Raw genomic sequence first — 144,179 nt, 5'->3', positions numbered from 1 at the left:
TTTCCAAGCCTTTTTACTTTCTTTTCTTCACTCATCACACATTCAAGCCCCCAGTGTTCATGTATCATTTCAATCTAAATTCTTCACTTTCTTCTTACACATTACATTTCAGCATAGCAGTTTAGCGTCAGCTTTTCAGCATAAAGCATTCCCACTAGCAATTTCTTCAGGAATTGCATTCTCTAGTTGACAATGTTGTTCCAAAGGCAATGACACTTGAAGAAGTTCAAACAGAAACAAAGAATGATCCTATATTATGTAAAGTGATGCATTTTTTGAGTGCAGGACACTGGAGACATGCACCACAGGACTCAGACTACACTGATTATCCAATGCTGCAAGCACTCTACCGCCTACGAAACGAACTGACAGTCAACGCTGGAGAGAATGTCATTCTCAGAGGAACACGACTTGTGCTACCTACCTCTCTCCAACATAAGGCAATAAGCCTAGCCCATGACGGTCATCTTGGCATTGTTAAGACCAAACAACTGGTAAGAGAAAAGGTATGGTTTCCAGGCATAAATGAAATGGTGGAAAAGATGATAAAACACTGCATACCATGTCAAGCAGCAACCTCCCAGAATCACATGGAACCACTTAATATGTCTGAACTTCCCAAAGGTCCATGGCAAAATGTTTCTATTGACTTTACAGGACCTTTCCCATACTAAAGTCCACAGCAGCCACTACAGTGATTCCCAAACTGGACAGAATCTTCTCATCCTATGGCATCCCACATGTGGTGAAAACAGATAATGGACCTCCATTCAAAGATTTCAGCCACTATCTCGGATTCAAACACAGAAAAATAACACCGTATTGGCCGAGAGCTAATGCAGAAGCTGAACGCTTCATGAAAACATTGAAGAAAACAATAACAGCCACACACACTGAAGGAAAACCATGGAAACAGAACCTCTACAGTTTTCTTAGAAATTACCGTGCATCCCCACACGGTACTACACAGCTGACTCCAGCCGAGTTAATGTTTGGGAGAAAACTCAACACCACTCTCCCCACTCTTCATGTGACTCAACATCACACACCTGACACCAAACTCCAAGATATTGATCAGCGTGCCAAGCAACGCATGAAAGAGCATGCCGACCGCAAAAACAGAGCTCGACCTTCTATCCTCAAACCAGGTGACATTGTGCTATGCCGTCAGAATATCAAAGGCAAGCTCATGACTCCTTATGGAAGCAAACCTTACACCATCGTGAAGATCAGAGGATCAATGGTGACAGCAGCTCGCCCAGGACATGAGATAACACGAAACTCCTCACACTTCAAACTGCTCCCACCTTCAGTTCCTATTGGATCTGACTCAGGAATGACTGACGAAGAGGATGATCTGGATCTACAACTTCCTGACCCACCAGATGAGGAAACTCATCAGCTTCAAAACGAGAATATCAACCCCGACGGTCCTGTTCCAACCAGATATTCAATCAGAACAAACTTACTTGACTTAAAGAAGTCAAGAGACTGTAGATAGTTGAACAATTACAAAAAGGAAATTTTTGCTAGTGACAAAGAAGACTCAGTCATTGAAGTTAAAACATTGAAAAATTCATTTCTTTATTTGATTACTAAGAATAAGAGACCTTTCTTACTGAAATTCGTATTCACATTTCATTAATATCAAAAGTCAATGTTCATCTGAAATAAGGGAGGGATGTAATGTTGTGACATACTCTTTGGTCCGGAGTTGTGAATGTGAATACCCGGAATGTTATATGAGTGACACCAGTTATGATGTAGTACAGAGCGTGAATAAAGCACAGTTAACGATACTCGCTGTCTCCTGAGTTGTCTACAATAAAGCAAGATACACATACAAGAGGACAACACTATATTGCCAAAAGTGCTTTGTTTTGAACGTTCATCAGTATTATAATCAAAAAGAGAAATATGAACGTTAGTTTTTACTGGAATTATCAAATAAAGTCAACATTTCACAGTCTTTACTGAGCTGTGTGGGGTTTGTTCAACTTGTAAAAGATGTTTGAATGGTGATATACACAGTGATAGATGTTAAGGACTAACGTTTATAATAAATACAGTATTTATTTTTAAGATCTTTTCATACAATCATACGTATTGGGATCATTTGTATTAATGTGGACCGGAGGAAGAGGGTGACGAGCATAAGTTTCACTTTCCTTTTTATTTCAATTCCAACTTTGGTCATGAAGAATATGTTTCTCTGTTGTCCACGTTCATAAAGCATAAAGCAACAGCATCAGAGCACGGTGCAGAGTCTCTCGATGAATTTACAGTCGTCCGTCGTTCGTATTATACATCCATGTTGTAGTCCGTTGTATAGAAAACTGGAGTTTCCATAGTTTCCCCACAGCAGCAGACGCGGACTATCTGCCGTCATGATTTCCGAACCTTTTCTGTGCTTTTGCCGGTCGTTTTCCCTGTTTTGGGTGTGTTTCGCAGGTTTATCGCTCGCTGTGCGAGCGATTGCAATAGGGTCTTCGCCGACCTCTGGTCTCAGACCCTAATATTAACATTAGTAATAAGCTTTATATTTGTATAGCACCTTTTATCCAATAATTGTAGCCAAACTCGCTTCACAGCAGTTCAATAGACAAATTAGTATAACATGACAGGATAAAAGCAATGTAGAGGAGCTACAGCTACATTTCAACAAATATATCCACTAAGATTAATACATGAAGACTTGTGACTCGGATTTGACTTGGACTCTTCTTGGGTGACTCGGACTTGGACTCGGACTCGAAAAGTGGGGACTCGAGAGTGACTTGGATTCGTGAATTGGTGACTTGACTACAACACTGGTTTGTTGTTGTTATTATTATCATTATTATTATTTATATTATTATTATTATCATTATTATTAGGGTTAGGGTTAGATGACGTAGCAACAGACATATGTAACATACCGGCGGTAAATTCACCTAGACTACAACATAAAGTACAAACCAACAGTGGCTACAACATTTTGCAAACCTGCAGCAAGATTGGGCATTTTAATGGTATCTTGTTTTAACCTGGTGCGACCTGCAGGGGGCAGTAACGGCCGCTAACGAGAGTACGCTGCCAGAAATAAAAGTGTAGAAGAAGGGCGCAGACTCCTGCCTACAGGAAGTGTTGAGTTGGTGCTGGTAGTAGCTTTATTTCTCTGTGCTTGTTTATTTCATTGACTCTGACAGAACATATCCCTGGTAAGTCTCTGAATTTACATTAAATGTAGTTAGCATGTTAGCGGTTGATTTATCTTATCCAGATAAACCACCCGAATGAAAATGGCTTGTTAGCATTAGCTAGGCTGCAGTGTTGGTGTTAACTGGGTTCTGTGCTAAGTGGGATGTACTTTTCATTATTTTACTTTAGAACACACCATGTTAACTATCCATGGTGTTTTAAATATATTTCACTCACCGTAAACGTAGCAGTCTGAACTGTTTACGTGTTGCTACTGCCCCCGTGTTAGCATCAGTCTGATAGGGGCTAAACTTTGATGCTACCTATTTGAACGGAAGTTAATGCTACACAATTTGACTTGGACAAGTGTTTTGTGTTAGTTGTTCATGTGTACTTCCTTGTCTTATTAACGCAGCTGACCGGACGCAATAACGCAATGTGTTATGTGTATGGCTGTGAATTCTGGTCAGGGTAATATTAGGGGCAATATTCAGATAAGCAGGTCACTTCTGCGATTGTTGAATGGGGTTTGGTCCTTTTTTTTCCCTTCATATAATTGTATCTTCAGTGTGTACTCGCGGCAGACAGTGTTTGTACAGTAGACCGCGTGCTTTGTGTGTATCACTACTTTTCTCCACGTAGACACATGTAGCGACCTTTGACTTTTTCCTGTTTACATTTGGGGCAGGTCGCTGAGCTCATTGAAACCATTGCGGCCCCAGGGACTTTAATGGCATTTTATATGGGAGATATTCAATAGATAACTTATTCAGTTAAACAGGTTGCCAAAATACGCCTACTCGGAGACTTTTGTCTTGCAATTTACAGAAAGCAAAATACCATGTGTTACAGGTTGACTAGCCATAAAGCTAGAGTCCAGTACTCACTCTGCACAGAAGTTATTGTTCTGCTGCATAGCACTGTGGTGGTATTCAGTCAATCAGAAATGAATGTTAGAACTTGGTTTAACTAACCACCAGCCAGTCAGGAGATGGGGGGGCCCTAACGTTGCCTAATATACCAACCACCCCCATTAAGACCAAATAAACATGTCCGTATGGTTATAAAAGTAACAGAAAGCTAAAAGAACATTATCAACAATAACCATACTTTTAGTGCAAAATAAATACATGTTGTAGTTCTTTGTTCTTTAATCTGCATTTACAAAAACACATGAACTCCGATTTCTATGAATAAATGTTTTGCATTACAAGTTTGTCTCAGTGAAGAGCAGTGCAGTACAGACAGTGACACCTTTTTCACAAGTGATTTCATGTCCCGATCAAATGGGAGAAATCCTGGACAAATATATATCTGTATTTTCTAAAGTTATCATGTTGCTCCTGCTGACTGAGTATATGGTTAGTACATTTACTTAAGTACTATACCTAACAACACTTCTGAAATGCCACAAAGGCCTCATCTTGTTGTAGGAGAACATCACTCTGCCGTTACAATATGTTGACTCTGCATTTTGGTGATGAAATCATGCTTAGTAGTTCTCAGATCAATGGAGCCATACACTGCATCAGGCAGAGCAATGCATGAGAAATTAAGGATTTATGTTTAGTCCGATAGACCCACCATATACTCGCTGACGCGTCATAAACATTTCAGAAAATGCAGATACTATTTGACTGGTATTTCTCCCATTTGTCCTGGACATTGAAATCTTCCCTGACACATTAAAGGGCACCGCCATATGGAATCTGTTTATGTAAAATTGTTAACTTGTGGCAAAGATGTCAGTCTTTTTGTACGGCCCTGACAGAAACTTGCATTGTTCTGACACTAGATGGCAGGCGTCCCTCACGTTTGGCTTGTAGCGCTGCTCTCTGTACTGATTTCAATTGGTCTCATTGCAGCTTTTACAATGCAGTTTGGATTATTTTTTGCATCTCTTAATAAACTTATTTCAACCCTACAAGTGTGTGTTACTTAGACTGGTAATACAGAGGAGTTTTGCAAAAGCTTTGTAGCCTCTGGTACAATATGTTTTTAACTAAATACACAAGTGATGGGGAAAAAGCACAGAAACAAATGGTTAAGGCCCTGCCTGCTGAAAAAACAACTACAAATGTTTTTTGGGGAAAAAACACAAAGGCAGCCAATGTTTTTGCTGAATCTATTGCCAATTGTTCTGGACGTAACTTGTTGCTATAACCCAGACACATTAAGAAAGGAAAAGTTGCATGGCACATGATGGAGGCTCACATTTATCACAGTTCATCCTGCCTTTACGATACGTAATTCCGCAAATTCAGATATCACAATAAAGTTTGATTTTGGATATATTGTGCAGCCCTCACACACGCATCAAAAGTTGAGTTGTCAGGCGGTTGTTGGGATACACTACAAACAATGTCGTTTATTTTTTACTCTATCCTAAGTAGGCCACACAGTGCATGTTTTAGTATAGTAGTAAGGTTTGATACAACTAAAGTGTCCAGACAGAGCAATAAAGTCAGAAATGATTGAGAGATTTTGATAATAACACCAGACAAACAGACTATTTGTTTACTTTTAAGTGAATGGTCAAATACATTTGACACAACAATTAAGGCTACTTGATGTTTGTATGATGACTTGTATCCCATAATCTAAAGCAAGTGTTCATAGTCCACTGACATGTACTGACACCGATAGCTGTGTGGAAGGCTAATATCTGAATGATATCTCTAATGGCTGCTGTTGTCTTGTGTAGGTCCGGCTGGATGCTGCCTTCACCTCCTCCATCCTCCCATTCCAGCTCAGCCTGTTGAGTGTGTGCATGTGTGTGTATGTGTGTGTAAATTGAGTCTTGATCCATGTGAGCATGTTTCTGTAGGATAGTGTATGCGAGTGTGTGTGTGTGCCCACCATGTCCCCGTCTCCCTCGCTGTGTCTCCACCTTCCCCTCCTGCTGCTTCTCCTCACCTCGTCTGACTCTTCCCTGGTTCCTGAAAAGGAGCCGGAGACCCAGCCCAGCGCCACACCAGCTAACTGCACCACTGGATGTGAGTATTTGTTTTCATTTATTTAAGAATGGACAATGCACATTAATTAATATGAGCACTTGAGTCCATCATGTAAATATGCCAGATTTAGCCATAAAGGATTTTTTATCTGCAGTAGCTGGCAGGTTGATGGCATTAAAGAAAACATAAGCTCAGAAAAAACACTAAAGCACAATTGAGGCAAATATAAAAGCACATATGCAAAATTAAAATCAGATTCATACAAACCCATAAACCCACAACAGACACACAAGCACACACATGAGCACTTCTAAAAGCTTCTAGGTTCAAACCATTAGAGAAATAATGAATAACCCCTGTTCCAGTTGATGACATGTTTGATTGTCATATAACACTGTTTTACAGATTTTGAGAAAGAGTTGAGTAGGAGTCAGGTTTCATACATAAAGGAGCTGTGACCACGTGATACAGCAGAAAATGCCTTTGCAAATGTGTACATGTCATTTGGTATATATGTCCGCTATGCAACGATGCAGCTGTTCATTCATCCAAAATCAAAGCTGGTAAATGTTTGAATGTTTTCACTATATAAACTGCATTTAAATGTGACCAAAGCAATACAAGTTCCACCATCTACACGGTGTAGATACGTGAGGGATAATGTGCAGCGCGCCAGTTATTAATAAGAAAAGAACCCAGACTGGGCGAGCAAGGTTCCAACAAGAAGCCGAGAGATCTTGATTCACCCTGAAGGTGTTTTCCAAACTTTTATGTTTTATAACTAATTATTACACTGCTAAGTTTAATACTCTATGCTGTTGGTCAATTTTAAATATTCTGAGGTTTGCCCTTCTTTGCTAGCATACTAGTGTCTAGACAAGAACAAGAAAACAGTGCAAGAGAAAGTAAAAAGAAAACAGAGAGAGCTGGACAAAATATAGAAATCATCAGAAGAAAAGAGACGGGAAGCAAATACTGACAGCAACACGGTATGAGCTCTGGCAGTGTTTAAAGACTGCTTAATGACAAAGGAAATGTGAACAGACTTGGACAGTTAAAGAAAACTCAGTGCTGCCTACATCTTAAAGGGGACCTATCATGCAAAATGCACTTTTGTACGTCTTTTATACATGAATATGTGTCCCCGGTGTTCCAGAGAACTCACCAAGTGTCAGAAAACACAACCCTCTCTATTTTCCTCCATACCCAAATCTCTAAAAAAGGGGCTGCAACGGATCTGATCAAAACTGATCCAGATTTGAACACTGTCCTGACGTCAGGACAGTGGCGCTACGGCTATTGGGCCAACTCCACCAATCAGGAGGAGACAGCCACGGCCATTGCCGTTAGAAAGCGCTGGAGACGCTGTAGTACATATGCCAGGCCAGTAGATGGTGCTGTTCTCACTGAATCTGCCCTTGCAAATGCAGAGCTAAAAAATGTCAAATTGAGCAAAATGAGGCATGGCTAAAATGCATGATCTGTTTGGTATTTTGAAAAAAAAAAAAAGTATAAATATGCCTTATATAGGTATGGCCCTACACTATATTATTCAAATATAGCATGATAGGTCCACTTTAAGTTATGTTGCCATTGGATCGCAGTGGAACCGACTATCTCTTTCAAGCGGAAGCAACACTGTCATTTTAAAACAAATATTATGAGTCAAGTCTTTTTTTAGTACGTTGCCGCTCGCCTTCTGGATTCTACTCCTCCTGCCGTTGTTCGTTTTCTCATGTATGCCCGGCCTGCTGCACACTTGATGTTTTTTTCCTTTTTATTGAGCTTAATCACTCATGGACTTTTTTGTTCCCCAGGTGTTAATGGTGGTGGCAGTCAAAATGAAACAGATCGACAGATGAATGAGTCAATAGACGGACTGGAGAAGGTGTCCCTCAACCAATCTGCATCCATCAACCACATCTTAAACATCTCTGTAGTATCTTCAACTCCACTCAACCAATCTTCAGAGGCACAGGCTGCTCATACTGCGCCCATCACCAGCACTGCTGCTACTACACCCACAATTGCAAGGAATCACACCTCAACTACACCCACACCACCTCCAATAACTCCAAAAACAACTACACAAACAACACCCTTCATGACAACATCAACGACTCCACCAACAACAACAACAACTCCACCAACAACAACAACAGCTCCACCAACAACACCAACACCAACCACCAGACCACCACCCTTCTCCACAGCAGCAGCGTCAAACCCTGCAACAACTATAAAAACTACAACCCCACTACCAAAAGCTAACACGACCCTTATGGTGACTACAACCAAAGGTACGCAACAGACGAAAGCCCCAAGCTCTGCAGCGCCACCACCAGTTCAGACGTCTTTACCCAAAGAGACCACCACCGTAACCGTCAGGAGCACCACTACTGAAAATAACAAAGAGCCTGTTGCCTTTGGAACGGTGGTGGAGGTTGCTGGGTTGCCGTTGACACTGCAGCTGGTGGACACGGCGTCTTTACTCTCCGTCTTGCTCTTTGGCCTACTCTTCTTCTTGGTCTCGGTGGCCGTGTTCGTCACTCAGGCCTACGAGAGCTACCGGAGGAAGGACTACACCCAGGTGGACTACCTGATCAACGGCATGTACACAGACTCTGGGGTTTGAGGGGGGAGGCACAGCGCGTCTTATTGCCTGGAGACTGTAACATGGAGGATGGACAGCATGGTGCCGCTGTTGATTCACAAAGTGAGTCAGTGTTCCTGTTAGACAGTTCACAGGAGAAGAGGGAACGGACTACACCAACAGCCCTGATCTGCTCCACTTAACTCTTGTTCTTCCCTGCTTCTCTTTCTTTAATGGCTTCAATGCTAGGGGTTTGGTCCCAGTTTGCCAAATGTTGAGCACGTTGCTTAGGTTACCTGTACGTAACCCCGGTTCTATGCGTATGTGCGAAGCCCTCTATTGGTCCACGGCAGATCTCCTCCACTGCTGGTCAGTCAGTCCAGCTGTGGTTGGTCAGCGTGGCTCGACCAATCAGGATGCTTCCAAGGTAAAACAAAAAGAAACTGCTGAACATCATTTTTTCTTTACTGAAATATATGTGTAGGCCTTATTGGCAAATTGTTTCAGGTTTTGTATCTTTTCCAGATGAATGTATTTCAACTCTTAATTTATAGCATTATGCATTTCTTTCCACATTCAAATCGATGTTTCTATTTGGAATATAAGGTCACAACGATATGAAGGACCGAAGCAGATTTGTGAATATAATATACGAAATGGGACTTTATTTCACATAAAAGGGACTCAAAATGTTAAGTAAAAACTCTTTACAAATGCTTTGTCAACCTTAAACAATGACTTACAAGACGTCTTAAGAATAATACACTAAGAGGGCTAAGCAATAATTCAGTATAATAATCAATATCCTTCGTATCAAATCTGATCATGTGTCTGGGCAAAATGTGAATATTTTAGAAAACTTAACTGAGGAGTTCACTTAAAATTGGTCACTTACATTTGAATAATTGTTTCTGATGTAATACATTCAGCCTGTCTGTCTGAATGCTGTTACTTGTAGTTATTTTTTTATATGTAACTGATAGAAAAGATGAACTACATGTGTGTCAGTTGAATTATCTTTTGAATGTAGCCAATAATTAACATCGAGTGCAATGGAAAAGATCTGTGACCGGGAAACCGTTGGTGCACATGAAATCTGTCTGACAGTGATGGTGTGTGTAGCATTTCTCTCTTGCGGTTTTCAGTTTGTTAAACCTACTTTTGACCTTGGTAATTAGACTGAGTAGGGCTGCACGGTTTGGAAAACACAAATAAATTGCGATTATTTTTGATTTGCGATTTTATAGGAAAAGAACATTTACGAAACATTTTTTATTTTATCATTGAATGACATTAAAATGATCAACAGGTACATTTTTTTTTTTTTAAACAATGATTATGAATTAATTGTGTGGAAAACAGGACCTCAATAATTCATTCAGATATTTTTTACATATCTTTCCTTTACAAAATATTGCTTCTACTGCGATTTAGATATTGCACTGGTCCATATTGCGATTTCTAAAAAGGTATTTCTAAAATGTTCAGCCCTCATCAGGACATAGCACTCAGTTCTTTTTCAATTCTACCTAAAAATATAAGACATAGATAGAGCAGACTTTGATTCCGATTAAATGTTCGATGAATTGTGCAGCCCTAGTTCTGAGAAATAATGATACGTCAACAACATCTTAAACTGTTCAACATCTGTTTAGACGAATGACAGATGTTGTTATAGCCTAGCTTAGCTCAACTCCTGCTAGCCTTTCACATTCTTTGTTACTGCAGCCAGCCATTACTGTCACCATTTTATAATGTGGACATCGCACTACTGCAAACGACGAGGGTTACTATGCCAACATGTTTTACTTTCTTTTTATATCAAATATTTCGCAAATGATTGCATTTGATTTCAGAGTCTTATGATTTCACCGTCGTTCCATTAGCTTTCATTGATGACATTTCAGCTGCTTAGTTTCTTGTTTTTGAACGTGTCCTGCAATGAATCATGGGAACGGCCCCATACTAGCTTATTTCAATACATTTCATATTTTGCTCACAATTAATGTCTTTTCAAAGGCTCTGCTATTTCTTATCTTAATTTTGAATTGTCTGTATTAATCCATCTTCTGTCTGTATTAATGACCAATGTATGGGTATTATTTTGTCCATTGTTCCTAAACAGAGAATTCATCTGGCTACAGATATAACTCTGTATATTTTCTCATGTTTTAGTTTTAATGTTTCATATTTCATTTATGCATTTCAAGCCATTTTTCCACTTTAAAATGCATCACTTTTTTCTCATAATTATTCCATGTGTTATCCTAATGAATGGGTTTAAGTTGCCATTATCTTTCCCATAATGAGTGAGAAACTGAATTATGGAAGTTATAAATGTGAAAGCAGGTGTCTTAAAGTTTGCATTACAGTTGAAAAGTGATGAACACACACTCGGCAGTAACTGTTACAGTTATGACCAATATGTAATATTAGGAATTATGGACGGATGTTCTAAGTTGCTCTCAATAGATCTCCAGAGAACAAACAAACGTATTTCTTGTTGCCTTTCTCTTCCCTCGACCACTTTGTATTAGCGTTCTCCTCCTGAGGGTTCATGGTTGATGGACAGTTGCCAAATATTCACTGAAGCACATTATTGTAAGATAAAGCCATGGAAACATAAAGCCATTACTAATGATATACGATCATCATGTGAAACAGAGTATTTGTGCAGTAATTACAGCAAAAAGCATTACCTTAATCTCTTTATTTTATTTGATTATTATTTTCCACATCTTTAAAGTTTATGTCACGCCATAATAGATTTTTTGCTTATTTTTTTTGTAAGAAAATAAAACAATCATTGTATTTGGAAAATGTCTGGTTTCAGAATTGCAGGGGAATATAAAATGAGTTTAAAAGAGCATCAGAGGCCATTGGTACTGAAGGAAAGAGCGGCTTTGTTTGAAATAATTTATGTCTAAATTATATTTATCTCGGGAACAAGATCTTTATTCAAATTTTTTGGGAAATTCAATCTTTTTGTATTATCCTGTTACAGCCATAAAACTAGATCTTTGATTGGAACACCAGTTCTTATGAACAAATATAATCCTGAGGTTATTCAAATCTGATCAAAATATGAGTTAATGAAATGAGCCGCTCTCATGCGTGGGTGCTGTGATCTTTTTTCATGATCTCTCACTAATTTTATTAAGATTAGCATGGGAAATGTTCTCTTGTCATTATTGATCAAATCTAAAACCAACCCACCTTCCACTCATTGGATAAAAACAGACATAACTGTTTGGTATTTAGAGATATTTAGCATAGTTCACTTCATTCTTTGTTCATTTATGAATACGAGTAACAATTGGGGTTATGATTTCACATTCTGTAAGTTGACTCAAGTTAAGTGAACTCCAAATGTCAGACGATTAGAATGCAAACTGATGATGTACTGTGTCCATGACGTGAGGGAAGCGTTTTCATCATTTGAGGATTTTCTAACTTTGATTTACACTTCTGATGCCAATAATTGTAACGTGAGCTGTTTGAGCTCCTGGCTGATGAGTTCAGGGTGGATCTGTGTTTGCAGGATGTCGAGAAATGACGTGTGTGCCAACTCAACATTGTACGAATGCACTTTAAAAATATATTTTTACTTGCAGAGTAAATAAATATTGAAAAAGAAATGTGACTTGTTTGTTTTTGAGTCGTCAATGGAGTCTAATCTTTACGTTTGATCGTGGCTGCGTGGTGTAGTGCAGTTATGCTGTAATACCACCAGTCTGCAGGCAGAGGGCGGTCTCTGATCGGGCCTCTGTACGGAGGCCCCCATCTGCCCATCACACTCTCCAGCTCCACCGAGGGCAGCTTGGCTTCTGCACAACGTATTTGTAAAAGGTGAAATATTTTTATTGGGCCAGTTTTCCGAGCCATTCTTGTTAATGAAATAGAAAAATGCACTCTAATAAAAATTCCCATTGCGTGTTAAACACTGGTTTCTGTTAATGTTTGGCAGGAGAGATGTTGTTTCCAAACGTATCTCAGTGATTGTTCCAATACCTGTTAAACATTAGACATGCTGCTAATTCTTAAAGGGACATACCTGAATTTCTATCTTCCTATCTTTGAAGGCTGTGACCCCCTCACTTCACAACAAATCAACAATTGTTCACAGCATGACGGGATGTTTTATGTTGTGTGTTTTAAATTGGTTATCCTATTTATTTTTTTGTCCATACGTGCTATGTTAAAAAACCTAACCTTTTATTTTTACATACAGTATAAATTAAACAAGACAAAGAAAAATGCCTAATTGTATATTTCAAATCACAAAGCCGTTTTCTATGTTAAGGACATTTTTTTAAATGATCTTAAAAAATATAACAACAAATAACAACTTTAAAATAATGAATAAACGAATACATTGAAAGTAAAATGACTTAAATAAATAAACAAATAAAGATAATAACACAAATTAAAACTAACATGTAAACATAGCAAAAGTTGTCGATGGTACCTTGTAGTCTATTTTCCTGGTACTACCTCAGTCAAGATTCAGAGCCACAAAAAATAAAAACTGGATATAAGTCATCACCAGGGCGACATCCTGCACGAACCAGGCCGGCACAGCTAGCTTCAACAGCTACTGCCATCTCTCTCAGTGGAGGAAGTGCACCATTCCTTCAGCTTTGCAAATGTTTATAAGGGGAATTTACATGGAAAAATGAACTGGACATTTTGTTAGACCTCAAGAATGCACACAATGTTTTTGACTGAAAAACTCTGAATGTAATCACAACTCAGGTCTGTTTACAGGAGAACTCTACAAGGCCCCTGACCAAAAGAATAATGTAACTTCGACAAAATCACATAAGTCACTTAAGGCATCCTCCTGTGGTTGAATTATTCACTGCTGCAGTGACGTACATGTGTAGTGACACACGTATTCCTGACCACATCATCTTAATCTGCAGAGTACAGCTGTCAAACACACATCAGGTCAAGTCCTTCCTGTTGCCCGAGGGCACTTTGATGACATCACCACCTGCTCCAAACATCCCGATCTTGTGCCACTCTCATGCACTCTACCACCGTTATCCCCCCCACCTCATGTCTGTCAGCCATCCTCCCCCTGGCCTTCCTGCACAACTTCTTCCTCTCAACTGCAGTGAGCATGATGGTATTTGCTGGCGACCCGACTGTTCTTGTGTCCGAACCACCGTTACTTTTGCCGTCCAGACCTTTAACCCTGCCACTGACCGGATCTCCTGTTTCACAGAGTGTTTAGTACTGTGCATTTCCCATGTCACCCCAGGGATCCTCCTGCATTTCAAAGGCAACTACTCTCTTTTTGATATTTGTGTTCTATGTCCAGGTTTTGCATTTGTTGTGTGCAATGGATGTGATCAATGAGTGCATCGGGTTTTATTTTTATGAAAGGGGAATTATTCTTGGTACTCCATCTTATCTAGTATCGCAAGCTCAGCTGTTACAATGGCCAATCTGCTCCTCAGTTCCAAGTCCGAGGTGCACTGCTTGTTCAACAAAGACCTGAGGTAAACAAATGGTCTACTGTTTCCAGCACTTTCCCATCAGAGTCAAACTATTAGCTTATTGGTTATGAACAAGACTTCACTTTAAAATAGGGAACATGTTCTTAGATATAAATACCTCATTTTGAGTTATTTAGACACAATTAACACTTATAGTTTCATGTCTTGTTATATAAGAATAGATCATATTTGTTAAGTGTTATTATAATTTTAAGAAACTGGCTCGAGATACACTTTTTGTTATATTCCATGGAATGCTCTTAACATCCCGATAGCAATGAATATCTTAAGTGCTTTGACAAAAAATCCATAAAAGAATGTCATCTGTGGAAGCCGTAGTACTGTAAAAAGCACGACCAATCATTTGAGCCGGCCTGGCTAAAATAACTGGATGGCCTACCTGCCTGTCAGCCTTCCATGTGTGCACAAACTTATCTCGTGCCCTCATTGGTCATGTGCGCGTTCGTGTGTGTTGGAGGAGGGGCTCTGTAAGGAAGTGGTAGATTTTTTCCGGTTGTGTATTTTCAAATTCCAGCGCACTCGAGCTGGTTTCTCCAAAATCACCTACCCCACCTTTAAATGTCTCATTCCTTCCTATGAACTTACTATATTATCCTAAAAATGGTGGCAGGGACAATTTAGGGCTTTTTGAACAGAAAATATAACAATTTGGATGTCTGGATTATGGACAGGGCATTTAGATAATACCATAAGTGTTCACTAAAAGTGATAATATTAATAATTATAATAGAAAGAAAACATAGGCCTACTCTTGAGTCAATTTACATTGTTGTGATCTGTTAGTATGCTCTCTGCTGGTTTTTACTGTTGTTCTAAGTAACAGTGGGATTTAAACGGGGAATATATGGAGATGTTCTTTTTGTAGTGGGTGGAGATATGGTGTTTGTAACATGTGAGTATTTCAATTTATCGGAAAAAATGGTTTACTGAAAGCTATTTTGAGTAAATAAAAAGGAGTTCTGTAATATCATAAGGAGACATTCATTTTGTTGTTAAGATGGCATTTAACAACCAAGACAGATAGTATGATTAGAAAAAGACAGAGTGGAAACGGTTGGATTTATTTAACCTCAGTGTGCTAGAATTTCTATAGGTAATGCGTCCCGAGACCTGGACTGTCCCTCTACCTCAGACGGCTAAAACCCCAATCCGCCTGAGCAAACAAAGACCTAACCCAAGCAGGAGACTCCTCCTTCTGCATCGAACAGACAGAGAACCAGAGCTGAACCAGCAACAACAAGACTGCATCCAGAACTGCATCCAGAACTATCTCCACCTGTGGCAGCCAGAACCAAAGCTCCATAAAACAGCAAAGAGACTGTGAAGGAGGAGATTAAATCAAAGCAGTACAAGAACAGTGGCATGATGGGGGCTGCAGATGTAACTGGGCAGATGGCTGCATGAAAGAGTTACAGCGGATGGATTCAAGAGCTGATGGACAAAGGGGGAGAAGTCAGAATCAGAGGAGTTGGTGGAGCAGAATGTGAGGAGGCCGGGGTCACGGCTCGAGGAGACGGGAAGGGAATCAATCGGAATGAGTGAGTTTGCACATAAACACACTTATTCACAAACGCACATAAAAAGAACCAAATTTAAAGAAATTGAATTGACTTGATGAATAAGTAAAGATAAAAAGTTGTATTAACTATGAATTAATCAATTGGTAAATTAAAAATAGCAGTAAAGAGGAAACTATTAAAGTAAAATGAGAAAATAAACCTAAACACACTGAGGGTACTGTGGGATAAAGGGGGAGACATGATGGAAATATTCACTACACTTTAAGCAGTGGGTGTTTTGGAGTTAGGAGTACAGAGTAGAACATATTCTTCAATCTTTCCATCATGTTTACAAATTATTCTTTAAGACATTCTTATTCATGTGTGAATTTGGTAGTGTTTTAATTTGTTACAGTATTCATCTACAGTTTAAAGGAATAGTTTTAGTAACCACCCTATAAGATCAGACAAATATTTATTTATATAGGTCATGTTGAAGGGAAAGCTAGTTCTAAACAAAATATAGTATTTCAATTTGAGGTATTGGTTTCACCATTGTAGCATATATTACTACAGGAGAACTTTTTATGGGGAAATAACTGTTGTTTGTCGTCCAAAATGTAGAGTTTAAAATTAAATTAAAATTAAAAACAGCTAATTTAATTTTGAAAAAGCAATATAATTGGGAGTAAACAAATGCGGGGCCTTGGATCACCCATTGTAAAGGTGCATATTATTGACAACCAATAAGGAGAATGGGTCACTCAACCCACCCTGCAGTGGTTTTTAAAATCTTACTTGCAGCTTCACAGGGAGCGCATGGCACCAGATTATGAGTTTAAAAGACAAGCGTCACCACCTCCTAATGGACATCCATTTAATTAGTAATGAACTGAAATTTAGAGATGTTAAAAAGTAAAAACATACCTACCATAAGTGATAATTCGTAAATTCAACTACAAACCATTGATGTAATTACTTCTGTTTTTAAATCCTTGATAAAGGAAGGAGTGATTGTTACATGTTCGTACACCCAAGGTTCCACGCACTATAGGGAGGTTAACATTGTTCTTTAAGTGGACCAGAATTTAAGATAAATGAATATAATGAATTATGAAATACATAGCAGAGCTTTTGACTCAAGAAAATAATGACATGCACAAGTTTCTGAAATAGATCTATTAGACATTCTAATATAGATTAGGTGTTAATAAACTGCAGCAGTAGTACTATAAGGAAGTTACATTTTTGGCTAACAAATTTCAGGAAATGTGGGAAACAGCTGTCCCAATGAAAAGTTAGAGATATATGGAAAATGATAGTTGTAATCGTGAATTAATAAATGATAGCGCTCCATATATGACAGATTTTTGTAGACAAAGGATACTGGCCTATGCTGAAATATCAAAGTCTCTGCAGAGCACGACACATGGCCAAAAAGACTGAGACCAAATTACCTTTGACCCTGATTGATCTTGTTTCACATGAGTGCATGTGTATAATGTATTATATCAACATGGCTGTCAAATTCACAATCTACATTTTTCATTTAGGGACTGAAAGAAACCTGCCGCCCCAACTCGGATGTTCAATCTGACCATTGATTGACAGTTTTAGAATGAACCTGCTCCATGTCTATAAGATACTGTTTGATGAATGTTGACATGTTTCTAAATATTGATTGAATTATAACAAGTAACACAGATGCAAAATCAATGGCCAAGGGGTTTCTGTGAGAGATGTAAGTCCAGAATGGAATACCAAAGAAGTTGACCTGTGATAATGAAACCATTTTGTAATGTGGATTTTTTAACAGATATTAGAGTAAGTGGGGTTTGAAATGTAGAACGAACATATTACAGTTAAGTTAAGTTAAGCTAAAACATAGTAATGTAATGAGACAGAATTTAATTTAGACAACATCCTGTCTCTAGCCTGGTAAATAATTAGAAGTAAAAGCCATAGACTTTATTTTCTAGGTCATTATGGGGATAGAAATGAACACAAGACTAGTTTCACAAGGGCAATTTAAATTCATAATAGAAAGACATTTGATAACAGTATGTTGGAATTCTGTATTCATTTTTTCAGCTTGATAATATCTAAGCACTGACAGCTAGAAGCAGTATCACCAGGAAATCATTCACTTTGACAGTATCATGATTCTAGTTGTTTTTGAATCCATAACATTAGTGTGTTTCTTTACCAGAAACATGAGCAGTTCATTATTATATTTAGATTTTAAATAGGGATTCAAGGATTTGATTTAAGAATAACACAGATGCTTGTCAGAAATTCAGAGCTATTGAAATATGTGATTTAGTTCACCTAAAGATGTTGAAGTTTTATTTTGTTGGCACAGTCCAAGTATTAAGATTCTGAAGCTGCACTGGCAATTAAGAGGTCTACAATTAATTTAGACATTAACATTAGAAATAATAAACACACCATTTATAATTTACAGAGATAAGAAAAGACATACATGTGGTTTAAACAGAAAATTAAGATGAAGAGAATGTGAGATTTAAAGCGAAAAGTGTAAATGGAAGAGCATGTGTTTGACATGTGAAAGTATGAAATGGTACGAGAATATCTAATGAACAATCAAAGGGCTGTAACTCAATCTTAAATTAACCATACTCGCAGAACACCTCACAGACAGCAGAACACCCCACAGACAGCAGAACACCCCACAGACAGCAGAACACCCCACAGACAGCAGAACACCCCACAGACAGCAGAACACCCCACAGACAGCAGAACGCCCCACAGACAGCAGAACACCCCACAGACAGCAGAACACCCCACAGACAGCAGAACGCCCCACAGACAGCAGAACGCCCCACAGACAGCAGAACACCCCACAGACAGCAGAACGCCCCACAGACAGCAGAACGCCCCACAGACAGCAGAACGCCCCACAGACAGCAGAACACCCCACAGACAGCAGAACACCCCACAGACAGCAGAACACCCCACAGACAGCAGAACACCCCACAGACAGCAGAACACCCCACAGACAGCAGAACACCCCACAGACAGCAGAACACCTCACAGACAGCAGAACACCTCACAGACAGCAGAACACCCCACAGACAGCAGAACACCTCACAGACAGCAGAACACCCCACAGACAGCAGAACACCCCCACAGACAGCAGAACGCCCCACAGACAGCAGAACACCCCACAGACAGCAGAACACCCCACAGACAGCAGGACACCCCACAGACAGCAGAACACCCCACAGACAGCAGAACACCTCACAGACAGCAGAACACCCCACAGACAGCAGAACACCTCACAGACAGCAGAACACCCCACAGACAGCAGAACACCCCACAGACAGCAGAACACCCCACAGACAGCAGAACACCCCACAGACAGCAGAACACCCCACAGACAGCAGGACACCCCACAGACAGCAGAACACCCCACAGACAGCAGAACACCTCACAGACAGCAGAACACCCCACAGACAGCAGAACACCTCACAGACAGCAGAACACCCCACAGACAGCAGAACACCCCACAGACAGCAGGACACCCCACAGACAGCAGAACACCCCACAGACAGCAGAACACCTCACAGACAGCAGAACACCCCACAGACAGCAGAACTAAATGGTCCCAGGAGGGAGTTTTTAAGCTAAAGACAGCATTAGGGTGCCTCCTGATGAGTTTAAAGATAGAAACCAGATATCAGCAGGTTTTGAAGTAATATTCCTTTGTCCCACAATCAACAAGGATGTGGATGGGGTGAACTATATATAACCAGCAGAGATTCATAAATTACACCAGAGACGCAGTAAAAAGAAAAATAGACGTAGATTAGATTCACACCTTAAACGGTGTGAAAGGAGGGATTTGTGGAGTCTATGTTTATATATTTACAAGACTGATTCTTATTATTACATTATTTGCTTATTGTGCTCATTGTATGTGCTGTGACTTAGGAATAAATAGACCCAATCACCCCCCCCCCCCCCCCCAGGTTTTGATGGGGTGGACAGGAACTGAGGGAAAAGTTACATGAGAAAGTGTTTAGCTTGCAATATTGAAAGTAGCAAGGTGGAGTGCAGAGACTGAGAGAACACAAAGAGGTAGTCAGAACAGCACATCGCACCGGCCTTGACTCTGTATGAGAGCCGCGCTCCCCCGCAAAGCTAGGAAGCAACATTATGGTTTCCCGCTATATCTGAAGAAACGTTAGAGAAAACAAATTAGTATGATGGTGCCAGAGTAGGGAGGGACTTCCACAGGCCGGCCGAATGCTGATTGGAGGATCGTGTTGCCAAGAGACTCTATCTGAGTCTGCGCACCAACCAAAGAGAACCAAGTCTAAATCGCGGTATCTCTTCAGCTAGTCTTGACCAATCAAAAATGTACGGGCAACGCCCTGTGTAATAAAATGTATTGTCGCACGAGGTTCGAGGCTCTTGACGGATTTGGTGGTTACAGATTACAGCTTTGCTGCCTGTGATTCCCAAAGACGTGATGAGTCCTTGGCCAAGTAATATATATCTTTTGCTCTCTTTACAATAAATAGTTCAACTTAGAAGTTGTCTGTCTTTTCTGGAATTCTGAACCCAACACTACATACAATATACATTTACAATTATAAATAGATGATATCATTATTACTACAATATATATATATATATATATTAATTTACGTTGTATGTCAAATTTGATAAGACAAATATAAAAGACATCTGACATAGAAAATACATTTGTTATTAAAAAACAAAAACATAATAACAACAAATTGTTGTTAATAATAATAATTTAATTTCTGTAAGAAAAACATATTTTCATGCATTTTTAGATCGTTAATAACAAGCATTACAATGTCTAAAGAGACTCGCTGTGTATGAGACTCAATACTCGCTGGTTGTACTTTTGCGGGCACAATTTCACACACAGATACTGTATAGGGATGCTCGAGCTATAAAATTGATTTATTTTGGTTTATAAATTAATGTCAAGACATTTATGTTATTGATTTCTGAAGCACTTTCTAAATAATAAAAAGAGAGTTCATATGTATTTACTGCATGTATTCATTGATGAAAAAGAAGCCATGTGCAGTAATATAGAAAATGTAGGATGCAACGCATTGGTATGAATCGTGATGCATCGGGATATCGAATCGAATCGGTGAAAGGATAATCGTAATCAAATCGAATCGTGAGACCAGTGAAGATGCACAGCCCTAATGCAGGATGCAGGACTCAGGATCCAGGACTCAGGATCCAGGACTCAGGATCCAGGACTCAGGATCCAGGACTCAGGATCCAGGGCTTGCGATCCAGGACTCAGGACCACAGCAACAGGATCAGCCACGACTCAGGATCCCGGCGTAGATAGACACCAAAAAGAGATTTCGGGGAAGCTGGGTTATTCAGAACATGAGAGTACACAGGTACAGACAGAGAGAAGGAAGAAGTAAGGTGTCCCCCGACAGTCTAAGCCTATAGCAGCAAAACTAGGGGCTGAATCTAATCAGCCCTAACTATAAGCTTTATCAAAAAGGAAGGTCTTAAACTGACTTTTAAAAACGGATAGGGTGTCTGCCACCCGAACACAAACTGGAAGCTGATTCCACAAAAGTGGAGCTTGATAAGAAAAGGCTCTGGCTCCCATTGTACTTTTAGAGACTCTAGGAACAACCAACAACCCTGCATTCATGGAACACAATGCCCTAGTAGGACAGTAGGGTATAACTAGAGAATGCAATTCCTGAAGAAATTGCTAGTGGGAATGCTTTATGCTGAAAAGCTGACGCTAAACTGCTATGCTGAATTGTAATGTGTAAGAAGAAAGTGAAGAATTTAGATGGCTTGAATGTGTGATGAGAGAAGAAAAGAAAGTAAAAAGGCTTGGAAAAGCAGCAGAATATTTGAACTGCAAACTTTTGAACTAACTTGATGGCGAATGATCTGTCGCCATGCCAACGGCATTTGATGACATCCCATAATACGCTTAGATGCGTTGATGGCTGCATCGTTACCAAACCTGTGAAGTTTTGGGCCTTTGGAGCATTTTCACTGAAGTTATGAGAAAATCGTGTTTCATGGTGAGCATTGTGTTGCCATGGCAACGGCAATTGAAGAAATGTCAAAACTGTCCCGTAGATCTCTTCACGGCTAGACTGTTAGCACACATGTGAAGTTTGAGCACTTTTTGAACATTTTCATAGGAGTTATAGCGACATCGTCTTTTATGGCGAGGGATGCGTTTCCATGGAAACGGCATATTATAACACCCCATAATTGACGTAGAGCTGTTGAGGGCTGGACCGTTAACCATTATCTGAAGTCTGGTGCTGTTTTGACCCTTTTCATAGGCGTTACGACAACATCGTGTTTTATGGCGAGGGATGCGTTTCCATGGAAACGGCATATGGTGAGATGTCAGATTTGACGTAGAGCTGTTGAGGCATGGAGAGGTGATATACAGGTGAAGATTGTGGGACGACCGGACCGTGTCCATTGGAGCTACAGCGACATCGTGTTTTATGGTGAGCAGTGGCGAGCCGTCAGGGCCCTCTAGGCCCTCTGTGAGGGCCTAAGATATTCCAAAAAATAATATTTAAAAACATTAAAAAAATATATATTTTTTTTAAATATATATTCTTTTAAATATATTTTTGTTATATTTTTCATTAGTTTTACCGAAAAAAAACTTGATTTAATAAAATAACATTTCCAAAGAAATAAATCCTTCGAATCTGCCTGTTCAGTCTCTGTTTGAATGTCAGTTACTATAGCGGGCCTCTCTGCGATTCACAGAGGGCCCGCTATAGTAACTGAACGAGAGAGTAATGTCAAATGACAGTACAATTGACCAATCATATCTTCCCTCTAAATGGGTGGGTTTTATTATCGCGGACTTTATGACGAGTTCCGCCCGCTGTGAAACTTGTCTTGTTTCCATAGCAACAACAACTTCCTGTCAACAGCGTGAACTCGCCTTCAAAATAAAAGCATGCCAAATTACACTTAAGACATACAACTGCAATGAAAGTAACAAACACAATGCAATATCATTTTCAATGTCAAAGAACACAAATTGGGTTCACAGGTGTTGTTTTGTGTGGTAGAGGGTCGCTGTCATTGATGCGTTTTGCACCCTGGGCCGTTGTTTTGATATTCCGCTGAAGTATACGCTGTGACGTAATAACGTCTTTTTTTCGAAGGAAGGGGTGGGGGTCAGAGGGCCTAGGTATAAAGCTCACGGCTCGCCACTGATGGTGAGGGATGCGTTTCTATGGCAACAGCCTATGGTGAGATCTCAGATTTGGTGTAAAGCTGTTGAGGCATGGACCGGTGATATACAAGAGAAGTTTGGGGGGCGATCGGACCGTGTCCATTGGAGTTACAGTGACATCGTGTTTTATGGCGAGGGATGCGTTTCCATGGAAACGGCATATGAAGACACCCCATAATTGACGTAGAGCTGTTGAGGGCAGGACCATTAACCATTATCTGAAGTCTGCTGCTGTTTTATGGCGAGGGATGCATTGCCATAGTAACACCACATTACGTAACATCAGATTTGATGTAGAGCTGTGTTAACCATTATCTGAAGTCTGCTGCTCTGAGCATGTCAGTTGGAGTTATGACATCATCGTGTTCCATGACACAGGTGTTTATATTTGAGCTAACGACGTGTCCAGAGATCAAAGGTTTCCATGGTGATGTGCAGTAATCAGTGAGAGGAGAGCATTTGCATTGTTCTGAATGAGAGATAAACCTCTTACATGTGAACGTTTTGTTGAAGAACCGTAACAGATATCGGTGAAATTTCAAAGCGTGAAGCATGTCAAGGAACTTGAGCATCTGAAGTGTACTTTTTGTGTACTTTCGGGTTAATAATGTGGCCTTTTTGGCAGATTAACTAAAGGTGTGTGGCTGCTGTGGTGAGGAAAGATGAGGCTGAACTTACAATGGGGTTTAATGGAGACATGTTGAAAGTTTTTGTCACTTCATGCCCTCAAGAGGCATTTTGTTTAATTGTTTTGCTTAATCTTTTTTTATTTTTCAAGCTACGAGATGTTTTTCTACGTTTCTCATGAAAAATTATGTCTCAGGAATGTAGGGTTTGGGAATTATGGCAGGTTTAAAAGAAAATATGAAGGCAAAATTAAATCTGTCCTCCACTCTAGCTGTGACATCACGCACTCTAAAATCTAAAGAAGGCCTCTTTACCAAGGTCTGAACAATGTTTAATATCTCTAAAACTATGAATCAGATTTAAAAGTTGTGTAATAATGTCAGAAAGATGTGTAACATTTTAAAGTTGGAATGAGGTTTCTGAGTGAAAGTATGAAGGAGCAGTTAGCAGTTGAAGTTGCATGAAGATTGTTCAAGTCTGAAGAGTTTCTCCATTGACTATGGTTTGATGTTAAAAATTTGATGAATTATGGGATGTATCTCTGGAATTATGAAAGTTATGAATAAGAAAAGTAATAGCCATCGATTCCCGACCGAGCTGAACGTTTTGATGTTTGAACGGAGTTTCTGCGATGTGGAATGTGGGAGAAGAAGAGGCGCAAAATAACCCGGCGGAATAATAAAGAATTTTGTGCGTAGAAGAACAGATAGTGGGAATGGTGTATCAGCATTCCCACTAAATTAGTTCTTTAACCTGTTAAACCACATCTTGCAAGGTACAGCGTCTGAGGGCTTCTTAACATTTAACAAACTATGAATGTGCGTCTGAGGGCTTCTTAACATTTAACAAACTATGAATGTGTCATACCCACTTAACGGGAAGAAACTCAGCTACTTGACGATATGAACAATTTTTACCGAAACAAAACACAAGACTAACGCCGAGCCTCTGAATTAGCACTAAGCGAAAAAGTGCTAACGCACTTAGCACATAACTCACGGTAGAAATATGTTATACTTCATTGGATCTGCACAAACAAGATGAGATGAAAGCTGAGATTCCACAGATTCCAATGGTATAAGTATCATCACTGTGCGACCAAAACTCGCGGCAGCGAAAGCCAGCAAAGACAACACACAACTTCACTTTACGTAGCCAAAACGGCAAATACGTCTTACCTTTGCTGTTTTCTGATCAAAAATTGTGTTCAAGGGGATTAAAACGCAGATAAACGCTGCTGAAGGTTAATCCAATGTCTCTGTGTCCCTTTGAAATGATTACTGATAATGCATCCTCATATTTATGGCAATAAGCTTATAGTTTTCAGTTTTCAGAGCGTAACATAGCTTTTGGTTTGGGCAAACTGCGTGCGCATCACTCTCACTCCTCAATGGTAACGTGTAGGTGGATTTAGGAACATCCCCTAGATTATATTGGCTCTAACGGTTCAAAAAAGGTGTGAATCACCAACATCGACTAATGGGTTCCAGAGATATGGCAAATACACCCAAATGACCTATGTGGGTTTTCTTATCTAAAACTCTCTAAAAAGGTTACATTTAACTTGTTTTGCATCAATCTTGATACAGGGTACTTGGTACAGCTTTTTGTCTACTGTCCCATCATTCAAGGGTGGTTTTCACTATAAGTAATTTTTGTTTTTTGGACGGAAACTATGTTCAATCTGAATTTACTTTCAAATAAAAACATCTATATTGATTCTGACTTTTCTACATCCAACTCACAGGTTTATCATTGTTTTTAGAAGGGAAGATATGGTCATTTGTTCTGGGAATGTCATTTTCGAGCCTGAGACCTGAAAAACAGGCTCAGGGCTTAACAGGTTAAGGTAAGATGGCGCCTGCCCATTGTAGGCGAGAAGAATAATTTTCCCTTGATTCTTTTACCCCTCATCCGTTAGTATTGGGAAATGTAGCCCAGTAACTAAATGTTCTTCTAACCTGTAGTTCAATTGTAACTGTAGTGGATTCTTTGGAATGTTAAAGAGGCCCAGTTATGCTTTTTGGAGTTTCCCCTTTCTTGTAATGTGGTATATTACATTACATTTCATTTAGCTGACGCTTTTATCCAAAGCGACTTACAATTACCAATTACAGGGACATTCTCCCTGGAGCAACTAAGGACTAAGTGCCTTACTCAAGGGCACACTAGTGGTGGTGTTCCTGGCGGGATTTGACCTCACTATCCATTAGACCACCACTATCCCTATATATAATGTAGGTTCGTGTTCGTGTTCCCTCCAGAGGTCGTCTAAATCTGCCCTCAGCATTTATGTCAAAGACAATTCAATGCTTTCTCTCTAACTGGATTCATGCTTAATTAAGATGCTAACTGGACATTAGCCTGAGACAAAATGTCATAGGCAAAACTGTGCTGTATAGCTGTTGTGCATATTATGAATACAGCCTTTGAACCCATTGAATTAAATGATTACATACAGAACTGAGGTTACATCCAGGTAACTTCTTCACTGCACTGTCTTAAAATGAGTTTAAGACCACTGTGTGCTCTGAGTTTGATGTTTTATCTGCAGAGTGGGTGGTCGTGAGGAGCAGTGGAGGGTTGTTTGTTAAAAAGGAGCCGATAACAGAGTCTTTCTTTATCGTTTCCATCTGCGTCAGACAACACAGGCAGCCAGGTTCTCCCGCCGTAGATGTGCTGTGAGACATAACTATAACTCAAGCTTTACTCTCAGCTGACAGGTAAACTGCTTCACCTGAAACTGAGTTCAGTGTTCTGATGATCATGTTTTGGTTGCAGGGTTGTTCAAAAACTAACTAAAGCTCTAGTCTAGATACTTCTTGGGTCTTTTGACCTGCATCTGGTTGTTTTACACATACACACTTTGTTCGATCTGAACATCACAGTCAGGTAAAGTGAAATGACTGAGTTGTATTCCTTTAAATCACTCGTGTTGATAAAGCAAGTAGGAGTGATTTGACTTATTTGGTAATGTACAATAAACAAAATCCTACATTAATTCAACTTCATTGTGTTAAGTAAATCAACAAAAAGAAAGTGTATGATGTCAATGTAAATTTCATTAAGATGCTTTACTTAAATGCAAGAAATATTTATTTGTTTTCTAGACTTTTCCTATTTATTCAATAGTTTTTGTGCAATGGGTTGACATAAAAAAATGAAGTCAATGTCCCAGACCTCACCAGTGCACAACCCTCTGCTGACTGCTGTTGGCGGTAACATTCTGATTTGCAGAATTGTTACATATGCATGTATTAGTATTTAGGTCTGAGGTTCCCAACATGGGGGTTAGGCCTCCCCAGGGGTCACAATGTGTGAGTAAGTAAGGGGAGTAAGCTTCAAACGCAATATTTGCGTTGTAAAGCAGACGTGGTGAAACACTTGTCTTATAAACAAGACCATAGTACCATAACACAATTCATTATGTAATGTTATGTGAGTATAAAATACTGTATATTGTAAACATTGAGCACTTTTTATTTTTTTTCTAAACTTCATTGGAGATTTAGTCTCCTTCCAGACTTGGTATTTAAGTGTATTATAAAATAATCAATGCCGAGATACAATTGCACTTACCTTAAAACCTAAAGTACAAGAATTAGGGTAAAAAATGTAATTAATTAGCATTTCTTTAAATTCCAAAAATTACATTTACACCGCTACAGAAAAAGATTAGGGCCACAGGTGATTCTATTTTTAGATCTGACCAAAAGAGATTTCTTTGGGAGTTCTGAGAGAATGTGACTTTTTCTGACAAGCAAAACATTTTGAAAAATGCTAATATATTAATTGATTATCCCAGATATTCCACAATGCTAATATTCACTTTAAAAGCAATAGCGTATTTCTCATGGCTTTTGTAGAGCAGCTCACAATAAACGTGCTGATGTGTGTCTGAGAAAACACCACCTCCCATTGGTTCTGAAATCCAAATGTCTAATCTCTAATGGTGGTAATGGAAATGGTTTGGAACCATATACCTGTCTGTATTCCTGAAAATGAGCCATTTGGTCAATAGTGCTGAAATGTACTGTACACATCTATTAGTCAAACAGACGCCCAGCATACCAGCAAACACACACCCTCACACACACACCCTCACACAGCGGGAGGGCTTCAGGTTCAGGGAAAACAAAAGTTTTAAGAGGGAAACGTGGGAGCCATTAGGAGGGAAACTGTGAGAACACTTCTCTCTTCAAAGGCGTCTTTCAGGGTGCCTCGTCTCCAGGCCAGGTTGAGAAACAGATGACAGTCAGTAATCTGATTACTTCACGTCACTGTGAGGCCACCACAGGGCAGGTTTTTTTCAGTGTTCGTGTGTTGGTCACAGTTCTCCAATCAATATTTTGGCACCTCATTCGGCTTCAAAGACCCATAACTCATTGTTGTTAATGTGTGGGACAAGCAGTGGGCAGAGGTGCAGATCAGATTACTACAGTTTCAAAATAATGTGTAACAAGTCAAAGTCCTGCATATAAACTATTGAAGTGAAATAACTAAATATACAGAATAGCCTCATTATTATTGTTGTTGTTTCCCTTCCATGTTGTGTGTTATATAGATTGTTGTGCATGTACTGTAAATGGTCTGCAAAGGGTCAAATCCCTGTGTTCTGGCTGCTATGTCAAAACTGTGATGGTACTGGATGTGTATTGTGTATTTTTTATTTTGTAAATTGTAAATTTATATTATATTTTTTTGCATGCATGCTTCTTAATTATATGAAGCTATCTTTGGCCCTTTACTTGCTGTAACAGCGTACATTTCCCCTCTGTGGGACGAATACATGTATTCTGATTCTGATTCATGCTCCATCACATTCAAAACAATTTAAAAACCGCTTGTACAAACATGAACAATCCAGCAAGTTTATACAAAATAAAAAAATAGGCATTGCTTCCATAGCATCTGTGTGACGCTGCTACAACTAGCTAAGTTGTGTGATGGCTGCTGGAACAAAGCTGTTTAAAGAAAGCTTAGTTCCCAAAAGAAGGAGCTTAAATTCTGTGTGCAAGACCTGGGAGTGATCAGTCAATATAGAGCGGGATAACCGCTGTATGGAGCTCATTAGGCTATTTATATATTCAATACTGTCAAATTCAGCTGGTCCCTGTCATTTCTTCTTTATTAAATTATTGTGAGCATCTCCAGTTTCTGGTGCATTAGTATCAAGGGGAAGTTCAAAGGTTTGGATCTTTCCCTCAACATCACTAACAACACAGTGCAGAGTAGCACACACAATAAAGTAAATTCATTTATTGTGTGCACAAAACTGTCAAATTGGGACATTGAGGAAACAAGAAACAGTGTGAACCTTAAAGCACACAGCCTGCCAGCCTCTGCACCGAGAACAGATCTGATCTGAGACCAGCTGACAGATGACACACTGACCCAGTGCTCAGAGAAATTCTGCTATAACTAAAAAACCACACGCTTCATCCAAGTTCTCATTAGGAGGTTTGTCCCACAGTCGACTAGCCCAGATGGTTCAGTCTGATTGATCATTTCTAAATTTAGATAAGAGAACAACATCTAACCCTGCCAGCGCCCTGTGAGGGAGGCCTGGTACCAGAAATGCTTTGTACCAGGCCTCCCTCTTTCCTCGTTCCTATCAGCCCAAATCCTACCAAGATGGTGACACAAAAACAAAAGAGGACAACTTAACTTCGCAGGAGTGAAGAGTTTCAAGAATCAATATCTATCTATCTATCTATCTATCTATCTATCTATCTATCTATCTATCTATCTATCTATCTATCTATCTATCTATCTATCTATCTATCTATCTATCTATCTATCTATCTATCTATCTATCTATCTATCTATCTATCTATCTATCTATCTATCTATCTATCTATCTATCTATCTATCTAACTATCTATCTATAGTGTTCATAAAGCGCTTTATTTTTCTCATACTGCCTGTTGCAAGCCATGGATGTCTAAAGAGAACTGGATACAGCGGTGGAGGCGGGACCCCTGCTTTTTCCTATAAAAGTTGCTCAGTGGCGCATGAAGCCAAAATGGCCTGACTTGAGTACAAAAGTATGTATCTACCCGTGTCTGCTCTGATTGGTTAGCTGGCCAGCTCTGTTGTGATTGGTCAGTGCCTAGAGATGTCCCTCTTACTAATTTATCAGGTATGATATGTTGAAGCGCGAGCCAATAGAAGCGCGAGTGTTACATGGTGATGTCACTATGAAATTGAAGTAAATAAAGGACTCCTATCGACAGTGGTGTTACATTCTGAGTATTGAAGTAGCTGCAAGTAATAGTATACATTATATAATGTTCTCATTTTTACTCTACATTTATTTGACAACATCAGTTACTTATAGGTTTATATCATTATTAGACAATATAACTCAAATTATAATATAAGGTGTACTAATGTGGATTAAGATACCTGGAAGTATAAAGTCATGAAAGTTAGCTCCACCAATTGCTACATTTAAAATTGGAATCAATTTATGTGTTCATCACTAATTATGATGCAGGAATATAATAAGTATATTGAGTAAAAGAGCTCAGTGCTTCATCCACTCTGCCAACATGTCATAATAATTAGCCGTTATTGATTCACTCCTGTTTTTTGTTTTACCAGTTTAGAAATACGGAAACAATCACACAACAAATATAGAGGGAGGTGATCTTTCATGTGTTGCACCTATTAGCAGGTAAGTATTGTGTTCATTGCCGCTCTGTAAATAATGCAGTTGAATTTAAAGCTACACCTATCAATATTCTTTGTATCAATAATAGATCAAATGTCTATGTGCGATGTGGGAGAGGTTGCTCGCAGTGATGAATTCACAGAGAATTATCACAACTCTGCAGGTTGCTTTAGACTTACAGAGCTTGTTATCGTTGGAAACCACATAACGGCAAAAGATGGATTAGATGTTGCTGAACATGTTTGTTATATTTACTTTAGCACATGGTAATATCTGATTGCTGTGTCTTCAGCTTTTTCCACTAACTTCAACGGTCCAGAAAGTACCTCTGCTCATGTGCAGTATACACTTTCGTATGGTTAATTATTAGTATAACTGGATTCCAAATCACCTACTTTATATACTCACATACTTTTGCTGCTCCTACTTTTTACTCTTGATTTTTGTATCGATCTTACCGTAGTATGTTAGCCTACCAATTGTATTTGCCGTTTTATCTGCACCGTCGCTTTGCTGCAATGTTAATTCCGTGCTGTGGGACGAATAAGGGAAGAAAAAGGCGCTCAGTTGTTCAGTATTAATATTTGTGAAATATATTTCTGCTGCTTCATTTTTGTTTTGTCAGCTTTAGCTTTCCACCCCTGAATTTTAGTGCAAAAACTGGAGATTGGGCAACAGTGGCGAAGGGGGTAAAATAGGCTTCTAACAAACAAAGGGTCTCTGGTTTGAAACCAGCCCCTGCAGGCTGCCCAAGTGTCCTTGGGCAAGTTACTTAACCTGATAATGTAGTCTACGGTATCTACGGTGTGTAATTTGCTTTGGATAAAAGCTTCAGAAAACATTGTGCAGCTTGTTGAATTTCTATATATAAACAAAAACATGAATACACATACAAAAACATACTAGAACAATGAAAAGCACTAACTGCTCTCTGCCTACATATACTGCAGTCTTAAGGCGCTTTTCCACTGCAGCACGTTTTTTGTTGCTTTTCCACTAGGGGTAGTTCCGGCCCAGGGCTACTTTTTCACCTTTTTTCTGGCCCTCCAAAATCGAGGTTCTTACCGGGCCAACAACCGGGCTGAATATGCTAAACTAGTGACGTAAACACTCTCGACTGCTGAATGGTCAGAGAGAATCGTTGGCAAGGGGGCTACAACTACAACAACATGAACATATTTTACCGTGATTTAATTGTAATACACGTTTAAAAATGATGCAGAAGTAACAACATACTGATACCGGTTAGTAAAAACCATGAATTAATGATTTGACAAGTCTGCAGACAGACGGCAGGCGAAAAACCTTTTAAAATGCGTGTTTTCTGAATGGAGATCGGATCGATCAGGCTAAGCTAACGTTGTATATGCTCCGTCCACACAACAACAACGGCCTACAGACATAAATAAACCAGCGACTGTATTCGCCATGACACAGACAGTCTATGGTTTGTACTTGTTTAACTTTTGTCTAGTTTCTGAACAGATATGAGGAGCTGTGAGCTCTGTGTGCTAACAGCTAACGGCTGATGTTTTGGTTTTGTGGTTCGCATTGAAGATGACGTCATGGCAGTTTTACGCAGTGTCGCTCCGCCCGCCGAACAGCCGATCGCCCCGCCTACACTGCGTTACTATAGTTACTACCCCTGTTACTAAACTGTAATGGAAACGCAGCATAAAGTGAGCCTGGCCTACCAAGGCCTAACCATACCGTACTAAGCCGTGCTAGGTCCTGCAGTGGAAAATTAAATTCACATGTTGAGGTATTTTACTCAAAGTAATATTGTCCTTCATGTAATGCAGGAGTTTCCTAAAGCAGTGGGATTATGTGCTGGATAGAGCTGTAGTTTCATACAGAGCTCTCCTCACGGCGGCCTCAGACCGATGGGAGCCTCACCTGTTCCTTATTACCTACGGAGAAAGAGAAAGGTATTTGTTACACTCAGCTATATTACTCATAAGCCTCCGTCTTTATAGAGCGAATAACGCAGACCAATGCAGAGATGGTTGTGATATTTGTAGAGAGCTGTGTGTGGATCAAAGAGAGGCCGGCGGCTGTGGGTTGCAGGTGACTGGGGAGAGAAAAAATGTTTCATTACAGCATTCCAACTCCAAGCTGGCAGCATAGAAACAGAATGAAAAGAAGGGGATGTGATGCGGCCTGGTTAACAGTCAAATAAGTAACATAACTGCAGGAACCTCATTGATGCTAGATGGGCACCATTGTTCTTCTGAGCCGTGCACATCCCAGCTCTGTTTGTTATGTTTCCAGGCTATCCATTGCTCCTCTGTGAAAGTTGACAAAAACTTGGCCGGGTAATATTGCGTTCTGGAGTTTCCTTGAAGCTAGTAAATGTGTGATGATCACCATGTCACTTGCTCTACCACAGCTCCACTCATGTAAACTGCTTTTTTCTGCTTTATTACTGTGATGTGATGGTTCTCTAAGTACTGTTCTTTAGGTTTTTATTTCTGTATGAAGTGTTATTGTTTTGTGTAATCCTGCCAATGACGATAGTGTCCTCCACAAATCTCACGACAGAAGTTGTTCTTGTCGGGGGTGAACAGGAAGATGCTAAGCACATAGCCCTGAGGGACTCCAGCAATCACCACTAGAGAAATCAACTCTACGGCAAATAAGAAACTTCACTTAAACTAAAGTGCATGTTTTGGATTGGAAAGCAGCACAGATGCAGGACTCACATACGAAAAAGAAGCCAGGGCCTCAGTGCAGACCACTTCCTAGACTGCTCCTACCAACGCTGCTGCTACATTTTTATGTTACGTGAATCTTTAAAAACGACTTTCACTCTCATTACTAAATTCTATATGTTACTGTTGCAAAAAAAAGAAGAAGGAAGATTCAAACCTCTCTATATCTTTCTACCCTCCTCTATACGTTCATATGATTTTAAGATTGTAAAAGTCAAAGAACATGCATGTTGAACAAGGACGGTGGATTACTGTATGTCTTCCTCACTTACTGTAAATTAGAAAGGCTTTAGAAAGTGGTCTTTATTTATACATGAAATCATGAATATACTGTGTGACCTTCTTTTACAAGACTGCTATAACGAGCAGCAAGTACTAAACTGCTGTAACGCCGTGGTATCTTTCAGGTTCTTCACCTTACTCAAAAGCCATCCTTACCATCACACGTCTTTAGGAGCAACGGCTGTGGGATGGTCCATTCTCAGCGGCTGTTGAAACATGAGAGAGGCCCGGTTCCCTAAGTATATATGAAGGGCTCATTTTAAGTTTAGGAAGACACATCGATTCTTAGTTTAAGGTGATTATACAGTAATCACAATAGATTTTTTTTCCAAATAATGTAATATTAATGTACAGTCAAGGTACAAGTAAACAGTTAGAAGAAGCAGGAGGGCATGCCTCGTGGTAAATATGTAATCAAGTCATGTACAAGGCATGGGCTGAAATAATAATATAGTACCAGGAAATGAAAAGAAAGAGAAGAAAACATGTCAAATACACACAGACCACAATACAATTGACTATAGCCATAATCATTTTTAAAGATCTACCAATACCCTTAAAAGTCCATTTTTATTTCTATGAATACACATTATTGTTTAACTGATGAAAGTCAATATTATATAGTGATGATTAATACATTCTGCTTATAAATCCCCCTTAATACTACACACTATCCGTTCAAATGCCAGTGTGAACAGGAGGAATAAACAGTAATTATGGAACCTGGCTTTTGACAGAGAATTGTGAACTTATCCTTTAATTGAGATATATTTGATAATACTCTGATAGAGGGAGTCATGTGTACTTTTACTTTTGAGAGCCACACAATTCACTAATGATACGTAAAATATAAATGGTAGGGTTTAAACCATTGGCATTTCTACTTTTTTACACAAAGATTGTGGTCAGCAATTTTAATTTAATTCCCACACTAAAAAGAAACATAAAGCACAATTATTGAAAGCTTAAGTCAAATATAAAGGTAGTGTTTTCCACATTCGTTCTGCTTCTTTTAAAGAATCATAATGAAGAGTGCCACTATAACTACAGCTTATACCTCACTTTCCTAAACAACACTACCTGCTCTGTTTTGGATATTCTATGATGTGGAATAAGTGTCTCACATGTACATGGAGAGGCAGAGGACGGGAACATGTGCTTTGAGTTTACACAGCCTTTGGAGTGGAGGCCAGTTGGAGCAGAGGAACAAGAGAAATGCCAGGCTTGGCTTAGCTCTAGGTGTGTGTAAAGACACAGATCTGGGACATTTCATCTCCCTTTCCATCAGTGTGCAGCAGTGGTGTGTGTCTTCTGTTTTGATGCCATAAAGTCTGTCCTATTGTCTTATTGTCCAGTGCTAAAAACCATTGGCCAAATCTCCCACCTAATTTCTAAGGATTTCCTGCTGTTGTGGAGTGTATTCTTGGGAGATGTTATGGAAAATCTATTTCACGTACTGCAGTGAAGAACAATGCAGTCCAGAGCAATCAATATGTTTTTTTCTGAGGTGACAAGTTGATAGATGGAAAGCTTAGTCCTCCCTCTCCAACAGTAAGTTAAGGAATTTTTTTTATTTGTAGCCCATTTAACTCCTCGACCTAACCCTGCTTCTAGACATGACATTTATTTAGTTTTGTCATATAACTCGCAGGAAAGATTGAAATGAAAGTAGCCTGAACCATTAAAAAGAAAACTACCAGAGATGTTTTATACATTCAAAGTTTCTATCCTTTATCAAAATATTGATACAGAATGTATTACCACTGACAATGTATTTCATTTGTTTATCTGAAAATAACAACTCTTACCAATAGCTCAACTAAAGCATGATATTATTATTTATGCTTCTGTTTTTGGCTCTGACAGGACTGAGGTAAGCTTTCTTAAAGGTACCCTATTATGCAAATGTTCAGGTTCATATGTGTATGTAGTGTCTCTACTGGGACATGTCTCCTTGCTTTAATGTTCAAAAAGCTCTTTATTTTTCTCATACTGCCTGTTCTGCAGCACCTCTTTTCACCCTCTGTCTGAAACCAGAGCCCAGTCTGCTCTGATTGGTTAGCTGGCAGGCTCTGTTGTGATTGGTCAACTGCTTACAGATGTCCCACCCCTTAGCTCATACAAGCACTAGCCAATAGAAGCGCAAGTGTTACATAGTGATGTCACTATGTAAACAAAGGAGTCCAATGGAGGTGTTTCAGGCGGGGGGAGAGAAACTCCCTCTGGAGGGAACACAGGGATTTTAGCCTTTGCAGACCATTTACATGCACACAAACCAATAGAACACACTACAGGAAAGGGAAAACCAAAAAGGATAATATGGCCTCTTAAAAGATAGCTCACCCTTTACCAGCTGCAAAATGTAAATGATGAAGACATGAATATACTGTAATTCAGTAATAAATCATTCCTAAAATGGCCCCTCTTTATAATGAGTACTCAATCATATTTTGATGCTAATACTTTCACTTAAAGGTGGGGTAGGTAATTTTGGAGAAGCCAGCTCGAGTGCGCTAGAATTTGAAAATACACAACCGGAAAAAATCTGCCACTTCCTTACACAGCCCCTCCTCCAACACACACGAACGTGCACATGACCAATGAGGGCACGAGATAAGTTTGTGCACAGATGATTGGTTGTGCTTTTTACAGCGCCACGGCTTCCACAGATGACATTTTTTTAATGTATTTATTGTCAAAGCATTTAATGTATTCATTGCTATCGGGATGTTAAGAGCATTCCATGGAATATAACAAAAAGTGTTTCTGAAATAAATTACATACCTCACCTTTAAGTACATTCTGAATGCAGGAATTGCACTTCTAACAAACTATTTCTACACAGTAGTATTAATAATTTTAATTTTTATTTTAAGTAAAACATCTAACGATGAGGAGAATCCTTGAAGCCGGCATTGCCAGATTTACATATCACATTGCAAATAGTTTGATCTTGTCACGAATAAGGAAGACAACAAATATTCAGCATCATAACTGGTTTTTCAGCAACCTTGCACAAAAGCAGTTTGTGCTGGCTGCTTTGTGATGCCAGTTTCAGCTCAAACAGGTGTTTCAAATAAACACAAGCTGGATAAGCAAAGCCTTCTTCTGTTCTCTGGCATTATCTAACTGATTGATATTACTCTGTTTGGCAGGGTGTGCTCTAACATCTGAATTGACGGGATTGAATGTGTCCAAAAGAATGAAATGCCACGCATCAGGTTTCTCTTTCCATTAAGTAACTAGAATTGAAGCAGCAACATGATGGTTTGCTATAGGAGGGTCTGGATTGATGTTATGTACTTTATATCTCTGACTGAACCTTTGTTTAGGCTGTATGAATAAGTAAACAGTGTGTTTCTGTAGTGTGTACAACACTGTTTGAGGTGCAATGATCAATGCAGCAGTGTGTGAAGGCAGCGGGGGATACTTCACAAAAGGACACACTAGGGGGTACACTCCCCTCGTGGTTCACACACTTAATTATGTTTCTATGGTCAGAACAATCCCGATAGTACTCCAATATGTGTCTGCATGTGCTGGGTTCACCTTTGAATCATCTGGATTCATTGTGTGGGAATAAGGAGAACATGCTGATACGTCTGCCTTCTGGTGTTATGTTTCTGAAGAAATGTATAAAATAGTTTTTACCTTTAATTAGGTAGCTCAGTCTGTAAGGCAAGGCAAGGCAAGTTTATTTATATAGCCCCTTTCAACATAAGGCAATTCAAAGTGCTTTACAAAGATGAAAGACATTAAGAGTATTAAGAAATAGTGCTGCGGAAACATATTATAAACATTAAAAAGCAAAGATAATAAAACATGAATAACAAAGGTACATGAATAAAAGTTACAGTGCAGTGTAAGATGTGAATAGTTCAATAAAAAGCAGCGGCAAAAAGAAAGTCTTCAGCCTGGATTTAGTTTGTTCCAGATATTTGGCAATACCCCTAACCAAACTCTCACATTCCTCTACCCCTAGTCTTCCTGTGAAATCATAGTTCTTTTGACAGTTTTCTAACCTTTTTATATTCCTTTCATCCTTCTCTGTCATCCATTTTGCATCCCCAGACAACACATTTTCCCTGTTTGACTGTTACCAGAACCCATCTTTGACCTTTAAACCACTTCTCTTTTCAATTCCCACAATTAGGATATTTTAACCTGTTTTAAGTTTTTACTTCCAGCATGAATCTTTGGACTTTATAGCATTTTTTATCATTCCTCCTCGAATCTCTGGACTTTCAACCAGTTTAAAGGAATCCAAACCTCTGTAGGACTTGGCTTGGGAACCGAAATGTCCCCAGTTCAAGTCTCGATCGGACCAAAAACACAGAGTGTGGACTATTAGCTGGAGAGGTGCCAGTTTGGCATTGTCAATGTTTTCTTGAGCAAGGCACTGAACCCCTGCTTCCTTGCGATAAAGATGGCAGTTCTGATACCTCTCTGTTAAAATGCATGTGTTTATGCATGTGTGTTTTCAAACCTAATGCACACTGGTGTGCATTTGTACTATGAAATGGATGGAATAACGGAGTAGATCACTGAATGTTCCCTATAGGGATTGATACAGTGGATTCTTCTTATACCACACCCTATGCATTTACAAAGACGTAGCTTTTTAGAATGTCATATTTATTTGATATTATTATCTGACATAAGATACCTATTTTAATAATTGTAGCTCCAACCAATGTCTGTATTCATTTAATTTAATTGTTGGAAATGTTTTGAAGATTAAAAGACTAGATCTAAATATGTAGGTTTGATAGTGAGAAGTTGATTCACCATTTTTTTGTGGTCATATCTGAGTTTTTGTTGGATATTGCTGCTCAGCTATATGTCTCCCTTCACACAGTTGGGGTTTGCCTTTCAAACAAAATATGTTGAAGTTATTAACTAGATTTTGAACTGCTCTACAAGACAGGGCGTTATGTATCACTTATACAATTGGGAACAATTACTGTAGGCAAGGAGGCAAGTTTATTTAAGGCAAGGCAATTCAAGTGCTTTACAAAAATGAGAAGCATTAAGAGCATTATAGTCAATTAGTTGAATTACCACAAAGTATTTGCCCTACAATGCTCCCTTGTTGTTAACCCTGTTGGACAGACCATCCTGTCATCAACATGGCTTTGTTCAGAGTTATGCCATCATTTGAGGCTTCTTCACTATGAGGAAACGACTTTAGAGATACATGCTGTGAGTGCACGTAACCCTTATTCTTCAGTAAGAGCATATCATGTTTTTGTAAAAGAAGCAGATTTTTTTATTTCGTAAGCTATACTGTTCTGTAGTGGAATATGATATACTGGTTAAATAATTTGCTTCACAGTTTTCACTTTCTTTGTTTAATTTGTTCTGTTATGTAGTTCTAATTCAGTGACTTTGACAACTAGGAGGGAAATCTTGATATCTGATTTGCTTTTCTGTACCTGTATTTCTAACATAAGTGGAGAGCTGGGCAGGTGTTAGGAAGGATAGATATCTATGTGGCAAGATGGTGAGTTAGCGATAAGATGCAACAATTTGGGGTTCGAACTTCTGCTTCTACCCTTTCTGTAGAAGCCTCTAATTGAACTTCTGTTTCCACCTGAAACTGTCTGATTTTGATTCCTCTTTTAAAGGTTCACTGGTCTATTTTTCCCAGACAGTCAGCCGTCCCCCCCCTCCTGTCTCACAGACCTTCATTAATACACATTGTACAAGAGGAATTTATCCTCTTTGTCTTCAGACTGTTTGACACTCTGTATGGTGATTGGGTCTTATCAGCAGAAAATCAAATCTACAAAGACAGCTTCTTGCATTCTCGGACATCTTTATTTCTGCGCAAAGTTTTCTCACTGGGTTATTAAAAAATGTCCCCCATAAAACTGAATTTGCTAACTCTGTTTCTTCTCTTCTAAGGTGACGTTGTTCTGACTTACACAATACACAAAAACATCTGATTGATATTTATTTGCATTGCATTTGGTATCAAGGTATTCCAAAAGTAAACGATAATAATCAGGTAATATGACTTTAATGATATGATACTTAGACGAGGTTACTGAATATATTTTTAAAGATACAATGTGTAATTGTAAAGAAATACATTTTAAAGTAACCCCCCCAAACCTGTACACAAAAATATATTGAAATGTATAGGCTATATAGAAATAATATTAACAATTGAATTGTTGTTTCATTATAGACATGAACAATCACCAATTGAGCTGTTTCTTACGAGGGCCCGGCAACGTTTTTTCTAAAGAACAGCCTATCTTTTACATCAAATACACAGATGTAACATTAACACAAAAGTCAATTTAGCAAAAATAATACAAATCTGGGTGCCTCGTGTTGGATGACGTCACACCACGTCCGCCTGCCCTTTTCTCTTCGTGCGCGAGCTCGACAGTCCAAAGTATAAAGTAGCGCGAGCGCATTAACAGGGGAAAAAAAAGTATAGTCGACAGAGAGGAGCTCACACACACTCACACACACAAACACACACACACACTCACACACACACTCTCACACACACACGCATGCAGACCAGACACGTATCTGCTTCCACAGAGGAACACCGGCCGATGTGTGAACACAAGCTTTACAACTTAATTAAGGAGTAAATATCCGAACATGGAGCGGGAGTTATGGATTTAACGCGAAGGGGACTTGAAATGGGCGGTCTGATGCTGCTGCTGTGGAGCTGCCTGCTGTCGGCGGTTGACGGTACGTTGAGTTTTTGTTCACAACATGGATCCTCAGGGAACAAGGACAATTGATAAGAACATAGTAGTAAACTCAACATGCATCCCTGAGTTGTCTGTGTGTGCTCCGCTCCCTGTAATGGTCCCCACAATGAGACGAACTCGCTGTGATTCCTTGTCTGGAAGTTGAGGTTTTTATGTCCCAAGGGTACAACAACACAATGAAAGTGTCTAAACTGTGCGTCGGTGCGTGCGGCACACTGGAGGATAACCCCGGTGTAACTAAAGTGTTCCTCATGCTTTGTACAACATTTGTAGATACACACTTGATGTGTCGGGGCATAAATGAAGTTTGGAGGCAGCCTGGGCTATTTTCTCGGGCCTCGGCAGCTCCAGCCATTCCTGCTCGGTGTCGGGTGTCACGCAGACGTTCTGCTTTGATAGTGAAAAAGAAGCCGGAATGTCTTATTGGCAAAGAAAAGGCTGCTGGACTCGCTACATATGTCCTCCTTTTGGGTCTAGGTCTTTATAATCCTTACTTTCTCCACTGTCGGGTTTGTGGTCCTAATATTTAATCTCAAAGTGTCCAGCCAGAGGCGGGGCTTAGCTTCCTCTCTTATGGATGCGAGGCTTTTCATCAAGTCTTAAGGCTAGAATCAGAATTTTGAGGGACTTGTACTTTACTTGACTATTTTAATCGTTTCCTACATTATACTTCTACCTCACTGCAATTCAGAGGTATATCGTGTACTTAAACTTAACTACAGTAATGTAATACCTTTAGTTACTTTAGAAGAAGTACTTGTATAAAAGTAGAGGTACCAGAGTGTAAGAATACTCTGTTATAAGTCCTGTATTCAAAAGGTTTCTCAAGTAAAAGTACAACAGTAATTTACCATCAAAATATACTTAAAGTAACAAAATTAAATGTACTCCTTATGCAGATTGGCCCTTTTCAGAATAATATATATGATATGTTTTATAATGATTGATCATTAAAGTGTTATCAAAGCTGGTAAAGGTGCAGCTAGTTTGAATGACTTTGTATACTGCAGGGTAGCTTGTGAATTTACTCCGGGTGGAACTTAAGTTTAAATTGTTATATTTCACATTGTTAAACAAAATCAGTAAATGAACTAAAGGTACTAAATAAATGTCATGGATTTACCTCCTAATTGTAGGGGGGAGTAGTTTCCAATGCTATTCCCTCAGTTAACTGTCAGCATTGTATCAGTGTGAAGTCAGTCTTCTTCATGGTGCACATCAGTAGTCTGATGAAACATCAGTTTGACGCCACTCATATCTGTAATTTGCAAAGCATTTTACAGAGTCTGCTTGCTGAGTATTCTATTCAATGTATTTTATTCACAAACAGTATACAAATATAAGTACAATCATAAGCCATAGGGAAGATATTTGAAGTGGGACACCCCAATAAGTGATATGAAGCTTTAGAAAAGAGACCCAGACACTAAACAGAAAGTATTCACAATACAAAGTACTAATGTATAATAGAGAAACATTACTAGCTAAAAAAATACCTAACAAAACTTATAACCCAAAAAATGTAAGTTCGACCTTGTTAATTATGGTGTGTGTAAATTATTTGAAAAAAACAAACAAAGGAAATGTATACAGTGTGTACAAGTGAGCTGCTGTAGCACCCACACACACATGAAGACATTTGTATAGAAACGCATAATCAATACACACATCACTTTCTGTCAGGGGTGTACCAACACCGTATACCTGGGTGATGGGTTCTCATTTTTAAAAGGAACAATTGGAAAAGTCCTTTCTCCTTTTCATGCCTTTAGATGAGGAATCTCAGTTTTCTGCAGACACATGTTGGAAAACTGCATCATACTGAAAGTTGTCACTGAATGCATGCTCAGCTTCTTAAAGTTGTTCATTTAGATGGCTGCTTTTATTTTGAGGATATTTGTGTTTATATCATATTGCATAATATCAGCCATATTTTCCCTCTATTGTTAAAAATGTTAAATGTTTTGAATAAGAACATCACGTCCAATGATGAAAGGCATGTATCACACGTCTGATGGTTTGAGATGTTACTCACTGAATAACAGTATTATAGCCAGTAGGGATGGGTATCGTTAAGGTTTTAACGGTACTACTACTTTTATCGATACCGCTTATTGATCCGGTCTTTTAACGGTTCTCTCATCGGTTCTTTTGAAAAAAAACAAGGTAAACTAACTAAACAAATTGTTAACAAAATTAACATTGCTTTTTATTTAAATTAAATAAATCATATTTAACATCAAAAGAATAGCTGAAACTTTAACTAAATAAATAACTCAGTTACCTCTAATCATTAACCCATGTTTGTATAATTGAGTTAACTCTGTGTGTTGCTGCTAGCATACACAACATACCTGACGTGGAAACGTTACTCGTGGATGGGGCTACAGAGCTACTAGAAAGACAGTCAAACCCGGTGCATTTCTCCGTCTGAATGTGGAGCACTTTTGCTAAATGTTTAGACAAACTGCTCGTGTTACCGCCCTTACATACTAAACTCTTATTGCACTTTTGGTAACAAGCATTGTCCACATCGAGACGGGTAACATTTAACTAGGGATGCTCCGATCGATCGGTCGCCGATCGATATCGGCCGATACTCACTCTCTGCCGATCGATCGGCGCTCTCTAAAAATGCCGATTGCGATAGCCGATCGCATGAAGTAAAATTATGACGTAAAATACATGACACTTTTCTCTGTGCACGGCAAAACAAGCTCGCCAAAATGGTTTCACCAGTCTGGCAGTATTTTAAGGTGTCCGAAAAGGACAGTAAAATAGTGGTATGCAACGTGTGTGAAGCAGAAATCCTGCAGCTCCACCCGCTGTGACGGACCGGTGAGCGGAGCAGAACCCACATTAAGAGTTAGACCTAACACACAAGCTATTTTATCTACCTCTGGAACAAGCTAAACTAGTTATAAATATATGTATTCTTCACTGTCGGGTCACTCATTACTGGATCAGTGAGCTGCATGAAATACTGACGGGCTGTCAGGAGAGAGAGAGAGGGAGAGAGGAAAAGAGAGCGCTTCCGCTCATTTCTCCCGTGTTATTATCCAAAGTTAATGTAAACTTGAATAATGTACTTCATTTGAATGTAATAATTATGTTGGTTGTTGTTTCTGGAAGCGCCAGTGAATGAGCCCCATTAACTGAGTTTTAAACATCACTTTAAATGGAAGATCCCCATAGGCCCCGCCCACTTGATCGGATCGGCAATCGGTATCGGCCGATACTGATTTCGGCGATCGGCCCCAAAATTGGCGATCGGAGCATCCCTACATTTAACCACACCTCGGAGCGCTTCTCTCCGCCATCTCCGCCGTGTGTGTGTGTGTTGCATGCATGTAGCAGAGCGTGTGTATGTGTGTGTTGCATGCATGTAGCAGAGCGTGTGTGTGTGTGTGTTGCATGCATGTAGCAGAGCGTGTGTGTAAACTGCCCCGCCCCCTCGCACACAGACAGGAGAGAGAGATCTCTCGTCTGGATTGGAAAGATCGAAAATTACTAAAAATAATCATAGACGCATTTTGCAGACCTTTTGCATATTACAAACGGAGTTGGCGACACTAAAACTGCAATATAATGTTTGTATTCAAACCTTGTCAGTTATCAATGATTTACAAAGCATCATAACCCATATTGGCTACTATTTACAATGGTACTAGTGAACTCAGTCCAACCTCCATTCCCTCTTCAAAACAGCATGACCCGGATGAACGTTAAATCAAGTCAAGTTAGTTTTATTTAAATAGATAAATATCACAAACCACAAATGTCTTTCTGCATTATGTCATGTGCACCAACAAGTAAATCACAGGACACACAAACAGGACGACAACATTATTTATACAATGTACACACAGGCATAAAAACTGGATCTGGGAGGACATCAAGCTACTTTCAGAAACTCCACACACACATTAAACAGGCACTACTATATAAGCACGGGGACTGAGGCCCCTAAAAAAAGAGGTGGCCCTAACTACAAAGCACCCCACAGTTTTTTCATTATTTAATATCCCTGTTTAATGTTTAATGTTGTATGCAATGCCCGACTGTTGACATCTTGTCCAAATTTGGTGACTTTCTAATAATTATTTCCAGAGAATACTGTACAAGGCAGACACTATATAAGCCTACATTTTCACTATATTTGGGTTTTGCAAGAAGAGATAAATAACTAATTTTGCATTTACATGTTTATACAACCATCCAATTCAGAAAGTAGGCATAATACAGTAATGAAAAGACATGTTTTTTGCTTTGTTCTACATCGGGTAGGGGTATATCAAAAACTAAAGCCTATTTTCTGGATTTGTTCCACTTCCTCTACTATATTGCCATGACAACAGGCAGCAAAGCTTGATAGCTCTGTTTGATCATAGGGATCATGACAATTAAAATGTTTGTCTGTCTAATCAGTTAATGCTTAAAGGTGGGGTAGGTAATTTTGGAGAAACCAGCTCGAGTGCGCTAGAATTTGAAAATACACAACCGGAAAAAATCTGCCACTTCCTTACAGAGCCCCTCCTCCAACACACACGAACGCGCACATGACCAATGAGGGCACGAGATAAGTTTGTGCACAGATGGAAGGCTGACAGGCAGGTAGGCCATCCAATTATTTTAGTCGGGCCGGCTCAAATGATTGGTCGTGCTTTTTACAGTGCTACGGCTTCCACAGAATTTTTTTAATGTATTTATTGTCAAAGCATCTAATTTATTCATTGCTATCGGGATGTTAAGAGCATTCCATGGAATATAACAAAAAGTGTTTCTGAAATAAATTACCTACCCCACCTTTAATGCTTAAGTTTGACTCAAACCGTGCGCAGGAAATGGGCCCTGCATATGAACCAGTGGAAGTGAAGTCCTGCGTTTGGCACTGAGGTGACCACATGGACACACACTTCACACCCACTGGCCAAACATACCAAAGAAGTGTCAGTACATGGCAAGACAAACTTCACAGGAGTGTGTGTGAGCGTATGTGTGTGCTTGTGTTTGTGTGTATCACTTTAGAAAATCAGGTAGAGTATTGGCACCAGTATTGAAACACTTTATATTACAATGCATTGGTAATGCAAACAATTTTAAATATGAATATTCTTTGCACATCATTTGACACTGATGAATACATTGGACATGGAAAGAAAACCCCTAAAGAATAAGAAAGTATTTATTAAGACTTTGTTTAGTTGTTGGGAAAATTCTGTTACCCAATGGATTAACGGTCACCTTGAGTAGAAATACTGTGTTCTTAAAATATTCCGGTAAAAGTAAAGAAGTATTATCAGCTAAATGTACTTGAAGTATTAAAAGTTAAAGTAAAATGACTCTTTTCACATCATTATACTATTATAGAATATTATATAACATCCTTTTTTGTATCACTAAGTAGAGCAGCCATTAACACATTTGAGTAAATGGTAGAAAAAGTGTATATTGCATACAATTGATTGTCTCTTTAACAATGGCGTAAGAGTCTGAGGCCGTGAAGTAGGAGCCAGTAATAACAACAATACATGATGGAATAAAGTACACTCTGCCCTTGTACAAACATGCCATTTACCCGATCTTACTCACTACTATCTCCTTTGACCAACATCCTGAACATGACATCACCTGGTGGAAATAAATCAGCTGACTGTGCCTCTGTCTGCTCATGCTTCAAAGAGACAGGTCACCTGAGTGTTTCTGTGTTGTCGGGCAGCGATACATTCAGACATATTTTCTTCATCACTAAAAAGTATTGAGGTTTGATTCCCAGCTCCACTAACTTCTTTTTGGGTGGGGGATCTTCTATTTGGGTGGGCCGCACAAAAACACTGTTAGCCCAGCCAACCTGAGTATTCTCTCTTTCCACTGCTGGGAAGTGGGAACAGCCAATAGGTGATGTCCACACTCTGCTCCTTTAGCCTGCACTATATGGACCAGTGCATTCAGTGCATTCAGGCTGCATGCACTGAGGCTGTTCTTTTGTCTGCGTGGAGGCACACTCCACACTCAACAAAACAGGGCGAGACCTGCCGGAGGTCGACTGAGAACAGAGCAGCTCTTAGCACTTTCTACCCATTTTGCTTTTTTATTCATTAGGAAATGTAGTAATACCTTTACACCCTTGTTTTTACACCTGTCGCTGTTTTACCTTTCATAGAAGTTTGCTTATAAATTCAAGTCTAAAATTGGGAGAAATCATGTTTTGTGTCGTCAACAGCAACGGTTGAGATTTGATACCTACAGATAAAAAAGATGCACACAAATGTTGTTGGTAAGCTCTTGGCAGGAAAATAAATTGGGCAAATTTGAGGGGCTGAAGGTGAGGAGGAGAGATTTGGTGACTGAGCTCAGGAGAAAAAAAGGAGTAAGAAAAATATGAATATTTGTTCCTGTTGGTGTTACTCTGGTGTGAACCTCCAGTAGCGTCTGTGCTCTTTAGATTTGATACAAACCTGAGAGGACGGAAGGAGAAGAAAAAGACAGGTTTGAAATCAAAACATACTGAGGGAAGGAAAAGAGAAGGAGAGAGGCAGGACAAAGGGAGAAGGAGAGGAGAGAGGGAGGAATGGGACTGGGGGAGCAGAGGTGGAAGAGAGAGGAAGTCTGTGGCAATCTACCTTGATTTCTCTAGGGCCCCCCCCCCTCACACATACACACGGGCTGCATAAATATGCTCCCTGCGCCCGTCCAACACATTTTTCTTGTCCCAACTGGGGAGGTGTGAAGAAAATCTCTTCCTTCCTTGCAACCTCCACACACACACACACACACACACACACACACACACACACACACACACACACACACACACACACACACACACACACACACACACACACACACACACACACACACACACACACACACACACACACACACACACACACACACACGCACACACACACACACACACACAGAGAGTTCTGTTAAGATGGACTCTGATAAGATGTAAAGCGAGGGAGCCTGTTGGCTTACTCCAAGCAGAACAAAGCAGGAGAATTGGTGTGTGTGTGTGTGTGTGTGCGCGTGTGCGTGCGTAGAAAGGGGTGCAGCAGTGCATTGCCTACGCTTTAGAAACTTCTTTTGGGACCCTTCTTTCTTTTCAAGCTGCCACCTCAGTAGGCTACGACCTCCTCCCCCCAAACACACGCACACACACACGCACACACACACACACACACACACACACACACACACACACACACACAGAGAGAGGGTGAAGGCGCGTCTCCCCCCCTCGTACTTCGATTGTTAATCCCATTGACATACTCAAATGTAGTTTTTTGGTCTCTTCCTTTGTGTTGTGTTGCACCGATGTGCTGGCCCACACACACACACACACACACACACACACACACACACACACACACACACACACACACACACACACACACACACAGTGCCAGGTGCAGTGATGTCATCTGTCTTCACTTGACAACATTTAATAGCTGTTGGTAGGTTTAGCTGAAATATTTTGCGTATTTTCTATTTATTATATCTATTCAACAACCAATGTTGGTTAGAATAACAATTAGTTTTTTTGATAAGTCACGAACAGGAAGTTAAAAGGCCAGTTGTTTAAATGAAAAACCTTTCTCAGACAAATTCCAACACTTGTATGATTGACCTGTCTGCTGAAGTAATGCCTTTTCATCCAGACAATGTTTTGTGTTTCTTTTTTCATAGTTGGGTTGAAGTACATTTATGAAGAAAGAAGACAAAGTTACATTTTTAAAACCACATATTTGACACATTTGCTTACATGTTGTAAAAGCTTGGTATGGTTTTCGTCAATGCTGGTGGCTTGGCATGTGGGTTTAATGTCTCTCTCTATGCTTTCATTTGTTATATATAAAGTGGCAGAACTGGTACCAGACTTGGGCCGTGTTTGAAGGGGTTTCTTATACAGAAAATCAACAAACATGTCAAATTGCCTGCACATTTATGTTGGGAGGTCATGTCCTAAAGTTCTGGTATGATCCTTTCTGCTTGTGGGAACAAACATGTGTATGCATTCCATGAGTGCAATGTTTGGATCCAGCAGTCGGGCTCTTCCTCTCTGTCACCAGGAAACCCAGCTGGCCCGAGGAGGTTAGCCAGCACTAATCCTCAGTGGAGTGTCTCTGTTAGGCCAGAGGTGATCTCAAGGGCCCCCCAATGTGTGCTCTGCCCCTCTCTCTGATATCCTGACATTTATTTTGATATGTGTCACAGAGTTCCCGTTAGAATATTTTTTTGCCGGTCAAAATGTCCGTTAAAGTTTAAATCTTCCGGACAAAAGAGAAAAGTGCCGGTCAAAGGTCTTCTTTGTTATTTATTGAGCTTTAAAACAAATTGATATGATTCGATATTAAACAAACTAATTATAGTAGATTAACTACATTATTCAAAAGTGTACAGTAACTTACAATAACACGGGAATAATAAACGGAGCGCTCTCTCCTTCTCCTGACAGCCCGTCAGTATCATGCAGCTCGCGGATCCAGTAATGAGTGACCCGACAGTCAAACTAAACATATCTATAACTAGTTTAGGTAGTTTGAGAGGTAATTAAAATAGCTACGTGTGATATTCTAACCTGAAGTGTGTGTTTTGTTCCGCTCACCGCTGCAGATGATCATGCAGAGCTGGGTGTCGACTCGTCAGCATCAGCTGATCTCTCTCTCCCGTCAGATTAGACTTTACTCGCGTTTATCTCCATATCGATCAGATCCAGCTAGTTCTAGCTAATGATATGACTACCTGCTTATTAAAATACACCTAAACAATAAGCGTCGCTATGCAACCGGGTGAGGCCACAAAGTATAGCGCAGCATTATGCATTTGTTTACATGCCCACCTGAACCCAGAGGCATTACCAACAGATCAACGCACAATCAACCCATACAGGACATCTCTTTCTCCACATTAAGTGTTAGACATTATAATTGACTATTCTTGTCTGTCACATACTCTTTTGTCTGTCACATACTATTCTTGTCTGTCACATAAGTGGCGCAACTGATGCGGTATTGCGCTAAGGGGAAATTATTTTTACCAGACATTTTGACCGGAGAGATTTAGATTTGCCGGTCTTCAGCATATTTTACCGGTCATAGTCCGGTAATTACCGGGTAACGGGAACTCTGATAGTGCCTGTGTTCATTAAATGTCTTCTTGTATGAACAAAACCAAAACATACAGCACAGTAAGACCTATAAAAACTGCATATTGAAATGTGTAAGACAACTATTTTAAACCAAGTAGTTTAAAATAGACATTTTCTTTCTGTCGACTAGTTGATAATATGTGTTCCAGTAGTGAGGAACTCTACTGGAGGGATGAACAGGATTCCTGAAACAATGTCAATAAATTCAAATAAAGAAATTACATTTTAATTTAAATTCAATGAGGTAGAGTGTGAGTACAACATAAACAAATAGTTTAGGGTAGGGCTGCAGGACATTGCGATTTTTTCCCCCCTGCGATATATATTGCGATATGAAAACATACAGGAATTGAAGAAAAGACCGTTTTATTTTTCCCCGCAAACCATCCTTTCTTGAACTTTAATGCTATACAATTGGTATTTTTTTAACTATATTTAACCGGATGAAGGATTTTAGTCACGGACGTCTGGATCTTAAGTTATCAGAGCAACAAGCTGAGCTAGCTCGGTTAGCAGCGCCAAACTGCCCTGGAGAAACACATGAAACTACTTTATTCAGTGTTTTTACCTTTAATCACGGGGTCCGTTTGCTTTGGAGATTTGATTGTGATTGGTGGTTTGCTGACAGAGCCTGCATGTCACTCACTCAAGTACCCCTGACATGAGAGCCGCGCAAGTTTTCCTTTTGTAGCAAGCAGCAAAATAATTGTAACATGACGTGTTTGAGTTCATTTGCCTACTTTAAATCGCACGTCCTGCGATGTGAATATCGCGCATGCGCATATCGCGATTATCGTCACGACACGATATATCGTGCAGCCCTAGTTTAGGGTCATATAAAGGGTATAGGAGAGTGGAATCTGGTTATAAAAAGAAACTGTGGAGGGTTATAGCTGTTGGCAGGACATCTTGTCTGCATCGGTCCCTGTAACAGCAGAGCTGAATCAGTGGTAGCAAAGTAGCTCTGCTGTTTGTCCCGTAGCTGGTGGTAGTCCGGATTATCCATCATATCTATCAGTTTATTCCATTTTTCTCCTCTTCACAACAACTCCAAAAGTGTCCGGTTTGCAGCCGATGACCAGCCTAGTCAACTCCACAAAATCCTCCACTCCTCCTCCTCCTCCCGTTCATCACATATACACAGCAGAATCACTTTTTTATTGTTCAATCAATGATTCATTAATTCAATTCAATGTTATGTTTTAATGACCTGGTGTTGTTTCAGGACAGCATCACACTGACAGAGGCCGTGTGTCTTAATGCTGGGATTACAGTAGACATGTTGTGCCAAACCACAGCGCAGCAGCTCTGCCACTCTGCCAGGCCAAAACCACAAGCCTCCCCAGAGGCTCTGCTCTGTGTGACAGCTACTCCACACACACACACACACACACACACACACACACACACACACACACACACACACACACACACACACACACACACACACACACACACACACACACACGCTCTGACATATACATACTCTGCAGGCGTTCTGTTAGAGTTCACATTCTTGCTTTCGTACCATGTTGATTAGTGAACGTTAACATTTCCTATACGTGTCGTCCAACTTTTTTGGGGAAAGTTTATGAAGCATTCTAGGACAGAAATATTATTGTAAAACTTGTTTGTGCATACAAAATGTATTTTTCTCTGTTCGCTGCTGATTGTTGCCAGATGGCAAACATGTTAGAGGTTTTATGTTTTTGAGCTTTGTTCTTGGGATGTACTGTCCAACTTTTTCTGTTCTTTTACTGTTGCTACAACACGAACAGCATAAGGGTCAGCAGAACATGTTGTGTTGTCTAAAGGGGCTTCAGTGAAAATGGAAATACTGGTTCCCTTCACTGTGGCTGGATGCATAAATAGTTTTCTTCTAATACTACAGTGCTGTTTTGTACACTGCCATGTTTGTTTGTGAGATGCAGCCTTAGTAATGTAACAGACATGATAGGCTTTTAAGCTGTCTCACCATATATTAAAAAACAAGCTCAGATAAAGATGATAACAACAGTAACACAGTCCAATATTCCAAACAAATCATTCATTTGCCCCTGAGGTAAATAAAGGAAACACATTAAACACAAGACAAATAATCCATTTCCTTAATATCTTTAATAAAGCCACCCTCATAAGATTAAAGTTAGGAATGTCATCGTCTTTCAGAAACTGTAAAGAGTGTGATAGAAACGTCTTTAAATAGCTTATCTTTTATCAAGCAGGGTAAAAGTGTCCTTCCTTTCAGCCACTGGGGAAATTCCAAAGTTTTCCATGAACGGGCCATACACAAAAATTCAAAAGCCCTCTAGATGAGAATTTGAAACGCATACTTTGGGGTTAAGAAAACATTTATATATATATGAGTGTAAACCAACGTCTTACTTGATCCTCTTTTTAATCTCTTTTTCAGGCTCACCTCTCCTCCTGTTTGCCAACCGGCGTGACGTGCGATTGGTCGATGCCGAGGGCGTGCGGGGTGAGTCGGCCATCGTTGTTAGTGACCTCGAGGATGCAGCAGCGGTGGACTTCCTGTATTCCGAGGGCCTGATATTTTGGACAGATGTCAGTGAAGAGGCCATCAAACAGACGCACTGGAATCAGTCATCAAACTGTAAGACTACATCCTACATCCTGCGTGTTGTGTTTATTCTGCTGCTTAATGAAGATTTACTCACAAAGGCCAGCCCTTCCTGTTACAGTCTCACTCTGTGTGTGTTTTGTGTTGCAGCCCTCAAAGAGGCTCTGGGAACTGGGCAGACTGTGGTGGTGTCGGGGCTGGACAGTCCTGATGGGCTGGCCTGCGACTGGTTGGGTAGAAAGCTCTATTGGACAGACTCGGAGACCAATCGTATCGAAGTGGCCAACCTGGACGGCACCTCAAGGAAGGTCCTGTTCTGGATGGACTTGGACCAGCCCAGGGCAATCGCTCTGAACCCCGCCCAACGGTAACACCTTTTACTAAAATATATTAAAGATTAGATTCTAGGTTTTACTTTTACTTTGGCCAAAAAAACAGAAGATACTGAGATCTACTTAGAACGGGCCGTTCAGGTGTTCAGAGCAGAGCTCCCTGTCGGAGCGGCAGAGCGTGATGTGCACTGAAAAGTGTTTCTGTCGCAATATTATTTAATGAATCGTTGAGCTAGCTAACTAGCATACATTGTCACTATCTGCTAACGTTAGCTTTAGCCTTCGTTTTCTAATAGTTTTTTTCATAGGCTATAAACGGAGGTGGTATAAGTATAGATCTTGTACTTGAGTAAAAGTAGAAGTACTCAGATCTTGTACTTGAGTAAAAGTAGAAGTACTCAGATCTTGTACTTGAGTAAAAGTAGAAGCACTCAGATATTGTACTTGAGTAAAAGTAGAAGTACTCAGATCTTGTACTTGAGTAAAAGTAGAAGCACTCAGATCTTGTACTTGAGTAAAAGTAGAAGTACTCAGATCTTGTACTTGAGTAAAAGTAGAAGCACTCAGATCTTGTACTTGAGTAAAAGTAGAAGTACTCAGATCTTGTACTTGAGTAAAAGTAGAAGCACTCAGATCTTGTACTTGAGTAAAAGTAGAAGCACTCAGATCTTGTACTTGAGTAAAAGTAGAAGTACTCAGGTCTTGTACTTGAGTAAAAGTAGAAGTACCAGAGTGTAGGAATACTCTGTTACAGTAAAAGTCCTGTATTCAAAATGTTCCTCAAGTAAAAGTAGAAAAGTATTATCATCAACATATACTTAAAGTAGCGACAGTAATAGTAGTGATTGTGCAGATTGGTCCATTTCAGAATAATATATATGATATGTTTTATAATGATTGATCATGAAAGTGTTCTCAAAGCTGGTAAAGGTGCAGCTAGTTTGAATGACTTTGTATACTGCAGGGTAGCTTGTGGATTTACTCCAGGTGGAACTTAAGTCTGATTTAACACTTGATTATATTTCACATCATTCATCCACATCTGTAAAGTAACTAAAGGTATTAAATACATGTAGTGGAGGAAAAGTACACCATTTACCTCTGAACTGTAGTGGAGTAGAAGAACAAAGTAGCAAAACATTGAAATACTTAAATAAAGTACAAGTATCTCAAAATTGTACCCAAGTATAGTACTTGTTGAGTTTATGAACTTAGTTACTTTACACCAGTGGCTATAAAGATAGAAAGACTAAGCCTTGCACAGAGGCATGAAAATACATTTTCAAAATGCTCAACAGTCCTGCCAAAATTATAAACTGACTGCTACACAATTCAAATAAATGCTTTTATATATTTCTATTGGATGTGACTCTTTGGCGTTTCTGTTATTATTAACTGCTTTAGTTGTTCCGACTGCTAAAATCCTCTGTTATTCCTCATTTTAAAGCCGATATTCCGTGGGGTCGGGGGGCTCGGATCCTTGTCACCTTTTTCATACCTGATGAGTTTGCATCCCTGATGAAAGTCTTAAAATATATTAGCAGCACAGTTTAAACAATGTCCCAGGCAGCGTAGCATACCTGAGCTGGAGTAGCATGGTGCAATAAGAGTAAGACATGAGTATGAACAAAGCCGATGGTTGAAGAGAAGGCCTGTTCTGCACCCTGTCCTGTCTCCATGGTTTCACCTCACACTGACCTCCCTCTTCTCTTACACACTACTTGTTGGGTCAGCAAAGCCTGCTCCTCAGACGGTAGCTCTACTGTTGTGGGTTTATTGAGTCCTGTTGGAATACAGTACAGCAGAGTGACTTATGATTGTGTTTTAACAAATGTGTGTGTTGGTTTGGGGTACAGTAGTCTCCAACCACGATTCTGAACTGAAACCAGAGGTTCAATGAGTCCACAGACCTAAGTTCAGGCTACATGTACTGCAAACTTTCCTTCGACTACAATTAAACACTGTCTTTTTCCTGTATTACTCAAGCTTTGTGTATCCATCATACTGTAAACAGACTGAATACCATGTCTGCTCCGGTAATATTTGGACTCCATAGCTTACATGTCTATAGATTACGATAACCACTGGGTGTGTCTGTGTTTGGAGTTGTTGACATATCTGTTGGTCATACTGTAACTGAACCTCAGTGGGTGCAGGGGGAAAGGAGAACAAATAAAGTTACTTTCAGAGCCCTGACAAATTTGGATATGACTTTTGGTAAGCTTGAGAATAGCATACAATTAGTTTAACAAGCTTGTATTTGATGTATAAAATAGGTCAGTGGTATATGAAATTGAATCATCTGCTTAAAGATGAACATGACAAGGAACAGTGGCAACGATGATATTATACAGTGAAGCCAGGTCAAAAACATGCATCTTCTGATATAAATCAAGATTATTGTTTTCTTTAGGTCTTTTTTTTTGTCTGCGATAAAAACACTGCTGAAGGTTAATCCAATGTGTCTGTGTCACTTTGAAATGATTACTGATAATCCATCATAAGATGTATGTCAAAAACTGAGATTTCATATCAAGCTGCTATTAGAGCTACAACCCAGCTTCCGGTTTTGGGCATTCTGGCTGCGCGTCACTCATTCACCAATGGGTAATGTTTAGATGGATTTTATGAATTTCCCCTCGATTCTATTGGTTCAAAACAGGTGTCAATCATCAAAATTGACACACACACACACGCCTCGTTGGAGATTTTTCTTTTTCCATTTTCTTCTTCCTGGTCATAGTGATGTAACGCTGCGGAGCTCCGCACACACACACACACACACTCAATCACTCAGCCTTATCTTTTCTCTGCCGTGGTGCTGCGTGGAGCTCCGTACACACACAGACTTGGAGCTCAGGCTGTGAGTGTGTGTGTGTGTGTGTGCTCAGGCTGAGTTCCGCGGTGTCTCGCTGTCTCGCAGACCCCACGCAGCAACCAGGAAACGACACCAGTAATCCACCTCACACTGTCCGCTCCTCGAGCCTCAAAGGGCGGAGCAGCGAGCCCCGCAACGTCCCGCCAACACGGCACCCAGACCCCACGCAGCATTCTCATCTGTTTGTCATTACTGGTGTCATTTTCTGGTTGCTAACAAACGCCATTGTAACACATAATCACTGATGTTCAGCTAGCTGGTTGACTAATCAGAGCACAGTGGGCTCATAGGGAGGGGGGGGGGCAGGAGCTCCAACAAGCTGTTTAGGACAGAGAGTGAATACACATACTATACAGAGATGCTGTATGAGAAACCAATGTGATTTTGGAACATTGAACAATGTAAATCTATTCTAGTAGACCTCAACAATGGAATTATGATCAGTAGAAATGGCCATGTCACGGGACCTTTAAACTATTTCCTCTCTGTTTCCCTACAGGTACATGTATTGGACAGACTGGGGAGAGGAGCCGAGGATAGAGCGAGCCGGAATGGACGGCAGCAACAGGTACTGAACCTTTTAAAACCCTGAACCAAGCCAACTGAACACAGTTATACGTTTAAAGTAGAGTATCCCCAGTGCAGCCAGATTTATAGAAGCAGTAACAATTCTACAAGAACATCACAAAATGAAAGCAGCAATGGAATGACCTTTTGATGTCCTCTGTCTCCAACAGGAAAGTGATTGTGGTGACGGAGATATACTGGCCCAACGGTCTGACCATAGATCTGGTGGAACAGAAGCTGTACTGGGCAGACGCCAAACTCAGCTTCATTCACAGAGCCAACTTGGACGGATCCGCACGGTAAGGCCGTGTGTGTGTGTGTGTGTGTGTGTGTGTGTGTGGCAGAGTCCTGCACGGGTCTGATTTTCAAGACCCGCTCCCGCGACGTGCAATACCGAACCCGCCACCCGCACATATTGCCAATTAGTTCCGCAAACCGACCCGATCTGTCGGCACAAGATCCGCAAAACGACCCGAACCCGCATATCATATGAGCAGTGAAAACATGCAGTTATTAACACACGCAGTTGCGTATTTGGCTCAAAAAGCGTGGGATGTTGGTTATTTTCTCCATCTAGGATGACACCAAAAGCCTCCCAGACGTTGGATTTCGCTCTTGAGGAAGAGATATTGACAATGCTGTATTCTCCGAGCTTCGCCTCAGCCATTTTGAATGTGGCGCGCTCAGCAGCAGATTGATGCGGTGCAGATTATGATTATGTGCGGTCCCGAGGGGGAGAGGTCTGAGGATTTAAACATTAAATTAAATTATTATTATTTTAATATATTTATTATGCAAGACCCGCGACCCGACCCGCATCTTCTTTGTTTTACCCAGAACCGAAAAATACCACCCGCGAATCACTTTTTTTGCGGGTCACCCGTCACCCGACCCGATGCAGGACTCTGGTGGGAGGGTGAATATAGTTGCAAAATGACTTCAGTTCAAGTACCACAATAGACTGCGTACAGAGAGTGGACTGGCACCTTGAGAGGAGACCATTTTTACCCAAGGGCCTGCCAAGGTGTTGGAATCCTAATGTAAATGATTTTTCCTTAGTATGATTATAATGAATTTCCTCCAATATTTTAAAGTTAAGGTTACTTAAACTTGTTTTAGGGGCCGGCCGGCTTTGGCTCAGGAGGTATATGGTTGCCTCAAATTGAAGGGTCGGTGGTTCGATCCCCAGCATCCTAGTGCAATATGCAGGAAAAAATGTATTTGTAGACGAACAATGTCTTGTATCTACATAGCGCCTAGAAACAAATAATGAAATAAAAAATGGGGGAAAATAGTCGGAAGCGGGTTTTTTCAATACGTCGCTGGGAGGAGGCTCTGTCCACTGCCCTGCCAAAGAGGAACTATGTTTTCCATAGACATGAATGATGTCATCCAATACTGTAAGAGCATGTTAAGGTGTCATTGTCACTGCTGTACTGTTTTCCCCGGGGACAGACCAGGGGGGTAAAATGAGGAAAATACAGACATTTCATAAGAGGAGCTGTGTCGATGACATTTAGAGCGCTTACTTTATTCTTTAACTTTGGATTGCTTTGTTTTCGGCCTCTCTGGGTCAGGTTTTGCTGCAACTAACTTGCTCTCTATTAACAGCTACTATTAATGGACAAACTTACATTGCCTTTTTGATTAAGATGGAAATAAAATGACCTTGAGTTGTTACCGTTTAATAATACTTTTTCAGGATCCACTATTGAAACTGTAGCGGAGATCAGCAAAAAGGTTTTCACCCTGTTTAACTTCTTTCCAACAGAGAAAGGGAGGGGAAGAGAAAAAAATCTGTACTGACAGAATGAAAGAAAAATAGAGAGGGAGTGAGAGAGTTGTCCAACACAAACAGAGCTGTGGTATGGAGGCCCCAGTCAAAACACACACTGCAACACACACTCCCTTAGCGTCCCTCGAACAGCACAATCTTTCCTTCTTTCCTTTATTGGACTTCTTTCTTCATATGTTATCATTCTCTGTGACTATGTTTCGACCTAGTAACATTGGAGTTGTGACTTCTAGCTGAAATGACTTTCAGTTGGTTGAGATATTTGACTGAGGTGTTATTTTACTAGAATAATATAAAGGGGCGCCATAAAGGGGCATAAGGCAGAGCAAATTCTTCTTTGCTGGTTATTATAACTGTAAGATCACACTTTTTTGTATATACTGCCACGAGCAGGACATTTGTTTGCTTGTCTCCTTCTGTCTTCTTTTAATTGTTCAATTGTCGGCTGTCAACTAAGTTCCCAAACATAGTATTAAAGGGGCCCTATTATGCTCATTTTCAGGTTCAAATGTGTGTTTAGTGCCTCTACTGAGACACGTTTCCATGCTTTAATGTTCAAAAAGGATAAACTCCCTCTGAAGGGAACTCTGGGAGTTTAGCCTTTGCAGACCATTAACATGCACAGAAAGAGGAAACACCAAATATCATAATAGGGCCTCTTTAAAACAGAATGTTTCTACACTTTATGTTTTATTCACCCTCTTATTATCGGCAACACACATTGTAAAAAAACGACAGCCTCTGCCTTCTTAGAAACTTGCTAGTCTAGCGTTATTTTCTACCTGAAGGTAATATGCTCAGTTGTAACAATGTGGTGTAGAGGTTGAAATCCAAACCAAACTTAAGGGAAAATACTTTACGCTGTTGAAATAATGCGGTATGCTCAGCCAGCGGCTTATTCCTATGACAGCAGCACATTCATTCTCCCTCTTATTACTTGATTCTGCGAAAAGCTTTATTTTGATGTAACCATGGCACTCATTGTTCCGCCAAGATATGTTCAAGTACATTAGGAAGATCTGATATTCTTGGACAGAAGCTGCTCATAGAGTCACGTAAGAGACCTGTGCACATGCAGCTCAGGCATTACATACATTTCTCACAGCTTTCAAATTAAACTAATTTGCCATTTTTTCAATTAATTTGCACGAACACGTTCACACACACCAAAAGCTGAACAGAGCTTTGAAATCTGGAGATGTTTAAATTTGCTCTTTCTTTTTTTCCTTTAACCACTGCTGGCAGCCTCCTCTGCTTTAACAACGCACGCACGCACACACACACACACACACACACACACACACACACACACACACACACACACACACACACACACACACACACACACACACACACACACACACACACACACACACACACACACACACACACACACAGGGCTAAAATGATGATTGATGAAAGCCAGTTTCTAGTGTGTTGATATTCTAAATACAAAACTCCTTTGATCCGGTGCCTAACTGCGTTTGTGTGAGTGCATTTTCCTGTAAGTGATTCTAACGTGTGTTTTAGGGAAATAAACACTCTCCTGAGCAAATCTGTGACTTGCTCCGACCGACACTTCTCTAGAAGTCATCTCTTTGTAGTAGTTTGGCCCCAAGAATCAAGAGGGGGCATACCTTTTCCAGTCAGCATGATATTATAAATGTGTTAATAATAAAAGTAATAAAAGAAGTCCACATTGCAGGAATGTGGTGTAGATAATCTGGGTCCCAGGGCGAGGATTCCTTAAGGTTCTCTGACCTTTCCTCCACTATAGTTTCACTTATACAGAATACATCTAATAATCTAATGAGCAGATGGTAATGAACACATTTGTGCTCCCCAGACAAAAAGAACATATCAATTCTTTCTCATGTCAAGATGATCTGCCAAGAGCTCTTTTCACTTAAATGACCGTATTGTCCTTCTCTAGTCGGACACATTTGACCTCTTCTTAGCTACACTGCTGATGAGGAAAAATCCTCTGTTTGTTGTTCAAATTCTTTAGTTGTTTAATGGGCTATCATGAAAATTGCAATGCTGGGGCTTCAAACCTTTATTTAATCCAGAACAAAGCCAACAATAGTGCTGAAAAAACTGTCATATAACGTCTTGCATGGTGTCTGGTTTCATACAATTTTGCCAATATTCGTCTGTCTTCATTTCACGCAAAGGTCTTGGGTGACGGCTGCTTGTGTTTTGATAACTTTTGGTTAAGTTCATTTATGGTATAATTAGGGTATTTTTGTCTCACAACTTGCAACTTTATAGTTTTTTTATACCCAGCCCGAGGTGGGTTGGGTGCTGAAGCTAATCTTGTGTTTAGGCTGCACCATTTGGGTATTGGTTTAATCATGATATTATTGCGTTGTCGTACAGCTAACCTTAGTGCCAAAGGCTGTTTGTGTTAAGCTTAAGCTGGTTACTGCATCTGGTCTTCCAAAACACATTGGTGGGCGAGCATGTGCATCTGTGGGTTTGAGGAATAGGGTTAGGCCCTTTGTCGACTGAAAACAATTCATGATCAATCAAGTAATAATACAATTACTGTCCAATTCAAATTGATGGCACGTGTTGATTGTGTAAAAGTAAAATGAATGGAACAAATTGCGTGTAAATACAAATAATGGGTAATAACATTGGTGAAGCAAGCAAGAGTGAATTAGGTTTTTTAAATGTTCTAACAAAAAACCCAGCCCAATGTGGCCATTTCTAGCTACAGTTGCATCATCAGTTGGCAACTGATGATGCAACTGAACGTAAAAGATGAACTTGGCTAATGGAACTGAATGAAGCAAGTAGACGCACTTACCATCCTGAATAAATAACACAGATATATGTGTTTTTTTGTCCAAGCATTTGATTTATTGAACACATAATATAAAAACGTATACCAGACTTCCTTTCTATGGCAGACAAGTAGCATTTCTAAACACAAAACACTAACCTTCCTCTGGTTCTTTTTGTTCCTGCAGTGAGACTGTGGTGGAGGGCACCCTGACCCACCCTTTTGCCCTGACACTGTCTGAGGAGACCTTATACTGGACCGACTGGCAGACCCGCTCCATCCACGCCTGCAACAAAAACAGTGGAGATAAAACCAGAGAGATCCTCAGTGGGATCTACTCTCCGATGGACATCCAGGTCCTGGAGGCCTACCGGCAGCCTAACAGTGAGTGAATTGTGAAATAAGATCAATATACCATCAAGCCTTTACATTCAAGTGGTATCATTGTTCTGTGGTGATTGATACATAATGAGACATTGACATGAGCTAATCCTATGTTCTCCTTCACTTGTCCCTCTCTGTCTCTGATGTGTCACTGCAGTCCTGACCCCCTGCAGTGACAGTAATGGAGGCTGTAGTCATCTCTGCCTGCTCTCTCCAGTGCAGCCTTTCTACAGCTGTGCCTGCCCCACTGGAGTCCAGCTTAAACCAGATGGGAAGACATGCAAACCAGGTAGGGGTCTTCTTTCATCAGCCACTGGTAGCCCCTGTGAGAGGGCACTGCTAACAGTTTCTTATTGTCATTATTCATTTGTTTGTACGGATATTAAGGCTATGATTATTTGTCAATGGAGTTATAACTTACAAATGTTGAAAACAAAGGCTCAAAAGGATTTGATAAGCATGTGAGATATACAAAATACAAATATACAAATGTGTGCAACACAACGTGTGTAACAATAAATAATACAAGTATTATTCAGTGTTATGGCTCTAAATCTTGTTATTGATTAGTCAGAATGGCTACAGTAACTAGGCTAACATCATCCATGTAATACGAGAGAAACTTCACATTATACAATCCTTTATTTACATGTTAACTTAAACTGAACATCTATGGGGAAACACGCATTAGGGGACATTACTGGAGTGACAATTATACAGAGGTTACCACTTAAAGGGTGCCATTAGGAAACGCTGATGGAGCAAGAGCAGCACTGCTATCCCTCAAGCAGTCAGAACAATGTGCTGAACTATAGTAGCATACTGTGAGCCGCCACTCTGGAGAACAGTATAAAGTTGTTCTTGCAATTCAATCTAGTTGTTGGTAAAGCAGACTGGTTCTTAACTGAAAACTAGCCCGGGACTAGAATGGAACTGATTTCAGTGGATAGAGGTATTACAAATGTTAAACAACTAAAGCTCCAAAGGATTGATAAGCGGGTGAGATGGTTAGAATTGATACATTCTATTTAAACCCAGCCCTATCTGTGGATGCATTCGTTTTTGTCTTTGGTGAGTCATGTTGTGATACAGCATGGAGTGTATCAGCTTGAGAACAAGTAAGAGTGACCTCTTTGCTAGCAGAGTGGGACACTAACTGACCAGCCGCCATGTTGATTCCCACGATTCTAAAACAATAGAGCCTTATTCTGCGAAAACACAACAGTGTGTTCGAGTGCGTCTGTCTGCTAGGCTGTGTTATGTGAATGTATTACATTTGAATGAAACATGCCAGCCAATCACTTAGCCACCGTTGACAATAAAAAACAACAATGCTCTATTGTGTCAGCAGCTTGTGTGTGTATGTGTGTGTGTGTGAGTCTTTGTGTCCGTGCTCCTAATTTGTTTTGCTTGGCTGGTTAAATTGAAGGCGTTTGTTATTACGCTGGCAGCAGAGCGTGTGTGTGCGTGCGTTTGTGTGTGCGTTATGTTCTTTGTGTGTGTGACTGTTTGTCAGGGGTCCCTAAGTGTCTCAGAATGAAGTGAAGCGAAGAGGAGAGGGGAATCACAGATGCTTTCCCTCCTTCCTTTTCATTCTTTCCCTTCATTTATCCCCCCTGGCCTCTGTCATTTAGGTAAGGATGGAACAACTTTCTGTGTCAAATGTGATTGGTGCCAAGGCTGAGAGATGCCAGAATTGGATTGGCTGGGAAAGAGCAGCTGGAAAAGAGAGGGAGAACATTTACAGGGTTTGGAGAACTATGTGTTGTTGATATCTGAGCTATCTGACATTAGTGTAGATATTTAGATGATGTACTATAGGGTTAGGTTAGGTTGGGTTAGGTTAGGTTGGGTTAGGGTTATCATGTTCTGTAGCATAGACTTTTAAAGTGTCCCAATTATGCTTTTTGGATTTCCCTTTTTGCTGAAACGCCTCCAGTGGACTCCTATGTTTACTTCTCTAACATTATGACATCACTATGTAGCACTTGAGCTTTGATTGGCTAGCGCTTCAACACATTGTACGTGATAGGTCTAATTGTGTGGTTTCAGACAGAGGGTGAAAAGAGGTGCTGCAGCACAGGCAGTATGAGAAAAATGTCCCAGTAGAGACACTACATACTAATATGAAGCTGAAAGTCAGCATAATAGGGCCCCTTTAACTACAGATATTTTACATTTTTAATAGATCTACTTGAACTGTCAGTATTATTACTTTACAGTCGAATGTTTGGCTTAAGATTCAGGTGTACTGATCAGAAACGTGACACGAAAACAGGAAAGAAGGCAGTTCAGGGAATAGAAAGTGAGAGACACTTTAAACTGCTTTCAATGCGAGCTCTGCAGAGTCAGAGGTGTGAGGGAAAAATAAAAACTTTAATTGTCTCCCGTGAGGTGAGTTTGGCTCTTGTTATATCTGGACCAACAGCCGGAACACAGGGCAGGCTCCCTCAGGACAGCAGAGCCCTTTGTTTCCAGGCTGGAAGGAGCAAAGAGGACAGAGAAGCGAAAATACTAAATCTATGTTTCTCACCACAGATAGAGACATCTTTTTTCAGATTTGTTTCTTTGACTTTATTTGTCTGCAGGAAATCATTATTGGGGTATATCGCTCTATTTTCTTTAGCTAGGATGTGGAGAAACTAAGTATATTCAGGTAAGTCTTGTGCTGTACTCTGCTTTAAGTTATTGTTTTCATACACCTATATACTTCTATTTCACTATATATTACCAGCAAGCACTTTAGACTCCAATACATTTATGTCACCGCTGCAGTTACTACTTAGCTTTAATATTAATCTCTTATTACAACACATATGATAAGCTCATAAAATACATATTCTTGTTAACGAATGTCAGAACATGTCAGATGTCTATGAGTTGTGGGCTGTTCCACCAAAGTGGTCGTATTATGCTAAATGTCACAAATAAAGCAGAGATTAGGGAATGAAACCAGATTTTGGTTGTTTGGAAACATGCTTATAATCTTTCTAATTACACGCCGATTGGCTCTTATCTAGATACTGCCTTGATATCTTAACTTTTATGACAACCACCCCCACTCCCATTGCTCCATGGGCGTTGTACAATAGCTGCCCATTGCTCCTACTACTAGGATGGGTTCAAAGCAGAGAACACATTTCACTGTGTGTGCTGTGTGCTCTGCATGTGTGACCATTACAGAGGGTTTCATCCCTCCAATTCTTCTTACCAGCTCTGAAATATTGTACAATATCCCAATGGAAGTACAAATGTCTGCTGTTAGTGGAGTTCATAATGATACCGCAGAACTTTCTACTTTCCTCACATTCAGATATCTGTATATAATGTAGTGAAAACTAGCTAGGCTGCTCTAACTGTAGTCCGTCATAATTGACATCTAATAATGTGGTGCGTCTTTGACTGCTTATTACTTTATTCTACTTTTACTTGAAGGGGAGTGAGTTAACATGTGTATTGATACTTGAACTTTAAACACAATTTAGACATGTAAAGTATGGTGTAGTTTAATCGTGGGTGTGTTTGTTGTTGTTGTTAAAAGACCTTTTCTTGGACTCGTTCATTTTGGTTTCTAAGCCCACGATACAACTGCATATTGCCATAAAAGCGCTACACTTGGACCTCCTGATTGAGAGCTGGGAAGCAGTCCATTCAGTCAGTCTGTGTGTAGAACTGTTGTTAGCTCCAAAACCAAAGTGCACGGCTGTCAACAACATCATTAGGGGTCATTAGTCTGATATTAAGACCTTATTAGACATGACTTACGGTACCAGCAATTTGTCATTCAAACCATGAGAAACACAAGTACATTTCCTTAATTAAAAATAGGAGGGACCTTATAAAATGATTTGTTTTAATTCTAAAATTCAAAAATGTAACAAACAACAGGCTCGGTCAAGCCTGGGGCCCATTTACACGTGTCATCCTTTCTGTCTCACCTTTTCAGTTCTGTCTCTATAATGAAGGCACTGGAGACCCAGCCAAATAATCTTTAAAAAAACAATCACCACTGTGCGAGTGTTCATATCAGTAAATCCAACTGCCTCAGAGCTGAATTTACTTCAGCACAAACCCTCCTGTGACCAATTTTGACTGCAAATAAGTGCAGCTTAGAATCAATATGAACTGACTGTTAACAACGAATCAAACTTGTCTGTTGTTCAGGAGCAGAGCAGGTTCTGCTGCTGGCTCGAAGGACGGACCTCCGGAGGATCTCACTGGACCTGCCTGACTTCACTGACATAGTGCTACAGGTAAGCCCACACACACAACCGCACATACGCACACACTCTCTTTCAGGTATTTATCATTGTTCCTCTGCTCATGCAGGTCGATGACATTCGCCATGCCATAGCTATAGACTATGACCCAGTTGAGGGTTACGTCTATTGGACAGATGATGAGGTTCGGGCCATCCGCCGATCCAACATTGACGGCAGCAATGCCATGATGCTGGTTACCACGGAGATCAACCACCCAGATGGCATTGCTGTTGACTGGGTGGCCAGAAACCTGTACTGGACCGACACCGGCACTGACCGGATCGAGGTACATCTTTACACAACAACAGTTCCACCAGTTATATTAATCTTAAAACCAGTGTTTAAGCAAAATATAAATATCTACAATACTGCTGTTCGACCACATTATTCCTGTATGTATATGCATATATCTCCATTCAGGACTAACTGGTTTAATGTGGCATTTCAGGTAACCAGGCTGAATGGAACGTCTCGAAAAATTCTGATTTCTGAGAATCTGGATGAACCCAGAGCCATCGTCCTGGACCCCGTCAATGGGTAGGGTTAGCCTCTGTCTATGCATGGGGTATATATTCTGGGGAGAGTGGACATTAAGATTAAAAAATATATATCAAAAAACCTTTTAGGCCAACGAACAAAAGCTAGTGTAGACAATTTTTTGCAACATTTAGATGCCCATGTTGGGAATTAAAAGACAAACCACTGAGTGCTGCAGGAATGAGTCCTAAAACCCTGAAATGAGTTAGCATTTTACCACTTCCGGTTTCCTCATCACAAAGTTGAATGTGTTTTTGGTTAGATGCCTGAAATAAGATCTATGGTTAGCAAAAGCTGAAGAGACTTTTTTCGATTTTTACGACATAAAATACGTCAGTAAATTCCCCTCTGTTGAATATCCGAATCTTCTATGTGTCATGAAAACTGCTGTTTCTAACAATTGTCTAATTAAGAAATGTCATCACGCCAAACATTAGCCTCCTTTAGCTTAGCGGTGGTGATTAAAAAAATCATGTGAGTGTGAAGTACGAGAAGGATAGACTTTATGTATGGAGGCGTGTGGCGCAGTGGAGTAGTGCAGTGGAGTAGTGCGTTGGTGTTGGGATCAGGGGAGCACAGGTTCAAACCCCACTGCAGTCAGCATGTCGTTGTGTCCCTGAGACACTTCACCCCAAATTGCTCCTGTGGGGATTGTCCACAGTATTGAGTATGTAAGTTGCTTTGGATAAAAGCGTCTAACAAGTAACATGTCATGTAATGTACTCAGTGGAAGATGTGTAAATTGTACAAGAAGTCATTGCATTTTGTCTCATTGCCTCTGTCTCTTTCAGCTTTATGTACTGGACGGACTGGGGCGAACATCCTAAGATCGAGCGGGCCCACCTGGATGGAACGGAGCGGCTGGTTCTGCTTAACAGCTCTCTGGGCTGGCCCAATGGACTGGCTATAGATCACGCTGCAGGAAAGCTCTACTGGGGAGATGCAAAAACTGACAAGATAGAGGTATGTCTTCAAAACATCTATGCATGGTTTCACTAGCTGAAAGACAGGGCAGAGAGGAAATGATCAAGAAAAGATGAGGTGGAATGAGGATACATTAGATGTGTTATGCAATAGCTGGACAGCCTCATGCAGCCTTGTGTAAGGTGGTTGTCGTCGTTGTGTGTGGTCCGGTTCGTCTCCTTTGTTTGATTGTTTGTTTATTTAGATCCCCATTAGCTACTGTGCTGCAACAGTGGCTATGCTTCCCGGGGGTCCCATTCAAAACTTTAACAGAAATACATCAATTAACATCCATAACATTCATACTCACAATAAGGCGCCGTTTACACGAGGAGAAAACTGCTTGTATCTGCATAGTTTCGCGTGCGTATAGCCCTATTATTTACACGAGGCCGATAGAAACTGACCCCACAAACGATAACGGGTCCCAAGGTGGATAGATTTGCAAACGAAACGCTCTGGGGGGTCAACCGAGTCCGTGTAATCACCTCTATACGAATATTTCCTGGAAAAATAACGATAGCCCCGCCTCTCCCCACCTCTCCTGCTCACTGCTGTAGCAACTATCAAAAATAGCTGTGTTAATGAAACGCACAAGGGGTTCTTGAATGAAATAATATTATAAAAGGCAAACCAGAATAGTTAGCGCCCAATATACTCCTTAAACAAAATAAACAGAGTCAGATTTCATGCATTGATCCATTATATTGACAATTTTTCAGCCAAACAACACAAACAAAATTAAACAGTCCGCTCTGCGATACACCAAACTTGTCTTTACTGCCTAATCCAGGCCATTATTGTTCATTGCTCCTGCGCCCGTCGGCGGCAAAAAGAGAAATGTTTGTAGGCAGAGGACCGGCGTGTCCCAGAGGAGCGATCTCACCCGGTGTTTGTAGAGAATATCTCTCTTTCTGAGCGTGTCCTCTCCACAGAGACGTGCTTCTTGGTCGGTCGATGCAATATCCACAGATTCGGTTTCTTTCAGTTAACTTCCCCGTTGCATTTATCCATATGCTGAGGAAATGACTATATCCCGCTGAATACCAGCAATCGCCACACACACTTCCTCCTGTCAGTAGCTACTGCTAGTGCTACTGCTACTGACCATGCTACAGATATTAGTGCAAAATATACAGCTCCTCTACCACAACCATCAGCAACAAGTGGACATGGAGAATTACATGAACTACATGTTGCTAAATACACCGTGGGGCATAAACAGAAGGGTAGCCATGGCAACATTGCTGCGGGGCTGCTCCGGAGTCTTCTTCGCTGCTTTTGGTGTATTTTGTGGCGGAAGTTACAGCGCCACTTACAGTCCCGGCATATGTACTACAGCGTTTCCAGCGGCCTCGTTTGAACAGACACGTTAAATGAAACGAATGCATGTGAACGGAAGACTTTTTTGAATACGCATACTGTGCATAAACGCAAACGTTCCCGTGTGCACAACGCCTAAGACTCAACCACCAAGACACACAGCAGACAACACCAATTCAAAGCCTTTCTGATACATCCTCTGACGTGTTGCACATTCTCTGACAGAGTGTCAAATGACTGTGTATTTTTTCTAATGAGACACAGGAAAGAAGGTAATTTAGGGGCTACAATCAAAAACATGTTTTTCTTCTTCCAATATTAAAGGTGGGGTAGGTAAGTTTGAGAAACCGGCTCGAGATACACTTTTTGTTATATTCCATGGAATGCTCTTAACATCCCGATAGCAATGAATATCTGAAGTGCTTTGACAAAACATCCATAAAAAAATATAATCTGTGGAAGCCGTAGTACTGTAAAAAGCACGACCAATCATTTTTCGCTGGCCCGGCTAAAATAACTGGATGGCCTACCTGCCTGTCAGCCTTCCATCTGTGCACAAACTTATCTCGTGCCCTCATTGGTCATGTGCGCGTTCGTGTGTGTTGGAGGAGGGGCTCTATAAGGAAGTGGCAGATTTTCTCCGGTTGTGTATTTTCAAATTCTAGCGATCTCGAGCCGGTTTCTCAAACTTACCTACCCTACCTTTAAGAATTGACTCTTTTGACTGATCCCTTAAGTGAAAAATATCTGATCATGAATGATTGAAAGATGACCTAAAACATGTTATGTCAGACAATGTCAAAATAGTGGCTGTGTGTTTGAGACGTAGCTGTGACACAAGAAATGACTCCATGCTGACAGCTGCCATCTTGTCATTTATTCCATTGAGCAGGAGTGATTCAGGCTGATAGGTTAGGGCTTGGCTCTGCTGCATTGTGTTGAATGTAGTGTGTATTGGAGCTTTGAACCTACAGTACTACCCTCCAGTGTGACTGACCATGCAGTCATGCAGGACAGTCGCTCTGTTACACACACTTATATACCTCTGACTGTGTGGAAATGTTATTTTACATAACAGAATGAACGAAGGCATTAAAAAGTAATGCGTGTCTTGCAGGTAAATCCTAAGACTAATGCAGGCTGATATAAGAGCATATTCATTTTTAGATTTTTTAAAATATTTGTAGGTACATCTTGTCAACTTATTTGTTTGTGCCCTAAAATTGAAACTATTTGGTGTTCCATAATTTTCAAAGCGAAATTATGAAAGTGTTTAGATATTTTAGCATGGTTTGAAAAATGAATGTTCATTTTGCCATTGGAGAGATGATCATATGTCTTAAGAGGAACTCTCCTGTCAGGAACTGGTCCCCAATAGCACTATATATAAAAGAGGAATAGTTGAGTGCTATAACTATGGGGGAGACATAACAGAACGCTGCCTCTGTTTGTGTGTTGGTGTATTCCACCTAAAGAATATTTGTAGGTTAGGTGTATAAAAGAAAATGCTACTTGGTCAGCTTGACAACCAGTGCTGAGAAAACACCAGTCGCTTTATATAGCTACTAATATCTACGCACTATCTCCATTTTCTTCCAACAATTTATTAGTGTACTCGGTTGAGAAAGCAGTAAGAGTGTGGAGTTCAGCCCAGTCTGAGAGGCAGAGGACTGGGGGGGGGTTGTTCTCGCTGCCCTTCCCCCTCTCCCCAAGGCTTCCAGAGCTCTTTCAAAGCAGGTGCTCTCCATTCTCTCTATCAATATCACACACTGTCTGTTTTTTAGACATTACAATAACTAAAGAGACCTCTTCGGCTCTCTCTTTCCTTTGAGTTTATTCAGCTTCTTACTACTCAGTTTAGTTTTTCAAACTATTTCATACTCCTGTCTCAGATGTTGTGTGGTTATCGTTTCTCTGTGATGTGGTGGCTGTTTCTACGGAATTGGACAAGTTTACTAGTGGTATTTTCATAGCTGCAGAGAGAAGGAGAGAGAACACTAGAACAAAATAGTGAATGCCTGAGCTTTCTGGCTGAATGCTTACCAATTGGAAAGGGGTGGGTGCTCCCTCTGCCCCCCCCTCTCTCTCTTTTTCTCTCTCTCTGCCAGGGTGAAAGGACCCACCTCAAAGGGTTTTTTACACGTTTCATCCTTGTTTTTATGCCGGTGAAAAGAAATTAGTGCTGGGTGTGAAGAAATGTCTATTGTATGTGTGCCTGCGTCTCTCTCATGTCCGTGTGGAGTGTGATTTAGTTCACAGTTTCTTGTTACACGAGGCTACTGTACGATTTTAATACATTTCTCTTTTGCTGAATGTACACCTCGATGACTAAACTATGGATTTACTGGAGATGAGCAACTTATCTTGTCTTATTTTTGCTTTAGTCGTCCATCATCCCTTTCAGTATTAGTGGTATTAGAGTGTTACGCTTGCCTAACCAATTGCTAAAAAAATGGTAACACAAGGATAATGACCTTCTTACTGGCTAAATAGAAAATGTATGACAAAGCTCAGCAACACTCAGGTGTGTTTGCATTTATATTCTCTATTTTGACTTTTGTCTCACTTGAGTATGTTCCATCTCTAAAAGTTTGTCCATCTATCCCAGAAGTGAGTTTGCATTAAAGAACTTAATCACAGTAGATAATAACAGCTAAAAGAATCAAATGTCACACAGACAACCGAAGTGTCTGTGTGACCACATATACCACACAACAACAAATCATTGATTAATTGGTTTGAATATAGTATTCAAAAATAAAAATTCAATATGATTTGATTATTGATGGCAAAATAATAGAACCAGACATAATAAAATCAACAATAAAATAATAAAGAAAGAAAGGAAACATGACTGTAAAAAGAGTGTGTATGTGTGTATGTCCTTATGTTAGGAGATATTGATTTATATATACTTGGATTTATCTCTAAGCAATACATGTTAAAGGTCACTATCTTTGGAACTAAAGCAAAAAATAAGATAATAGAAATCTGTAACTTTATTTATATTAGTTTCTAATTATGAGACACTACTCACAACTTGTCTTTGTCTTAAGTTACCTGCTGATGAATTGATATATCTTAGAACATCATATAACATACGGTATTGGTGTGTGTGTGTGTGTGTGTGTGTGTGTGTGTGTGTGTGTGTGTGTGTGTGTGTGTGTGTGTGTGTGTGTGTGTGTGTGTGTGTGTGTGTGTGTGTGTGTGTGTGTGTGTGTGTGTGTGTGTGTGTGTGTGTGTGTGTGTGTGTGTGTGTGTGTGTGTGTGTGTGTGTGTGTGTGTGTGTGTGTGTGTGTGTGTGTGTGTGTGTGTGTGTGTGTGTGTGTGTGTGTGTGTGTGTGTGTGTGTGTGTGTGTGTGTGTGTGTGTGATGGGAGCCAGCTGAAAACTAAACAGCGCCCAGCATTTTACCTTTTGAGAGAAAGAAGAGAGGGAATGATAAATGACCGAGGCAGACCGAAGACTTTCTCCAAGAACCCTGGAGGAATGCTCTCTCTCCCTCTCTGTCTCTTTCTCCATCGTGTTTTCAAGTCTCTTTTAAAGAAATCTGACTCCCCCTCTGCAAACTCCCACCCCTCCCCCTCCACTGTGGAAAAAAAAAAAACCTCTGAAGTTACCGCACCCCCTGCCCCTCCTTCAAATAGGAGTGTGTGTGTGTGTGTGCGTGCGTGAATGTGTTAGCGGCTTTGACTGATGTGTTGCTTTCTCTGCACTCACACAAAACGGCTGCTTTGTTGTGATTATGCAGATTGACCGTGTGTAGTGCCGTTCAATCACACTGCTCAGCCATATGGTGTGTGTGTGTGTGTGTGTGTGTGTGTGTGTGTGTGTGTGTGTGTGTGTGTGTGTGTGTGTGTGTGTGTGTGTGTGTGTGTGTGTGTGTGTGTGTGTGTGAGGTGGAGAGAAGGAGGTGTGTGTATGAGGGAGTTTCCCCTGCTTAAGGCCCTGCACCTTGTTTCAAATAGCAACTCTTCTTGCCTGTGTCTTGTTTCTGTAGCCGTCCAGCTTAACAACAACGACTGCGACGTGTGTTTCTGTCCGTGGTGGAATGTTATTAGATACAAGTACTGAGTTTAAGTATCATTTTGATGCATTTGATTATTTTAATTTTTTTGCACAATTTGAAAATACACAAAAAGAACAGATACAAAATGATATACAGTGCAGGAAGAGGCAGAAAACCCACTGGGCTTATTTAAAGCATCCACCTAAATAATGTTAAAATTCCCAATGTTAGAGAACACGATTATTATTCTAAAAAAATAAACTCAAAAGTGTAAAACAACAACAACAGTTAAGATAAGATATGATTTTGACTATGTTTGTCATCTGGGAAAAGCCATCCCATATTTAGTTTTTTCTAAATCTGACATAAAATTGAAATGAAACAAACCATAACCCAACCCACTGCAAATATAGGAAAGAGCCTGATAAATAAACATACTCTTATACAGAATAACTACTAGCAGTTTATAACTGCATTAGCGGTTAAAAACGTCAGTTTCTTACTGACTCAGAGCTGTTAACTGACAGGTGCCTGAAAGCAGAGATGAGTCAGGAACAGCATCCATAAGTTTCACCTGAACTTATGGATTGGTTCGATAAAACATGAAGCTTCAAAAGAGGGTCCACGAAGCTGCAGTTGAAAATGTTGGAAAATAACTCAAAACCACAACTGAAAAGTACGACGCACTGAGGGCTGAAATGGAGGCTACGAGGCACAAATATGAAACCATGCAACGAGAAAACAAGGAGCACATAAAAACCTCAGAGAGGGAAAATATCTGCCAGAGCCAGAGCAGCCGAGGGCCTCAGAGATGGAGCTTCGAGATGAGGTGGACACGCTCCAAGTTTTTCTACAGGTGAATAATTCAACTCAAAGAAAGTGAGTATGGAACAAATTAGAATCCTGTTAACATTACAAAGAATTCTCAACAAATGTATGTTCACTCAAGACAACAAGAGTCAGACCTTCACTATTTTTTTAATTACATTTTTTGATTGGATACAGTTATCTTAACTTACTTCCTGTATTAGTATGTGCTGCCATGTAGGACATGTTGTGTGTGGAATAACAGTAGAACATGAATTAATCTACAAATGCATCACATTGACGTTGATACATTGAACTTGACTTTTTTCTGTTAGTGTTCTTCGTACAACAACAGTGCAGATCAGTGGTTTAGATCAGGTCTTTCTCTCCCCCTTTGAAGCTGCCTGGCAAATGGGGCCGAGCTGAATGGATCAATTAGATAAAAGATTGAAATGAAGTTTTGTGTGGACGTTGGCCTCTGTGCTGCCCTGATGCTTTATTCTCTGTGAGGGCCGTGAAAGACGATTTGTGGCAGCTTTGTGAGATGGTGGCGCTTCTCTTTAAAGCACTGGCAGTGGTTATAATGGAGCAGGCAAACACACACATCAGCTCCAACTCTCTGACAGGCAGCAAGAAAACTACGTTGGCTGTTCACTGCTTTGAGCAACCCCGTCTAGATGCTTGAGGAATATATCAATTACAACTCCTGCTGCTAGAAGTCAAATTGAGTCCACTCTATTGGTATTTTCAAGGATTTGATCGTTGACGATCAAATGGGCATTATTTAAGGATACATTTGCGTTAGGAAAGGGATAATTATTGAAAAAATCACATCATTTGGATGCTTTGGGGAAGCAGAGGGGATCTTGATCTCTGTGAAACACTCCATAACCCGCTTATTACACGGCCACATACTAAATTAAACCAACGACTTGACTCACAGTATTGATTTAAAATGATTGTATTGACTTAAAAGTGGTCGTATTGCATCCGCTAAAAGGAAAAGAGTCTCTTCCACTTCCTGAGCCAATACAGTGTTCCCTTCAGTGTTGTCTTCCTGTCTGTCTTCTTCTCTTGATTTCTCTGACATCCGTCTCTCTGTCTTTAACCCCTTTCCTTTCCTTGCACTGTTTTTCTTTTTCATTCTGGGGACAGTTCAACCATAAACAAATTCAAAAAGTACTCCATGGTGTTTTCTGATGGATGAAAACTAATGTTTGTTGTCCACAGCTGACATCTTTCCGTGGATTGATATGACTGCACTTTGTCCCTTGATACTCCTTAGCAACGGTCATGTTATGCTTAGCAGCGGTGTGCTAGCCAATTTCCAAATTGACCAATCAGAATAGAGTATTAATTTAGCAGTGTAATAATGTAATCCCAGGCTTTTCTTGGCCCAGTTTCTGAGACCTTTGGTATAGTTGATCTGACAGTGCACATGAAGCCTAAAGTAGGGCTATATTTACTTAGTTAAATGGATTGATTGTTCTTGTTCCTATTGTGTTTTGTGCAGCATATAAAGCCCCGGCCACGCGAGGACGATAACGCAAACGGACCGCAATCGCAAAAAGTATTCCGTCCACACGCAACAGGCACCAGAAACGTGTCCGTTCACACAAGACCGCTCGAAAGCGCTGGAGACGCTGTAGTACATATGCCGGGCCTGTAAGTGGCGCTATAGTCCTGCCACAAAAGCAGCGAAGAAGACTTCCCGCGCATGGTTGCCTTTCTGTTTATTCTCCGCTGTGGACGCTCTGGCTCTTTTTCTCCCTCCCCGAGGCAAGCGTGTGCTCCTGCTGCTGTAAATCTCTCCGGTAGTCCACCAGCAGATGAAAAACACCCACCTCTCCGCCTCTTCCAAGGGACGAGGGGACCATGCAGCAGAGTTTCAGTTAGTTTTCGCTGGTCAACATGTCCGTTAAAGTTTAAATCTTCCGGACAAAATTAGAAAAGTGCCGGTCAAAGGTCTTCTTTGTTATTTATTGAGCTTTAAAACAAATGAATAACGACTCTATATAATAATATAATAATAAAAAACGGAGCCTCTCTTTTCCTCCCCCTCTTCTGACAGCCCAGCAGCTGATCTCTGAGCAGGAGAGGTGGGGAGAGGCGGGGCTATTGCTTCAACGTTATCAGGAAATGATCGTATAGGCGTAAACACGGAGCCGTTTGCCCCCCAGAGCGTTTCGTTTGCAGATCTACCCACCTTGGGAACCGTTATCGTTATCATTATCGTTTTCTGCGTTTCCATGTCGGCCTCGTGTGGCCGAACCGTCTATCTGATAGTGAACTGTAGCAGATACGACCGTTATCGTCCTCGTGTGGCCGGGGCTTAAGGAGAGAGTAGTGTCAGTGTGGAGGTCTCCAGTAGTAGAAACTTTTGGGCAGCCTCTCTTCCATTGCGGCACCAGTGTTACTACTTATTGGGTTTCAAAGAGTGTATTCACTCATTTGAAGTCAAGGTCCCATTAAATGTGTCCGTCCTAGGTTTGAAGCAAAAACAATGTCGTAGAGACATTTTCATTGAAAGGAAGGTGCAGCTATTTGGCCAATCTGAGGAACCTTTACCGTAATGATATGGATAATCATGCATTCTCATCTCTATACGCCGTAACATAATGGCAGGGACAGGCACGTGGCTCCAGTCCGGTCAGGTTTCATTCTTGATGAAAACTTTGTTTGTCTTGATGCCTCCAAAGTGAACAAAGAAGAAAGGGAGAACAAGTATTGCTTTGGTAATTTCTCAATCACTAATTTGCACACATTCATTTTCACAAAAACACTACTATTTAAAACAGTCAAGTTTAAACAGTCTGAAACATATGCAGGCAAGCCGCTCATCCTTGCAAGTGGTACGTCTTGTTTAAACTGTATGACTGTACACGAGACTTGGATTGAACTACACAAGTTATGTGGAGGCATGGGAGGAACAGAATCAGAATCAGAAACGGTTTAGGTAGGTTGACACGGTCGAGGAATTTGACTTGGTGTCGTGGTGCATATACTGTCAGGGCTCGACATTATAAATGGCCCGCTGGCCCGGATGCACTATTTAGACACCCCGGGCCAGCATAACGTACTTTCCACTTGCCCGCTCGGGCCACTACAATCATTGCTTTAAAAAAAAAAAATTGTCCTGTGGTATTGGTATTTTGACTAGCAATGTTGTTAAATTGTTTCGTTTATTAATGCTACAACATAGCGTTTTGTGAGGTGGTTGTCGTTGTTGGGTGAAAAGCAAACAGCTGTTTGCTGCAGAGTGCAGCGCAGCAGGCTCCCGTGCGCGGGAGCGCGCTCGTTCACTACAGACTTTCTCGCCACCTAACCATTCGCCAAAATATTTTTAATACCAGCGGTAACCGGCCAAGCGCCGGGCAAAAAACAATCTTCAAATAAAAGAATGTCACCGGAAGAGTTAAAGGAGAGTGACAGGGAGTATGAGAAGAAGAGGGAGAGAAAGTTTCAGCCACACTGGCTTGATCGATGGAGTTGGCTTCAATATGACGCCAATATAAACAAGGTCTTTTGTCGGCTCTGTACATCAATGCCGACCTATGCTGACAAGTAAGTGAAGAGTAGAACACGTATAAAGGTATATTCGCTGTAGGGAAATGTCCCAGCAGTTTAGGATAATGAAGGTTCTAATCTAGGCTATTACATAGCCATTACATGTCTAACTCCTAATGACAGGAAGGCAGAAAGCGCATTATACAAATAATAATACTCATAATAATGATAATAGCAGACATTTTTTAACAATGACCACAATATAATTATTTGAATAAACCAAATATGAACAATTGAGGAAAATGAGGAAGAACTGATGATTAAAATGTTGTAGTACAAGTAGTTTGTGCATAAATTACTATTGCAACAAATGTGTTCATTTTCTTCATTATTAGTCGATTCTTTGGACGAATGCTCTTGGGCCAGTGGTTACGGGCCTGTGGAATTTGACCCTTAATGTCTACCCCTGACTGTACATAAAAGTAAAACAAGATTTAAAAAACACAGATAGAGAACTATTTTAAGAACACTATAGTAAGTGGGTTTAGTATTGCTTTACCTCATATAGTGTTTGTGCAATATGACACTTGTATAACAGACTACAACCTCAACATAGCAAGTGTCCTGCCAACACTCCAACTGAGAAATTCAGGGCAAGTCAGATCAAGTCTAGTCAAGATTGTTTATTCTGTCCATTATTACAGTCAGTCTCAAAGAGGATTACAGGGCGTTAACAGTGGGGGCTCAATCCTACACAACATGCAGTAGCAATCTTAAACATACAGCTATTACTACTGTATCTTTACATTGATAGTGAAAGCCTCCTGAACTTAATTCAGTATATTATACATTGCCTATAGAGTGGAGAAATCATGACATATTTTTGAAGTCATCGCAAATGCTCCCTCAACAAAAATAAATCCGATTTTGCCAATAATCTCATATACTGCCCTGTATCAATCACCAGAATCACCAACCTGCAAGTTAAGAGGTTTACATGTATTTCTGGTCATAACACAATGAGTGATTGATGCAGCTTTGACATGTTCTCATAAATCCTGCCTGAGTTCTGTGTGTTTCTATCTCTCAGGTTAGAGAAATAACAGAAACACCTGTTGTTGCTCAGAGTTTCCAGAGTGTGCTGCCAGCTCTCCTCCCTGTTCCTTCCATCCTGTTCCTCTGTCTGTCTCCCTGCTCTTTGCTCTCCTCCCTGTCTACCACCACACAGTGACAGTAGCTGCGTGTCTCATTTCCTCTGGGAGATCAGCCTCTGGCTCACATCTGTGTGTGTGTGTGTGTGTTGTGGCTGTTCTTATGTCTCCTATTAGAATGGTAATATTGCGGTCTGATGTAAGCACTGTTGTGGTGAGCAAGCAATAGCAGCTACTAGCCTGCAGCTGTGTGTGTTTATTTCTGCTGTGTCCCGTGTGGATGACACACAACAGAGGTCAACTTAACTTTCTATACAACTGCAGCTACTTAAATCCTTAAAATGACCTTTTCTGACAACAATTTCCAACCAATAAACTCAAACTTATTTCCTGCTATTCCAATGGCATTATCGGCAATATTTCGCTACGTATATAATGTCAGCAACCAAAATAGTGCCATAATTGAGCGTGTATGGACGGACCCAAAAACATTTGAACAAAAACTTAAGTCCCTTATTTACAAAGCAACAGACAGTAATAATAAAACCAGATGTTATACTACTACGAGTTATACCAGGGTCAGCAAATAATAAGGGAAACAATTTGAAAGTGTAATCTCCATGCTGCTACAAATTAGAGCTGTGAAGACACGTAGAGGCAAGAGAGTCCACAGATAGTTAACAATAGTTCCTAGTGGCAACAGTCATGTGTTCATGCAACACACTTTTAACTTACATTTTGTGTGACTGAAAAATTATGAAATCTTTAAAACTCTGTGTACATTTCCACCTTGATTTTAAATGTATATGTGGTATTTATATAGATAAGCTTGCATACTGCAGATTTACAACAGAGCAGCAGTGGAGTAGAGCTAAGCAATATATTACATTTGATCAATAATAAACAGCCATAGATCAGAGGTTAAAATCCTTTTGAGTAGGGTCTCCGAACTAGCGCACATGAGCCACACCTCTCTAGATGTGAACTAGCTGTACACTTTATGTGTATATAATGTTATTGTAGTTGGGTTTTCTTCCTGAATCATTGTATTTGATGGTTATATGCTGCTGTCTAACTGAGAGGTGTCAGCAGGGTAAAACTGATAACATACTGATAGTCTTATCTGTGCTTGTTACTTTCACCATTGTCTTTAAACATGAAATTCTTCCAGACAGTCAAATCTGTTTCCTCATTTTTTTCAAGATATTGTGATTACTTAAAGGTGGGGTAGGTAAGTTTGAGAACCGGCTCGAGATACACTTTTTGTTATATTCCATGGAATGCTCTTAACATCCCGATAGCAATGAATATCTTAAGGGCTTTGACAAAAAATCCATAACAAAATGTCATCTGTGGAAGCCGTAGTACTGTAAAAAGCACGGCTAAAATAACTGGATGGCCTACCTGCCTGTCAGCCTTCCATCTGTGCACAAACTTATCTCTTGCCCTCATTGGTCATGTGCGCGTTCGTGTGTGTTGGAGGAGGGGCTCTATAAGGAAGTTGCAGATTTTTTCCGGTTGTGTATTTTCAAATTCTAGCGCACTCGAGCTGGTTTCTCCAAAATGACCTACCTCACCTTTAAGATGGCTACATTTAGCATCTCATTGAGAAACATTTTGACATTAAAGGGGCCCTATTATGCTGATGTTCAGGTCCATATTTTTATTGTGCCTCTACTGGGACATGTCTCCATGCTTTAATGTTCAAAAAGCTCTTTATGTTTCTCATACTGCACATGCCAAGCCAACAGCATTGACGAAAACCATACCAAGCTTTTACAACATGTAAGCAAATGTGTCAAATATGTGGTTTTAAAAATGTAACTTTGTCTTCTTTCTTCATAAATGTACTTCAACCCAACTATGAAAAAAGAAACACAAAACATTGTCTGGATGAAAAGGCATTACTTCAGCAGACAGGTCAATCATACAAGTGTTGGAATTTGTCTGAGAAAGGTTTTTCATTTAAACAACTGGCCTTTTAACTTCCTGTTCGTGACTTATCAAAAAAACTAATTGTTATTCTAACCAACATTGGTTGTTGAATAGATATAATAAATAGAAAATACGCAAAATATTTCAGCTAAACCTACCAACAGCTATTAAATGTTGTCAAGTGAAGACAGATGACATCACTGCACCTGGCAGTGTGTGTGTGTGTGTGTGTGTGTGTGTGTGTGTGTGTGTGTGTGTGTGTGTGTGTGTGTGTGTGTGTGTGTGTGTGTGTGTGTGTGTGTGTGTGTGTGTGTGTGTGTGTGTGTGTGTGTGTGGTGTGTGTGTGTGTGTGTGTGTGTGTGTGTGTGTGTGTGTGTGTGTGTGTGTGTGTGTGTGTGTGTGTGTGTGTGTGTGTGTGTGTGTGTGTGTGTGTGTGTGTGTGTGTGTGTGTGGTCCTCAGGGTGTGGTCCTCAGGGTGTGGAGTGTCACAGATTTTGAACACTGATTAACTGATTTATGGGCCATCAGGTTGACATAATACTGGTTTTCTTTGGAAAAAGAAGACTGCAGAATTGGATCAGGATCAATACACAGTGAAATAATAATAATAAAAGTCACATAAAAGTGACTGTACATGTAAATCATGTCATTTAAAAACTCAATAAAGATGATTGATCATCTTGAAACCAGGAACAGGAAAGGTTCTGTTTAAAAGTAGCACTAGCATCACAAACTATATCGGATTATATGTTGGACAGGAGATTCGTTTGAATAAAATCATCGTAGAAATCAAATGTTAGCTTTTAAAGATGACTTGTAGATAAAAGGTGCATTTCCGCCCCGGTCAAAAGCCACAGGGACTCCGCGGTGGCTGCTGTTATTATCAAGCCGTCTTTTTCTTGGATGGCTGGCGTGTATCATCTGTCACACATTGGCTGCTCTCAGGTTGCACATTCCTGAGAAATGCCTCCATTATGAAACACCCACACACATAAGTAAACACTCCCAGGGTGTCTTCACCTCCTCTGTTTGCTTATGTAGGAAACGGATATCAGCGCCGTTTGTTTATGGGTGTGTGTCATGATGTGTGTGTTTTTCATCCACAGACCAGCACCCTTTAAGATAAGGGTTAGGTCATAGATATGTTACCATTTGAGAAGTTGAATGTTTTTCTTTGCTTAAGGAACATTTAACTACAAAAAATGCATTTTATTATTCATCAAAATGTTAATGAACATCTGTTTGATCAGAATCATGTTTATTTCCAATTAAGTTTATACATACCAGGAATTTGCTTTGGTTTAAAATGGTGCATACATGAACATGATAAAAGAAGTTAAGTTCTACAAAAAAAAAGAGCGAATATAGAACCATTTTCAAAAGCTGTTTAAGAAACTAGTTATGAAATAAAAAACAAGATAAATATTTAAAAGAAATATACATATACAAAAAAGTAAGCACAATAAGAAAATGACATCCCTCCGATTCTATAATTTTTTTTTAAAGTGCGACAGTGTAAATAATTTCTCACAAGTGCAGACAAGACAAAACAGTGAATAATGAATAACAACAACATAAGACAAATCATTGCAATGGAGTTTTATAAATGGTTACCTCATTAGACATTGGGGAGGGAGGCTGTGGCGCAGTGGAGTAGTGCGTTGCTGCTCGGATCAGGGGTCACAGGTTCAAACCCCACTGCAGTCAGCATGTCGTTGTGTCCCTGGGCAAGACACTTCACCCCAAATTGCTCCTGTGGGGATTGTCCACAGTATTGAGTATGTAAGTCGCTTTGGATAAAAGCGTCTAACAAGTGACATGTAATAGACAGTTAAATGTATTAAACTATAACAAAAATCTTAAGCAAAATGTCTTTCTACCTCAAATACATAGTCCGACTTAGTGCTCCTGCTCCTGCTGGGCAGCCACGGTGCTGCAACTGAGGCTAAACTTCAAGGTTGAGAAGGGAGGGGTACATGTTGTCAGATTGAGGACAACATTCACCAGGAGACTTTTCTTGACTAATAGAATGAATTCTGGGGGTTGGAGCTTAGACTTTCCAACGTTCAATTTTTAAGGACCACCCACATTTTAATTAAAATTATAGCAAAGTTCTCTTGAATAAAAAACGTATTGCGATTATTTTGAATGTTATTTCAACTGCGAAATGACTCACAAAATCAGAGGGAATAAAACATTCAGAGGGAATAAAATATTTGTTTTAACAGGAACTGTACCAATCAAGTATTTATTTATTTATTTGTTATCATATATGTAGAATACTGTGTTCAAATATTTGGATATATTTAGCTTTTACCAAATATTTTTTTTGGATTAATGATGTAGCCCTATTAACAGAGAAAACCGTTTTTTGTTGGAGCTCTTCATCGGTGCACTAACAGCCTCCCAAAACTTGAAATGATGTCGTTTATTACTCCTCAATGAAAGTAACAGTCAATGAAACAGCTTGGAGTTTTACATCACACAATAAGCAGTCAGAGATCTGAACCCTGGGTGTGTGGGGCTTTGGGTTGTGGGTGAAAAACTGTGCAAGCGTCCTGTTTTGGGCAGGATTCCATTCAGCCTGTGTGTTTCATCATGTCCATCAGAGCGGAGCGTATGTGAACTGTCCTGCGCCGCGCTGACTTCTCCCTGCGTGTCCGATCAGACCTTTGTTACTTTTCTGTTTGCTCTCTTTCGGCCTTTTTGTCCTCTGTCCCCCAGTGTCCATCAACAAATGAGATGTTCTCACACCCAAAATGAAAAAAATCCCAGAGCATAACTCTTCCTGAAAAAGCCAGAGCAGAAAAAGAGCAGGCAGGAGAGGAGGAGAGGGAACAGAGAGGGAGTCCCTGCCATCTTTTCACTGGGATGGCCATGTCTAATTGTGTCACAGTGATAAATGAATAGGTTTTTTGTCGAGGGGTCACGAACCTCCCTTGGATCAGAGGCCCATCAAAGTGAATGGTCTATTTTTTCTGTTTGCTCACCCCCACCCCCTGAATGGATATTCAAATGAGTATTCACTAAACAGATAGCTGGATACACTGCCCCTCATCACAGACACAACACTCGTTCTAATGCCGCATTTTTTATTCTAGGCATTATCTACGGGTTCATAGCAACCAAAGGGAGCTATGAAAGGAACAAATAAATCAAAATGTGTGGTTTGTTTGAGTAAATGCTTTATGAAGTCAGTGTAAATCATTGTCCAGCTCTTATCAACTAATCCTTCTTTACAGTCATGACTTTTGTTTTCTGTGGAAGAACATGGGAGTGTCTGAAGGCTAAAATGCTCTCTGTAGTAGTCTGATGCTATGCTAAGAAACAGCCGTACAATAAAACAATAAAAATGTGAATGAAGATCAAAACAGAAAACATTCAGTCAAAGTATATTGTAGGTAGTAAACAGAATGGAAGAGTGTAAAAGAAGGACTCTGATTTTATACTAGCCACGGGTTTGTTATCATTACCAGAGTCAGAGTACTTTTATCCTGAGGAAATAAGGTTTGGTGACAGTTGCACCATTTTAGAGTTAAACAAATAAAAATGTATACAAACAAAAGGTGGTAGATGATAGAAATCATAGAAACTGAAATGAAACAACTAACAAGTTCAGTGTGCCCCACAGGCATAATGTGGTGATGCATAATGACAATGACACAGTCTAACATGGTGACATTATCTGATCAGTCATACTTCTCAAAAGAAAAGTACAATTAATTACAAATATGAACCTTACTTTTGTCCTTCCTTCCTTCCTTCCTTCCTTCCTTCCTTCCTTCCTTTTTAAATGTCCCGTTTCTAAATGTTTTAAAATCTGAATATATACCTCGCCTTCTTTTGACTGCCCGCATTTGATTGGATGATGCTGCCTTGCATTGCAGCAAAATCAGCCCTTTGCTCAGTCCAAACATGGCCTTATACCCTCATACTGCATGTACCTGGGATTTCACCACGTGTAAGAATCACTCTTTCTTTCCTTGTGTTTTCACTTAAAAAAAGCCTGTTATCATCCAAATTCTGGCATCATTTTCCCTGATATACACCGCACCGCACTAAGCATACCGTATTAATATATCTATTTGTACTGTCTCAAAACGTCCAGCAGAATTCCTCCCATTTCGAAATCTCTGGAATGGCACGCTGAAGAATGTCAGTCAGCGTGTGGCAGACGCACACACACACACACACACACACACTCTCACACACACACACCCTCACAGGGGTTGCAGATGACTGTAGTGTGTCTAAAATAAAAGCCTGTGTCTATTTCAGTCGACGCCAGTCCAGTAATAGCACAGGCGGTGAGGAGGAGGGCTGGACACAAGTTCTAATTGCAGCCTTGTCAATTGCAGCTCTCACTTTCGGCTCGTAGAAACATGCACACTCACAACCACACACACACACACACACACACACACACACACACACACACACACATACACACACACACACACACACACACTCACTCACACAGCGGGGGGTTTGTTGGCAGAAGTGCCAGTATCAGTTTTCAGCGGTCTAGTAATAGATGCCTTGTGACCAATATACACATGCACACACACAAACACACACACTCATCTGTTACTGACAATGGTAATGGCAATTTTACAACATATTGTAAATTACTTTTATTATGGGACTTTTATGTAGCAGCTTTTGTTCTGTCCTGGTTTCCTTCTGCGTTCTGATCTGAGATCAGTTGATAGAGTTTCTTTAATAAATGACACCTGGAGACATGCCGAGGCTGTCTGTCCTCCTCCTGTCCTGCTAATGACAGCCATAAAGAAGTGTTATTGATTGTTAAAGAGCTGACTATATTTATATATACTTTTATATAACTCTAAGGAAGTTTTGATATAAAGTACCTACTCATCAGGAACATGAAAAGTTCGGTTGAAAGGAGCAATGTCCTTGCATTTTGCTGACTTGCAGTGTGTACAAAAAATGTCTTGTAAACTAGGGAAATTGTTCTCTTGATGTTCTGGTAATTCTGGAAAGTTTTTCACCAGCCAAAGGTTAAGAGAGGTGTGACACACAGCAGCAATAAAGTACAAACCATGGCAGGACCCTACAATTACATTTGTATTCATAGGTTGTAGTTCTTTCATTTGTGGACCAACGTTCTGCCCTTCAGCTGTGTGAGCACCTTGTGTGGCACTGTTCCAACAGCATTCATCAATCATATTTCATTGGATCTAAGTCAAGTTTTCAATTCAACTGCTTCAATAGGGACAGGATGTTTGCCAGTGCAATCAGCTTCTATTGTGCTGAAAGTATAACTGAAAGTATACTGTATACTGAATCATATATAAGTATAGTAGTAGGCTAAACAAATTAAAAAGGCTATAATATTATTGAATTAACGTATTCATGCGAGGGCAGAGCAGAGTCTTGCATCGGGTCGGGTACCGCAAAAAAAGTGATTCGCGGGTGGTATTTTTTCAAACATTTTGTTCCAGGTTCGGTTCTGGGTAAAACAAAGAAGATGCGGGTCGGGTCGCGGGTGTTGCATAATAAATATATTAAAATAATAATAATTTCATTTAATGTTTAAATCCTCAGACCTCTCCCCCTCGGGACCGCGTATAATCATAACATCTGCACCGCATCAATCTGCTGCTGAGCGCGCCACATTCGAAATGACTGAGGCGAAGCTCGGAGAATACAGCGGGTAGCGGGGCGGGTTCGGTATTGCACGTCGCGGGAGCGGGTCTTGAAAATCAGACCCGTGCAGGACTCTGGGGTAGAGTACAATTTTCTCTCCTGGTGTCCTTTCCTTTTCTCCTTCTGGAAGGAGACTAGGAAAGGAATGTAGGATGTACAGAATAAAAATGGGAATGTATGTTTGCTTCACTTTTTAGTGTCCCCTTGAAACATTTTTCTAAATGCTACTCGTCAATCTGAGCTCTCTCGGTCCTAAAAGTCCCTCTCGGTCGACACACCTGTGAAGATGAACTTTTAGCTGGTTTTCACAGTAAGCCTTTCTTGGCAGAGAAAGAAATATGTTATTGGTAAAATAAGTGGAATTCCCCTTTCTGCTGAAAATCACTCCTCAGCTCGTGTTTCCATTATTTTGTCCTGTTTCTTTTGGTCACATTCGGACACATACCTTCCTGTGGATATTCCTGTTTTCTGATTTCTGCCTCATCAGTCAATATTTCTCTCCATCCTGTTTCCTCCTGCACTTCTCTTTCACAGTCTCTGTATCATATGTGCACTTTATTACTCGCTGGATGGAAAGGTCCCCTCCCCAGAGGTCAAAGGTCAGGGTCAGCCACAGAATAGCAACCATTGAGCTGGTAGATTGGGTTTATTGCTCAAGGACAATTCAGTAAAGTTGTCACCACAGTCTTTGGGACATTAGAGGACCTGTTTTTTTCCTTACAATTGTTCAAATCAAATCATATTCTTTCATAGCTGTCTTTAAGAATGTAAGGGTGTAAGAATGAGTATAAATATGAACTCTATCCTTGAGAAAAGTCTCCTAAGGTTTTCTCTTTCTGTTCCTTCTCAGGTGATCAATGTGGACGGCAGTAACAGACATATTCTGCTGGAGGACAAGCTGCCTCACATCTTCGGTTTTACTCTGCTGGGCGACTACATCTACTGGACTGACTGGCAGAGGCGCAGCATCGAGAGGGTGCACAAAGTCACGGCTGTGCGGGAGATCATCATCGATCAGCTGCCAGACTTAATGGGCCTGAAGGCCACAAAAGTGACAGAGACGTATGGTAAGGAGGACAGGTTTCAGACTGAAAATAAGAGTAGAAACGGAATGAAATAGTTGTTAAAACGTTCCCTTCTTAAATGCAGGTACGAATGGCTGTGCGGAGGATAACGGCGGGTGCAGCCACCTGTGTTTCTGGTGTCGGCAGGCGGTCAACTGTGCCTGTCCCATGGGGATGGAGCTGCTGTCGGACCTGCAGACCTGCGTGGTGCCGGAGGCCTTCCTGCTCTTCACCAACAGGTACGCCTACCTGTCAGCCTGCAGTGGAGCTGAACAGATCAGCTTGCTGTTCTACTGTTCCTGCTAAATGAGCCATTCAAGTTGTCCATATACATAACAAAATATGTGTGAAAACTAGGGATTCACCAATGCATCAGCCAAACATTGGCCGATGTTAGCCCTATTTTTAAATTGTCATGCGCCATTGTGAGCGGCCGATGTTAATCTGTTTTTCTGGGCCATCTGACTTTTTAAAGCATTCCCAGTTGAAGTCATTCACAACACATCTCCTCCATCCTCTCTTTGAGGCGATCTCGCTATAACCTTATAGCAAGGTTTTTCTGGAGTGTTAAATAAAATCCAACTTTCAGAGGGTTGTGCCCATTTCTGATCATTTCCCTGAGAATGTTTTTTTTGTAATTTCAAAGATTTTATGAAGTGGCGCTGCTGTTTCAGTCTGTAGATTAGCAGCAGAGTGCAGCAGTCTTTGCCAAAACGTTTGTCTATTCGAGGCAGACAAACCAAATCTACCTTTGTAAAATGTATTTGTTAATATTTGACTGTTTAAGCACAATGCCTAATGGGTAAAAGGGGCATCTGCATTGACTGCAGGGAAACAAAATCTCTCATCCACTTTGTGTGTGTTGACATAAAAAGTGAGCCCACAGTCTGTTTATATTTATACTCCATGCCCTTATAAACGCATACAAAAACATTCCATATTTTTAATATAGGCTATCTAATTGAGTAAGTCATTTCCCACAAAAAGTTTGGGGAAATGTGTGCTCATTTAAGGTTAGTGTGATGAAGGGCTGAAAGGCAGTTTATATTTTGTATTTGTTTTCCTGTTAAAAAAGTGGAATCCTTTGGAAACAAATAAACAGAAAAACATTGGCTGAGAAATGTGTAACTGGAGCATCCCTATTCAAAATCAAATAACAACGTCAAGGGTGGGGACAACACCCGAACAACATAGTTTGACTACCATTGGCATCTCCCTCTCAATCTCTTCTTATTTGTATTATCTCACACTGACACCGGCCCTGGTCTGGTGCTTTCCACTCATACTTGTCTTGTTCTGTGCCAGCAGTTGTGATTATTACAACTTGTCTACACAGGCACATGTGTTTTTCTGTTGTTCCTCTAATGCACATCGTGTGTCCAAACCAAAACACCCCTTCTTTAGTAATCCAGTATCCATTTACACCCACTGGGTATCAGCTTTAATTTGACATGCACCAATACATGTCTAGACTTGTGTTTTATGCACCTGACTGTTAGGGCGGCACGATTTTGAAAATATAACTAATTGTGTTTAGTCCATATTGCAATTAAGATACAATTTGTATTATTGTGCCTGTGTGAAGCAGCTCTACTAACAGCATGCCTTACTCCTCATGGGTACATGTTGAAGAATATTGAAGCTACACTTTTGTTTTTGTGTCTTTAATTCCTTCATTTAGTTTGGAATTCTTAGCACGCCTCTGTCGTTTAGGTGAGGTCTTTGGCATTCAAATTGCCAAATGTATTTTTGTTCAGGGACAACATCAGGAGTATCTCTTTGGGTACTAACAGCAACGATGTGGCCATCCCTCTGACGGGAGTGAAAGAGGCCTCTGCTCTGGACTTTGACGTCTCTGAGAGGAGAATCTACTGGACGGACATACAGGCCAAGGTGAGCGGGAGAAACGTGCTCAAGTTTAGGTTTAACACAAATACTGTTTGATTTACGAGATTGTATTCAAAATGAATAGCGTTGTATAATGTATTTGTTAAGTATTATAGTCAGAACACATGTTATGTTTGTTGTTTACATTCCATTCTTCAATTAAACAGTTGATTATTTTGAACTTTGTTAATTAATCACGTACTCCGTTCTCTTCCTCTCAGACTATCAGCAGAGCGTACATGAATGGCAGCTCTGTCGAACATGTCATAGAGTTTGGGCTGGATTACCCAGAAGGCATGGCGGTTGACTGGATGGGTCGTAACATCTACTGGGCTGACACTGGCACTAACCGCATCGAGGTGGCCCGGCTGGACGGACAGTATCGGCAGGTTCTGGTCTGTAAGGACCTGGACAACCCGCGCTCGCTGGACAACCCTCGCTCCCTCGCCCTGGACCCAGCCAACGGGTAGGAACACAACCATCATGTGTAAAAGCTGCTCCACATATGAGTGGGATTTCATGGACATTCTACAGCCTGAGCACTTAGCGTACCTTATATCTTTTTTCTTTTCAATATTAATAAAAGCATATGAGCACACATGCAGCATGTCTACATAAATACATCATTACAATAAGGGTACATGGGCAACAGAATTATTGAGATAAAGTCATTTGAAACCTAACAACAGATTACCAAAAAAGAAATACAAAATAATCTAAATAAAAAAGATAGTTATCTAAGAATAATAAAGAAACAATTAAAATAAAGACTAAAAAAAGGAAACTATTGCTAATTCAAAGCTGTCGTTTAAAAATGTCCACTAAGGTAGCACTCTCATATTTCCTGGTATGGCGTTACAAAGTTTGGGAGCCGATTCCCCAATTCTTTTTTCAGGGACTTATAGAATCAGTCGAAAAGAGAATTAGTGAGAGAAGAAGGTGCCACACCAATTAAGAGCTTTGTATACAGATAGAATGATTTGAGATGAATTCTACAAGAAGCAGGAGGCCAGTGCAGTGTAGCTCATACGGGAGAAATGCGCTCTCTTTTTCTTGTTTTTGTTAAGCCTGGCTGAATTAGCTGTAGTTTCTCAACTAACTTTGTTGCAAGTCAGGCAAAAAAAGCATTAAAGCAGTCTAACCTACTGGACATCCACGCATGAATGTTTACTTCCATCACATGCGAGTGTATTCAGTGTGTGGAGGTGAGTCACTGCGAGACACCTGTTCGATGCTGGAGGTCCGGGTCTTTCAAGGCTACGGTGCCCAATGACTTCATGTAGCGTGTCTCCTCACTCTGTGTGAGGGAGTGAGAGTGGAGCCATGTCACACTGTTGGTACGTAGGTACACCAGCCAGTGTCCCTCCCTCCCTCCCCCTTCACCTCCAGCTGAGAGAGGGAGGATGCTCTTATAGCTGTTTGTTGATCTCTGTTCATCCCTGGCCAAAACACCCCAAGACACTCTTTGTGTGTGTGTGTGTGTGTGTGTGTGTGTGTGTGTGTGTGTGTGTGTGTGTGTGTGTGTGTGTGTGTGTGTGTGTGTGTGTGTGTGTGTGGTGTGTGTGTGTGTGTGTGTGTGTGTGTGTGTGTGTGTGTGTGTGTGTGTGTGTGTGTGTGTGTGTGTGTGTGTGTGTGTGTGTGTGTGTGTGTGTGTGTGTGTGTGTGTGTGTGTGTGTGTGTGTGTGTGTGTGTGTGTGTGTGTGTGCGGTAAGTCCTGTGCCAGCGTGTTAAATTCACCGGTGGTATCTTAATGATGTCACGGCACAGAGCTGTCAACACTCGTGCCTGGAGGCGTCCGATGTCATTTTATGACCACATACCATGCTCACTCATTAATAAAGACAACAAAGATGTGTTCTTACACAGAACTTAACCAAACAAAAGATACAAAGTGGAAACCGGTTCAACTTCTGCTTTAGATGATCCAATAAATATTGTAACGGATACAAATCAGAATCAAAATCAAGTTTATTGCCAGGTATGTTTACACATACAATTTGCTTTGGTGTATTATGGTGTAAAAAGTTGTGAGAGTAGGTCAAGAATATAGCAATAATAAAAAGAAAGTATTTTTAAGAAACTATTTAGCATTAAAAAAGACTATAGACAAGTATATACACCTAATTTAAATATACAAAATAAACAAAAACACTTAGGATAATGAATATATGACAGTATATGACAGAGTACAGTGTATTATATTTTAAAGTGGAGGGCTGTGCAGACATGTGCAAAGAGCTGAGCATGAACAACCCAGTATTGGAAAGAAGAACCACAGTAACTTGGATGATTGGATAGCTTGTGCGTGTGTCCCAGGCTGAACCAGTGTTGTTTTGTCTCTGCAGCTTCATGTACTGGACGGAGTGGGGGGGTCGGCCTCGGATAGCCAGAGCCTACATGGACGGCAGCACCATCACAACTCTGGTGGACAAAGTGGGCCGGGCCAACGGACTCACCATCGACTATGTGGACCATCGACTGTACTGGACCGACCTCGACACATGCATGATCGAAAGCACCAACATGCAAGGTGTGGACACACACACACACACACACCCACACACACACACACACACACACACACACACCTCTGCCTCATGACCTCACTCTGCTAGATACTTTATTTTTGTGTCAGCTTGTCACTAAAAACAATTGACACAAAGAAATGTTCTTATTAAGAAGATTTGTTGCAATGTTGTTAGTTACACTCTATGTGCACCAACAGTATGACCTTCAACTTCTGTTGAGCTGAGAACTTCCTGATACTGCCTCCCTAACTTCCAGAATTCTCCTTTCATAATCGCTAAGCTTTAAGAACCTGTCACACTGTCCCGAAATTGACACCAGATGGGCACCCGAATATGGAATTGTATCTGGAACAAACTCCCAGAAACCTGACGGTCCGCTGCAACTCTTACTACTTTTAAATCCAGGCTGAAGACTTTTCTTTTTGCCGCTGCTTTTAACAATTGTGCACATGGTTTAGGTGTCCGGGACCCTAAGAAGTGATACAAATACATAGGAGTCGGGGACCCTATCGAAGTGTTAAAAATAGGAGTCGGGGACCCGATCGGAAAGGAGAAAAACGAAGAATAGGGCAAGAAATGAGTGTAAAGAGCAAAGGATCATATCTTAAACTGCACTGTAACTTTTATTCATGTATTTTTTCTTTTAATGTTTATTTGATTATCTTTGCTTTTAATGACTGTTTTTAAATGCCATTGGCCGTTGCTTGATGTTTTGATATTGAAGAGCTGGTGTAATCATGTTGTGGTATGTTGTGCAGGGCTTCAGAGGGAGATCATCGTGGACGACCTGCCTCACCCCTTCGGCCTCACCCAGTACCGGGACTTTATCTACTGGACCGATTTTAACCTGCGCAGTATCGAGCGGGCAGACAAACGCAGTGGACTCAACCGCACTGTGGTGCTGCAGGTATTAGCTTAAATATGTCTTTTACGGTTATTTGCTGATTACGTGCTCTTTCAAAACCTTTATTTAAAATCTGGGGGACACACTTGAACAGTTGGGTTGTTCATTTTATATGAGGGGAATGTTTTTGCTGAAAAAAGTACTTTCTAATAATATCCTAAAATATTTCATTACAAGTATTATATTATCATAGAATATTATATTATCCTGTTTTTTATCACTAACAAACACATGGAAGATCTTTTTGATATAGTCATTTGTCAATGAGGAGCCCATTTTAGGTAGTATTTATATATTAGTAGTACAGTTCTGTAATTAGTAGTTTCAGTGTTAAAAAATGTAATGGACTAAAAAGTATAATATTTGCTTCCAAAATGTAGTGGAGTCAAATTATAGAACATAAAATTGAAATACTCAAATAAGGTACAATTATGTCTAAATAGTACTTAAGTATGGTACTTGAGTAAATGTACCTTGTTACTTCCCACCACTATATTTTTGGCATTCACGGTTGTTCCCTCACTGTCCTCAGGGCCAGCTGGAGCTGATGCTGGACATCCTGGTGTTCCACTCCTCCCGTCAGGAGGGCACCAACGAGTGTTCCCATAACAACGGTAACTGTGCCCATCTCTGCCTGGCCACGCCCGCTGGGGCCCAGTGCCGCTGCGCCTCCCACTACACTCTGAACCCCGACGGACGGAACTGCAGCTGTAAGTAAAGCCGAGAGAGAAACTCAAGCATGTTTTCTGTCTGTAAATACGGGAAAGAAACATCCCCTCCTTTTATAAGTCTACTCCAAGTGTCAGTTGAAATGGTCAGTAAAATACAGAACTGCTGTTCTCAAACTAAAGCTGTGATTCAAATAATTGCAGAGAGTTTGCAACAGAAATAAAATACTAGGTTAAGTAAATAACCTCAGTTGCCTCTTGCCAAACAGCTGGTGAACACTATGCAAAGGTCTACACACACATTGCATTACATTTGATTTAGTTTATGCTTTTATCCAAAGTGACCAGATACCATTTTAAACAAGCAATTTTAAGTACATTAGCTTTAAATAAGTCAAATTATTGTTAGTGCTTCTGCGTTGGCTTCAACTGAGCCAAACCTTTCTAAGTGTAAAATATACAAGTGAACATTTTATATATGTATTTATTTTTTGCCAAGAAGCAGCTGAAACAAGTGTTTTTTCAGTCTGAAGCAGAAGATTTGCAGACTTTCAGCTTTCCCGATCTCAGTCTCACACACACACCAAGCCACAAACATGTATAAAACATACACACAGAATACTCTTCCTTAGCTCTTGGGACCCTCAGAGCAGTTTTAGCAGTTCTGATGGGATGATGTGTGTTTGTGTGTGTTTAGACTTTGTCTTCCGTGTTTTGAACCAGCGTGTTTGTATTTCACAAGATGCATATGGCAAACTGCCATAATAAAAAACACTGTGTTCTCTTCTCCATCTCTCACACATCCTCTCTGCCCCTCTGTCTGCAGCCCCCTCCAGTTTCCTGCTCTTCAGTCAGAAGGCCAGCATCAGCAGGATGGTGTTGGGAGAGCAGAGTCCGGACATCATCCTGCCCATCCACGTGCTGAGGAACGTCCGGGCGGTCAGCTACGACCCTCTGGACCGCCTGGTGTACTGGCTGGACGGACGACAGAACATACGCAGGGCCCGGGACGACGGAGCCATGGTAACACTGCCCCGATACTCTGAATGTTCACACAGCAACATGTTTTTCCTTGAGTTGAGATGCTTGCCATGGTTGAAACATACAAACTAACAGTACACAAGTCCATACCTTCAACAATAATAAAGTGTACATATAAGCTGAGGATGAGGCCTACAACAGAATTTCCCTCAGAGCACTAATGATCATCCTCACCAAACAAAGTGGATAACAGAGGATTCTCCTCACTGAGACCTAAACTAATGGTGGAATAATCTGGTTTTTATCAGTTGGATTTACTGTAAATTATAAATCGCATCAAGTGTTGGAACACCCACTTGGAAAATTCTATGATACTTGAGTTTACAGGTTGTATTCATTGAATTAATTAATTTAATAGACAATCAGCAAATAGTCTAATGGTAAATACATACATATTTGTTATGTTAATGATAGACATCTGTTTTCAAACTCTGCCAAAACAAATCTTACACAAAGGCATGGCTGCGGTAATTATTTTACCTTATCTATTTGTTTAAAAATGTTGGCCTGTTATCGTAGTATCACCGACTAAATGAACAGATGGAGACTCATCATACCAGTAGGATAACTGTAGAAGGGTTAATGTCTTCCCCTGGCAAGTTAAACTCCATATATTTATATAAGTAAATAAATAAATGTTACTCTGTTAATAACATTCTATAAAGACATTTAAGTCCTTTCAGAGGCAACTAGACACCGGTCTGAAACGAGGGGTTACGTATGGTAACCCTTGTTATATAAGCACAGCCCTCTACTGGACTCTATGGTACTACCCCTTGATCATATCATGCAAGCATTCATCCACTGAGACTTCTATAACCGTAGCCGGCCCCGGGGCGGGCCTATCTGAATGCGCGCGCATCCCACCGTATAAAAGGAGGCCTCGCTGTCATCCTACACCTCTCTTCAGCGAGCGGCATAGGACAGACAGGGCCCCGAGTAGAGGGCTCCGCCTGTGCTTATATAACAAGGGTTACCATACGTAACCCCTCGTTATATCTCTCACAGGCTCCGCCCTCTATTGGACTCTATGGGTACAGTGGGCGGAGCCCCGATGTATACACGCGCTATCGTCCAACAACAACACTGTTCCATCCCCTGCCCCTGACCGGCTTTCTGGTTAGCAGCCGCTGCACCTCACTCACCTCTCCCTCGGTCGTAACCGTGGAGAAGTCGGGGCTGCGGCTGACAGAGCACACTCTGACGCACTTACCTCGCGAAAACAGCGCTGAGGGCTCTCCCCCCCCCGCCCATAGGCAGACGGAGAGAGTCCCCAGCCCTGTATGGGCTCACTATGCACCACCTCTCCCGAGTCCCTAAGGAGCACGGGGAGAGCGCAAGTGCTCCATGTCCCGTGACGCGACACCACGGTGGCCAGGGACATCACAGGTCCGGCTGCGGTAGCCATACCGTGGACCAGATTATTCATCTGGCCCACGCAGCGATCCGAGTAATCGCCCACGTCCGGAGCCTGTGAGAGATATAACCAATCATCTTCAGTTTAAGACAGAGCCTGCCCAAACTCACAACGAGTCAGATGTTGAACTTGTGTCCTCGCTATGTGTCTCCAGTCTTCCATGATCGTGAGCAGCAGTGTTCAGCCAGCGGACAACCAGCTCCATGACCTGAGCCTGGACCCCTACAGCCGCCACATCTACTGGACCTGTGAGACCACCAACACCATCAACGTCCAGAGGATGGACGGCCACACGGTGGGCGTGGTCCTGAAGGACGACACCGACAAACCCCGGGCCATCGTGGTCAACGCTGAGAAAGGGTGAGCTTATATGTGTTGGTTTACAAAAATAAAACAAAATGAATGACGTCTAATGGGGGATTTGAAATGTATTACTGTGAACTCACTTGTGTGCACCCCCCCTGCAGGTACATGTATTTCACCACAGTGCAGGACCGCTCGGCTAAGATCGAAGGAGCCTCTCTGGACGGCACGGAGAGAGAGTCTCTGTTCACCACCGGACTCATCAGGCCCGTGGCTCTGGCTCTGGACAACAAAATGGGAAAACTGTTCTGGGTCGACGCAGACCTCAAACGCATCGAGAGCAGCGACCTGACAGGTAACCATCAACAGAACAAATCCAATAAAGTAAATAAATATTAGCATGTTAATGCACCTTTAGATACAATGACTTAAGTGAAGCACTCCCAGAAATGTTGAATATTTACACAGTATGACAAGCAAGGGACAATATAGTATGTTTACATGCGTGTACTCTATTAAAAAATTGTAAATGTTTAAAATAAGATGAAATATGCAAAAAAGTGAAGTAATATGCAGCGAGAACGTTTTTTTTGCCACAACTTCCTTCTACTAATTAATATGACGGGACAATCAATGACTGATCAAGGTGTCCTTAGCAGCGGTCTGCTAACAAAAAAGAGCAGACCACTGAATGTCCAAATTGACCAATCACAATTAAGTATTCAACCAAGCCATGTGATGAACTGATAGATGGATCCGATGTACAATTTTAAAGATGAATAAACAATGATATTGCAATAATGATATGAAAAAACATAGGTTACATGTATTGAGCCATTTAAATGAATCTTATGTCACTTTAACAGGTCGGTCTCATGTCTAAATAAGCACCTTTAGAAGCAATGAGGCTAGCAAGCTTACATAGTCCATCCAATGAATCAACAGCATCAATCACTATCACTAAATAAAGTGAAGAAAGATATTTGTATATTGTTTGACACTGTTTGTAACTTTAGTAAACTGTCAGCTGTCTGTTATAGTTCAAACACATTTTTTCTGTTATAAGATTTAGATGCAGGTACGAGTGAAATGAAAAGACCACCCTCCCATGGTTTATTCATAGACACATGCAGCTACATTGCAAACAAAACTAGAGATTTAGTGAAGCCAGGCCTCACACAGATCGATAGTATTTGTTGAGTTGAGACCAAGGAACACAGAGGCACTGCGGCACTGCATTGCGGGTGAAACATATTCTGTTGGTGACACTGTTCATGCAACAAAACCTCTGTATTTATTTACTTGGCTTATCCAACCACAGCCATAGAAATTCAAACAGTATATGTTAGGAATAAAAAATGTCAATACAAAAATGTGAGAGATGTATTTGTGGTTGGAATCATTGGGCCTCATTCAACAACATGTTTGTGTTGTTCTCTCAACCATCTTACTGTTTCTATGAGGTTTGCTCTCACTGCGTTCTCACTTGTTGTTAGTCACTCAACATGAAGCAGTAGAAAATCACAAAGCAAGTTGAGCAGTGTCAGCAGGGATAGTGGTGTGCAGCTGCTGACTGTTTGTCATCAGAGCAGCGCTGTGGGTTCACATGAAGTTGAAGGTAATTCAACTTCTTTCTAAGGCAAAGCTGTCCACTATATGAAAGGTGGTCAAGAGGATGAGATACATATTAGACAAGAGAGAATCACAGCCTACATTAGGGGATGTTTCCATTTCTGTGCAACTGAGGAGGATGCTTCACACATGCAAAAAGAATATACAAATATATATATATATTCAAATATAATATAATATCTAAAATATGCAAGGAGATATTACAAAATCATTAAAAAAAACTCAGTTATTTTGCCAGACAGTATGACAGAATGTTGATTTTGCATTGTGCTTGTTTAATGCTTTTATGATTTATTTTGGTATTGTAATTCCATTTCAAATGAATAAACTTTTGACCATTAAGTCAGATGAGTCTCATACACGTCACATAATCTAATTTGTTTAAACGATTAGGTCTCCATCGTCAGAGGGCACTGACATGTTTCTTTTTCATACGCAAAATGATCCGCTTTGTGCGTAACTTGATCATAATGAACAAATATATATAATTTAAAAGATCCTTATCAATAATATTAGTATAGTTTAAAACAAATAGCAGAAGTATTCTTTTTATTTTTGATTTAATTGAATTGGTGGAATTCTTTTCTTATTCTAATGACATCGTTCCATCTACTCCAGGAGCCAATCGCATCGTCCTGCAGGACTCCAACATCCTGCAGCCGACGGGGGTTACTGTGCTGGGAGAGCACCTGTACTGGATCGACCGGCAGCAGCAGATGATCGAGAGGGTGGACAAACTGACCGGAGACGGACGCACGCGCATTCAGGGCCGCATCTCCTACCTGACCTCCATCCATGCTGTGGAGGAGATGGACCCACAGGAGTTTGGTACGGACCCCCATCGCTTACTCACATTTACAAAATAATTGATTGATTGACTGTTTGAGTGGGGCTTTGTTCAGGTTGTGTTTTGGCAGGAAAGTGTGTAGTGACTTCTTCCTCTCTCCAGCATCCCACCCATGTTCTCGCGACAACGGCGGCTGTTCTCACATCTGCATCGCTAAGGGAGACGGCACCCCCCGCTGCTCCTGTCCCATGCACCTGGTGTTACTGCAGGACCTGCTGCACTGTGGAGGTGAGACACAAAGGCACCCTCAGCATTATGGTGTAGTCCATACCAGGGTCGCTCCACATTCTCTTTCCTTTGGGCTGAAATCATTCGGATGTTGACACATGAAGTCACAAGGCTCGCCAGTGTCCTGTCCGGGAGGGGGATAATGTCCTCATTAAGGAGATACTCTGCGTTTACATGCACATGAAAATAAACAGCGATAAACGTCTGTGTACTGAGCAACTATGTGGTCAATTGTAAATGGACCTCATTTATATAGCACTTTTCCAGTCTTTCCGACACTAGCTCCTGAAGTATTTGTTTAAGGCCCAACCCAAACTACTTCCTGTCCCCTCTGCCTGTCTGACTGTAGAGGGATCTCTGTAGCCTCCTAATGTGTCCCCTCTCTCTATCAGAGCCCCCCACCTGCTCCACAGAGCAGTTCACCTGCTCCACAGGAGAGATCGACTGCATCCCCATGGCCTGGCGCTGCGACGGCTTCCCAGAGTGTGACGACAGCAGCGACGAGGAGAGCTGCCCCGTCTGCTCCTCCCATCAGTTCCAGTGTGACAAAGGAGGCTGCATCGACGCTCAGAGGCGCTGCAACGGGGAACCTGACTGCGCCGACCACTCTGATGAGCAGGACTGTGAGAGTAGGTTCACACCGGGACACACTGGAACTGAGAAAGTTAGCTCAGTAAACGTTCATCCATAAAGTGGTTTTATCACTAATACATATAAATAAAGTCCAGTTATACATTTTTGGGAGAGCACTATAAGTACATAGTTTATATTATTATATAATATAGTTAATAAAATGTACAATCCATGTTTTTAATATGACACCGTTAGCAATCACTAAGCTAAGGCTGCAGGATTTTGAAAATAATGACTGATTTATTAATAACGGTAATTGCAATTTTCAAATAATTTCAGGGGGAATGTCTTTTATGTCTTTATTAGGATCCCCATTAGCACTAGCATGAGCATTGGCTATTCTTCCTGGGGTCCTCACACACACAAAACATACATAAACATACATACAACTAAATTAAAACAAAACAAAACAGCTCATAATTTCATGCAATTTACAGTTTAATTCCATTAAAAAAGGAATTAATACACAGATACATTTAATTAACCCTTGTGCCCTCCTCGAATTTTCAACCTTTCGACCCCTTCGTGGCAAAAATGTACACCCCATAATAACTGCTATTAAATCATCATACATCAACATTTCTTTCTACTTTTTTTTTCATGAATCACTTAAACAACTTCTAACGTACTCAGAACTACCAAACATTCAATACTTTTCTGGATTTTAACTCTTTAAATGCCTGTTTAATTATTTGAATTATTTCATTATTTATGACAAAAAACACAAAAAATGAATTTTTTTCAATATAATAATTAGTAGAGGGATGGAACTTTGGTGGTTACTAGAGTCTTGGATGTGTCAAAGATTAGCAACAAAATTGATTTCACTGCATTATTATTTTGTACGTAGTGTCAGATACTACCTTTGGACACCTTCGTGGCAAAAATGTACACGCCCATAATAACTTCTATTAAATCATCATACATCAATATTTTTTTCAACTTTTTTTTCATGAATCACATAAACAACTTATAACATATTCAAAACTACCATTTTCGGTTTCGATTTTAACCCTTTAAACGCCTGTTTCATTATTTTCATTATTTCATTTCTCTCAAAAATGCCACATTGACTTCCATTCAGACCACATTTGTTGATCTCACTGCCATTGCAGTATAAAACCATGCATTTTGTAATGTCAGCATTTCATTTAGAAGAAAAGTAGTGATATTTGATATTTCTACTCTATTCCAACAGATTAAACCATTTTCCCACTGTAGGCCGATGCATTAAATTCTTACATTTTTGCCAGTTATATTATGGAGCCGTGTGACTACCAGGGGGCCCCGAGAGTGGTGTGTGTGTGTGTGTGTATGTATATGTATGCGTGTGCGTGTGTGTGTGTATATGTGCGTGTGTGTGTGTATATGTGCGTGTGTGTGTGTATATGTGCGTGTGTGTGTGTGTGTGTGTGTCATTTCCAGCAGCAGACTAGCAGGTCCTGCAGCATGTGACCTGGTGCTCTCAGGTGATAGAACACAATTTTTTTAGGCCTGTGCACAACCAGCACACACCTCTCCTCCCTCTCCGTGTGTGTGTGTGTGTGTGTGTGTGTGTGTGTGTGTGTGTGTGTGTGTGTGTGTGTGTGTGTGTGTGTGTGTGTGTGTGTGTGTGTGTGTGTGTGTGTGTGTGTGTGTGTGTGTGTGTGTGTGTGTGTGTGTGTGTGTGTGTGTGTGTGTGTGTGTGAGAATCTGTAAGCATGCACAGATCATTTCATGGGAACAAAAGGCCATCTTTTGAGGGATCTTTTGAGTTCCTCTGACCCTTCATCTGAAAGTGGAGAGGACACTGAGGGTCCGGCCCACAGTGAGGGGACAGAGAAGAACGGAGGTCGTTCTCCCAGGAGCTGGGGAAAACCAGGGTGTCCTCACAGATTGTGAGAAGAAAGCCCCCCGTGGTGGTGGATGGTGGGCCGGACCCTCAGTGTCCTCTCCACTTTCAGATGAAGGGTCAGAGGAACTCAAAGAAATGCTGGACTCCAGAGAGCATTCAGTGTCAGACCCCCCCTCGAACCTTGTGTCTTCTTCAGATGAGTCCTGCAGCTCGCTGGCAGAAGAAGGCTGCAAGATTATTTCTGAAGTCTCTTCTGCACTGAAAAGCTTCTTCATTTGAGTTCCTTCTCTTTGCTCCAGGTCTTTCTCCTTCTCTGCTCACTAATGAAATAAGCCCATGGTCAAACTGCATGTTTATCTTTGGCAGCCAGGTGCATAAACACACTAACAGTTGTTTTTTGTTTTTGAGTAATCAAGCAGCTCTTCAAAGACACATCAAACACATCCCTCAAAAGATGGCCTTTTGTTCCCATGAAATGATCTGTGCATGCTTACAGATTCTCACACACACACACGGAGAGGGAGGAGAGGTGTGTGCTGGTTGTGCACAGGCCTAAAAAATGGTTGTTCTATCACCTGAGAGCACCAGGTCACATGCTGCAGGACCTGCTAGTCTGCTGCTGGAAATGACACACACACACACGCACACGCACACACATACATACATACACACACACACACACCACTCTCGGGGCCCCCTGGTAGTCACACGGCTCCATAATATAACTGGCAAAAATGTAAGAATGTAATGCATCGGCCTACACGGAAACTTGTGTAATCTGTTGGAATAGAGTAGAAATATCAAATATCACTACTTTTCTTCTAAATGAAATGCTGACATTACAAAATGCATGATTTTATACTGCAATGGCAGTGAGATCAACAAATGTGGTCTGAATGGAAGTCAATGAGGCATTTTTGAGATAAATGAAATAATGAAAATAATGAAACAGGCATTTAATGGGTTAAAATCCTGCCAATGATTGAATGTTTGGTAGTTTGGAGTACGTGAGAAGTTGTATATGTGATTCATGAAAAAAAAGTAGAAAAAGATATTGATGTATGATGATTTAATAGCAGTTATTATGGGCGTGTACATTTTTGCCACGAAGGGGTCCAAAGGTAGTATCTGACACTACGTAAAAATTAATAATGCAGTCAAATCAATTTTGTTGCTAATCTTTGACACATCCCAGACTCTAATAACCACCAAAGTTTCATCCCTCTACTAATTATTATATTGAAAGAAATTCATTTTTTGTGTTTTTTTTTTTAAGAGAAATTAAATAATTCAAATAATGAAACAGGCATTTAAAGGGTTAACATCCTGAAAACTATTGGATGTTTGGTAGTTTTGAGCACGTTAGAAGTTGTTCAAGTGATTCATGGAAAAAAAAGTTTAATAAAATATTGATGTATGATGATTTAATAGCAGTTTCTATGAGCGTGTACATTTTTGCCACGAAGGGGTCCAGAGGGTGCAAAATGCATCACGAGAGTATACAAAACATGTAAGAGTAAACGACATTGGATTTCAAAAATTTGACTCAAAAGAAGACTTCTTGCAAAAATCCATGCCAAAAGCTGTAACACAGCTGAAATGATCACCAAATCCAAAAAAAAAGTCAGGAAAAATGTACAAAAATGCCCGAGGAGGGCACAAGGGTTAAATGATAAAAAGTGTCATTTTTTGAAGGGGATCTGTACTAGGGCTGCACGATTTGGGGAAATAATCTAATTGCGATTTTTCTGACAGATATTGCGATTCGATTAGCGATATTTGTTTTTAAGCGACCCAACGGAAGTTTATTGTAAAATGCGGCCATATCTCCGTCTAGGAAGGTCGTATCAACGTGCTCCCGTCTCTAGCACCCCCGCAGCCTGAGCTACGAGTGAAATACCTAAACTTACATGAAGCTTCCGTTGGGTTGTTTTAAAGTCAAGCTTCAGTTTAAGACTCACCCTGTAATAGAAACATGTGATGGAGCATTACTAACCTGACTCAGATGCTTTGTTTCACCAGACCATCTAGGAAAGCTCCATTGGAAGCCATTTGGAAAAGTATTTCAAAAATACTTGGCAGGTGATTGGATCAATCTGTCTATCACCTTCTATCATGGGCCACTTCTGATTGGTTAACAATGCCTGGTACATGTGGAGCACAGCACTTCTGATTGGTGTGGATGACTGACACACAAGAAGAACAAAACAAAAAACACAAAAATAAAAACAATCGCAGGCTTTGCGATTTGATAATTGCATCATTTCAAATCGCGATTTCGATTTCAAATCGATGAATCGCTCAGCCCTATTCTGTACCAAGGATTTTTTATGAAGTCTGTGGAATACCGTTTGTAGGCAGGACTTCCCTGCAGCTCCACAATACTTTATTTAGATATTTTCACACTTGCCAAAAATGACTTAATGGGATTTAGATAGCATTATTAAATATTGCGATTCTGATAACATTTAAATGAGCTTGCAGCCCTACTGGATATATAAATGATTAATGATATAACTGTTGATGAGATGGAGCTGGAGGCTTTTCTCCAACACGTTGCCGTATAAGACCTTTTCATGAGTCAAAACTGACGTAGATCTCCTGGTGTGTTCCTCCTGCAGCCATCTGCCCTCCTAACCAGTTCCGCTGCGGAGACAACCAGTGCATCACGAAGAAGCAGCAGTGTGACAACTACTCTGACTGCCCCGACGGCTCCGACGAGCTCGCCTGTGGTAAACACATCAACATACTCATACAAAGTATTATAGTGTTAGCACTCGTGTATTGTTTCTGTCCCTAACTGTGTCTCTTTGGTTCTGCTCCCTGTAGAGTATGTGTCTCCTCCCTCCGTCCCTAACACAGGGCCCAACACCATCGGCCCGGTCATCGCCATCATCCTGCTGGTCTTTGTAATCGGGGGAGCCTATTTTGTCTGCCAGCGGGTGGTGTGTCGACGCTACAAGGGCCCCAGTGGAACTTTCCCTCATGAGTACATCAGTGGGACGCCCCATGTGCCACTCAATTTCATCGCACCCAGCAGCTCGCAGCATGGCACCTTCCAAGGTGAGATCAGAGCCAGAGCAGCAGTGATGGTGTTTTTTATTTTCTACCACACAATGATATAACTTCAGTTCTACCATTGCTCTCAAAACCATCACTAGGCTTCTACCATAGCTTACGATTGAGTGGTGCAGTGATTACAGATTTGTAGACCAGGATGTTAGCTAACAGGAAGTTAGCATTGCATGGGGCACATACACAAAAATAAATGGTATTTTTCGATTGGACTTTGGAAAATTGCAGAAAAATGATATCTGTGGCAAACACACATTTATGACACTTGCAGGATTTGTTCAGCATGATAATCTCCAGGTGTGTCACCACCACTAAACTAAAGGTGGCTAATGTTCATTATTATCATGCTTATTGTAGCTCCTAATAGAGTGGTGCCGGGATGACGTATTTTTGTAGGCCGACCCAGAAGTAAGCTGCGCATGGGTTCCCTCGACAAAAAAGCAATGGGATTTCTCTATAGGGTTTTGGAAAATAGCTCAAAATAAGGTCTGTGGAAAACAAACCTGTTTGATAAATGCACGTTTTGTTCAGCCGGATAATATCCACATGTCTACCCTACTTTTATCATTTTCAAATCATAAATCTAGTCGCCAGAAGCAAAATGCTAACGTTATTCTATAAAGGAACTACAGCAGGGTCGCACGACTTCAACGTCACGCCAACTTAAGATCCATATTCAAACATACAGATTCTAAATGGTACAAGTTGAAGCGTTTGTTTGAACAGTTTGCAGGAGGCAGGAACTTGCTTTCAAGCAGAACAGGGCAAACAAACTTAGAGTGTTAACGTGTACGGCGTAATGACGTACAACGTCCTCCACAACTTCTGTAGTCCTATTCAGCCACGTTTTTCAGACACGCAAACTCTTCAGAAATCACCAGCACTGCTGATGGATTTAATGTCGTAGAACAAAACGTGATCCGTCTCTTAAATGTGTCTCAACCACAGACCTTATTTCCAGCTATTTCCCAAAATGCTATGGAGAAATCCTATTGGCTCTGAGACGAGGGAACAGGAAGTGGTTAAAATGCTAACTCACTTCCGGGTTTTAGGACTCGTCACTGCACCACTCTATGACGCCACAACAGTTCAACTCTATCTCACAATTTGATATCCTATAATTCATTCATAGCATCCTATTTCCATGTAAATGATTGCTTTATTTTATTGCTATTTAACTATATTTTATTACGGTGTCCTTAAACATTTTTTGTTTTATATTAGATTGCTTGTTTTATATTTGATGTATGCACCATGACATCAAGTCAAATTCCTCGTATGTGTGAACCTACCTGGCAATAAACCTGTTTCTGATTCTGATTCAATGGCATGAACGAGAGAAAAAGAATCAAAACAAAACAAGGAAACCAATCGGTCATAGCAACAAGGAGAATCACACACATAACAACAAGAACAGATGTATACAAAACCTTTCACCAAACTCATTATCTCTGGAAAGGGCCATTATTGAAATGATAAGGACTATTAGGGCTCCCGAACAAGGCATGAGTCAGCGAGGCACTTTGAAAACAATCTGGAGAGAAAAAGAAAACAAGTTGACACAAAATAAACAGAAAACAAAACCTTAGGCTTTGTATTAGTACCCAAGACCTGAGTCAGCAAGGCCCTGTTGAATTCGCTCCCAAAAATACAAATTGACACAAAATGAAAATAAACACATAGAGGGAGTTAGAATTAGGCCGAAATTGTAACGATTATTATTCATATTGAACTTTGTGTTTGCAGCTATTTCCTGTGGGAAGTCCATGATGAGTTCAGTCAGCCTGATGGGCAGCAGCAGCAGCGGAGCTCCTCTCTACGACAGGAACCATGTGACCGGAGCCTCCTCCAGCAGCTCCTCCTCCACCAAGGGAGCCTTCTACCCTCAGGTACACACACACACACACACACACACACACACACACACACACACACACACACACACACACACACACACACACACACAGATGCACACAATAACATATGTTCCTGTCTGTTGCAGATCCTGAACCCTCCTCCGTCCCCGGCCACTGACCGCTCACTCTACAACACAGAGATCTTCTACTCCTCCAACAGTCCTTCCACCACCAGATCGTACAGGTAACACACACTCTCAGTCTCACACACTCCGTATCACACTCACCATCAAACATTTGAGGCAGCTGCATCGAGGTTTGACTCGATAACTCCTGCAAATATTAACAACTAATTCCAAACTGGAGATCCCACTTGTTGGTGCTTGGACATGTGAACTATTATCATTGGATGGGAAGGACTTTTGCTTGTAACAAAGTATTTTTACAAGTATTTATACTTTCATTTCAGTAAAAGTCTTGAGTACTTCTTCCACCTCTGCTGATTATAATGGGATGGCCCCAGGTCAACAGAGCTGAAACCATGACTCAGCACATTAGATCCATATTGTAGTGTGTAGTTTGAGATACACTCTGATTGGAGATGAGATGTAATATTAACCCACTCTGTCTCTTCTCATTTCTAGACCCTACCACCCAGTCCGTGGTGCGGCCCCCCCCACCACCCCCTGCAGCACGGACGTCTGTGACAGCGACTACACCCCCCACCACCCGCCGGCCGGGCTGGCGTCCTCAGCGGGCCGCTGGAAGACCGCGGGCCACGGCGCCCACGGCAAACACAACAAGTACTACATGGACCTAAACTCGGACTCGGACCCCTACCCACCGCCCCCCACCCCCCGCTCCCAGTACCTGTCAGCTGAGGAGAGCTGCCCCCCCTCCCCTTCCACCGAGCGCTCCTACTTCCACCTGTGCCCCCCCCCCTCCCTCACCCTGCACCGACTCCTCGTGACCCTGCAGCAGCCCAGGAGCCCCCTGAGGATGCAGGGTGCAGAGAACTGGCCTCAATTGGCCCCCCTTTCCCAGGGAGAGAACTCACGTGCCAACCTCCCTGAGCGGCCCCCCCACTGCCTTTATCAGCTGCTATGGCTCAAGTGCCTTGCTCAAGGTCCCTACGTCCCACATCCGTCATTTCATCATTCCAGTCGTCTTGGAGCCTTCATCTGATCAGAGCTCTGAACACTCGCTCAGTCAGGACAGGTTGCAGGTTCAAGGCCCCCCCCCCCCCCCCCCCCACCCTGATGCAGGAGTTGATGAGAGCAGCTCCCGCTTACATTTTCATTCCATCAAAAGAAGAAAACTTTCACTTCAACTAAATATGAAGCCCTCCATCTGTCCTCACACAGTAACCTGACTCGTGCTGCTCCTGAAAAGCATTGAACGGCCCCCCCCACAGAGTGCCAGTGTTGTGTGAAAGCCTTTCCTCCCTTTCCTTGTTGGCAGACCAGCGACAGGACTGTACATAGTGTTAAAATAATATGAACGAAAAATAAATCAGAGAGGACTTATTTTACTATTTTATTCACGCTGGCTGATCCACCGCTCCACACAAAGCAAGGACACACAGATGAGTGGGTGTATGCATGCTGGATGTGTGTATGAAACATGGACATATGTAGGAAATAGATGATGACTGAATTCATGCGTAGAAGTGTGAGTGAAGGAGTGGATGGATGGAACAGGGCCAAGATCAAAGTGAAATCTTTTGTACATTGTTTGAAATCCCTCACATTTCACATTGTGAATAATTAGTAGTCGAGACAGTCCCCTCTGTGTCCCGTCACATCACCAACATACCAAATGAATATCAACATGTAAAGCTATTGTACATACTGTGTGTGTAATGAAGTCAATGATTGTGCTTTTCGTCGTGAACCTCTTCTATCACTTTCTCTACCCTTATCGTCCCGTTTACCAAAAGTATGTTTGCTGCTATTGTGTTCATACTATATCAGTTACTATAATTACACAGAGAAGCCCAAAATACCACTCTCATACTGACATTAGAACATGAAGCTATTTTACAGTTAATAATTCTTATAGCGACTTTTGTTATTCGTATTTCTGTTTGTGTGTAGATCAATATGTATGTTTTTTGTGTCGCTCGCCATGTTTGGTTTGAAGGAGTCTTTTTTGGAAATACAAAGAGTACCGGCTGAGACATTTATTCAGAGCTGTCCCAGGAGTCATCGTGATGTCACTCCCACACATCCACACTTGGCCAATCACAGCGGAGGGTTTAAAAAGGGGATTTAGGAACCGTCAGATAGGCACTTGGTTTGAAGCTCCTGCGGCCTTGCAGCTCATCACCTCCTATATAAAGCTTTCCCACACAAGAAACCAAAATGTAAAGGTTTGACTGGTGATAATTACTTTCTGACCCTTAATCTATCTTTGCCACGTCATCCAGCCCTGCCCAATCATTACAGTGAGCTAAGCACAATGTCAGACTTTTGTTTTGTCTGGACACAATAACTCAACTCACTCTGGAAATACTAATCACTGCTGCTGCCATGCCAACTATAGGTTGGAAAACAATGTATATACTTCACTTCCTCTGAGTGGGTCTCTGACGGTGGTTAAGGGGGTAAATGGTCCAGTCAGAGTGCCAGTAGGTCAGTAGGTTGATTGCTAGCCCCTGCAGTCGATATGTCGATGTGTCCTTGGGGAAAATACTTAACCCCAAATAACTCCCGTAGAAATGTGTACACTAAAGACGTGTATGTAAGTCACTTTGCATAAAAGCGTCAGCAAATGACTTAATGATGTTATTACAATATTATCTCTTGGGACACTTTGAATGTGTGGTTCCACCTGAGGACTTACAGAACCTAATGAGAATCACTGAACCTTTATCTTGTTCTAGGTTATTTTATTTAATCAGCGATTAGGAGAAAAACTGTGTTTTTAAGGGAAATCCAGCACTTATTATTAATATCTTATCAACACAGGGCCTAGAAAAGTGGGAAGACATTTAATGCACTTACGATAAAAAACATGTTAATATTCCCCTGGATATAAATGAAGAAGGAGGGTGTGGGCTGTGTAAACCAACCTTAAGGCAGGTTCGATTATCTGAAGATGGTTTTAGGGGCCATCCTCTAAGCTTTCCTTGATGCCATCTGTGTAACACGGTAATGTGTGATGGGGAACTACATACCAATCGGTCTGTGAGTGTAGCATGAAGGCATAATGGTGTCCAGAAGAGCTAATAAAGCACATACATAGGAGCTTGGCGCTTTTGTAACCTGCAGTAAGCTTGTTGCTGTTGGCTGATGTACTTTCTCCTGCAGGGGAATCACAGCTGAAGTCTGGTGACAGATGTCTAAATGTGTCAGCAGGAACTCTTTCATATTAAGGGCTGAAGGCCCCGCCTCAAACCACTGTGTCAGTAAAACTCCTTAAAGCCTGTATTTGTTGTCTCAGTTAAAAATGCTTTGTATAATTTACACTTGTGACATATTTTGTATCAAAAGCATTTTTATATAATAAAGGTTCTATTTTAAGGATGTGTGCTGTCTATGTTAACTTTGAGTTGACCATCTCTTTTTGAGTAAGGGGCAGGTCAAATCAGTGGAGTTTTCTCATGGAGGCAAAGGGAAGCCTTCCCCTGTTTTTTAAGACCGTAGTTATCGTTTTAATTAAAATAAGTATGGTTAATTATTCTGTGCTGCCATCTCCCCTTTTTTCAGAGTATTTTACAAAGAGGGAAACAGCGCCCCTTAAAATGTTATCGTGAATTTTTGGTGAAACACGGTATTGCACTCACTATAGACGAATGTCTTGACTTGAACAGGGTTATGTTATCAGCAAGGAACAACATTCTCATGCTCTGTTATGGAGAGTGGAGTTTTCGAGTTTAAATCCCTTTTACTCAATTACATAGCAACTCCAAATGAAATGGTGTGGCAGGCCAACTCACAGACTACTAGAGCTTCGCACTGAGAGGACAAAGGAGGGATTCTGACTTTTAATTATGAAAATGATGTCTGCATTGAGTGGCTAGCTTAGCTTAAAACAGCTAGTTTGCTAACTAACTATCTAATGTTGTGGAGGACCTGAAGGCCGGTGGGAAATACTTCGGTATGATTATTGTCCACTTCACCACTATGTAAGACGGGTGAGGTGCCTTCCTCTACATGCAGCTCTGGAGACCACTGCAGCATTATCTAGTTTACTATTCATAGGTATGTGTGATTTTTTTATTTTTTTATTCTATAAACAACTGACAACATTTATCTCAACAGACACTGGTATGGAATGGCTGCCATACATGTAGAGATTGAGATTTAAGAAACATTTTGAGTGCTCTCTTTATTTTTCCGGAACTGGATAGTCTATGTGAAATACACCCCCCTTCTCTCTCTGTTACGCTACTGTTTACTGAACAACCTGTTCGCTATGTTTGTAGTTTCTGATGTGGTTTAGTTGCTTACTGTGTGCTGCTGTGCTGGATTTAGCTTCAGATGTTAGTCAGTCTGAACTGAAGTACTTTTATTGGAGTTGTTTACTCCCAGAAAATGTAGGGCCAGGTTACCTGATATGAGATGAAGTACTTTTTGTTTGTGTGTGTGTGTGTGTGTGTGTGTGTGTGTGTGTGTGTGTGTGTGTGTGTGTGTGTGTGTGTGTGTGTGTGTGTGTGTGTGTGTGTGTGTGTGTGTGTGTGTGTGTGTGTGTGTGTGTGTGCGTGCGTGCGTGTGAGTGCGCGAGCAGAGATGTCGATATCTGGCGTATGCAAATCCTTCAGTATTGTTATAATCTATGAGTATATGCTGTCGATTGAAAAACAGACATCAGCTTAATTTCGGTTCAGATAAACAATGGAAAACTGTTAAGTTTGTCATGGCATACAAAAACAAATGTTAGCAATATGTGACTAAAATCCGGGCTCGTCCGGGATTTGAACCCGGGACCTCTCGCACCCAAAGCGAGAATCATACCCCTAGACCAACGAGCCGCTGTGCCTATGATGAAACAGTTAATGATTATAACACCTACACATACTACACTTTGATAAGTGGTGTAATGCTGACATCTACTGGGCAAACAATCAATTGCAATTTGCTCTGATATTAGATCTGACGTGTTGTACTTTTCACACATTGCTCTGCATCTGTGGATTTTTCATGGAAAAATTATGTCATCACAGAAAAACTGCATACGTTGTAATATGTTGTAAAAGTTGGTTCGTGCTCGTATTGTGTCATTATCCAGAATGTAAGCCAAATTATTGTTAACCTGTTTATTGTGCAGACAAAAGTAATGGGATCAATCAAGTTATAACATTTCCTCCTGCAGGGGGACATGAATGAAAAATGCCTCAAATAATGAAGAAAGAGTGAATTCAAACCTCCCTTTCAAATGTCATTTTATTTTTCCACTCTAAACCTTAACCAATTTTAATTATTTTGCACCAAAACTTTCATTTAAAATATGATCAATAATAAACCTTACACTTGAGGAGGTTTATCTTTAAAAAAAGAAGAAGCTGCCTTTCTGAGATGAATTGAAAATAAAAAAGAAGTTCCTTGTTGAGAGCTGGAGACAGACTCAACCCCCTTGTGTATCTCGCTACTATATCTTCTCAAGATACCAGTTGATCTGTTATGGAACTGAACAAGGATACTGGATTACACTCTAATTCATTTGCATTTACATCAATAAACCTGAATGAAAGGATTTGTAACTGTGCTATAGAGTGCAGATTTTTTTTTAAATCTGGATTTACTCGTTTTGTACCTTCTTTTGCTCGACTCTAATACGTTTTTTGACAGTTTTTTCCATTTTGTAATGAAATAAAATAAAAAGATAAATAAAATGTAAACATAACAAATTAGAGTAAGATTGTGCAATAAAAGGATAAAATAAAAATAAGCATATTTATATTAACAAAATAAGGCACTGTTAAATACTGAATAAAAGATAACATTTTCATTTAAAGTTGAATGTGCATATTGTGCTACAATATATTACATGTCAAATACAATATAAGTAAGCTTGTGGCTAAATGAAGGGTATCTAGGAGACAAAGTCTAGACCACTTCTTAACTCACACATGATGCGTACATACATAGTGAACACTGTGAAGGTGTCAGACACATCTCTTTAGATACTGATCTCAGGTGTTTCCAGTCTGCTCGCTTCCAGTGCTTTTCCACCTCCTCAGGTCACACCTCTTTCTTTGACCTTTGTCCTCTGAGCTGACTGCTCCCTCTGCGCCTTTGATCATGTCTCATGAGCGATTTGTTACAAATCAGGAGATTAAGATGATGGCAGCCCACCACAATCTCATGGATGCACTGGATCAGCCCACCTGATAACATAATATGTACAACAAAGAAAGACATTAGGCCCACATGTCAATACATGGCTATTTTTGATAAAAACCTGGGTCACTGCTGCCATCTCTGATGAGCTCTATGCAGCTCTGTGGCCTGATGACAGTCACTTCCTGTTGCAGACTTCCCATGGCATTACTCCTTACTCCTTCTGTTCCCTCACCTCCAGGCTACTAGTCTACAGTGCTGCGAATGGATCCAGTCATTCATACTTCCAGGACATGTTTAAACTGTACACTGCAGTACGTGCACTTCACTATGCATCGGCCAATCACCACGCATCTACCTTACTGCAAGTGTTACCCAGGTCCCCCTCAACAAAAACACACCTGTTTGCTATACAGGTCTCCACATTTTCGATCTATCATTAGCAAGATTGCTACCGCTAGCAGCATGTTAACATTACTGTCCAAAGCAAGAAACGGGAAGCAACAGCCATTTGAACTTTTAGAGGCTATCAAATTAGCAAGTTAGTAAGCAGGTAAAATAATTCAGGAAATGCAAAGGCATGATGAAAGAGGTCGTCGGGAACACAAGCAAACACAATCACAACTGCGCTGTTATAAAATGTTCACTTGATTTAAAATATCACATTAAGCGGGGCGTCCAAATGTACTCTTGTGAACTTGGCAAACACGACCCTAATTGAAGACAGCATCAGTTCTATATTAAAGGCAGAGTACACTCTTGGTGGTTTTAATAACTAGGCATGTTTTTGAATTTACTGATGTAGCTCACTTTTGCATCACTCTCCCTTTGCCCTCTTGGACTCCTTCGTGAACAGAGCTCTTTTGCTGGGTTTCCACAGTAACATTAATGTAGTTGTTCCGCTACCTGGAGATCGGTAATAATTGATAAGTAATTGTTGAGTGTTAGTCTATTTTGTTGAATTGCCTCTCAGTGAAATGCTTTGTTTAATGCATTGATACAGTGTATATGAATGAGGGATTGTATTGTGATCCTCCACAGTTTAAACTGCATTGTTGTATCGGCTTTTATGGAACCAATCAAATGTCTTATGGTGTCAATGTTCTGCAGTAAAGTATAACATTGTGCAATCGACATATACTCAGAACAAATAGAACACATGTTTCTTGTTGGCCCTTTAATGTTCCTTACAGCTTATCCAGACATGAAAGCATGTTCAAGTAAAGAGCAACAAAGAAAAGATGAGAAAGGAATGATATGGAGGGTTTTCTCCTCTCTATCAGGCTACATCACTGACAGAGTTGAAGTCTTTTGGAATTGAATAGGAACAAAACACAACAATAACTTCATCATTTAACATCATCAGAGAGCAGTTTTACAATATGTTGGAATGTAGTTGGGATTCTTCCTGTTAGCTTACATGTTGTTGGCTAAACAGTTTTGCTGTTATTTTCTACTTATTAACCCATGCTAACTGCTAACTGCTAACTGCACCTGTGTGAGTTCTTGTCAGGTTATAGCTGTAGTTCGAAGAGGCTTTCTTATCCTATCATATCCTAATACATGCTAACAAACTGAAGAAAACTGAACGATGGTCCTTTAGAAGATGCAATGAAATCTATAGATGTCACTCAGCTACAACAGTGTCCCCAAATTAACTCAGTTTAAAGTGTACAGTGTGAGTTTGTGGAACAGGGAAGTGAAATGGGAGCAGAGTGGTCCAGGTGAAGTGGGAAAGTTCCAGTGAAGCCTGTCCAGCTGGCGGACAGGTGCTGAGGGCTGAACAGAGGCAGGGAAGAGGTGGAGACCGGCACTACTACTTGTACAACTTTTTGTTTTTTCTTCCCCTTTCTTCTCTCTGTGAGTTTGCCGCTCTATAATTACACCAGCTGCCTGGAACCTGTGGGTCCCTTTCTCTTTCTCTCCCTGTCACCTCTGTTTTATCTCCCTCTCTTCTCCTGACATTCTTCTAATGTTCCCTCCCCTCCCTCTCCGCTGTTCCTCCCCCCAGGAGTGTAGCACCTGCCAGGTGACCACCCTTTGAGGCCTGCACAGACACACTGCAGCTGGACGTGAATGTGATATCTTCAACCTGTTGACTCTCTGTACAGCAGTTTAACTCTCAGAGACCTGAGCCAACTTAACAAATCAATGGCTTTAGAAAAGTGGTGCAGGAATGAAACCTGGAAATGAGCAGTAGTGAAAAGTAAGTAAGTACATTTACTTAAGTACTGTACTTAAGTACCCATTTGGGAGACTAGTACTTTACTTGCGTATTTCAATTTTTCTGCTACTTTGTATTTATTTCCCCATTATATATATATTACAATTCAGAGGTAAATTGTGTACTTTTACTCATTCAAACTAGCTGCACCTTTAGCAGCTTTGATAACACTTTAATGATCAATCATTATAATCAGAACATATCATATATATTATTCTGAAATGGACCAATCTGCAGAACGACTACTTTTACCTTTGTTACTTTAAGTATATTTTGATGCTAATACTTGTATACTTTTACTTGAGTACACAATCTGAGTACTTCTCCCACTTCTGGAAATGAGTTAGCATTTTACCACTTCCAGTTCGCTTGTTTTGAAGTCAACTTTTTTGTCTGTGTAAGATCTGTGGATAACACAAGTTTATGTACTACTTCTACATCATAAAATATGTCAATAAATACTCCATTCGTTAATGTCTGAAGCTTCTATGGGTCGTAAAAACAGCAGTTGCTAACAAGCGACTAAATAAGACTACCAAACATTATCATAGAGAATATTAGCCACCCTTAGCTTAGCTTAAGCTAAGTGGTCTTCTTCTTCGAGTCCGTAGAAATCTCAGATGTCGTTCTGCCAGTATCGGGCACAGGCCACAGCTGATGGGGTAGGTTCTGCCAGGTCTTCTGGACTGCACCGGGGGGCATTGGCACATTCCAGTAGGTGGGACATTGTCTGCACTGATCCTAAGCTAAGTGGTGATGCACCATGCAAGCGTGATGTAGTTTGTTTATGGCCTTATGACATTAGCTTTTTACTTCTGGCTAATGCATTAACGCTTCAAACAAACTAAATGTGGTGTTAATATGTGGAGTTTTTGTAAAGGGAGCACTTGTGAAGCTTCCTTATTTTCTTCACAAATTTCTTCTGCATGATTCGTTTATTTCAGGGGTGTCCAAACTACGGCCCGGAGGCGAACTGCAGCCCGCTGTCCATTCAGAATTGGCCCTCAGCTGATTCTAAAAGTATAATGGAATACGGCCCACACATAAAACTTGTGCTTGTCTTATATTGTACTTCTTAAATATATATGTAACAATATATTACACAGTTTCCCAATTAAAAATAAATTCAGTCAAAAGTAAAGTTGAAAACATCTTTTAACAAATCTTAGTTGATAAAAAAACGTATTTCCATAAAAAGCTTGAAAAACCCCTTCATATTTCCCCTTATTATAAACAGGCTTCTGTTCTAAGGAAGGAGCTCCCAAAGCTTTTTGTAACAAGGCTGTTTTCTTCATATATTAAAGTATCAAGCATCATTTACCTTCATTTGATTGATTTTGCTAACTTATAACTTAACTTATTAGGCAATATACCTCACCTTTAGTGAGGGGCCCAGAATATATATAACGGAATTATATATAACGATAAAAAAAAAAAATTACATAAACATAAACAGATTACTGGTATTTTTTTAAATGGGAATTATTTCAGGATTACAATGTTACCATACGTTTAAGTGGTACACAAAATATATACAAAGTAAATGTATGGCCAAAACTGTGAAAGTAAGAACTAAGTTGTACATTGACAGAATAATAAGTAGAGGCCCTTTGACAAATTCATATACATAATGGAATAAATTACCCAAGCTGCTCAATTGATAACTTTGGCCCTCTTTGAAATTGTATATTTGCATGTGACTGTTCGTACACCTACCTCCATGAACAGTTCCCTGAAGTCTATCACTGAAGAGAGTGTTAACTGGGACAACCAGTCCTTAGAAAGCAGAGAGGGAGGATACAGCAGATCACATGTTCCCCACAGACGGGACATATGGTGGGAACTATGTGAAACTCATCATTAGGACTACAGAGAGGATGGGACAGCTCGGGCTGCAGGAGTTAACATCACTCTCATGTTTCTTCTGAAGGACAGCAGCTAATCACACACAGCAGGCTCAGGGTTTTAAAAGAAATGTTAGATTCGACTTAACTCTTAAATCCTAAATGTTCAGGGTTGGGAGGGTTATTTTGAAAATGTTTTCCGTTACGATCAATAATGACCTGTAAAAAATGAGATCAGAAAACTAATCCCTGCTGTATCACAATAATTAAAGAATGTAACCTGATTACTTTCTGTTACATTTGGACAACCTCAATATAAATAAATGAAATGCCAATAAATACAAGAGAAAATCAACATTATACATATAAAGCATAAACAGAATTTGTGTTAAAAAGAATATATTTAAAAAAAGAAGAAGAAGTTGCCAAAATAGAAACAAAAAAACCCGAATTCAGGCAGTATGCCTACCTATTCTAAGTATTGGACCACAACATATGAGGAGACATTTCCACGCAGTGAAATGATCCTTTGATCTAGAGAGATGATGGACAGGAAGATTAGGGTTTCATTTGCGACTCGTTTCACATGGTATTTTGAGACACGTGTGCTTTGTATTACATCCTTCTTTATCTTAAAATGTATTGCAGCATTGTAGTCCCACCAGTTAACTGCATTTTTGTTTTCAAAAGCACCAGTAATCTGATTACGAAATGTTGTATGTAACTGTAAAGGAATACTATTACCTTTTTTAGTTGCATTTAATCCGATAGTAAATAAAACCAAACTCCAATGAAAGCCTGAGTAAGTGAGTGTAGGAACAGCACTGAGCACATGGTCTTACTGTATTTATTTAATCTTTAAAAGCTTGATCCCCGTTCCCAAATAAAATGTATTATGGACCTGATGAAAAGGGATTTGAAAAGAGACCGGGGTTACCTCTCCACCCCTACACCACCTCTGCTGTGACTGAATGTCTACACTTACTCACAATGTGACAACTGAGCAAACTCCACCTGCTGAGGATGACTGTGAGATACAGGTTGAGCTCCAGCAACTGGACTGTTGGTGTCTACTCTGTGCTGAGGGTGAGCGGATCCACAGCAGGGTGTGACATCCACAGATGGAGAGGGGGGGGGGACGACGACTTCAGCTGACGGATGCATCAGTGCAGCAGCCTATCTAGATCCATGAATGGTCTTCATGTTTTACATTTTAAAGTTCTCTACATTACTAACACACATTACAGTATTTCTAACATAACATTGTTAAAATATAACATATAACAGAGGGTGAATTTCTGATGTATAACAGGAAGTCCTGTATTAATCCTGTGTGGTGACCAGAAGGTCCCCCTCTTCAGGCTTAAGCACTGAGAGCTGCTGTGTGTGACAGAGAACAGACACACACTGACATGAGTGGGAGGGGGGAAGTTATCAAAAAGTCAATCAACCCCCACCCTCAGTTCAAACATCACCGACTGTTGCCATAGAAATAGATAAAGAGTAATTGAAAGGTGAGTCCTAAAACTCGGAAATTCATCAGCATTTTAGCACTAGCGGTTTCCTCAAATGTAACGTTTATTTTTTCATTTTTTGGTTAGAGGCCTGAAATAAGGTCTGTTGTTAACACAAGCTTAAGAATCCGTGTATCTACGGACCATTTGTTTTTCTTTATTAAACAAGTAAACGGAAGAGCGTCTGAGAGGCGTTTCTGCTTTTGACCTTACTAAATAGAGTGGTGCAGTGACGCGTCCTAAAACCCGGAAGTAAGCTTCTTCCGCTACCCTCGACAAAAAAGCAATGCAATTTCTCCATAGGATTTTGGAAAATAGCTCGAAATAAGGTCTGTGGTTGACGCTGGCAGCTCTGGGAGGGAAAAAAACATTTTTGACCGTTGGTGCTCATCCTAATTTTCGGCCTTGATGTAACAACATTCATAATTAAGTGAATGTAACACCCTTTTCCCCCCGGTTAAACTTTTCATTTGCCCTGTACGATGGGCGCTGTAAGTGATGAAAGTGGGGGATGTTGGCTTATCAGGCGCCCGCAGCTCACTGCCAAAGTACGAGTGAGCGTGGGAGTGAGCGAGCGAGAGAGAGAGAGGGCGCACCGGTACCAGCGCTGTTGTTATTAGCATCTGGTGCTAGCTGCGCTAACGGATATAAGAAGAAGATGTTTCTACAACAAGGGTGGAGGAGAGCTCTCCTGTCAGACTGAGAGGCTCAGTGAGGTAAAGGACTCTGAGTGTTCAGATAGTTAACTTTAGTCTAAGTTATCTCACCCCTCGATTCCACCGGGTCCGTCTGCGTCGCGTTACGGCCGCGCTACGGAAGGATCGCGGCCACTCTAGTCAATGGGTGCCATTCCACCAGGCGTGCCGCGTTACGGCTCTGAAGCGTCCCAGAAGCGCCTCGGCGCTGGGCTTCGCTCAAAATAGGATTCAAGTCTATTTTTCGAGGCGTTGCAGAGGCGCCTGGCAGGAAGTGGACCGGTCAGAGCATCCGGCCCATCCCCAAAATAAACTAATTTAATGCCAGCGTTCTCCTCCGGTTTACAGGCACTGTGTAAATTATATATATATAGAATAATTATGATGATGAATGCATTTTTTTACCACTAAAATACAGCAACACATCTTTGATTCATGTCGTTTATAACTGGAACATTACATTATTAACTTTGTCTGTACAAAGTAGCCTGTCCAGGAAATATGCCCAAATCAACAAAAACTGCGAGCTGGCAGGCAAGACGCTCCGCTTCTGAAATGCTTCTGAAACGCGCCCGGTAGGGTATGGAGGCCGGACCAAAACCGCGGCGTGTGCTCAAAGTGCACCAGATTGAAGCATTTTACTTTAAAATGTTCAAAAAAAACTTCCCGGGGGGGCATACCCCCGGACACCCCTAGAGGATGTGATGTCCACATGTCAAACATGTTCATACAATACTGAATAGAATACATTTGAAGCCTTGATGATGTGTATTACCTATGTCATATGGGGGAGGGGGGGGGGCCGCAAATTGGCTAGAACCGGCCCTGAAAAAGCCTATGTCTAAAATGGACAACATTGTAAGGAGATTTAAACTAGGACTCAGTAGGCTACTAGTGAAACTACCCCCACAAGTAGCCTACTATGAAGTACTTTTACTATGTACTTTTCCAGTAATCCTCTGTCAATGTCCCCTCCTGAGAACAAGAATGCATGTGTTTCTGCTATTTTTAATAAGTGTTAAAAAACCTTTCTTCCTGAGACTGATATTGTTGGACAGAGTACTTTAAGAGGATATGGTAGACATGATATCAGCAATACTTCCAGTCAGTACTCCGGCAGCAGCATTTTTACCCCTTGGAAAGTCTTAAGGCCCTGACACACAAGGCCAAAATCGGCCGTTTTCGTTAGTCGGACGACGAAGCGTGCCCTGTCGCCCAAACTCAATTTGGTGTGTCCCGCACCGTCGGCCGTGACACGCCTTATTTGGCCTTTCATGGCCGACGCACGTCAGCCACAGGCAGTCGGACAAAGAAATCACTCTGATTGGCTGTTCAGCTAGCGAATCAGTGCATGAGAAGCGAAACGGTTGCTTGAGAATGTCTTCCACAAGCAACACTCCAATGGCTGATAGCTCCAGTACCGCACGAAACATGTTTTCGATGGACGAGAGTGAAAATGGACACGCTATTTGTTGTTTGTTTAGATCACGCAGTCTGTTCTTCTTCTCTGTCTTCCGGTTGTTGCCTCTTTTGAATGACGAATACACACTACCGCCGCCTGCTGGTAAGGAGAGTTATTGCCACTCACGCATGCGCAGTTCGTACGTGCTCGGCTGAAGTCTTTGCGGTGTGTTCCAGTGCGACACAAGGCCAAGACGCAGGAGAACACGGCGACGCAACAGTCGGCGTCGGCGAGTTCTCTGGTGATTGCTTGGTGTGTCAGGGCCTTTAGAGACTGGCCTGGATAGCTGGTCACAACTATCCTTCAGCAAAGTGACACACCCTCCCAATTACTGTGTATAGACTATTCTGCACTGTTCTATTATATTCTGTTCTATTATATTCTATTTTATTTGATTTATTTGTACTATTTTATCTGTTTTATTGTGTTGGCCTCTTATGATGCTGCTGATGCTGCTGTCTTTTAATATATGATTATTTCTCTGACGCTAGTTCGTACCTTGCAGATTCTTCAGTCTCATCAGCCTCATCCTTAATTCCATCAGTCCCAGTCAACGCCTCCAGCACACTTCCAGTGTCTGACTCCATATGATATTGTCCTGATGCTGTAAGGGTGATGCCCCATGATCACAAAATGATCCCTAGAGTCTGAGTGCCAACTGCCAAGGACCTCATATTATGTCTGTCATTAATGTTACATCACCCATTATAACAATTTTCTTTCCTTTTTTCTCTTCTCTTAACTGGAAAGTCCTTTTCCTGCACCATTTGAAGGCTTCAAAACAGGCATTTTTACTGTATGTGTTTGGAGAAATAACACAATCAATGGCCAAGAATTGTACTTTATAAACTCTGAATCTTGTAGTGCTTGACAAAATACACACTGGCTAAGCCGGCCAGGTTATATATGCCTTTTTTGGAGCCCTTTTTTGCAATATTTATTAAAACATCAGTTTACGTTCTATTTCAACTATTTTAGGCAGGAAACCTTTATTGACTAAACATTTTTAAATAATTTACTATAATTTAGAAAGGATTTTGTAAAGTAAACTTTTTTCTCAGTTTATATTTAAATTTGAAATGTTTACACACAACATTATTAATTTATACATTTGTATCTAATGTTCAGTTTTTTTTAATTATGAATCAATTTATTTTATTGTATTTCCTTGAGGCTGGGAAAGATATCCAGTATATATTTTAACATGCAAATGTTGTAATACATGGAAATACATGGAAAACTAAATAAAATAAGTTTAGTCAGAGGATGTGGATTTATTTTTCTCTCACCTTGTAATTACACAATCAAACAATGAATCTATAATTCAGCTCTGGCCTTCACTCACAAAAAAACATTTTGTTGAATTGGACACATTTTTCGAAGCAGACATGCAATGACTGGGACTGATGGAAGAATCTGCGAAGAATGAACTAGGAGCAGAGAAATAATCATATTTTAAAAGACAGCAGCCCCATAAGAGGCCAACAAGAGTGACAAGGGTGTGTCACTGTGCTGAAGGATAGTTGGGACCAGCTAGGCCAGATTCTAAAGACTTTCCAAGGGGTAAAAATGCTGGGCTCAATGTGTGTCTTGGCCATTTTCGTTGTGATCGCTAAATTCACCTTATCTCGTGCCCTCATTGGTCATGTGCGCGTTCGTGTGTGTTGGAGGAGGGGCTCTGTAAGGAAGTGGCAGATTTTCTCCGGTTGTGTATTTTCAAATTCTAGCGATCTCGAGCCGGTTTCTCAAACTTACCTACCCCACCTTTAAGAGCATTCCATGGAATATAACAAAAAGTGTATCTCGAGCCGGTTTCTCAAACTTACCTACCCCACCTTTAAGAACCAATGGTAAAATTGTATTTTTATCATTCATCAAAGATAGCAGAAAAACATTATGTACTAAGGAAGGGACTTTGACAGAGGATTACTCACAAAGTACACAGTAAAAGTACTTCATTTTATTTCTGGTAGCAGTCAAACTAGTACCGAGTCCAACAGTGTCAGTTTTATTAAGAACTTGTGGTAAAAAATATTTGTATCACTCGTCAAATATAGCAGGAAAAAAAATGAAGAGCTGCTGATTTGAAAAAACAAACTCGAGAGGCGGCTGAGTTGACCGCAGTCCAGAATCGCGGTATAGTTTAAATCTCCTAACAATGTTGTCCATTTTAGACATAGGCTTAATATATTTACAGCCCGTAATAACATTCATTTTCTGGGCTCAATATGTGTCTTGGCCATTTTCATTGTGATCGCTAAATTCCCCTTGTTTATAATATTATCACCGTTCCAAGCAAACGAGTGCTTTTGTTTTGAAATCACTCCCGTGAGTTTCGCCCCGCCCCTCGCTCCAATGACCATTAGACTATTTAGTAAGGTAAAAAGCAAAATCGCCTCTCAGACGCTCTTCCGTTTAATTGTTTAATAAAGAAAAACAAATTATCCATAGATACACGGATTCTTAAATCCCACTAGTGAATGTCCCCTTATATTTGTCTTAAAATCGGCAGTTGCAACAAGTCACTAAATGAGACTAACAAACATTATCACCCCAGACATTAGCCACTTTTAGCTTAGCGATAGCGATTCTCAGCCATGCGACTGCAATGTTAGTTTTGATCTTTTAATTCCTGGTGATTGCATTATGTTTAAAAAATCATATAATGGATGTTTATTTGTGGAGATTATCCTGCTGAAAAAAACATGCAAGTATCATAAACGTGTGTTTGCCACAGAGCTTATTTTTTGCGCTACTTCAAAATCCAATGTAGAAATCCTATTACTGTTTTGTCGAGAAAGTACTTGCGATGCTAACTTTTGTGTCAAATACTAAAATGTATTCACTGCATCACTCTATTGAATGGACATTGCACCGTCTGCCGTGGACTAGATCTACACAACATGGTGTTCAGCATTGTTCCCTGAAGAGAAGGAGTTAGCTACAACGCTCACAGTTCTCTGCAATGCTGTTAAACTGTTTGCTACTTGGAAAGAGGACGTAGAAGAAGAGTTTGCTGGTTTTCTTTTGTTCAGGGGTTACCTCTAAATTATGAGATGTTAAAAAAGTTACTGAATAACTTACAGAAAATAATGCTTGAAGTTGATATATTGTCTTGATTTTATGTTAACCAGAGTCGGATCAGTTGTATTTATATTTCCACTATAAATATATATCAAGTGTGTGTTAAGTGTATGTTAGAACACATACTGGTAAAATAATCTAATGCCCGAAGTTGCATCCTTTTTTTCCCTCTCATTTTTGGAAGAGCTAGGCTAGCAGTTTCCCCCTGCTTCCAGTCTTTGTGCTAAGCTAGCATAAAGTCATCCCCCTCCTCTGACGATTTGTATTAAAATAATATAGGTAGGCTACTAATGATAATCAAAAAGCTGTTCTACAATCTGTGTGTGAGCCTCTAACAGTAAAAATGTAAGCTACTGACAAACAGTATATTAGCAATGCTATCAACTTTAAAAGGCACTGGTGCTAACGTCTACCTTTATAAACCAGTCACTGTCAAAAACCTTTGAACCAGCTGGATGTCAAACCTCAGTTCATGACTACCGTCATCATCTTCAATGGTGAAACATTTACTCTCATTAAAATGGACTTAGGTTATGACATGAACAGTGTTACCAATCCATCATAAAAAGCAGATGGATAAATAGCACAAGAAAAAATCTCTATTGAGATGTAAAACAGGAAAGAGTTCACTGCTACATCCCACAATAAGCTGTCCTGGTTTAGTGAATGGAGCAGATGTCCACAGGGAGCAGCAGGTGCTTCACTCAAACAGGAAGTGTGTAATCTATACTGTATCTCAAATACATAAATCCATCTTTTTCACATGAAGCAGGACGTGTAAAGCATGTCCTGATTCTGGCACTACATGCAAATACTTGTTCATCATAATTGTTCTCAATTGAAGCATAGTTATAAGTATTTGATATTTCTCTATGGCTAAACAATATTTGTTAAACATAGCATATTCCAAATATTTATTTGCGTTGTTGTCCTTGTCCATACATGTGCCCATACATTGCAAAAAAATGTACATTCAAACAAGATCTATAGCAGGTCTGTCCTGTCCTAGTTTCTTTTTCTTTTTTTCTTGTTAATTGTGGTTTCCAGAGGGTTCCGTAGACACTGTAAAGCCTCCTGAGAAAATTGTGTAATTTATGATATGAGGCTTCATAAATTACATTTGATTGATTGCATTTTTTTAATTGTATGAATTATGCTAAATTAAAATATCTAGAGCACAATTATGAAGTTGTAGCTGGAAAAACGAAGTACTGAAGAATAAAAGCTTCTTTGAGCTGAGGGAAACATGTGGTCATTTTATCCAATTAGTAATTATGAATTGTTTGTGTATTTAAATGTTTCAGTAACACATTTTCAGTATTTTTTGCTTTATTACTTGTTATGTGTTAATTATACTGTATATTGCATTGATTGAGGAACCTTGGACTTAAAATTCCTTTGCCAACAGCTTTGCTCTTCCTGCTGTGCATGTGACGGTAATGCCTTTGAATTTTGTGCCAATGGTTCTCTGACTTAGCATATAAACAGTGGGGAAGATAGGTGGTAATATTGAAAGTAAAAGTATTTTCTTATCTCCCAAGTTCTCACACTGATTATCTTTTCTTCTTCACCGCTGTTACACTTTAACCCAAATAGATCTCCTGATATAAATTGACCTTTAAACTTTTCTTTCCTGGAAGTGAACACACTTTCTCCCTCTATTGATGTTTACTTTCCCTAAATCTGTGAGGTTGGTTTTGTAATCTGACCCCCAAATTCTTCCTCAGCCAATCAGCTCTCTGTCTCTTCTCCTGCCTCATTACCTCACTCCCCTCACCTGAGCTCCACCACCCATCTCTCCACCTGCACTTCATTCACTCGTCAGATTATCTTGCGTTTAAGTTTTTAGTTCAGGCTTGTTTCCTTTGGTTTTTCAGTTTGCCTTTCCTGCACAAACATCAAATAAGCAGTTGTTACTTAAACATTATTTTGCATGCTTTCTCCTGTTGTTTCGGTTCCAACTGATCCAGGTTAATGGCTTAAAAGGGTTTTAAGTGCCTGTATGACGTATAGCTCAAAGTATTATACCTGAAAATGTATATAATGAAGCAAATATCTGTAAGTATGATGAGTCTGTCTCTCTAGTTCGTAACAAATAACAAAATATTGTTTGCATGACTTTCTTGGATGTAGGACCTGTTTGGAAAACTGGAAAGTGACTGCAACCTGATAACTGCTGCTGGTGTCCAGAGCCAGGGGGAAATGCTATGGGAACTCAGTTTATATAATTCAGCTATAAAGCTGTCATGCCCAGAGACTTTACCTGAAGCCACTTTTTTTCTGATCCTGCAGTGTATCTTTTGTCAGAGCGGCATCATGCATTTATTTAAAAGAGTTGCACATCGAGATTGTTTCTGCTAAATATAATTTTCTAGCAATTTATCCATCAACATCAACAGTATACTATTGAAGTGTCAGCGAGTCAAGGCTGATTTCCATAAAATTGCTGTAGCTTCATCTAACTCTCAGTTACATAAGGCGCTGAAATGTAAAATATTTCCCGACTAAATGAAGTCCAATATAATCATTTAAAAATAGGTTTCACATTTTTCAGAACTTTAAAAAACGTCCAACTTTGACGTCCAGCTGTAAATCAATTAGATCCACGCTCTGTGAAATGCAAATAACTATAATCTGATGAACAAAGCATAATTTGGCCTACTTCATAGCTGTGTGTGTGTGTGTGTGTGTGTGTGTGTGTGTGTGTGTGTGTGTGTGTGTGTGTGTGTGTGTGTGTGTGTGTGTGTGTGTGTGTGTGTGTGTGTGTGTGTGTGTGTGTGTGTGTGTGTGTGTGTGTGTGTGTGTGTGTGTGTGTGTGTGTGTGTGTGTGTGTGCAGCATACACCATTGTTCAGTGAAATCTGTCTGGCCTGTATTGTCCTTATGTGATGGTATTGTTGCTGGTATTGTTTAAGCCAGTCGGGTTGTGCTGAGTTCCTGTGTATCTGATGGCCATTATGCGGCTGGAGGCCAGGCCATGTCAGATCGATCGAAGCGTAGGGGAAACAAAGAGACAGCACAGCTTGGCTTGAAGCATGGGGTAATGGGCTGAGAAAAAAGAAAGATGATGGGTATGAGAAAACCAGAATGCTTGTGCTGGATGCATGGAGGCATCATATGGGTGAGAAGTGACATAGAAAGAGTGTGCTGTGACATGCCGAGAACACAAAGACAGAATATCTGCATAATAAAGTCCAAATGGAAGGATTTTTACCATTTCATTTTTCATACCCAAACAATTAAATGATTTGTGTTTTTTAAATGGAATACCTAAAATGATCTATATGCTGATCTGATTCCACTGGGTTCTCAAAACGCCACTATTCTTTTCACACTTTTAATGTTAACCTTTAACTATTAATGTAAGGTAAAGATTATCATTTTTTCTTATTTTAACTGATTATCAATTGTGTATGTGTCAATCTTCCACTCTTACATAAGACCATTATTGGAGTAGGAAGCAGTTGCTGGCAATGACATTCTTATTGCTCCCCGCAACAACAAAAAAACATAAAAATAATGCAGAAGCTTAATTTAATTTAATTCATATTTTATTTGATTTTACACAATCAAATAAAATATGATGAAAGTAGCAGTAAGTGATAAACTGAAATAAGAAGGATCCATTACATATATTTTCAGTTTATATTTACAGCGGTTCCAGCTAGTTTAACTGGTAGTATTCTGTATATACGTGTGTATTGTTACTTTATGCGCCTCAACGATTTACTAGGATATACGATATGTTTATCTATAAGCTGTCGAGGAGACAGTGGTTGAGGTTTCAGCTAGAATGCATCCAAATCGTAAATCGTTATCACAGATCCTCCCTGGATGGCAGCTCTGTGGACGCTCAAGGTTGAGGTCTGTCATATCAGGCTGGGAAACAGTCAGTCAGGATACTCTGAAGATGTACAAAAATAAATTAAGTAAAAGGAGTAAAGGTCCTCCATGGATGGCAGCTCCGTCCTGGTGATGTGCTGTGCAGTTTTCACCACCCTCTGTAAAGCCTTACGATTGAGGGCGGTGCAGCTGCCGTACCAGGCCGTGATGCAGCCAGTCAGGATACTACTTGCTAAAGGCTAGGCAGATGGACTGGGGTACGTTGTAATGTGATTTTACATGTTATAAGGAAAGTAGCGAGTGACGCAATTTATAGTTTTAATTTGTACGTCACCAGGTGTAGGACTCAAAGGACTCGGGTTAATGGAGAGGGGAGACTCGTCACGACCAGCTCATTACTAGGATCCGGGTTAATGATCCGGATGAATCAGGACTCACCCATCTCTAATCCGCATAGTTTCTCACGCGTATAGCCCGTTAGTTCACACGAGGCCGTAACAGAACGGCGGAAACGGATCCCGCAAACGATAACGGGTCCCAAGGTGGATAGATCTGCAAACGGAACGCTCTGGGGGGGCAAACGGCTCCGTGTGTACGCCCTATACCAGGCATCCTCAAAGTCCGGACTCCGGTCCGGTTCCGGACCGAACCACAACTGTCTCTGGACTCTGAGCAAATTATACTTTTCATATGTATTATCTGTATTATCTGTATTATCTGTGTTATCTGCGAGACATCGCCACAACGCAACGAGTAAAATTCTCCGCTATGTCCACTGCAAACAGCGCTCTGCATGTCCGACTGTTCCACTGTCTGTGTGTGTCTGTCAACGCATTGGTCCAATCACATTCAGCATCCCGTCAGCGTTTCTTTCCCCCACCAACAGTCTGCGAATCAGAGGCACAGTAGGGCGGGTCTTCGCGGAATGCGGGTGGGAAAAATGCGTGTCTCGTCTCTTTCAACCTGTCTGAGTCAGAGCGAGAGTTAAAAAAAAAAAAAGTCAGAGCGAGAGTTAACAGCTCATCTAGTTGCATCTGTACTGTAGCTAGTAGCCTAGTTTCACCTACTGGGGTGGCATGGGGTGGCAACTGCCACCCTAAAAATAGGCCTTGCCACCCCAGCTGCCACCCCAGTTGGCAGCTTTGTTTTGAAAGAAAAGTTTTGGCTCATCGGACATTTATGAGAGAAAGTCTCTAATGTCCGAGTGCAAGTGAATGCAGCACAAGACACACGTCTTGTAACCCCTCCCCCGGCCCTGGCGCGAGCGTGGAAATATGATTGGCGGCGATTTCATTTGAACGGGGCGGTGCAAAACGAGAAGCATTCGGACCCAAGTACTGAAGGAATGAGGTATTTGCGGTCTACAATGACAGAGAAGAGACTGTCAAGTTTGGCTGTACTCAGCATTGAATCAAAACGCACTAAAGCTGTTGATCTTAAAGGAGAGGTGTCATGGCCATTTCCACTGATCATAATTCCATTGTTGAGGTATACTCACATTGGTTTCTCATACAGCATCTCTGTAAACTACGTGTATTCACTGAATTTCACTCTCTGCCTTTAACGGCTCGTTGTAGCTCCCAAAGCTCCAGCCCCCACCCTCCCTGTGAGCACAGTGTGCTCTGATTGGTCGGGAAGTTGTGAATCGCGCTGAGCTCCGTGGAGGTGTTGCTTCCTTGTTTAGGATACATAGAGAAACACAGCCAAACTCATCCTGAGCACACACAAACTCACATCCGAAGTAAAAACAATAAGTGTGGCTTGATATTGAGTAAGAAAAAGGTTGATAAACGCTGTGAGAATGGGTCTGCAGAGAGAATTTTGCCGCGATCCCAACTGTCTGTTATCAGCCTGCAGCCAGGGAGGAGAAATCAGCTCCACGGATTGGTCCATTTCGTTCCGGGTACGGCTTGACATCATGCCGTCCCGGAAGAATCAAATGGACAATGACGTATCTCCAACGAGACGTTTTGGGGAGGTATTTTCTGTGTTAGAGTTTTACTCGCTATAGGGTGTACTTTGAGGGTTTTGACTCTGCACACCGTTTACATGCATAAAAACCTTCATAACACACAAGGGGACGGGTAATAACCGGAAAAGCATGACACCTCTCCTTTAATAAGTTTGTGAGGCGTTTTGCTGAACAAAATGGTAATCGCTGCATTCAGCTGTAATAGGCATGTCAACTTGATGCTCTGCTCACGGATGAGCATACACAACTGTTAAGATGACCTTACGTGTGTAAATATATATTTTTCTTTGTGGGGGTCTACCCCCAAAAAACAGTATTAAGTCCTGAGAAAGTCAAATAAGACGGTGTGTAAAACTACACTGCCCACTGCCCAGCCAAAAAAAAGTAACCACTTTGATTTAACTAGGCCAGTAGGTAAGGACATTCCACTGGATAATAACTGAAGTATAAAAGAATGCATGACTGAAGTGATGGAGACCATGTTTGAAGGCAAACAAAAAGAGGAAATAACAGGTCAAATCAAGCAAATCCCCCTCTCAGATTCCACAGCAACCAGAAGAACATAAATACTGGCTGGTGATTTGATTAATCAGCTTTGTGATGGAATAAAAAAATGCACAGTGCATTTCCTTAGCTGTGGATGAGTCCACTGACACCACTGACAATGCTCGGTTGCTGGTGTTTGTGAGTTTTTATGATGAGGCAAAGGGGGAGTTTGTTGAAGATGTGTTGGGCCTGACGAACCTCAGTGGACACACAAGGGGGCAAGACATTTATAAAGCAATAATGGGAATGCTGAATGAAAGAGGGTGCAGCTGCCTTTATTCATAACTGTGCAGCTCACACTGCGACTCTGAGGGATCAAACATAGACACAATAACAATGAAAACTGCTGCATACAGATTATTTTTGTTTTTGCAACCTCGTATTAAGAATCTTGTTGCAATTGTTTAAAAGTTTGAATGACCGTAATAAACGGACCTTTGTCTTATTGAAACATTTCTTTGGACCTTTAAGATTTGTATCAGAGTACCCCTGCCCTATACGATCATTTCCTGATAGATGAAGCCATAGCCCTGCCTCTCCCCACCTCTGCTGCTCACTGCTGTAGCATGGTCAGTAGCTACTGTCAGTAGCTATTGTCTAGTGACAAACAGATGATATATGTTTTCAGGTAAGGAGCTTTTCATGAAGAATACAATGATGATTTCTACATATTGCCTGAAACTCTATCCTAAGGAAACAACTTAAGATGCATGAATGATAATTAATCTGGACGACATGCTGATGAGCATGATGGCGATGCTGGTGGTCCTCAGGAGGAAAAGTGTCTCTGAGAGGGAGAAGGGAGCGCTTGGCGTCAGAGGATGCTGCTTGTTGAGCCTCAGCGGGTGGCATGGCCTGCTTCATAATCAGCTGAATAATGTCATATCAATTAATGTGTCTTATCAAGCATGTTCTACAGCTTTGTGATGGACTTTCCCATGCCTTTCTCACACACACACACACACACACACACACACACACACACACACACACACACACACACACACACACACACACACACACACACACACACACACACACACACTAACCCTAAGATGTGTGTACCCGTTTTGGTATTGTAAACATGTGTTTTTAATTGAGGGAGCCTTAATATGCTAACGTCCGGGCTGGCCTAAAACAACCCATCATCACAGCACCTCTCTACTTCAAGGTCCTTCGGAATGAAAAAAGATGGTGTACCTTTTTTATTTCAGGATTTACTGTTTCAAACTTCTCCCATGCCTGTGTTTTTGTATGTATATGCAGTATATGTGTATATGTGTTGCACAACCAGGTAACTCACTGACACTTCTTTTGATTGTAGATTGATTCATTTCTCTTGAGTCACCCATCATGATTACTGATGGGTGACTCTCTCTGAGAGTGAGATAAAGACAATGATACGCTTCTGATGTGTTTGTGTTAAGTATGACACTGAAGTCAGGACAAGGTTAGCCTAGCTTAGCATAAAGAGATACATCTGGAACTAGAGAATGCAATTCCTGAAGAAATTGCTAGTGGGAATGCTTTATGCTGAAAAGCTGACGCTAAACTGCTATGCTGAAATGTAATACATTTCAGCATAGCAGTTTAGCGTTTATAAAAAAAAGTTTTTCATGTATAAAAGACGTACAAAAGTGCATTTTGCATGATAGGTCCCCTTTAATTATTTGTCATTTTTCAAGCTACGAGATGTTTTCCTACGTTTGTCATGAAAATTTATGTCTCAGGAATGTAGGGTTTGGGAATTATGGCAGTTTAAAAAAAATATATGAAGGCAAATTTCAAGATTTCTTACCCTCTAGCTGTGACATCACGCACTAATGTTAAAATCTGAAGAAAGTCTCTTTACCAAGGTCTGAACAATGTTTAATATCTCTAAAAGTAAGAATCAGATTTAAAAGTTGTATTACACCAATAATGTCAGAAAGATGTGTAACATTTTAAAGTTGGAATGAGGTTTCTGAGTGAAAGTATGAATGAACAGTTAGCAGTTGAAGTCGCATGAAGATTGTTCAAGTCTGAAGATTTTCTCCATTGACTTCAATGGTTAAAAATGTGATGAATTATGGGATGTATCTCTGGAATTATGAAAGTTATGAATAATCCAAATGATAGCCATCGATTCCCGACCGAGCTGGACGTTTTGATGTTTGAACAGAGTTTCTGCGATGTTGAATGCAGGAGGAGAAGAGGTGCAAAATTCCGGCGGAATAATAATAATTTTGTCTGTAGAATAACATATAGTTGGAATGCTGTATCAGCATTCCAACTATATAAAAGCTTACCTAGCTTTGATTCGACCACAATCAGAATATCAGAATCAGAATTCATGATTCAAAGATTCAAAGGTTTACTGTCATAACACAATCTACGGTGTATTTATGTAATGTTTGAAAAACTTAGATCGCAGGTTCTTCAACTGTGCAATTTACAAGACCTACAAAAATAAATATAAAAAACAATAAAAAAACAACAATAAAAATAAAAATAGTGCAAGCTCAGGTGTTTAACAGTCTTATGGCCTGTGGGATGAAACTGTCCCTGATTCTAGTGTTTTTTGTCCTAATGCATTGTATGGCCTGCCAGACGGCAGCAGACAGAACAGTTTGTGGCTGGGGTGATGGGGGTCTTTGATAATCCTGAGGGTTTTCTTCCTGAGCCGCTGGGAGTAAAGGTCCTCCATGGATGGCAGCTCCGTCCTGGTGATGTTCTGTGCAGTTTTCACCACCCTCTGTAGAGTCTTATGGTTGAGGGCGGTGCAGCTGCCGTACCAGGCCGTGATGCAGCCAGTCAGGATACTCTCTATGGTGCACCTGTAGAAGGTCAGGATGCTCTCTATGGTGCACCTGTAGAAGGTCAGGATCCTCTCTATGGTGCACCTGTAGAAGGTCAGGATCCTCTCTATGGTGCACCTGTAGAAGGTCAGGATGCTCTCTATGGTGCACCTGTAGAAGGTCAGGATCCTCTCTATGGTGCACCTGTAGAAGGTCAGGATCCTCTCTATGGAGCACCTGTAGAAGGTCAGGATGCTCTCTATGGTGCACCTGTAGAAGGTCAGGATCCTCTCTATGTTGCACCTGTAGAAGGTCAGGATGCTCTCTATGGTGCACCTGTAGAAGGTCAGGATCCTCTCTATGGTGCACCTGTAGAAGGTCAGGATGCTCTCTATGGTGCACCTGTAGAAGGTCAGGATGCTCTCTATGGTGCACCTGTAGAAGGTCAGGATACTCTCTATGGTGCACCTGTAGAAGGTCAGGATCCTCTCTATGGTGCACCTGTAGAAGGTCAGGATGCTCTCTATGGTGCACCTGTAGAAGGTCAGGATCCTCTCTATGGTGCACCTGTAGAAGGTCAGGATGCTCTCTATGGTGCACCTGTAGAAGGTCAGGATCCTCTCTATGGTGCACCTGTAGAAGGTCAGGATCCTCTCTATGGTGCACCTGTAGAAGGTCAGGATCCTCTCTATGGTGCACCTGTAGAAGGTCAGGATCCTCTCTATGGTGCACCTGTAGAAGGTCAGGATACTCTCTATGGTGCACCTGTAGAAGGTCAGGATGCTCTCTATGGTGCACCTGTAGAAGGTCAGGATCCTCTCTATGGTGCACCTGTAGAAGGTCAGGATCCTCTCTATGGTGCACCTGTAGAAGGTCAGGATCCTCTCTATGGTGCACCTGTAGAAGGTCAGGATCCTCTCTATGGTGCACCTGTAGAAGGTCAGGATCCTCTCTATGGTGCACCTGTAGAAGGTCAGGATGCTCTCTATGGTGCACCTGTAGAAGGTCAGGATGCTCTCTATGGTGCACCTGTAGAAGTTGCAGAGTATCCTGGAGTCCATGTTGAACCTCCTCAGCCTGCGGAGGAAGAAGAGCTGCTGTCGAGCTTTTTTGGTGATGGTGGTGGTGTGAAGAGTCCATGTCAGGTCGTCAGTGATGTGGACCCCGAGGAACCTGAAGCTGCTGACTCTCTCCGCCGTAGTCCCATTGATGGCGATGGGGGCGTGTCCCTCTCTCTGCTGCTTCCTGTAATCCACAATCAGCTACTTTGTTTTGCTGACGTTGTTATCCTGGCACCAAGATGTCAGGGTTCTCTGGTCCAGGTGTGAGGGGGCAGTGTGGATGGTTAGGGCTATGGCGTCGTCTGTGGACCTGTTTGCTTTGTTGGCAAACTGCAGGGGATCCAGAGAGTCTATGTTTATGTTTATGTTTATTAAGGATCCCCATTAGCTTTTGCTCTTGACAAAAGCTACTCTTCCTGGGGTCCGACACTTAAAACAATACAACAATAATACAAAAACATTCAAGACATAACTCCTGACATCATTAACAATATTAACAACATCACCAATATCATCAACAATCTCATCCACTTACAACATCAATCTCAGCCAAGGATGAGTGCACAAGACACCCACCAGTACAAAGCATGAGATCAAATTAAATTAGGGATCACAGTTCACAAGGGTACATGGTCATTAGTAGATGGCCCTTCAATCTCTTCTTGAAAGAGGCTCTGGACTCTATTTCAGTTGGTAGTAGAGTCAGGGAGGGAGGAGGTGATGAATGATTTGACTAACCGCTCAAAGCACTTCATGGAGGTGAGTGGTACTGGGCGGTAGTCGTTGAGGCTGCTGGTTTTAGTGACCTGTTAAATATGTCCGTGAACACCTCTGACGTCATTGTTTACGTCGCGTTGAAGGCGATATGTATATCCCTCACAAAAACAATATCAGAGCTATGCTCATGATGCTTCTAAACTTACAGGACCAGATTCAATTGCAGCCACGACTCCTATAACTTTATACTCTTCTCTAAAGTCATGTGGCCAAAAGTACCTTAAATAAAGGATTGGATAATGTGAAGTTCCTCTCATGTAAGCCTAGCCATTGAAGCTAGTCTGACTAGTAGAGGCAACCAACTAAACAGTATTTGTAGGGTTCGGTCACACATATGCAGCTCTTAGTTGTTGGTTCCTGTCAAGCAAATCGCTTGTTCCAGAGTTAATCCAAATTTCGGGCCGAGACACACAAAAACCTAGTTTGCAATAGGCACCGGCTTGGAACTGGCCCTGGAACTGCCTCTGTGGAAAGGGGTATAATAGGGTATTGTTGAACCCTAATACACATACAGAACAGTATTTTCACTGTCATGGAATGTGTCTGCTACAGTAACAAGTGTATAATAATGATATCCTCTATTTGTTATTCATTTGAAATAATGGTGTTTTGGTATTCTAGACTTTTAACAAAGACACAACACAAGGACACCCTTATCTGAGATGACTGATTTAAAACATTGACGGTCAACAATAGTACTTCCTTTTTTCTGCTTTATTGTTTTATTGGCAGTTCCCTGAATCTAGCTGTTAAAGCACAGACCACTGAGAATAAATGCATGACACACACACACACACACACACACACACACACACACACACACACACACACACACACACACACACACACACACACACACATACACACACATTTGTAATGACGGTTGCTGTCAAATGTTTAATTCTATCTCCAATCTTTGAAATATCATCTCTCAGATGCTTATTAATTAGACCAGATAGGGTATTCAGAGCACAAAAATAAACACACACACTCACACACACAGAGTGTTATACAGGCAGTGAGCCCCCTTTTCAGAAGGGCAAACCCAGCTATGGTTCAGTGGGCAATATAAAACCTCTCCTCCTCCAAATGACATGCCACAAGCCAGGCGGGTTGCCAGGCAGGCAGCTGGCATCAGCTGGCATCATTGTCTCTGATTGTGGTGAGGGGAGAAGGCTTGATGGGCTCTTTCTTCTCTGTCCTCTGTGTTCAGCTGCTCCACGAGCCCACACGCCCGTGTTACCACAACAAAGAGCCCAGAGAGGGGCACCCGCAGGGGGACCGTGAGGGTGAAAGAACCCCGCTACATTCATTAGCTACTGAGCAACTCCACAAGAGAGGCTTTACTGCCCAGTGACTCGCTTTAAGGACGACTCAGTGACATCATGTGCTTACCTCTTACACACAGCTAGCTATAAACGTATAAACTGTTCATTTAAATCAATGAGAACATGCATCAGTTTGATCAGTAATACATTTTTTGAGAAAACAAACCCCTCAAATTACCATTTGTGTTTCAATTACTTTCCCATTGTTAGCCTGAAAGTTTTTATTTTCAGAAACTCAGTTAAGATTTCTTTAAGAATTGGGGTTACTTCTGGTAAGTCATATGTTTGTGAAGTAGTGAGCATATGACTGTATAAATGAGACTTGGATTATACTTCACTACTTGTATAAGACTTAGTAAATAGGTGTTTTAATATAGTGTTGCTGTTGTTAAACAGCCCACATTAACATTAATTCCTCAAGTTTTTTCAGTTTTTGATAATTCGTTCAAAGTGGAGAATTGAGATAACATTTTTATTTTCTTACCAAATTCAAAGATAATTTCCATGTTTAACAATCTCATAATTTCTACTCTCAAGGCAGTTTTCATCTTACAGTTACCCCAAACCTATATCCATGTTGTGTACATTGTTTGATTGTATTGTATCCAACTGTATTAAAGGTCCCATGTCATGCTTTTCTGGTTATTACCCGTCCCCTTGTGTGTTATGTAGCTTTTTATGCATGTAAACGGTCTGCAAAGTCACAAACCCTCAAAGTACACCCTGTAGCGAGTAAAACTCTAACACAGAAAAGACCTGTCTATGCTGCCCCAGAACGCCTCGTTGGAGATTTCTCTTTTTCTTCCTGGTACTAAGTGACGTAACGACGACCCAAATGGACCCATTGGTCCAAATGGACCAATCCGCGGAGCCGTTATGTTACGTCCGCAGAGCCGTTAGGTTAAGTCCTCACACACACACACTCAATCTTTTCTCAGCTGCAGCTCCGGGGATTTCTCAGCCTGAGACGGCGGGACGTGGCGAGGCTGTGGGTGTGTGTGTGTGCTCGGGCTGCTTTTGGGCTGGGTTTCGCTGTGTCTCGCTGTCTCGCCGAGCCCACGCAGCAACCAGGAAACCACACCAGTAAGCCAGCTCACACTGTCCGCTCCTTGCAGCAGCGAGCCTCGCAATGTCCCGCCAACACGGCACCCACACCCCACGCAGCATTCTCATCTGTTTGTCATTACTGGTGTCATTTTCTGGTTGCTAACGCCATAGTAACACATAATCACTGATGTTCCGCTGTAACGGTGGTGGACTCATCAGAACAGAGTGGGCGAGCTGACCAATCAGAGCACAATGGGCTCACAGGGAAGGGGGGGGGGGGCAGGAGCTCCAACAAGATCCTAGATCTAATTTAGCCGTGCAGGTAGAGCATGAAACTGTGAAGGTCATGTTCTGATTCACATCATCTTCATCAAAGCATTCAGGGGGAACTGTGAGCTGAATGAGATAATCTGTATTTAGAATGCCCTCTTCCTATCTTTAATTTGTCACATTTCTTACATAGCAAAGCCGTTTGAGATTAGAATGAGTGTGTAGGTGTGTGGATAAAAGTATTAGCAACTGATACAAACAGATAAAAAACTCATGCAAGCATGTTTGTTTATACATTTTATTGTCTCCTTCATGAACAATTCTGTATTTTTTACCCGAAAATAAAACAAATTTAATGCAGGGTTTCACAGATTTCACAGATTTTCTGTGATTTCTTATCTCTAAAACGTTTTTACTCTGAATGGAAGATTGTTTCGTTTGATGAAGACTAAGAGCTAATTTTACCGTCATGTCTTAAAATAAACATGGATGGCACATAGCATACAGTTTTGTCCTGTAATGCAGTGTATTTGTTTTCTGATTGATTTCAATAAAATTTGGATCAGACATTTATGGCCCTGTCTGAACCAATCCCAATGGTTTGTGATCCTGTGATTGCTGTATGCCATAAATCAGTTGAAAAAATGAAAGTTATTCATATGTTAGGTACACTTTTAAATCATCCACCATGATAAGCATATGGTTAAAAAGTTGGTTTCCTGTCTATGATAAGTCTAAAGTCAAAAAGATAAGTTCCGTATTCAATAAAACGAAAGTGATAAAGAGAAAGTTGAAGGAACTCCATATATGGGCGTCCTACTAGTTAAAAGTGTTTTTGCTAGTTGAACTTTAGACAATCACACAAACACACCCTATTGATATGTAAAGGTATTCTTTTATGAATGGAGGTTCTTTAAAGTGGACTGATAAGATGAGATAACAGAGGACACGCCGGCAGTTCTCCTTTGTGATGCATACTGCACTCATTTTCTCTCACACCCATTCCCATGCATTCCTCCCACCCTACTTTGATCTCTGCGACTCATGGTTTATTGTAATCCAGACCCATTTAAATGGACAATGTATTTGGAAATTATTTACAGTACAGATCAGACCACTTTGAAATCCATTACACTAAATAAAATTAAGAAAAAACAGGATGAAGAACTAGAAACATTCACAAAAATAAAAGATATACACCAGATAGTCCACATATTTATTAGAACATATGTATATATTATTACAAAAAGCAGTTTTGTATTCCACTGTACAGTATTTCATTTTTAATTTTGTTTTATCTTATACAATTTTACATTTATTACATTTTACTTGCACCATTGTGACACTATTTTCTGGCCCTATTATGCTTTTTGGATTTTTTTTCTTTCCTGTAGGTTTGTGTACATGTAAATGATCTGCAAAGCCTAAAATACCTTTGTTTCTCTCCCACACATTCACCTGAAACGACTCCATTGGACTCCTTTGTTAACTTCTGTGACATTATGACATCACTATGAAACACTCATGCTTATATTGGCTAGCGCTCAAACACATTGTACTTGATAGGCTAAGGGGCGGGACATCTCTAAGTGTTTGCCCAATCACAAAAGAGATGGCCAGCTAACCAATCAGAGCAGACTGGGCTCTGGTTTCAGACAGAGGGTGAAAAGAGGTGCTGCAGCACAGGCAGTATGAGAAAAATAAAGAGCATTTGAACATTAAAGCATGGAGACATGTCCCAGTAGAGACACTAATATGGACCTGAAAATTATCATAACAGGGCCTCTTTAACGTCTTAAGCACTGTTGATGAGCTTGGGATTTAAGATTATTGCCAACAATTAGCAATTGTTCATGTGACAATAAAACCATTGAATCTGGAATTAGATCCAGTAATTTGTAAAAGGTTGTACTGAATTGTATATTTAGCATTATCATGTCTTATTACAAATAAGAGTTCGGAAGGGACAAGAAAACAAGGAGTCAGACATTCAAAATTGTTGTGAAATTACACAAACAAGAATTTGAACCAGTGGGAACACACAAAGTTTACCAATATTTTAAATGTATCCACTCTGGGAAGCATACATTTCTACAGCAAAGTTTTGGGTAATTCAGCCATTACTGTTCTAGATATCTTGTCATGCATGTTGGTGAAGAGGACATTTTTGCCGATTGGTGGTAAGGTCAAAGGGTCACTTAAACATAACAACCATTAATATATACAGACAATTATGACTGATATCAGCATTGTCATGTCTTCCTCGCCTGGGATCCTAAATCCACCCCCCCATCTTCCACCTCCCAGCCCCTTCATCCACCCATCCCTCCAGCCTTCACCCTGTCTTCCCACAGTCTTGTGTATGTGACCTTTAGTCTGCCTATTGTTCTATAAGTGGGCCAAGAGGAACCAGTCATCTGCTTATTGAACCACCGTTTAGGAAAAAGGGGCCGTGCTTATGCCAGTTCTGGGATTTGTGTGTGTGTGTGTGTGTGTGTGTGTGTGTGTGTGTGTGTGTGTGTGTGTGTGTGTGTGTGTGTGTGTGTGTGTGTGTGTGTGTGTGTGTGTGTGTGTGTGTGTGTGTGCAGGATATGAACCATATGTTGTTAAATGTTAATCCCATAAGGATATCCCATTGTTTATTTAAGGATTATGGATAAGGGGCATATGCATATGGACTGTTGCATAATGATGACATAACTACACAGTAATCTCTTAATAAATGGTGATTCTAACCCACTTGGACACATTGTGCTGATGTCGTCATATCTCCAACCACTCTAACATTGGAAAACATGATCTGCCATTTTGAATAAGTGTCACTCGTCACTTTCAGTAATATGAACAAAGTAAAGTGGTTTCACATTGATGTAAAGTGTTAATCTCCATGTTTTACTGATTATGAGTTTCATTTAAGAGCTCCAACTGTTAATCACATTTCATTTTTATTCTTCTATAATTCTAGATGCCAAAAAAAACTCCCAATTCATTACACATGAGCCCATGTTGCACTACAACCTTGAACATACTGACATTGGTTTAAAATAAAAAAAAAAGGCAGGAGAAAGGTGGACTACAAAGAAAAGAAAAAAAAGTTGTAAGAATGTATGCAGGTTGCGTAATATGCATTCATATAGCTAACGGTGCTACGGCTTGTTGCTGCCGAGCGCCATTCACTCATTCACAAGACGTCTGATCTTTACTTCAAGCTATATTGATTGTTTTTGAGAAAATATATATTACTGAAACAATAGAGAACAATACACACTTTGAATGCCAAAAGAGTGGATGCTACTGTGCCTCAATTAGCTGTGTTTTTAGAGAGAGACACACAATGCGTCAAAGATGGGTTAGCCTAGCCTAGCTTAAAGAGAGGAAACTTAGTGAAAATACTAGCCTAGCTTAACACAATCATAGGAAACACTGTGTAAATGCTAGTGCAGTTTAGCACAAACAAAGTAAACATACAGTAGTGTAAATGCTAGCCTAGCTTAGTACAAAGAAAGGAAACACAGTGTAAATGCTAGCCTAGCTTAACACAAAGATAAGAAACGTTTTAAATGCTGCCCTAGCTTAGCACAGAGACAGGAACATTCTAAATGCTAGCTTAACACAAAGACAGTAAACCTAAACGCTAGCCTATCTTAGGCTAGCATTTACACCATGGATAGGAACAAGGTTTAAATGCTAGCCTAGCTTAGCACAAAGAGAGGAAACACAGTCTAAATGCTAGCCTAGTTTAGTACAAAGAAAGGAAACACAGTTTAAATGCTAGCTTATCTTAGCACAAAGATGGGAAACACAAGAAAATAAACCACAAACACAAAAATAATTGTAAACACAATAATATGTTATTTTTTAATGTCCTACGTTCTCATTACATTTAAATGTGTCTTTTATTTGCCATTGCGATGTCTAACTTTACCAAAGAAATAACTGGAAATGAGGATAGTGGTGAAAAAGGGGGTGTTAGGAGGTTAGAAAGAGGAGAGGGAACATGGAAGTAAAGGGTCATGGGAGGGACGGATGAAAGCAGAAAGAGGAAGGAGAGGAGGAAAGAAAGAGCAGTGGAGGGCTGGAAGAAGGGGGTTTCCAGCCATGCATCTCTCTCAGCTCCTAGATTCATGGTAGTCATGGATTAGACAGAGAGAGACAGAAGGTCAGAGGTCACCCCCCCTTTCCTGACCAACCATTTGCTGCTGGGTTGTACTGCAGCACCGGAGGGGAAAGGGTCATTCACACACTTTATCAAACCCAGGGCGACAAAATGTATCATGCACTAGAAGAAAAAACTCTAATGCTTGCTAAAATTGTTCAGATGACATTTGACTGTCAAGTCAATGCGTTTCATATTATCCGTATACTTGCTACAACTTTACAGAGTAACCTAGAGACACTTAAAGTGAAGTAAATTTGATTTATATAGGCCAATATCACAAATCACACATTTCCCATCTGATGAGGAGTCACACTCTTTTAAATAAAAAAGAGTGCTAAATGCTCCAGCTAGTCTCTAGCTGTGTCTATGATGTTGATTGATAGGCATTAAAGGTGTACAGTGGCTTTGAGAGCTTTTTAAAAAAAAATGTAGGTAACTTTTCCTTAAACATAATGTAACTCAATGCTACCGTCAGTAACATTAGCTGTTGATGCACACTGGCTGCTTACAGCTAACCGCTAACATAAACTTGCTCTACTCCAATTTCAACACAAATATGTTGTTCCTGATGTATCACCATAGATCTATCCATTGCCCCCTCCCTGGGCCTTGGGCTCTGGCACCCTTTGACCCTCCTAATGGTGATTGACACCCTTTTGGAGCTAGTGGCCATTTGAAAAAATCCAGTTTTTTGCACGAGTTGCCTTATTTTTCAGCACCTGAGGTTGCTTCATGGCATAGCAGAATAATCAGAATTCTTATCCCATGGGGAATTTGATTTTATAACAGTTGGTCTATTTTTGTATAAAACTGAAAAATGTACAAAACCCTAAGCCTAACCCTATTCCAGACAACATGTATTTTGTAATTTCATTTGGAGAACATATACGTCTTTAACACAAACACAAACAAAACTTCTAGCGCGAAGGAAGACTTCCAGCGTCTGTGTATTTGTGGATGTAAACCCACTGTAATACGGGGAGTAAGGATAAAATGGCACTGCTGCACACTTGACTACATGTAACTAGTTAACTGATCATTAATGTCTCAAAGGAGGGCCCTACTGATACGTAGAAACACTTCTGCCTTGTAGCCTTTAAATTGTAATCGGCAAACATGTCGTAAAACCATGTCTGTTTCAAGCGTACTGAGCACTTAATCCCACATACAGATATTGCACTCCTTGGTAATAGGTACACTAACAGTAGTGTGTTATAACTACGATCAAAATCAACTATTAGCCACTAAGAGGGTTAATGCAGAGAGGTCTGTCTGACACACTGTATCCAAAAGCCTACTTTCTACATTTTGTAATCCGTCAAAATAATCTCTGTTAAATCTTGATAGGACAGATAACGGGTTATGGGTTTCAATTCCTGACCTGAAATTATCACTGCTGATTCCCTTAGTAATTAAAAAGACACTTTTTGGCCCATAATATTCACCATGGGCAAGTAGCGTAAGTCTACCCGTACTTCTTTTTATTTATTTTTGCTTGAGTGTTAGCAATGTAATTGTACAGTATTGCTGTTTCTCTTATGTCGCTTAATGTCTTATGTTGGAAAAATATATAATGAAATGTAAATGGAAAAAATATCTCTTTACATGATGCTCTTGAAATAGACCAAATACAATAGAGATGAACAGGTACGCTGGTTATTTTAATTACCCGCTAACATACACAAACACTTACATACACAGGTACTCACACATTTCCACACAGCACAAACACACAGGCCAAATGACCAACAGTGACATGGTGACAAGACAAACACATTGCCTCTACAGAGTGAATTCACGCAATCAAGTACAGCAACTCTACCACATTTTCTTCCTTTTAAAAAGCCTTTATTTGACCATTTTTAAAGTGTTTAATCAAATGTGTGTTTCTATCTAACTGAGATCATAGTTAGTGTGGTTGTTGTACTGGACTATGTTGAGATGTATTTTTTATATTCTTGCCTTCTTATATTAATAAATGGAAACTCCTGTTCATTAAATGCAGGTAATTTCAAACTACGATGTCCTTTCCAAACATATAGTTGAATGCCTTTCCAACTCAACATTAATGTCTTTCAATCTTTAGCTGTAGTATTGGATACCATTAAATGTTAAGGCAACCAATAAAGTGGCAACTGAGACAATAATGTCATCCAACAAAAAACATATATATAGATAAAGATTAAAAATGAAACTGGACCACAATATAATGGGGGGCAGACCACACTGACTGCAGCCGGTCAGCAGTAAGTACAGATTGGCTACCTCTATAAGTCTTCGGGGGGGTAGAGACAGAGTGAGGGGCTCCCATTGAGGAGTGTATTGTCTTGGGCTTTTCCTCTTGTTAGCACCCTTGGCCTCTCAGTGTGCTGTGTCACACACACACACACACACACACACACACACACACACACACACACACACACACACACACACACACACACACACACACACACACACACACACACACACACACACACACACACACACACCCTCCACTCCCCCCCTCCCTCCCCTGTCTTTTCGGATCACTTAACAGGACAATTACTCTATCCATCTTTTCATCATGGTCTATTGTGTTTGTACCCTCGGTTTAGAAAGCTTTTATGGGGAAACCATCTCTTTCTCTGCTTTCAACTCTTTCTTCTCGCCTACATTCACATTGTACCATTTATAACAGTGATGCTACTGATTTAGGTTCAGGGTCAGTAGCAGACATGTTACTTGATTTATACTGACTTGATATATAACCTTTAATGAGGAGAACTTAGAATTGTATCCCTTTTCTGACATATTTTTAGCATTTCTGTGCTTAATAAGTTGCTGCCGCTAAGAACATGCTGGCATGTGCCGTTTGGTTTTGTAGGTGTGTGTAGTAATGAAAACAAAATGAACAAAGTCAGATAAGAAGATGAATATTAAAACGGTAATCCTAGTTTGAAAATGTGGAGAAAGTGAGAAAGAATGCAGGAGAAAGGGCTAATTGCTAGCTTAGCTCTATGGAAAGCCTCTTCACGCATATTTTTGTTTTGTAGAAAGGAAGCATGGCTAGTGCTGGTGTTAGCACTTTACAAACAATTAACCACTTCATTAACCAAAAACACTTGGCTGCAGCGATGTCAGGCGCGTTCACACCGGAGTACTTTTCCCCCGTACTTTTCCCGTTTAGTTCCGTTAGTACCCCTTATGTCGCGTTCACACCAAAAAGAGTACTTAGTGCCGGGAACTTTTACCCCCATTTTTAGTGCCTGCTAGAAAGGTGGTACCAAAAAAGTACCAAATAAGTACCAATTTATATTGGCTGGGCGAATTGCAAACCACGCCCCGTAAAAACTCTGAAAAGTTTTTTGAAGCCGCCATTGTATTTGCTGGCATTAGCATTATTAGCATTAGCATTAGCCCCGCGCACCAACGGAAAGAGAATAACTTATGGCAACACAACAAAAAAAACATGGGAGCGGTGGAGTGATGAGGAGGTGTCGGCGTTCTGGCGATTTACTCAGAAGGCTTCAGTAGAAGCTGCTGGGAGTCCCAGCAGCTTCTACTGAAGCCAGTCCCCAACTCCGGGGACTTCCGGCCGGGGACTTCGGGTGGCAGTATACGCCGTGAAGTTGTTTGCGGCCTGCCAGTAAACCCAAAGCAGAAGAAGAAGAAGTGACGTCAGCGGCTCATTTGCGTAATCTTCCCTCAGGGAAAAGTACTCCGGTGTGAACATGATTGGTACTTAGTGCCCTGGGGTAATAAGTGCCGAGGCACTAAGTGCCGGCACTAAGTACGGCAAAGTACTTGGTGTGAAAGCGGCTATGCATTCTCTGGATGAGAAGAGACAATGTGTTAATGTTTTAAAGTCTACAATTGAATGTAGCCCAATCATGGCTAATTGCAAACTATCAGCTACATACTTGCTGACTACTAACAACATTATATTTAATGAGAACATTATTTAAGCCTTGTTTGAGGGCATCGACCTGAAATGGACTGTATGTTGTAAAAGTTTTGACGAAAAAGGTGAATTTTTGTAGATAATGATTTAGCATAAAATCAGTGTAAACTCAGTCATAAAGGTCATGGTGCTGAGTGCTAAGGCTAAGGCATGGTTGATTGAGATTACTCAGGACCCTTGGGATGAAGTGTTTATGTAGTAGGTCATACAAGATTTCATAATATTTCATTACCAATAAGAAGACAGCAATCGATCTGCCTTTGATTTCAAATGAATGCTATAAACATTGGTAAACAATAATAGTGCAATCAATTGCCTCCTTAAATGTTCAAGTAAGTTCTTCAGCTTTAAACCCCCAGCGGAAGCTCAGCACAGTACCATCCCCCCTTTCAGCAAAGCAGCAGTTGGGGGCTGAAGGTGGGGGGTGAAGGGCAGATTCTTTGAGAAGAAGCCCTGGTCCGTCCTCTGTGCTGGTGTCCAGACTTGATAGCCGTGCTATAGCTTGCCATTCAAGGACTTAAAAGGCGCTGACGCACTTGAGAGCGACCGGGAGCGTCCTTCCTTCCCCTGACACACACACACACACACACACACACACACACACACACACACACACACACACACACACACACACACACACACACACACACACACACACACACACACACACACACACACACACACACACACACACACACACACACACACACACACACACACACATAGATTTT

General features: G+C 40.7%; 2 protein-coding genes and 1 non-coding gene across 3 annotated transcripts; 2 read left to right on the top strand and 1 right to left on the bottom strand.

The window, feature by feature from the left end:
- Positions 1-3,091: 3,091 nt before the first annotated feature.
- Positions 3,092-12,383, top strand: wu:fa25f02 (uncharacterized protein C11orf24). Its single transcript, XM_034141603.1, has 3 exons — positions 3,092-3,200; positions 5,885-6,176; positions 7,955-12,383. The coding sequence occupies exons 2-3, from the start codon at positions 6,041-6,043 to the stop codon at positions 8,770-8,772; spliced, it is 954 nt and encodes a 317-aa protein (XP_033997494.1). The 5' UTR covers positions 3,092-3,200; positions 5,885-6,040; the 3' UTR covers positions 8,773-12,383.
- Positions 12,384-39,764: 27,381 nt separating this feature from the next.
- lrp5 (low density lipoprotein receptor-related protein 5) lies at positions 39,765-108,143 on the top strand. The gene is given in 30 exon segments (XM_034141423.1): positions 39,765-40,037; positions 51,628-51,828; positions 51,946-52,162; positions 55,505-55,573; positions 55,743-55,871; positions 60,343-60,539; positions 60,697-60,828; positions 64,704-64,792; positions 64,869-65,087; positions 65,250-65,338; positions 66,130-66,301; positions 85,553-85,769; positions 85,852-86,005; positions 87,524-87,659; positions 87,875-88,119; positions 89,999-90,183; positions 90,940-91,088; positions 91,618-91,795; positions 92,580-92,776; positions 94,366-94,571; positions 94,679-94,869; positions 96,765-96,974; positions 97,096-97,221; positions 97,614-97,850; positions 102,310-102,420; positions 102,518-102,751; positions 104,510-104,652; positions 104,766-104,863; positions 105,264-105,545; positions 105,547-108,143. Coding segments are annotated over 30 exon segments (4,935 nt in total). The 5' UTR covers positions 39,765-39,958; the 3' UTR covers positions 105,590-108,143.
- A 1,379-nt stretch (positions 108,144-109,522) lies between these two features.
- trnap-ugg lies at positions 109,523-109,594 on the bottom strand. Its single transcript has one exon. It is a non-coding gene; the product is annotated as a tRNA-Pro (tRNA).
- Between the last annotated feature and the right edge of the window lie 34,585 nt (positions 109,595-144,179).

Source organism: Trematomus bernacchii, unplaced genomic scaffold, assembly GCF_902827165.1.
Source record: "Trematomus bernacchii unplaced genomic scaffold, fTreBer1.1, whole genome shotgun sequence".
In the NCBI taxonomy this organism is placed as follows: Eukaryota; Metazoa; Chordata; class Actinopteri; order Perciformes; family Nototheniidae; genus Trematomus; species Trematomus bernacchii.
Note: the sequence above shows the minus strand (reverse complement) of the source record. Positions and strands in the feature narration are given on the sequence as shown.

What these genes read in the sequence shown, in the direction of transcription:
- wu:fa25f02 (XM_034141603.1), top strand. Translation starts at nt 6,041, where the DNA reads ATGTCCCCGTCTCCCTCGCTGTGTCTCCACCTTCCCCTCCTGCTGCTT. An exon ending in AGCTAACTGCACCACTGGAT is followed by an intron (nt 6,177 to 7,954) that starts GTGAGTATTTGT and finishes TTTGTTCCCCAG; the next exon opens with GTGTTAATGGTGGTGGCAGT.